This window comes from Hemiscyllium ocellatum, chromosome 43, assembly GCF_020745735.1.
Source record: "Hemiscyllium ocellatum isolate sHemOce1 chromosome 43, sHemOce1.pat.X.cur, whole genome shotgun sequence".
NCBI lineage: Eukaryota > Metazoa > Chordata > Chondrichthyes > Orectolobiformes > Hemiscylliidae > Hemiscyllium > Hemiscyllium ocellatum.
This window is the reverse complement of record NC_083443.1, coordinates 12,741,017-12,885,195: the sequence shown is the minus strand read 5'-3', so window position 1 is coordinate 12,885,195 and position 144,179 is coordinate 12,741,017. Positions and strand designations below refer to the sequence as shown.

The following is a 144,179-nucleotide window of genomic DNA, read 5'->3' as shown; positions in this document are numbered from 1 at the left end:
GAGACAAGGAGCCCAGCGTGGGAGAGACAAGGAGCCCAGCGTGGGAGAGACAAGGAGCCCATTGTGAGAGAGAGAGAGAAGGAGCCCATTCAAAAAGAGAGAAAGAGCCCAGTGTGAGAGAGAGAGAAAGAGCCCAGTGTGAGAGAGAGAGAAAGAGCCCAGTGTGAGAGAGAGAGAAAGAGCCCAGTGTGAGAGAGAGAGAAAGAGCCCAGTGTGAGAGAGAGAGAAAGAGCCCAGTGTGAGAGAGAGAGAAGGAGCCCAGTGTGAGAGAGAGAGAAGGAGCCCAGTGTGAGAGAGAGACAAGGAGCCCAGTGTGAGAGAGAGACAAGGAGCCCAGTGTGAGAGAGAGACAAGGAGCCCAGCGTGGGAGAGAGAAGGAGCCCATTGTGAGAGAGAGAGAGAAGGAGCCCATTCAAAAAGAGAGAAAGAGCCCAGTGTGAGAGAGAGAGAAAGAGCCCAGTGTGAGAGAGAGAGAAAGAGCCCAGTGTGAGAGAGAGAGAAAGAGCCCAGTGTGAGAGAGAGAGAAGGAGCCCAGTGTGAGAGAGAGAGAAGGAGCCCAGCGTGGGAGAGACAAGGAGCCCAGCGTGAGAGAGAGAAGGAGCCCATTGTGAGAGAGAGAGAGAAGGAGCCCATTCAAAAAGAGAGAAAGAGCCCAGTGTGAGAGAGAGAGAAAGAGCCCAGTGTGAGAGAGAGAGAAAGAGCCCAGTGTGAGAGAGAGAAAAAGAGCCCAGTGTGAGAGAGAGAGAAAGAGCCCAGTGTGAGAGAGAGAGAAAGAGCCCAGTGTGAGAGAGAGAGAAAGAGCCCAGTGTGAGAGAAAGAGCCCAGTATGAGAGAGAGAGAAAGAGCCCAGTGTGAGAGAGAGAGAAAGAGCCCAGTGTGAGAGAGAGAGAAAGAGCCCAGTGTGAGAGAGAGACAAGGAGCCCAGCGTGAGAGAGAGAGAAGGAGCCCAGCGTGGGAGAGACAAGGAGCCCAGCGTGAGAGAGAGAAGGAGCCCATTGTGAGAGAGAGAGAGAAGGAGCCCATTCAAAAAGAGAGAAAGAGCCCAGTGTGAGAGAGAGAGAAAGAGCCCAGTGTGAGAGAGAGAGAAAGAGCCCAGTGTGAGAGAGAGAGAAAGAGCCCAGTGTGAGAGAGAGAGAAGGAGCCCAGTGTGAGAGAGAGAGAAGGAGCCCAGTGTGAGAGAGAGACAAGGAGCCCAGCGTGAGAGAGAGAAGGAGCCCATTGTGAGAGAGAGAAGGAGCCCAGTGTGAGAGAGAGACAAGGAGCCCAGTGTGAGAGAGAGACAAGGAGCCCAGTGTGAGAGAGAGACAAGGAGCCCAGTGTGAGAGAGAGACAAGGAGCCCAGTGTGAGAGAGAGACAAGGAGCCCAGTGTGAGAGAGAGACAAGGAGCCCAGTGTGAGAGAGAGACAAGGAGCCCAGTGTGAGAGAGAGACAAGGAGCCCAGCGTGAGAGAGAGATGGAGCCCAGTGTGAGAGAGAGACAAGGAGCCCAGTGTGAGAGAGAGACAAGGAGCCCAGCGTGAGAGAGAGGAGTCCATTGTGAGAGAGAGAGAGAAGGAGCCCAGTGTGAGAGAGAGACAAGGAGCCCAGCGTGAGAGAGAGAAGGAGCCCATTGTGAGAGAGAGAGAAAGAGCCCAGTGTGAGAGAGAGAGAAGGAGCCCAGCGTGGGAGAGACAAGGAGCCCAGCGTGAGAGAGAGAAGGAGCCCATTGTGAGAGAGAGAGAGAAGGAGCCCATTCAAAAAGAGAGAAAGAGAAAGAGCCCAGTGTGAGAGAGAGAGAAAGAGCCCAGTGTGAGAGAGAGAGAAAGAGCCCAGTGTGAGAGAGAGAGAAAGAGCCCAGTGTGAGAGAGAGAGAAAGAGCCCAGTGTGAGAGAGAGACAAGGAGCCCAGCGTGAGAGAGAGAGAAGGAGCCCAGCGTGGGAGAGACAAGGAGCCCAGCGTGAGAGAGAGAAGGAGCCCATTGTGAGAGAGAGAGAGAAGGAGCCCATTCAAAAAGAGAGAAAGAGCCCAGTGTGAGAGAGAGAGAAAGAGCCCAGTGTGAGAGAGAGAGAAAGAGCCCAGTGTGAGAGAGAGAGAAAGAGCCCAGTGTGAGAGAGAGAGAAAGAGCCCAGTGTGAGAGAGAGAGAAGGAGCCCAGTGTGAGAGAGAGAGAAGGAGCCCAGTGTGAGAGAGAGAGAAGGAGCCCAGTGTGAGAGAGAGAGAAGGAGCCCAGTGTGAGAGAGAGACAAGGAGCCCAGCGTGAGAGAGAGAAGGAGCCCATTGTGAGAGAGAGAAGGAGCCCAGTGTGAGAGAGAGACAAGGAGCCCAGTGTGAGAGAGAGACAAGGAGCCCAGTGTGAGAGAGAGACAAGGAGCCCAGCGTGAGAGAGAGAAGGAGCCCAGTGTGAGAGAGAGACAAGGAGCCCAGTGTGAGAGAGAGACAAGGAGCCCAGCGTGAGAGAGAGAAGGAGCCCAGTGTGAGAGAGAGACAAGGAGCCCAGCGTGAGAGAGAGAAGGAGCCCATTGTGAGAGAGAGAGAGAAGGAGCCCATTCAAAAAGAGAGAAAGAGAAAGAGCCCAGTGTGAGAGAGAGAGAAAGAGCCCAGTGTGAGAGAGATAGAGCCCAGTGTGAGAGAGAGAGAAAGAGCCCAGTGTGAGAGAGAGAGAAAGAGCCCAGTGTGAGAGAGAGAGAAAGAGCCCAGTGTGAGAGAGAGAGAAGGAGCCCAGTGTGAGAGAGAGAGAAAGAGCCCAGTGTGAGAGAGAGAGAAAGAGCCCAGTGTGAGAGAGAGAGAAAGAGCCCAGTGTGAGAGAGAGAGAAAGAGCCCAGTGTGAGAGAGAGAGAAAGAGCCCAGTGTGAGAGAGAGAGAAAGAGCCCAGTGTGAGAGAGAGAGAAAGAGCCCAGTGTGAGAGAGAGAGAAAGAGCCCAGTGTGAGAGAGAGACAAGGAGCCCAGTGTGAGAGAGAGAGAAGGAGCCCAGCGTGAGAGAGAGAGAAGGAGCCCAGCGTGGGAGAGACAAGGAGCCCAGCGTGAGAGAGAGAAGGAGCCCATTGTGAGAGAGAGAGAGAAGGAGCCCATTCAAAAAGAGAGAAAGAGCCCAGTGTGAGAGAGAGAGAAAGAGCCCAGTGTGAGAGAGAGAGAAAGAGCCCAGTGTGAGAGAGAGAGAAAGAGCCCAGTGTGAGAGAGAGAGAAAGAGCCCAGTGTGAGAGAGAGAGAAAGAGCCCAGTGTGAGAGAGAGAGAAGGAGCCCAGTGTGAGAGAGAGAGAAGGAGCCCAGTGTGAGAGAGAGAGAAGGAGCCCAGTGTGAGAGAGAGAGAAGGAGCCCAGTGTGAGAGAGAGAGAAGGAGCCCAGTGTGAGAGAGAGACAAGGAGCCCAGTGTGAGAGAGAGAGAAGGAGCCCATTGTGAGAGAGAGAGAGAAGGAGCCCAGTGTGAGAGAGAGACAAGGAGCCCAGTGTGAGAGAGAGACAAGGAGCCCAGTGTGAGAGACAAGGAGCCCAGTGTGAGAGAGAGACAAGGAGCCCAGCGTGAGAGAGAGAAGGAGCCCATTGTGAGAGAGAGAGAGAAGGAGCCCAGTGTGAGAGAGAGAGAAGGAGCCCAGTGTGAGAGAGAGACAAGGAGCCCAGTGTGAGAGAGAGACAAGGAGCCCAGTGTGAGAGAGAGACAAGGAGCCCAGTGTGAGAGAGAGACAAGGAGCCCAGTGTGAGAGAGAGACAAGGAGCCCAGTGTGAGAGAGAGACAAGGAGCCCAGTGTGAGAGAGAGACAAGGAGCCCAGTGTGAGAGAGAGACAAGGAGCCCAGTGTGAGAGAGAGACAAGGAGCCCAGTGTGAGAGAGAGACAAGGAGCCCAGTGTGAGAGAGAGACAAGGAGCCCAGTGTGAGAGAGAGACAAGGAGCCCAGTGTGAGAGAGAGACAAGGAGCCCAGTGTGAGAGAGAGACAAGGAGCCCAGTGTGAGAGAGAGACAAGGAGCCCAGTGTGAGAGAGAGACAAGGAGCCCAGCGTGAGAGAGAGAAGGAGCCCATTGTGAGAGAGAGAGAGAAGGAGCCCATTCAAAAAGAGAGAAAGAGAAAGAGCCCAGTGTGAGAGAGAGAGAAAGAGCCCAGTGTGAGAGAGAGAGAAAGAGCCCAGTGTGAGAGAGAGAGAAGGAGCCCAGTGTGAGAGAGAGAGAAGGAGCCCAGTGTGAGAGAGAGAGAAGGAGCCCAGTGTGAGAGAGAGAGAAGGAGCCCAGTGTGAGAGAGAGAGAAGGAGCCCAGTGTGAGAGAGAGAGAAGGAGCCCAGTGTGAGAGAGAGAGAAGGAGCCCAGTGTGAGAGAGAGAGAAGGAGCCCAGTGTGGGAGAGACAAGGAGCCCAGCGTGAGAGAGAGAAGGAGCCCATTGTGAGAGAGAGAGAGAAGGAGCCCATTCAAAAAGAGAGAAAGAGCCCAGTGTGAGAGAGAGAGAAAGAGCCCAGTGTGAGAGAGAGAGAAAGAGCCCAGTGTGTGAGAGAGAGAAAGAGCCCAGTGTGAGAGAGAGAGAAAGAGCCCAGTGTGAGAGAGAGAGAAAGAGCCCAGTGTGAGAGAGAGAGAAAGAGCCCAGTGTGAGAGAGAGAGAAAGAGCCCAGTGTGAGAGAGAGAGAAAGAGCCCAGTGTGAGAGAGAGAGAAGGAGCCCAGCGTGGGAGAGAGAAGGAGCCCAGCGTGGGAGAGACAAGGAGCCCAGCGTGGGAGAGAGAAGGAGCCCAGCGTGGGAGAGACAAGGAGCCCAGCGTGAGAGAGAGAAGGAGCCCATTGTGAGAGAGAGAGAGAAGGAGCCCATTCAAAAAGAGAGAAAGAGCCCAGTGTGAGAGAGAGAGAAAGAGCCCAGTGTGAGAGAGAGAGAAAGAGCCCAGTGTGAGAGAGAGAGAAAGAGCCCAGTGTGAGAGAGAGAGAAAGAGCCCAGTGTGAGAGAGAGAGAAAGAGCCCAGTGTGAGAGAGAGAGAAAGAGCCCAGTGTGAGAGAGAGAGAAAGAGCCCAGTGTGAGAGAGAGAGAAAGAGCCCAGTGTGAGAGAGAGAGAAAGAGCCCAGTGTGAGAGAGAGAGAAAGAGCCCAGTGTGAGAGAGAGAGAAAGAGCGCAGTGTGAGAGAGAGAGAAAGAGCGCAGTGTGAGAGAGAGAGAAAGAGCGCAGTGTGAGAGAGAGAGAAGGAGCCCAGCGTGGGAGAGAGAAGGAGCCCAGCGTGGGAGAGAGAAGGAGCCCAGCGTGGGAGAGAGAAGGAGCCCAGCGTGGGAGAGAGAAGGAGCCCAGCGTGGGAGAGACAAGGAGCCCAGCGTGAGAGAGAGAAGGAGCCCATTGTGAGAGAGAGAGAGAAGGAGCCCATTCAAAAAGAGAGAGCCCAGTGTGAGAGAGAGAGAAAGAGCCCAGTGTGAGAGAGAGAGAAAGAGCCCAGTGTGAGAGAGAGAGAAAGAGCGCAGTGTGAGAGAGAGAGAAGGAGCCCAGCGTGGGAGAGAGAAGGAGCCCAGCGTGGGAGAGAGAAGGAGCCCAGCGTGGGAGAGAGAAGGAGCCCAGCGTGGGAGAGAGAAGGAGCCCAGCGTGGGAGAGAGAAGGAGCCCAGCGTGGGAGAGACAAGGAGCCCAGCGTGAGAGAGAGAAGGAGCCCATTGTGAGAGAGAGAGAGAAGGAGCCCATTCAAAAAGAGAGAGCCCAGTGTGAGAGAGAGAGAAAGAGCCCAGTGTGAGAGAGAGAGAAAGAGCCCAGTGTGAGAGAGAGAGAAAGAGCCCAGTGTGAGAGAGAGAGAAAGAGCCCAGTGTGAGAGAGAGAGAAAGAGCGCAGTGTGAGAGAGAGAGAAGGAGCCCAGCGTGGGAGAGAGAAGGAGCCCAGCGTGGGAGAGAGAAGGAGCCCAGCGTGGGAGAGAGAAGGAGCCCAGCGTGGGAGAGACAAGGAGCCCAGCGTGAGAGAGAGAAGGAGCCCATTGTGAGAGAGAGAGAGAAGGAGCCCATTCAAAAAGAGAGAGCCCAGTGTGAGAGAGAGAGAAAGAGCCCAGTGTGAGAGAGAGAGAAAGAGCCCAGTGTGAGAGAGAGAGAAAGAGCCCAGTGTGAGAGAGAGAGAAAGAGCCCAGTGTGAGAGAGAGAGAAAGAGCCCAGTGTGAGAGAGAGAGAAAGAGCCCAGTGTGAGAGAGAGAGAAAGAGCCCAGTGTGAGAGAGAGAGAAAGAGCCCAGTGTGAGAGAGAGAGAAGGAGCCCAGTGTGAGAGAGAGAGAAGGAGCCCAGCGTGGGAGAGAGAAGAAGCCCAGCGTGGGAGAGAGAAGGAGCCCAGCGTGGGAGAGACAAGGAGCCCAGCGTGGGAGAGACAAGGAGCCCAGCGTGGGAGAGAGAAGGAGCCCAGCGTGGGAGAGAGAAGGAGCCCAGCGTGAGAGAGAGAAGGAGCCCAGCGTGAGAGAGAGAGGAGCCCAGTGTGTGAGAGAGAAGCAGCGCATTGTGAGAGAGAGAGAAAGAAGGAGCCCAGTGTGGGAGAGAAATGGAGACCAGCGTGGGAGGGAGAAGAAGCCCAGAGAGGGTGAGAGAAGATGCCCAATATGGAAGAGAGAAGGAGCCCAGTGTGTGTGAGAGAGAGGAGCCCAGTATGGGAGAGAGAAGGAGCCCAGTGTGTGTGAGAGAGAGGAGCCCAGTGTGGGAGAGAGAAGGAGCCCAGTGTGTGAGAGAGAAGGAGCCCAGTGTGTGGGAGAGAGAAGGAGCCCAGTGTGTGGGAGAGAGAAGGACCCCAGTGTGTGTGTGAGAGAAGGACCCCAGTGTGTGTGTGTGTGTGTGTGAGAGAGAGAAGGAGCCCAGCATGAGAGAGAGAGAGAGAAGGAACCCAGTGTGAGAGAGAGTGGGAGCCCAGCTTGGGAGAGAGAGAAGGAGTCCAGTGTCTGGGAGAGAGAAGAAGCCCAGCGTGGGAGAGAGAAGGAGCCCATTGTGAGAGAGAGAGAGAAGGAGCCCATTCAAAAAGAGAGAAAGAGCCCAGTGTGAGAGAGAGAGAAAGAGCCCAGTGTGAGAGAGAGAGAAAGAGCCCAGTGTGAGAGAGAGAGAAAGAGCCCAGTGTGAGAGAGAGAGAAAGAGCCCAGTGTGAGAGAGAGAGAAAGAGCCCAGTGTGAGAGAGAGAGAAGGAGCCCAGCGTGGGAGAGAGAAGGAGCCCAGCGTGGGAGAGAGAGAAGGAGCCCAGCGTGGGAGAGACAAGGAGCCCAGCGTGGGAGAGACAAGGAGCCCAGTGTGTGAGAGAGAAGCAGCGCATTGTGAGAGAGAGAGAAAGAAGGAGCCCAGTGTGGGAGAGAAATGGAGACCAGCGTGGGAGGGAGAAGAAGCCCAGAGAGGGTGAGAGAAGATGCCCAATATGGAAGAGAGAAGGAGCCCAGTGTGTGTGAGAGAGAGGAGCCCAGTATGGGAGAGAGAAGGAGCCCAGTGTGTGTGAGAGAGAGGAGCCCAGTGTGGGAGAGAGAGGAGCCCAGTGTGTGGGAGAGAGAAGGACCCCAGTGTGTGGGAGAGAGAAGGACCCCAGTGTGTGTGTGAGAGAAGGAGCCCAGTGTGTGTGTGTGTGTGAGAGAGAGAAGGAGCTCAGCTTGGGAGAGAGAAGGAGCCCAGCATGAGAGAGAGAGAGAGAAGGAACCCAGTGTGAGAGAGAGTGGGAGCCCAGCTTGGGAGAGAGAGAAGGAGTCCAGTGTCTGGGAGAGAGAAGAAGCCCAGCGTGGGAGAGAGGAGACCAGCGTGGGAGAGAGCAGGAGCTCAGTGTGTGAGAGAGGGAAGGAGCCCAGTGTGAGTGTGAGAACTCACGCACAGTGTGGGGGAAGAAGGAGCCCATTGTGTGTGTGTGAGAGAGAGAGAAGGAGCCCATTGTAAAAGAGAGAAAGAGCCCAGTGTGAGAGAGAGGAGCCCAGCTTGGGAGAGAGAAGCAGCCCATCTTGGGATAGAGAAGGAGCTCAGCGTGAGAGAGAGAATGAGCCCATTGTGAGAGAGAAAGAAGGAGCCCAGTGTGTGAGAGAGAAGCAGCCCATTGTGTGAGAGAGAGAGAAGGAGCCCATTGTGTGAGAGAGAGAGAGAAGGAGCCCATTGTAAGAGAGAGAGAGAAGGAGCCCATTGTAAAAGAGAGAAAGAGCCCAGTGTGAGAGAGAGAGAAGGAGCCCAGCTTGGGAGGGAGAAGGTGCCCAGTGTGTGAGAGAGGAGCAGCCATTGTGTGTGAGAGAGAGAGAGAAAAGGAGACCATTGTGAGAGAGAAGCAGCCCATTGTGTGTGAGAGAGAGAGAGAGAAGCAGCGCATTGTGAGAGAGAGAGAGAAGGAGCCCAGTGTGGGAGAGAAATGGAGACCAGCGTGGGAGGGAGAAGAAGCCCAGAGAGGGTGAGAGACGATGTCCAGTATGGAAGAGAGAAGGAGCCCAGTGTGTGTGAGAGAGAGGGGAGCCCAGTGTGTGTGAGAGAGGAGCCCAGTGTCAGAGAGAGAGGGGCCCAGTGTGTGTGTGTGTGAGAGAGAGAGAGAAGGAACCCAGTGTGAGAGAGAGTGGGAGCCCAGCTTGGGAGAGAGAGAAGGAGCCCAGCGTGAGAGAGAGAATGAGCCCAGTGTGTGAGAGAGAGAAGGAGCCCAGCTTGGGAGAGAGAGAAGCAGCCCATCTTGGGATAGAGAAAAAGCCCAGCGTGAGAGAGAGAAGGAGCCCAGCGTAAGAGAGAAGGAGCCCAGCGTAAGAGAGAGAAGGAGCCCAGCGTAAGAGAGAGAAGGAGCCCAGCGTAAGAGAGAGAAGGAGCCCAGCGTAAGAGAGAGAAGGAGCCCAGCGTGTGAGAGAGAAGGAGCCCAGCTCGGGAGAGAGAAGGAGCCCAGCGCGGGAGAGAGAAGGAGCCCAGTGTGTGAGAGAGAGAAGCAGCCCATCTTGGGATGGAGAAAGAGCCCAGCGTGAGAGAGAGAGAAGGAGCCCAGCGCGGGAGAGAGAAGGAGCCCAGCGCGGGAGAGAGAAGGAGCCCAGCGCGGGAGAGAGAAGGAGCCCAGCGCGGGAGAGAGAAGGAGCCCAGCGCGAGAGAGAGAGAAGGAGCCCAGCGCGAGAGAGAGAGAAGGAGCCCAGCGCGAGAGAGAGAAGGAGCCCAATGTGTGAGAGAGGGAAGGAGCCCAGTGTAAGTGTGAGAACTCACCCAGTGTGTGAGAGAGAACGAGCCCATTGTGAGAGAGAGAGAAAGAAGGAGCCCAGTGTGGGAGAGAAATGGAGACCAGCGTGGGAGGGAGAAGAAGCCCAGAGAGGGTGAGAGAAGATGCCCAGTATGGAAGAGAGAAGGAGCCCAGTGTGTGTGAGAGAGAGGAGCCCAGTGTGGGAGAGAGAAGGAGCCCAGTGTGTGAGAGAGAAGGAGCCCAGTGTCGGAGAGAGAGGAGTCCAGTGTGGGAGAGAGAGAAGGACCCCAGTGTGTGGGAGAGAGAAGGACCCCAGTGTGTGGGAGAGAGAAGGACCCCAGTGTGTGTGTGAGAGAAGGAGCCCAGTGTGTGTGTGTGTGTGTGTGAGAGAGAGAAGGAGCTCAGCTTGGGAGAGAGAAGGAGCCCAGCATGAGAGAGAGAGAGAGAAGGAACCCAGTGTGAGAGAGAGTGGGAGCCCAGCTTGGGAGAGAGAGAAGGAGTCCAGTGTCTGGGAGAGAGAAGAAGCCCAGCGTGGGAGAGAGGAGACCAGCGTGGGAGAGAGCAGGAGCTCAGTGTGTGAGAGAGGGAAGGAGCCCAGTGTGAGTGTGAGAACTCACGCACAGTGTGGGGGAAGAAGGAGCCCATTGTGTGTGTGTGAGAGAGAGAGAAGGAGCCCATAGTAAAAGAGAGAAAGAGCCCAGTGTGAGAGAGAGGAGCCCAGCTTGGGAGAGAGAAGCAGCCCATCTTGGGATAGAGAAGGAGCTCAGCGTGAGAGAGAGAATGAGCCCATTGTGAGAGAGAGAGAAGGAGCCCTGTGTGAGAGAGAGAGAGAAGGAGCCCATTGTGTGAGAGAGAGAGAGAGAGAAGGAGCCCATTGTAAGAGAGAGAGAGAAGGAGCCCATTGTAAAAGAGAGAAAGAGCCCAGTGTGAGAGAGAGAGAAGGAGCCCAGCTTGGGAGGGAGAAGGTGCCCAGTGTGTGAGAGAGGAGCAGCCATTGTGTGTGAGAGAGAGAGAGAAAAGGAGACCATTGTGAGAGAGAAGCAGCCCATTGTGTGAGAGAGAGAGAGAGAGAGAGAGAGAGAAGCAGCGCATTGTGAGAGAGAGAGAGAAGGAGCCCAGTGTGGGAGAGAAATGGAGACCAGCGTGGGAGGGAGAAGAAGCCCAGAGAGGGTGAGAGACGATGTCCAGTATGGAAGAGAGAAGGAGCCCAGTGTGTGTGAGAGAGAGGGGAGCCCAGTGTGTGTGAGAGAGGAGCCCAGTGTCAGAGAGAGAGGAGCCCAGTGTGTGTGTGTGTGAGAGAGAGAGAGAAGGAGCCCAGTGTGTGTGAGAGAGAGGGGAGCCCAGTGTGTGTGAGAGAGGAGCCCAGTGTCAGAGAGAGAGGAGCCCAGTGTGTGTGTGTGTGTGAGAGAGAGAGAGAAGGAACCCAGTGTGAGAGAGAGTGGGAGCCCAGCTTGGGAGAGAGAGAAGGAGCCCAGCGTGAGAGAGAGAATGAGCCCAGTGTGTGAGAGAGAGAAGGAGCCCAGCTTGGGAGAGAGAGAAGCAGCCCATCTTGGGATAGAGAAAAAGCCCAGCTTGAGAGAGAGAAGGAGCCCAGCGTAAGAGAGAGAAGGAGCCCAGCGTAAGAGAGAGAAGGAGCCCAGTGTGTGAGAGAGAAGGAGCCCAGTGTGTGAGAGAGAAGGAGCCCAGCTCGGGAGATAGAAGGAGCCCAGCAAGGGAGAGAGAGAAGGAGCCCAGCGCGGGAGAGAGAAGGAGCCCAGTGTGTGAGAGAGAGAAGCAGCCCATCTTGGGATAGAGAAAGAGCCCAGCGTGAGAGAGAGAGAAGGAGCCCAGCGTGAGAGAGAGAGAAGGAGCCCAGCGTGAGAGAGAGAGAAGGAGCCCAGCGCGGGAGAGAGAAGGAGCCCAGCGCGGGAGAGAGAAGGAGCCCAGCGCGGGAGAGAGAAGGAGCCCAGCGCGAGAGAGAGAGAAGGAGCCCAGCGCGAGAGAGAGAAGGAGCCCAATGTGTGAGAGAGGGAAGGAGCCCAGTGTAAGTGTGAGAACTCACCCAGTGTGTGAGAGAGAACGAGCCCATTGTGAGAGAGAGAGAAGGAGCCCAGTGTTTGAGAGAGAAGCAGCCCATTGTGAGAGAGAGAGAGAAGGAGCCCATTGTAAGAGAGAGAAAGTACCCAGTGTCTGAGAGAGAGAGAGAAGGAGCCCATTGTAAGAGAGAGATAGAACCCATTGTGTGAGAGAGAGAGAGAAGGAGCCCATTGTAAGAGAGAGAAAGAGCCCAGTGTCTGAGAGAGAGAGAGCGAAGGAGCCCATTGTAAGAGAGAAAGAGCCCAGTGTGTGAGAGAGAAGCAGCCCATTGTGAGAGAGAGAGAGAAGGAGCCCATCGTAAAAGAGAGAAGGAGCCCAGTGAGAGAGAGAGGAGCCCATTGTGAGAGAGAGAAGGAAGCCATTGTGAGAGAGAGAGAGAAGCAGCCCAGCGTGGGAGAGAAAAGGAGCCCAGCGTGGGAGAGAGAAGGAACCCAGAGAGGGTGAGAGAAGATGTCCAGTATGGAAGAGAGAAGGAGCCCAGTGTGTGAGAGAGAAGCAGCCCATTGTGAGAGAGAGAAGGAGCCCAGCGCGGGAGAGAAAACGAGCCATTGTGAGAAAAAGAAAAGGAGCCCATTGTGAGAGAGAAATGGAGAGAGGAGCCCAGTGTGTGAGAGAGAAGCAGCGCATTGTGTGTGTGAGAGAGAGAGAGAAGGAGCCCATTGTGAGAGAGAGAGAGAGAAAAGGAGCCCAGTGTGGGAGAGAAATGGAGCCCAGCGCGGGAGGGAGAAGGAGCCCAGAGAGGGTGAGAGAAGGTGCCCAGTATGGAAGAGAGAAGGAGCACAGTGTGTGTGAGAGAGAGAGAAGGAGCCCAGCGCAAGAGGGAGATGGAGCCCATTGTGAGAGAGAGAGAAGGAGCCCAGTGTGTGAGGGAGAAGCTGCACATTGTGTGTGTGTGTGTGTGAGAGAGAGAGAGAAGGATCCCATTATGAGAGAGAGTAAAGGAGCCCAGCGTAGGAGAGAGAAGGAGCCCAGCGCGGGAGAGAGAAGGAGCCCATTGTGAGAGAGAGAGAAGGAGCCCAGTGTGTGAGAGAGAAGCTGCACATTGTGTGAGAGAGAGAGAGAAGGATCCCATTGTGAGAGAGAGTAAAGGAGCCCAGCGTAGGAGAGAGAAGGAGCCCAGCGCGGGAGAGAGAACGAGCCCAGCTTGGGAGAGAGAGGTAGCCCAGCTTGGGAGAGAGAGGTAGCCCAGCCTGAGAGCTAGAAGGAGTCCAGCGTAGGAGAGAGAGGGAGCCTAGCTGTGGAGAAAGTGAGGGAGCCCAGCGTGAGAGAGAGAAGGCGCCCAGCGTGGGAGAGAGCAGGAGCCCAATGTGTGAGAGAGGGAAGGAGACCAGCGTGGGAGAGAGAAGTAACCCAGAGAGGGAGGGAGAAGGTGCCCAGTATGAGAGAGAGAGAAGGAGCCCAGTGTGGGAGAGAAAACGAGCCATTGTGAGTGAAAGAAAAGGAACCTATTGTGAGAGAGAAAAGGAGCCCAGAGAGGGTGAGAGAAGGTGCCCAGTATGAGAGAGAGAGAAGGAGCCCAGTGTGTGAGAGAGAGAGGAGCCCAGTGTGTGTGAGAGAGAGAGAGAACTCACCCAGTGTGTGAGAGAGAAGGAGCCCAGTGTGTGAGAGAGAGAAGGAGCCCAGTGTGTGAGAGAGAGAAGGAGCCCAGCTTGGGAGAGAGAAGCAGCCCAGCTCGGGATAGAGAAGGAGCCCAGTGTGAGAGAGAAGGAGCCCAGCGCAGGAGAGAGAAGGAGCCCAGCGCGGGAGAGAGAACGAGCCCATTGTGAGATAGAGAGAGAAGGAGCCCATTGTGTGTGTGTGTGTGTGTGTGTGTGTGTGTGTGTTAGAGAGAGAGAGAGAGAGAAGGAGCCCATTGTAAAAGAGAGAAGGATCTCAGTGTGAGAGAGAGAGAGAGCCCAGCTTGGGAGAGAAAGAGAAAATGAGCCCAGCTTGGGATAGAGAAGGAGCCCAGCGTGAGAGAGAGATGGAGCCCAGTGTGAGAGAGAGAGACGGAGCTGATTGTGAGAGAGAGGGAAGCAGCCCATTGTGGGAGAGAGAAGGAGCCCAGAGAGGGAGAGAGAAGGTGCCCAGTGTGGGAGAGAGAAGGAGCCCAGCGCGGGAGAGAGAAGGAGCCCAGCGCGGGAGAGAGAAGGAGCCCAGCGCGAGAGAGAGAGAAGGAGCCCAGCGCGAGAGAGAGAGAAGGAGCCCAGCGCGAGAGAGAGAAGGAGCCCAATGTGTGAGAGAGGGAAGGAGCCCAGTGTAAGTGTGAGAACTCACCCAGTGTGTGAGAGAGAACGAGCCCATTGTGAGAGAGAGAGAAAGAAGGAGCCCAGTGTGGGAGAGAAATGGAGACCAGCGTGGGAGGGAGAAGAAGCCCAGAGAGGGTGAGAGAAGATGCCCAGTATGGAAGAGAGAAGGAGCCCAGTGTGTGTGAGAGAGAGGAGCCCAGTGTGGGAGAGAGAAGGAGCCCAGTGTGTGAGAGAGAAGGAGCCCAGTGTCGGAGAGAGAGGAGTCCAGTGTGGGAGAGAGAGAAGGACCCCAGTGTGTGGGAGAGAGAAGGACCCCAGTGTGTGGGAGAGAGAAGGACCCCAGTGTGTGTGTGAGAGAAGGAGCCCAGTGTGTGTGTGTGTGTGTGAGAGAGAGAAGGAGCTCAGCTTGGGAGAGAGAAGGAGCCCAGCGTGAGAGAGAGAGAGAGAAGGAACCCAGTGTGAGAGAGAGTGGGAGCCCAGCTTGGGAGAGAGAGAAGGAGTCCAGTGTCTGGGAGAGAGAAGAAGCCCAGCGTGGGAGAGAGGAGACCAGCGTGGGAGAGAGCAGGAGCTCAGTGTGTGAGAGAGGGAAGGAGCCCAGTGTGAGTGTGAGAACTCACGCACAGTGTGGGGGAAGAAGGAGCCCATTGTGTGTGTGTGAGAGAGAGAGAAGGAGCCCATAGTAAAAGAGAGAAAGAGCCCAGTGTGAGAGAGAGGAGCCCAGCTTGGGAGAGAGAAGCAGCCCATCTTGGGATAGAGAAGGAGCTCAGCGTGAGAGAGAGAATGAGCCCATTGTGAGAGAGAAAGAAGGAGCCCTGTGTGAGAGAGAGAGAGAAGGAGCCCATTGTGTGAGAGAGAGAGAGAGAGAAGGAGCCCATTGTAAGAGAGAGAGAGAAGGAGCCCATTGTAAAAGAGAGAAAGAGCCCAGTGTGAGAGAGAGAGAAGGAGCCCAGCTTGGGAGGGAGAAGGTGCCCAGTGTGTGAGAGAGGAGCAGCCATTGTGTGTGAGAGAGAGAGAGAAAAGGAGACCATTGTGAGAGAGAAGCAGCCCATTGTGTGAGAGAGAGAGAGAGAGAGAGAGAGAGAAGCAGCGCATTGTGAGAGAGAGAGAGAAGGAGCCCAGTGTGGGAGAGAAATGGAGACCAGCGTGGGAGGGAGAAGAAGCCCAGAGAGGGTGAGAGACGATGTCCAGTATGGAAGAGAGAAGGAGCCCAGTGTGTGTGAGAGAGAGGGGAGCCCAGTGTGTGTGAGAGAGGAGCCCAGTGTCAGAGAGAGAGGAGCCCAGTGTGTGTGTGTGTGAGAGAGAGAGAGAAGGAGCCCAGTGTGTGTGAGAGAGAGGGGAGCCCAGTGTGTGTGAGAGAGGAGCCCAGTGTCAGAGAGAGAGGAGCCCAGTGTGTGTGTGTGTGTGAGAGAGAGAGAGAAGGAACCCAGTGTGAGAGAGAGTGGGAGCCCAGCTTGGGAGAGAGAGAAGGAGCCCAGCGTGAGAGAGAGAATGAGCCCAGTGTGTGAGAGAGAGAAGGAGCCCAGCTTGGGAGAGAGAGAAGCAGCCCATCTTGGGATAGAGAAAAAGCCCAGCTTGAGAGAGAGAAGGAGCCCAGCGTAAGAGAGAGAAGGAGCCCAGCGTAAGAGAGAGAAGGAGCCCAGTGTGTGAGAGAGAAGGAGCCCAGTGTGTGAGAGAGAAGGAGCCCAGCTCGGGAGATAGAAGGAGCCCAGCACGGGAGAGAGAGAAGGAGCCCAGCGCGGGAGAGAGAAGGAGCCCAGTGTGTGAGAGAGAGAAGCAGCCCATCTTGGGATAGAGAAAGAGCCCAGCGTGAGAGAGAGAGAAGGAGCCCAGCGTGAGAGAGAGAGAAGGAGCCCAGCGTGAGAGAGAGAGAAGGAGCCCAGCGCGGGAGAGAGAAGGAGCCCAGCGCGGGAGAGAGAAGGAGCCCAGCGCGGGAGAGAGAAGGAGCCCAGCGCGAGAGAGAGAGAAGGAGCCCAGCGCGAGAGAGAGAAGGAGCCCAATGTGTGAGAGAGGGAAGGAGCCCAGTGTAAGTGTGAGAACTCACCCAGTGTGTGAGAGAGAACGAGCCCATTGTGAGAGAGAGAGAAGGAGCCCAGTGTTTGAGAGAGAAGCAGCCCATTGTGAGAGAGAGAGAGAAGGAGCCCATTGTAAGAGAGAGAAAGTACCCAGTGTCTGAGAGAGAGAGAGAAGGAGCCCATTGTAAGAGAGAGATAGAACCCATTGTGTGAGAGAGAGAGAGAAGGAGCCCATTGTAAGAGAGAGAAAGAGCCCAGTGTCTGAGAGAGAGAGAGCGAAGGAGCCCATTGTAAGAGAGAAAGAGCCCAGTGTGTGAGAGAGAAGCAGCCCATTGTGAGAGAGAGAGAGAAGGAGCCCATCGTAAAAGAGAGAAGGAGCCCAGTGAGAGAGAGAGGAGCCCATTGTGAGAGAGAGAAGGAAGCCATTGTGAGAGAGAGAGAGAAGCAGCCCAGCGTGGGAGAGAAAAGGAGCCCAGCGTGGGAGAGAGAAGGAACCCAGAGAGGGTGAGAGAAGATGTCCAGTATGGAAGAGAGAAGGAGCCCAGTGTGTGAGAGAGAAGCAGCCCATTGTGAGAGAGAGAAGGAGCCCAGCGCGGGAGAGAAAACGAGCCATTGTGAGAAAAAGAAAAGGAGCCCATTGTGAGAGAGAAATGGAGAGAGGAGCCCAGTGTGTGAGAGAGAAGCAGCGCATTGTGTGTGTGAGAGAGAGAGAGAAGGAGCCCATTGTGAGAGAGAGAGAGAGAAAAGGAGCCCAGTGTGGGAGAGAAATGGAGCCCAGCGCGGGAGGGAGAAGGAGCCCAGAGAGGGTGAGAGAAGGTGCCCAGTATGGAAGAGAGAAGGAGCACAGTGTGTGTGAGAGAGAGAGAAGGAGCCCAGCGCAAGAGGGAGATGGAGCCCATTGTGAGAGAGAGAGAAGGAGCCCAGTGTGTGAGGGAGAAGCTGCACATTGTGTGTGTGTGTGTGTGAGAGAGAGAGAGAAGGATCCCATTATGAGAGAGAGTAAAGGAGCCCAGCGTAGGAGAGAGAAGGAGCCCAGCGCGGGAGAGAGAAGGAGCCCATTGTGAGAGAGAGAGAAGGAGCCCAGTGTGTGAGAGAGAAGCTGCACATTGTGTGAGAGAGAGAGAGAAGGATCCCATTGTGAGAGAGAGTAAAGGAGCCCAGCGTAGGAGAGAGAAGGAGCCCAGCGCGGGAGAGAGAACGAGCCCAGCTTGGGAGAGAGAGGTAGCCCAGCTTGGGAGAGAGAGGTAGCCCAGCCTGAGAGCTAGAAGGAGTCCAGCGTAGGAGAGAGAGGGAGCCTAGCTGTGGAGAAAGTGAGGGAGCCCAGCGTGAGAGAGAGAAGGCGCCCAGCGTGGGAGAGAGCAGGAGCCCAATGTGTGAGAGAGGGAAGGAGACCAGCGTGGGAGAGAGAAGTAACCCAGAGAGGGAGGGAGAAGGTGCCCAGTATGAGAGAGAGAGAAGGAGCCCAGTGTGGGAGAGAAAACGAGCCATTGTGAGTGAAAGAAAAGGAACCTATTGTGAGAGAGAAAAGGAGCCCAGAGAGGGTGAGAGAAGGTGCCCAGTATGAGAGAGAGAGAAGGAGCCCAGTGTGTGAGAGAGAGAGGAGCCCAGTGTGTGTGAGAGAGAGAGAGAACTCACCCAGTGTGTGAGAGAGAAGGAGCCCAGTGTGTGAGAGAGAGAAGGAGCCCAGTGTGTGAGAGAGAGAAGGAGCCCAGCTTGGGAGAGAGAAGCAGCCCAGCTCGGGATAGAGAAGGAGCCCAGTGTGAGAGAGAAGGAGCCCAGCGCAGGAGAGAGAAGGAGCCCAGCGCGGGAGAGAGAACGAGCCCATTGTGAGATAGAGAGAGAAGGAGCCCATTGTGTGTGTGTGTGTGTGTGTGTGTGTGTGTGTGTTAGAGAGAGAGAGAGAGAGAAGGAGCCCATTGTAAAAGAGAGAAGGATCTCAGTGTGAGAGAGAGAGAGAGCCCAGCTTGGGAGAGAAAGAGAAAATGAGCCCAGCTTGGGATAGAGAAGGAGCCCAGCGTGAGAGAGAGATGGAGCCCAGTGTGAGAGAGAGAGACGGAGCTGATTGTGAGAGAGAGGGAAGCAGCCCATTGTGGGAGAGAGAAGGAGCCCAGAGAGGGAGAGAGAAGGTGCCCAGTGTGTGAGAGAGAGGGAAGGAGCCCAGTGTGAGAGAGAGAGGGAAGGAGCCCAGTGTGTGAGAGAGAGGGAAGGAGCCCAGTGTGTGAGAGAGAGGGAAGGAGCCCAGTGTGTGAGAGAGAGGGAAGGAGCCCAGTGTGAGAGAGAGAGGGAAGGAGCCCAGTGTGAGAGAGAGAGGGAAGGAGCCCAGTGTGAGAGAGAGAGGGAAGGAGCCCAGTGTGAGAGAGAGAGGGAAGGAGCCCAGTGTGAGAGAGAGAGGGAAGGAGCCCAGTGTGAGAGAGAGGGAAGGAGCCCAGTGTGTGAGAGAGAAGGGGGAAGGAGCCCAGTGTGTGAGAGAGAGGGAAGGAGCCCATTGTGGGAGAGAGAAGGAGTCCAGTGTGAGAGAGAGAGGAGCCCAGTGTGGGAGAGAGACCAAGTCCTCATTGGTAAAATCATCTAGGTGAAAGTGAGGACTGTAGATGCTGGAGATTAGCGTCAAGATCAGAGTGGTGCTGAAAATGCACAGCAGGTGAGGGGCAGAAAATCGATATTTCATGTAAGAGCCCTTCATCAGGGGCAGCACAGTTGCACAGTGGTTAGCACCACGGTCACCGGTTTGATTCCAGCCTTGGGCGACTGTTTGCACATTCTCCCCGTGTCTTCGTGCATTTCCTCCGGGTGCTCCGGTTTCCTCCCGCAGTCCAAAGATGTGCAGGTTAGGTGAATTGGCCATGGTAAATTGCTAGTAGTGATAGGTGCATCATTCAGAGGGAAATGGTTCTGGGTGGGTTACTCTTCAGAGGGTTGGTGTGGACTGGTTGGGCTGAAGGGCCTGTATAAAATCGAATCTAATGTTGAAATTTTAAGTTATTTATTTTTCTGCTTTATAGCATGGAACCTTTGTACCTCAGATGACATCAGGAGTGTTTTTTTTTGTACTCCTTTCTTTGTACTCCTGTATCCCTAAACATGAATGCACATGACAATAAAACCTCGTTCTCATGTGCACTTATGATGTCAAGGCATACAAGGTCATGGGTCAAGTGTTGGAAAATGTGATGAGGATAGTTAGGTTGATGTTTTTGCCTGGCCTGGATGCAATGGCCCTGAGGCCCTTTTTCAGTGCTTTGGATCTTTATAAATCTCTATTTAAATACAGTATATTTATACAAACTGGGATATGCGCTTGAGGTGCTTTGCCCTACTGGGTGAGGAACATAGGATCAGGCTGAATAACTCTTTCTCAGCCAGGGCACACAATGAGCCAAATGATCACCTCTTATGCCACCAGGTTTTTATGTTTTCAATGATTTCTTAAATTGAAACTCATTCCAAATTGATCAAAGTATTTAAGACTGTGGATTCTTTATAAGCATTTATTACTGGGATTTGCATTAATTTCCATGAAAAGTGAATCTCTTTCACAACGATCCACAGATTGTACTGACTAATCAAAATAAAGAATGCATTGCAATTAGATAAAAACCAAACTGAATTTAAATTCCATACCTATGCAAGGTTTGATTAAATTTAAACAAAGTGGTAAGTATGGTATATATAGAATGGGCAATGCTGATATATGGGTGCCTTGCTGATTCATAACATCTTTTTTTTTAAGATTCCCCTACAGTGCGTAAACAGGCCCTTCGGCCCAACCAGTCCACACCGACCCTCCGAAGAGTAACCCACCCAGACTCATTTCCCCCTGACTAAAGCACCTGACACAATGGGCAGTTCAGCATGGCCAATTCACCTGACCCTGCACATCTTTGGAATGTGGGAGGAAACCCACGCAAGCACGGGGAGAATGTGGGAGGAAACCCACGCAGGCGCGGGGAGAATGTGCAAACTCCACACGGAGAAGCGGCAATCAAACCCAAGTCCCTGGCGTTGTGAGGCAACAGTGCCAACCACTGGGCCATTGTGCCGCCCATTCTCTTGTGCCCACATTGAACAATGGAGATCATGTGAATCACTGGCTATGTGGTTTCCTCCGTTCAGGAGCCACATTGGTTTTAGTTTGTAATTGTTTGATGACGATATTGCCTAACTTGTTTGGAATGCCTTTGAACAGCTGAGTTCTGACAGCCTGTATTCCTGATAAAGGGCTTTTGCCCAAAACGTCGATTTTACTGCTCCTGGGATGCTGCTGAACTGCTGTGCTCTTCCAGCACCACTAATCCAGATTCAAAGAGAAGTGCAGAGCACAGACTCCTCAAATGCTGACTGGAAATCAGAGACTATTGTCCAAACATTTAAATAGTTATAACCAAGCATCTAACAAGGCTAACCAGAAATAATTAATTATATGTAGCTCATCATTTTAAAATTCTCATCCATCTTTTAAACCCTTCCACTCTGGCCCCTATCTACTCCAGTCCCACAACTCTCTATGATGACTGTGCTCCTCCAATTTTGCCCATTTTCACCCTCCTCCCACTCAAATTTAATTATTCCACCGTTAATGGTTGTACCTTCAGCTGCCAAGACCCTCTGTCAACATCCCCTGCACGTTACCATTGTACATCTGGACACACCACATTAACACAGGACTACAAGAGCAGGTTAGATGCTAACAATACTGCAGCAAATAACTTACCTCCTGACTCCCCATAGTCAGTCCCTCACCTACAAGTCAGAAGTGTGATAGAATGCTCCCCACTAACCTGGGTGGGCACAGCTCCAAAAACTCAAGAAGCTTGACACTATCCAGTACAAAGCAGCCCAGTTAATTGACACCACATCCACAAGTATCCATTCTCTCCACCAATGATAGCAGCAGTGTGTATTATCCACGAGAGGCACTGCAGAAATTCACTCAAGATTCTCAGAAAGCACCTTGCAAACACATGACCACTGCTATCTAGAAGAAGAGGAGCAGATTCATGGAACATTACCACCATCACGTTCCCCTCCAAGCCACTTACCATCCTGACTTGAAAATAAATCACCATTCCTTCACTGTCACTGGGTCAAAATCCTGGAATTCCCTCCCTAAGGGCATTGTGGGCCAACACCACAGCAGGCGGATCACAGCGGATCAATAAAGCAGCTCAGCACTAACTCCAAGGTCAACTAGGGATGGGCAATAAATGCTGGCCCAGTCAAGAACGTCCATGTCCCACAAATGAATAAAATGTTGTTCAATATGAGTTAATGCACCTGCAACAAATACTTCAGCAAACTATCGAGCTTGAGACAGTTTAAATGTAGACAATAAATATATATTCTATGCATATACGTAATACATACAGGGAATAAACACATTCCGAATGCATTCCTCGAGAAGTTATATACAGTCAATGTACACATTGAGTATGCAGAAAGTCGATAACAATCACTGACAACACATCCCCAATTGATAAAGGTCCTCTTCCAACCAACACCTGGCCTCTCACCTGACTCCCCCCAGCATCATATTTGCGTCTTGCCTCATGGAGACAATCGATCACTTCTGCTTTCTCAGTAGTCGCACATACCAGTCAGTGATTATAGACTTGGAGATGCTGCACAGGAACCTGTACACAAGGCCCTCTTTTGGGAATCTGCTCCATTAACCATCATCTTTGCTGGGACACAGGTTGTAATCGATAGGTTTTCTCTCAACACTTTTCTACAGCTAGTAAAAAGTGAGATCTGCAGATGCTGGAGATCAGAGCTGAAAATGTGTTGCTGGTTAAAGCACAGCAGGTTAGGCAGCATCCAAGGAACAGGAAATTCGATGTTTTGGGCCAGAGCCCTTCATCAGGAATGAAGGGGTCTGGCCCGAAACGTCAAATTTCCTGTTCCTTGGATGCTGCCTAACCTGCTGTGCTTTAACCAGCAACACATTTTCAACTCTTCTACAGCTGCAAGCCTTGGGTGATGTATCATCAAAGTCTGAGAAAGCTTGAGGCACACCCACAGCATTGGCTACAGATGATCCCACATGTAACCAGAATGATCCATCAGGATGAACACTGAGTGATCACAGGCACACTCCAGGAAGCAGGCATCATGAGCAGAAAGGTGACCATTGTCATGTCACAACTGCAACAGCCAGGGTACTTCAGGATGCCAAAGAGCCGCCCTACAAAGTGTGCTCTTTACTCCCAGTTCACCACAGGTCTAAGACCACAGGGCAGTCAATAGAAAGGTATTCTGAAAGTCTACTTCAAAATTGCCATTGACCTCAATACCTGGGAAGAGAGTGGACTGGAGCAGCTGTAGTGGTGAGTTCTGATTCACCAAGGTGTGATCGATTTGGAAGCAAAATGGTGACAGAGAGAAAGATGGAAGCTAAAGGATGCAAACAATTCCTCTTTTACCATTGGCTGACTAATGACTGACTGCCAATGTAGAATGTGGGTTCTGTGTTTTTTTAAAAATGCTGTTTCTCCCTTAGTCTTTAGTTTTCACTGACTGCACCCCATATATCTTACAGTCTTCCTCTCTTCTGCTTATCCTTTCTCTCTCTCTCTCTCTTCCTCCGTCTCTCTCCCCCTCGCCATTTGACTCCATGGTAAGTGGCTCCTCACTCCAAAGGACTTCAAAGAGAAGATGCTGACAGTATTTGCACCTTACACTGCACATGCCTGAAACAGACAAATTTCAAATAAAGACCAGAACTAATTATCCTGAAATGTTAATTCTGTTTCTCTCAGCACAGATACTGTCTGACCTGCTGAGTTTCTCCAGCACTTTCAGTTTTTACTGACCACAGTCTGCACATTAGATAGGTCCTCTATTCACAAAGGCACAAATACCCTCACTATTTCTAACCCGTTGCTCACCAGAGACGGTCCACATTTTTTGACCACTTCTCACTTCTTCTAACGTTTAAGATGGTGAAAAGGGTAACTTCTCAGCTCCAGTCCCACAGCAGGTCCTAGCTCCCAGCCCTGCCGTGTTTTCACCATTCCTCCAGACCTCCCCCTCTCTGAGGATGAAAGATCAGTCCTCAGCAGAGGCCTCACCTTCATTCCCCTATGCCCTCGGATTAACGAGTTCAACACGTGGCGAGACATTGAACAATTCTTCCACCGCCTTCACCTCCGTGCCTACTTTTTCAACCAAGACTCTCGCCCACTCTCTGACAACCCCTTCTCCCGCCTCTAACACACCCCATCCACCTGGACGCCCCGTGCTGGCCTCTTACCCGCCCTCGATCTCTTTATAGCCAACTGCCGCCGCGACATTAACCGCCTCAACCTCTCCACCCCTTTTACCCACTCCAACCTCTCACCCTTGGAACGTGCAGCCCTCCGCTCCAACTCCAATCTCACCATCAAACCGGCAGACAAGGGAGGCACGGTAGTAGTTTGGCGCACCGACTTTTACACTGCTGAGGCCAAACGCCAGCTCGCGGACACCTCCTCCTACTGCCCCCTTGTCCCCACCTCCAACCACCAAACCATCATCTCCCAGACCATCCATAACCTCATCACCTCAGGGGATCTCCCATCCACTACCTCCAACCTCATAGTCCCACAATCCCGCACCGCCCGTTTCTACCCCCTGCACAAAATCCACAAACCTGACTGCCCCGGCCGACCCATTGTCTCAGCCTGCTCCTGCCCCACCGAACTCATCTCTGCATACCTCGACACGGTCCTGTCCCCCTTAGTCCAAGAACTCCCCACATACGTTCGGGACACCATCCATGCCCTCCACCTCCTCCATGATTTTTGCTTCCCCGGTCCCCAACGCCTTATCTTCACCATGGACATCCAGTCCCTATACACCTCCATCCCCTATCATGAAGGACTCAAAGCCCTCCGCTTCTTCCTTTCCCACCGTACCAACCAGTACCCTTCCACTGACACCCTCCTTTGACTGACTGAACTGGTCCTCACCCTGAACAACATCTCTTTCCAATCCTCCCACTTCCTCCAAACCAAAGGAGTTGCCATGGGCACCCGCATGGGTCCCAGCTATGCCTGCCTCTTCGTAGGATATGTGGAACAATCCATCTTCCGCAACTACACTGGCACCACCCCCCACCTTTTCCTCCCCTGCATCGATGACTGTATCGGCCCTGCCTCGTGCTCCCACGAGGAGGTTGAACAGTTCATCCACTTTACCAACACCTTCCACCCCAACCTCAAATTCACCTGGACCGTCTCAGGCTCTTCCCTCTCTTTCCTAGACCTTTCCATTTCTATCTCGGGCGACCGAATCAACATGGACATCTACTATAAACCGACTGACTCCACAGCTACCTAGACTACACCTCCTCCCACCCTGCCCCCTGTAAAAATGTCATCCCATATTCCCAAATCTTTCGTCTCCGCCGCATCTGCTCCCAGGAGGACCAGTTCCAATACCATACAGCCCAGATGGCTTCCTTCTTCAAGGACCGCAGATTCCCCCCAGACATGATCGACGATGCCCTCCACTGCATCTCCTCCACTTCCCGCTCCTCTGCCCTTGAGCCCCGCCCCTCCAACCGCCACCAGGACAGAACGCCACTGGTTCTCACCTACCACCCCACCAACCTCCATATATAGCGTATCATCTGCCGTCATTTCCGCCACCTCCAAACGGACCCCACCACCAGGGATATATTTCCCTCCCCTCCCCTATTAGCGTTCCGAAAAGACCACTCCCTCCGTGACTCCCTCATCAGGTCCAGACCCCCCACCAACCCAACCTCCACTCCCGGCACCTTCCCCTGCAACCGCAAGAAATGCAAAACTTGTGCCCATACCTCCTCCCTTACTTCTCTCCAAGGCCCCAAGGGATCCTTCCATATCCGCCACAAATTCACTTGCACCTCCACACACACCATCTATTGCATCTGCTGCACCCGATGTGGCCTCCCCTATATTGGGGAGACAGGCTGCCTACTTGCGGAACGTTTCAGAGAACACCCGGACCAATCAACTCAACCACCCCGTGGCTCAACACTTTAACTCCCCCTCCCACTCCACCAAGGACATGCAGGTCCTTGGACTCCTCCATCGCCAGACCATAACAACACGACGGTTGGAGGAAGAGCGCCTCATCTTCCGCCTGGGAACCCTCCAACCACAAGGGATGAACTCAGATTTCTCCAGTTTCCTCATTTCCCCTCCCCCCACCTTGTCTCAGTCGAATCCCTCGAACTCAGCACCACCTTCCTAACCTGCAAACTTCTTCCTGACCTCTCCGCTCCAATCCCACTCCGGCCTATCACCCTCACCTTGATCTCCTTCCACCTATCACATCTCCATCGCCCCTCCCCCAAGTCCCTCCTCCCTACCTTTTATCTTAGCCTGCCTGGCACACTCTCCTCATTCCTGATGAAGGGCGTATGCCTGAAACGTCGAATCTCCTGTTCCCTGGATGCTGCCTGACCTGCTGCGCTTTTCCAGCAACACATTTTCAGCTCTGATACTCCAGCATCTTTCTCTCCAAAAAGGATAACTTATTTATTTCAAGATGGTCCTCATTCTGTGCGATTCTCATGCACCAACGCTCTTCTGGCAGCACCGTCCAAACCTGTTCCCTCTGCAAACCAAAAGGGCGAAGGCAGAAGACATACAGGATACCAGCACTTACAAGTTCCCATCAAGACGCACACCATCCTGACTTGGAAATATATTGCCATTCGTTCAGTGTTGCTGGGTTAAAATCTGTAACTCACCGTGGGGCAGCACGGTGGCACAGTGGTTAGCACTGCTGCCTCACAGCACCTGAGACCCGGGTTCAATTCCCGACTCAGGCGACTAACTGTGTGGAGCTTGCACGTTCTCCCCGTGTCTGCGTGGGTTTCCTCCGGGTGCTCCGGTTTCCTCCCACAGTCCAAAGATGTGCAGGTTAGGTGAATCGGCCATGCTAAATTGCCCGTAGTGTTAGGTAAGGAGTAAATGTAGGGGTATGGGTGGGTTGCGCTTCGGCGGGTCGGTGTGGACTAGCTGGGCCGAAGGGCCTGTTTCCACACTGTAAGTAATCTAATCTAATATCTTAATTGCACTGTGGGTGCACCTATACCCCAAGAACTGCAGCAGTTCAAAAAGACAGCTCACCACCCACCTTCTCAAAGGCAACTAGGAATGGACACCAATGAAGCTGGACCAACCAGCGATACCCATATCCTGCGAAAGAATCAAAGTGAAAAAGCTGAGAAATGCAATCGATTCAAGGTTGAATTAGACTTTTTTTTGTTAGACAAAGAGATCAAGAATTACAGAGGAGATGCGACAGGAATGTGCAGTTAAGGCCATAGCCAGATTAAGCATGATCATATTGGATAGCAGTCAAAAGTGTAGTGCTGGAAAAGCACAGCAGATCAAGCAGCATCTGGGGAGCAGGAGAATTGACATTTCAGGCATAAGCCCTTCATCAGGATTCCTGTCGATTCTCCTGTTCTTCGGATGCTGCCTAACCTACTGTGGTTTTCCAGCTCTACAGCCTTGACTCTGAGCTCCAGTATCTGCAGTCCTCACTTTCTCCAAAATGAATAACAAGCTCAAAGAGCTGAATGGCCTATTCCTGTTCTGAAATTCTACATTCCTATGTTCTCCATCGTGTCTCTAATGATCAGCTTAAACTACAATACAGCCATTGAAATGTACAGCACCAAGATATCAGAACCTAATCTAGTCCCATTTGCCAGCACATGGCCCATATCCCTCTAAACCCTTGCTATTCATATACCCATCCAGATACCTTTTAAATTGTTGTAATTGTACCAGGTTCCACCACTGCCTCTGGCAGCTCATTCCATACACAGACCACCCTCTGATTGAAAAGGTTGCCCCTTAGATCCCCTTTGTATCTTTCCCCACTCACCCTAAACCTATACCCTCTAGTTCTGGACTCCCCCACCCCAGGGAAATGACCTTGCCTATTTATCCTAACCATGATTTTATAAACCTCTATAAGGTCATCCCTCAGTCTCTGATGCTCCAGGGAAAACCGCTTCAGCCTATTATGAGCCTTAAGGAGAGACTAGAAAAACTTGGGTTGTTTTCTGTGGAGCAGTGGAAGCTGAGGGGAGACTTGACAGCAATTTATAAAATTATGAGATGCATAGATAGAAGTGATGGTCAGAATCTTTTTCCCAGAGTTGAAATGTCTAATATAAGGGGCATGCATTTAAAGTGAGAGAGGAAAAGTTCAAAGGAGATGTTAAGGGCAATTTTTTGGAACCCACTGTCAGGGCTGATGGTGGAGGCAAATACAATAGGTGCATTTCAGAGATAAGCACATGAATATGCAAGAAATGGAGGGATGTAAACCAAGGGCAGGCAGAAGGGATTAGTTTCATGTGGTGTCATGTTCAGCACAACATCTTGGGCAGAAGGGCCCATTCTTGTGCTGTACAGTTCTATGTTCTATTCAGCCTCTCCCTACAGCTCAAAACTTCCAACCCTGGCAATATCTTTGTAAAGCTTTTCTGAACCCTTTCAAGTCTCACAATATCCTTCCTATAGAAGGAGACCAGAGTTGCATGCAATATTCCAAAAGTGGCCTAACCAATATCCTGTACAACAAGACCTTCCAATTCCTATATTCAGTGCTCTGAACAATAAAGGATACCACACCAAATGCCTTCTTCACTATCTTATCTACCTGCGACTCTACTTCCAAGGAACCATGAACCTGCACTCCAAGGTCTTTTCCAAGCTAACAACCTTACCGTTAAGTGTATCAGTCCTGTTCTGATTTACTTTTCCAAAAGATTTGTTATAAGGGGACTGACCTTCCACCTGGTGCTCTATTAACTTTACACCTCATGGTTCTCCAGTCCTTCATTTTCAGCTGGGGAGCAGGATGAAGCCACCCAGCACCTGGAACTGGCTGTGCTTTTCAATCAGGCCTGGTTCACAGCTTCCCACTGCCTTACCTGCACCCTCCATAAAAACACTTGGTCAAGAAGCAAGAGAACATCCCTTTTTATAGGAAAGTGCTCATTGCTTTGATTCTCTCATTTGAGGAAACTGTTTCCTCAAATCTCTCCAGGCTAATTATTCTCCCATTTCAAACACTGCTACTGAATCCAAGCAGCATACGCTGAGTGCCTTTGAATCATAGAATCCTGACAGTGTGGAAGCTGGCCCATTGAGTCCACACCAACCTTCTGAAGAGCATCCCACCCAAACCCACCCCATCACCTTGAATGCATATCTTTGGACTGGGGGAGGAAACCAGAGCACCCAGAGGAAACCCACACGGACACAAGGGGAATTTGCAAATTCCACACAGCCAGTTGGCAGAGAGTGGGATCAAACTGAGGTCCCTGGAGCTATGAGGCAACACTGCTAACCACTGAGCCAAAACTGTGTTGCTGGAAAAGCGCAGCAGGTCAGGCAGCATCCAAGGAACAGGAGATTCGACGTTTCGGGCATAAGCCCTTCTTCAGGGCTTATGATTCAAAGGCAGTCAGTGTATGCTGCTTGGATTCAGTAGCAGTGTTTGAAATGGGAGAATAATTAGTCTGGAGAGATTTCGAGAAATAGTTTCCTCAAATGAGAGAATCAAAGCAATGAGCACTTTCCTGCTAACCACTGAGCCACCATGCCATGGTTAACCTGTTTGTCAGGTAGCAGTATAGCTCCAATCTGAGTACTGTACAATTCAAATTTCACCAATACAAGTCTGAAAAGATTCCTATAGAATAATGTTACCTATCTTTTCATCTTTGTCGCTTTCTTTTTAAATTTATTTTGTTTTTCTCTTCTCACACTCTTGACATCTTTCCTTCCATATTATGTCCTTGTATCTTGGACTGTTTCTCTGTGCCTCACTGACTGGAAACCTCTGTGTGTCTTTTTAACTCTCGACTCTTCTGATTATCATTATGCAGAAAGAGTGTTGTTTTTAAGGCAACGATGAAAAGATTTCTTTTTTTCTCTCAGGGTTGTTCCTTGTCGAATTCCCTTTGCCAGAGAGCTGGGAGGAGGCTGGCCCATTGAAGTGAGAAGGACAAGGGAGGCAAGGGTTATGGTGAGGGAAGTGGTTAGGAAAGCGATGTTAAGATCACAAGCAGATCAACCACAATCTTACTGAATGGTACAGCAGAGATGAAGGGCCAAATGGCCTAGTCCTCCTTCTATTTTGTGTTTACCTCTTATCCCCCATCTCCTTTTTTATTGAATTAAAAATCACACAACACCAGGTTATAGTCCAACAGGTTTAATTGGAAGCACCAGCTTTCAGAGCACTGCTCCTTCATCTGGTGGTTGTGTTACTTCATTATTTGACTCTCAGACTCTCTCTGTTTCTATCTCCATCTTTCTCTTTCTCTTTATCTGTCTCTACCCTCTGCGCCTCTGTTTGAGTTTGAGACACTCTGTTTCCTATTTGCTGTCAATCTCCCCTCGATTTGCAGCGCTCTCTCTCTCTTTCTCTCTGGTCAGTTTTCTCTCTCTCTCTCTCTCCCCCCACCTCTCAGCCTTACTGTTTTCCCTATGGTTAAAAACCTGGAGTTTGTGTTTGATCAATTCACTGAACACCTCCTTCCCACTTCAGTTCTGATTGGCTGAGCCCTGGGAGAGAAGAAAAATCCGTAATTAAGTAGCTAATCTGATGCTGGGATGAGAGAAGCCTCCAATTCACATCACTCCTTCACACGTGTTAACCTTACACAACAGGATCGGTCTCCACTGAGCCCTGTCCTTCAGAGAGGAACCCGCTAGCGGTCTCTCCTTATCGCCAGTTCAGCTGTGATCACGGTCCTTACTGGGGTCCTCGGGATGACCGTTCCCCAGGTCTGGCTGCCCTCACTCTTTATCCTCAACATCTACCTCAAGCTGTGCCACCCCTGGTAAGTGAAGCCTTTAAGGAAAACCCTGCGTTCCTCTCCATCCAACCAGCCTCTGGCATCCATCCCCGTCACTGTTATCCAGCTTGGTCCTGCAAAAGAAAATCTGAGATCTTCCCCAAGCCCAACCCGGTCCTTTTCCCCAGACCCTGTCCCTCTCCATCACAGAATGGGCCACATCAAAGCTTTCTCGCCTCCAATTCTCAGACCACCCCTGGCTGGGGGCTGGGGTGGGGTGGGGGTGAGCTGAAGGTCTAATCTTATCTGAAGCCTTTTGAAAGATTTAAGAAGGTTCTCTCCCCCCACTCCACCCCCCCACGCACAAATATTTTCGAAGGGCAAGCTTGGCAGTTTTGTACAACTTTGACTCTTGTTGTTCCAGGTCAGTGAATAATTTCCTGATGACTGGTCCCAAGGTAAGAGAATGCCATTTTTATTTTGATCATCCTCCCATTGATAAATGATTATGGCAGTGGGTTTAGTTTTGTATTCATGGCGAATGATTGAAGATTCAGGGGCTATTTTTAAGGGAGCAGACTCTTTTATATCCCCTTCGCTATGTATGTGTGCGTCTGTGTGTGAAGGGGTGTTATGTCTATATACTGTATATGTGTCTGCGTGTATGCGTGTGTCTGTGTGTGGTGTGTGTATGTCAATATGTATGTGTCTGAGTGCATGTGTGTATGTACATGTGTGGGTGTGTCTGTGGGTGTGGGTTTATGTCCATGTGTCTGCGTGTATGTGTGTATATATATATGTATGTTTATGTGTATGTCTGTATGTATGTGTCTCCGTGTATGTGTGTGTATATATGTCTGTATGTATGTGTCTGCATGCATGTCTATGTCTATGTGTGGGTCTATGTATATATTTCTGTCTGTGTGTATGTGTGTGTATGTATATATATATGTCAGTGTGTATATGTGTGTGGGTCTATGTATGTATGTATGCGTGCATTTGTGTTTGTATATGTGTGTGTGTCTGTCTGTGCGTGTATGTGTGTATATGTATGTGTGTGTGTATGTATATCTGTGTATAAGTGTCTGCGTGTATGTGTGTGTATATGTGTCTGTCAGTGTGTGGATCTATGTCTGTATGTATGTGGCTGCGTACATGTGAGTATATATGTGTGGGTCTATGTCTATATATAAGTATGTGTGCGTGTTTTTAGGGTCTGCAGTAATAATGTTGGCGATTTGAAGACCACCTCGTTACTTTCTTGGCGCCAGCTCCTGTTACGGACCCAGTTGCATTCCGTTTTTAAAAGGACGGGATCGTTGGGAATAACAGGGCGAGCTGTTTTCCAAATTGTGAGACAGCCTGAGGATTTGCAAACTGGTTCAGTTTCATTCCAGTTAGCAACCTGTAAACTGCAGCAGGTAAAATGCTCAGGATCCTGACATCTCGCTGCTGAGATTTACTTTAAAAACTTAAAAACTTTCAGTTCTCCCCCATTCTCAGCTCCCTCCCCGCGGTGGGTTTAACTAATACTGGGTTCAACATCCTGAATTGCAAAGTTTGGATATGGGGGGGGTGGGATTTCTAGACAAAATAAGCGGCGGTCTCACTGGAACAGCGCTTTGATGTCGGGATGGACTGGACAAATAACGGGAAGTCTCCTCTGGAATGCTTGGAGGAATCTACAAAATATGGAACCATTAACTCAGAATATAAGACAGGCCTTCTAGGATTGAGATGAGGCAGAATTTCTTCATCCAAAGGGTTTTAAATTGGCAGAATTATCCACTGAAGAGCGGCTGCAGGATGAAATAATGTTGCAGTCGAGAGAATTAGATACTGAAGAGGTGTGTGAGAAATATGTGGAAATGTGGTTCCTGGTTGAACATGGAAGATGTAACAGGGAAGTAATGAGTCTTTTCTCACGAGATGCAAACACAGAGATACACAAAATTAAATACTAAAGCGCAGCCCGTGTTGGAAATGTCAACATATATAAAGAATTAAAAAGGTAACTGGAGAAATTGGAGCCAAAGCACAAATTCCGTGCAGTCTGATAATCCCCGGAATAAAAAAAGCAGAAAGTGCTGGAGAAACTCTGTTTGTGGCCTGGTGACAGAGAGAGAGAGAGAGAGAGTTGTTGACTTGGTGCGGCCAAGTGGGGTAAGTGTAGGGAAAAAACAGAACTCACTGGAGAAGCTCAGCAGGTCTGGGAATCAGAGTTAAAGGGTACTGTATCATTCTCCGTGTTAATGTTTCCAGTTGGTGACTTTCAATTAAAAAGCTGGTCAGGTCACAGGGAGATCTGGACTGATTTCAGCTGGGCGTGGGATGCGGTTGGAAATGCAGATTAAAGTCGAATTTTCGATTGTAAACTTGTCCTGATTTAAACCCACTCTCCCCCATCAAGGGGCCGGAATACAATTCTTATTGTGTCCATTGCTGTGGGATCCAAGAATTTCCCACTTGGCTGGATGTGGGCTGAGGTTACCAGTCTCTTGTTGGACAGACGCCTCTGCCACGCCCCCGTTCAGGTAAACAACCCACCATCCCTCTTGCCCCAGGAGGCAGTGGAAGGCTCGCCTCCTGATAGAGAGGGCAGGGGCTGACAGAGAGGGCATTCCCTCTCTGAGCTGAGAGAGGGAGAAATCAGAGCAATATAAAACCACCTGATGAAGGAGCAGCGCTCTGAAAGCTAGTGCTTCCAAATAAACCTGTTGAACTATAACCTGGTGTTGTGGGATTTTTAACTTTGTCCACCCCAGTCCAACACCGGCATCTCCAAATCATAAAATTACTGGAGGGTCTCTGGACCCGAGGCGTTAACGGTGCTTTCTCTCTCCACAGATATAGCCAGACCTGCTGAGCTTCTCCAGTTATTTGCTTTTGTTATAGAAAATAGGAGCCGGAGGAGACCCTTTGAACCTGTTCCATCGTAGAATCTGATCACGGCTGATCACCCAGCTCAGTCCCCTGTTCCTGCTTTCTCCTTATTCCCTTTGATCCCTTTAGCCCTGAGCCAATTCTATCTCCTGTTCGAAAACATTCAATGTTTTGGCCTCAGATGCTTTCTGTTGTAGTGAATTCCCCAGGCTCACCATTCTCTGGGTGAAAACATTTCTCCTCATTTCAGTCCTAAATTGCCTACCCCATACCTTAGATTGTGAGCCCTGGTCATCCTTTCTGCATTTACCCTGGCTAGTCCTGTTAGACTTTTAAGAGATTTTTAAACATTTGAACCTCACCTTGTATCCATATCCTGCTCAGGGCAATAGTCATGATATCCACATTCCTGCCCACAAGATTAGAATCATAGAATCCCTACAGAGTAGAGCCAGGCCATTCAGCCCATCAGGTCCACCCACTACCCTATGCCTCAGATCCTTGCATTTCCCATGGCTAGCCCACCTAACTTACATGTTCCTGGACACTATGGGCAACTGACCATGGCAAATCCACTTAACCTGTACATCTTTGTGACTGTGGGAGGAAACCAGAGCACCCAGAGGAAACCTACACAGACACGGGGAGAACATGCAAACTCCACACAGACAGTCAACTGAGGTGGAATCGGACCCAGGTCCCTAGTGCTGTGAGACAGCAGTGCTAACCACTGAGCCACCATGCCACCCATTAATGCAGAAAGAATTGCATACACTCTGCAATGCCAGTGGGAGACCAGAACAATTAGCCTTTAGAATGTTGTATTCTGAAGTCATATTAGATGCACTGTATCTCTCTCTGTCTTTCACACACATATGGCTGAACTACATGACATTTTTCTCTGTTAATTTCACACCTCTGGTTTGACATGAGGATTGAGTCCAGGCTGATGGTTAATGAGCGGTTGGTTTCCTGAGGTTGCTGCTTCTCTCCTGTTGCGAGGAGCTGGGGGTGAAGTGGCTGTTACCCAGTCTCTGATGAGCTGTTTCCTTGCCTCAGGCATACCTGATCTACTCCGGCAGTGTGGCAGCAGGTGCCCAGAGCGGTATTGAAGAATGTAAGCACCAGTTCGCGTGGGACCGCTGGAACTGCCCAGAGAGAGCACTGCAGTTGTCCACACATAGCGGTCTGCGGAGCGGTAAGAGAAAGCCATGGGAGGGACAAGGGCAGAGACCTCCTTCAAACCCACTGCAGCATGGTTAGCATTGCCATCCAACCATTGGTGATGATTACTGTCACCCATTCACTGTACCTCCTGACCGGAACATGTCCTGGGGAGCTGATGGCCTAGTGGAATTAATCCAGAGACCCAGGTAATGTTCTGGGGACCCGGGTTCAAATCTTGCCATGGCAAATGGTGGAATTTGAATTGAATCATAAAATAAAAATCTGGAATAAAGTATCTAATGATGACCATGGACCCATTGTCAAAAAAATGCCTGTCTGGTTCATTAATGTCCTTTTGGGAAGGAAACTGCCTTCCTTATCTGGCCTGGCCTATAGGTGACTCCAAACCCACAGCTATGTGATTGACTCTTAACTGCCCTCTGGGTGATTAGGGATGGGCGATAAACACTACCTAATCCCATGGATGAATTAAAAGTAAATGTCCACAGGTCTACAATTACCAGATGCTCCACTTAGGGAGCATGAGCAGAACCTCAGAAAGAGGCCATTCAGCTCATTTCCCTCTTACGTCCCTGCAGTTGGACCTTAGCTCTGCAGGTTAGACATAGATGCCCGTGCTTTAGATTAGATTTTAGATTACAGTGGTGCTGGAAAAGCACAGCAGGTCGGGCAGCATCCGAGGAGCAGGAAAATCGACGTTTTGGGCAAAAGCCCTTCAGGAATGGAGGCAGGGAGCCTCCAGGGTGGATAGATGTCGGTGCATCTTGTCATTGGCTATTGCACTGTTGGTATTACTGACTGGGCCAGTATTTATTATCCACCGTTCTGGTCAATTATTAGTCTCCTGTGGGGTGGGGAGTGAAGGGGTCACAAACATTCTCCCTTCTGAAACTGAATGGGTTTTTAAACATGGTCATCATTAGATTAACTGTTTCCTGGATTCGACTGATACCATCAGCTGTAGTGAGATTTGAACCCATGCTTCTAGAGCCTCAGGTTGGGATTCTGGATGACGAGGCCAGTGACATTTCCACAAGACCCTTCCTCCCCTTATTGAATGAGTTAAAGGTTTCTGCCCTTACCACTAGGCAGCGAATTCAGACACCCGCCATCCTCCGGGTGAAAATGTGTGTTCCACATGTCTCTTTTATTGTTCTATAATTAAACGCGACAGCACCAAGTTCCGAACCAACTCATCGACACTTTCAGTGAAAAACCCAAGACTGAAGATGGTGGATCTCTGATATAAAGCAAACTGTGATCACTGAGAAAGGGAGAGCGCTGGAGATTATGTTCGACAAAGTGACCTTTCCTCTGATCAAATAGGGTTTCTGTTTGTGCTTCCAATATGTCTGCATCATATTTGTATTCCAAAGTTTGGCAGTGATTTTAGATAGCAGAGACTTTCCAGTATTTCTTGGGTTTTTAAAAAGAATTCAATCTGTTTTTTCTTTCTATATCTCCTTTTCCTCTTTTCATCCATCATGTATCTCTCCGCCTGTTATTTATCACAGTGTAGAATCTATTGTCCAGTTCTGTCCCTCGTCCTCAATCTCTAAGCCAGTCTCTCCCTCTATATCAGGGAGGTAAAATCAATGACTGCAGATGCTGGAAACCAGATTCTGGATTAGTGGTGCTGGAAGAGCACAGCAGTTCAGGCAGCATCCAAGGAGCAGCGAAATCGAGGTTTCAGGCAAAAGCCCTTCATCAGGAATAAAGGCAGAGAGCCTGAAGTGTGGAGAGATAAGCTAGAGGAGGGTGGGGGGTGCAGTCCTGAACTATCTCTTACCTTTATACATGAACGTCTCTTTCTACCTTCTCTGTGCCCTTGTGTCCCCGCACGTGAGGCCATTCAGCCCCTCAAGAGTCCTGCCAATCAATGAAGTCATGGTTGATCTGGGTCTTCAATTCAGCCATCTCTCTCTCTCAATATTTCTCTCCATATCTTTTTCTCTCTGTTTATTTGCCAACTTGTTGGATTTTTTTAGTCTCAAACAGACTCTGTTGCTCTCAGGGTTTATCTGTACAGAAGCCTCTTAGATACAAGTCATGGATCCCTCCTTACATCCTCTCCTCCTTCGCCAAATGGCACCATTTCCACCAGCCTCCCATCCTACAGCTACCCTCTTTTACCCCAACTCCCCTTCCTCATCTCCCAACACTGAGTCCCCACCTCAACATGGCCAGCTTATAGACCAACATACATCCCTTCTTTCCACGTGAAACCTCTGAGGTAACACAGGGCTGTTCTCTTATGGAGCATAAGTGAATTGTGACAAGAGAATTCCTCTGTCCTCCGCCAGCAAACCGAGAGGCTGCTTTTGTCCATGCTATCAGCTCAGCGGGTGTAATGTACACACTGACCAGAAACTGCAGTCTGGGCGATTTCGACAACTGTGGCTGCGATGATTCACGGAACGGGCAACCAGGTAAGGAGTTGGCCACCAACATGTCGCACGGGTCAAGGGAGAAGCTGTATTTGGGCGGCGCCGATGGTGGCAATAACCATGTGCTTGATGCAGGAGGACAGGGCTGGCTGTGGGGAGGCTGCAGTGACAATGTGGGCTTCGGTGAGACCATTTCCAAACAGTTTGTCGACGCGCTGGAGACCGGCCAGGACGCCAGGGCTGCCATGAATCTGCACAACAATGAAGCCGGGAGGAAGGTAATGTTCACACAATCGTCACTCCCATCCACTCCTGTCTCTGCTGCAAAGAACACCCTTAAAATCAGAGCTGGGAATAAAATCACACAGAGGGTCACAAAAAATGTTCCATCACCAAACAAGTGGTTTATGATTGGTACCATTGAGTGTTACCTCACTTCCACATGCTCAATGTTGCCAATGTCTGATAACCAGAGGGCACAGATTTAAATAAATTGGCAAAAGAAGCAAAAGTGGCTTGAAAAAAAAAACTTCTTCACTCAACAAATAAGGGCTGGAATACTTTGACTGAGAGTTTGGTAAAGGTATGTTCAATAGATGCATTCAAAATGCACTTGAAAATGAACAATGTGTAATGCAACTTGGAGGAGGTCAGAGAGTGGTGGAGAATGGCATCCTCAGCGAGATTGTGCAGGCATGAAGGGCCAAATGGCCTCCTTCTGTGTGGTAACAATTCTGTGATTCTGTAACATTCCTGTGCAGAACCCTGTCCTTTGCAATGAGAAACAAATTGCACCTTTCTCAAACTAAACAAATGGTTTGAGGGACAGCCATTCCCTGCATTCCCCAGGGCAACACCTTGACCACAATGAGTTAACTTGTCAACCAATTGACGTCATTTTCTCATGCCTCATATATTGTTGTCCCTCTTAAGATTAGGTATTCTTGTGAGTCTGTCTTGATGAGGGCTAGACAAGAATTTTCAACAGTAAAATGATCTATTTTTATAATTAGCCTTGAGAGTGGTCTATGTATCTGGCAACTCGTCGATGCAAAATTAAATGATATCACAATCTGTGCATGCATTTCTTTCCCTTAAAATGTAGAGTAGTTGACTCTGAGGTCCAAGCTTTGGAATTATAGAGCAACAACCGTTATGCCAGTAACTGTGATGAACAATGGATTGAGTTAATTGACAGCAAAACAAAATAGAACCTAGATTCTAAACACTTACATTTGATCTGCACATCCCCTGGCTGTGGGTTTATCCAGCTAACCTGTTATAACATTAATGGAATAGCATTTATCCAATTTACTAATTAGCCAAGTTTGGACATTTCAACAATTATCTAAATGTATGTGTTAACCAAAGTATAATTACTTCATTTTTATCCAGTTTACATGCAGTCTAAGGTTGGATCGAGTAGCTCAGTGTTTCAAATTATTCACTGTATCGAAGAAGAGTGTTTCAGTAACAGGTCCACAATCTCTTCCCACCCTATCCCACATATATTCAGTAAGCTTCCATTGCATTGCTCAACCACTAATGCAGTAGGGACATGACGTGTATCATTACACAATGCATTATATCAACTCACTAAGATCCCTCTGTCAGCACCCTCTTGCACAGTCTATCATCTAGAAGGACAAGGTTAGCAGACATACATGAGCACACAACACCTCAAAATTCCATCCAAGTCACACAACATCTGATTTGGAACTATAACATTGGTCTTTAACTGCCACTTAGTTTTTGTATAGTACCTAAATCTTTATTTTAGTTCTGACCTCATCTGAGGATATATTAGTAATATTCAACTTCATGATGTGATAAAAACATTGATGTTTCTATGAACAGTGGTTACATTTTGTGGGCGGCACGGTGGCACAGTGGTTAGCACTGCTGCCTCACAGCGCCTGAGACCCGGGTTCAATTCCCGACTCAGGCGACTGACTGTGTGGAGTTTGCACGTTCTCCCCGTGTCTGCGTGGGTTTCCTCCGGGTGCTCCGGTTTCCTCCCACAGTCCAAAGATGTGCGAGTCAGGTGAATTGGCCATGCTAAATTGCCCGTAGTGTTAGGTTAGGGGTATGGGTGGGTTGCGCTTCGGCGGGTCGGTGTGGACTTGTTGGGCCGAATGGCCTGTTTCCACACTGTAAGTAATCTAATCTAATCTAAAAAAAAATTTTCCAGTTCTATTCTAACTGATAATAACTTCTTGTGAGCTGAATCATCATTCAAGTTTGGACAGATGGTCTGGATTAACAATTCTAAAATTTCGAATATTCTGTCAAACTGTTCTGTTTAACTGCACTAACTACTTCCTAAGATGTCTGAGGTGAAAGTTGAAAATATTACTGATCTGTTTAGTAGTTAACCTGTAACTAATCAAAAGTATTAACTTCGCGGTGTCTGCAAGGCTAATCTAAGTAATGATGACCCAGAAACAATCGTTTATTATCTTAAAAACCAACTAATTTGAAATGCCATTAAGGGAAGGAATCTGCCAATTTTATCTGGCCTGGCCTACAGGTGACTCCAGACCCACAGTAATGCGGGAAGCTGTTACTGCACTCAAAGGTCAGGCAATTAGAAATGGGCAGTAAATTATAGCCTTTATAGTGATAGTGTCTAAAAGTATAAGAGCAATTCTAATGGTGGTTACATTTTCCCTGCCTGGAAGATGATGCGAGGCAATGAAAAGTGCTATATAAATGCATATTTTTTTCAAAGATTGATGAAAGGATAAGGACATCCAATCCCCATCCAATTGCCCAGAGGCCAGTTAAGAGTCAACCACATTGCAGTGGGTCTGAAGTTACATGTAGACCAGACCAGGTGAAAATGGCAGATTTCTTTCCCTCATGGGCATTAGTGAATGGATTTTTCCCACAATCGATAATGTTTTCAAGGTCATCATTAGATTGTTAATTCCAAATTCTTACTTAATTCAATTCCACCATCTGTTGTGGTGTGATTCAGACCGAGGTCTCCAGAACATTACACAGGTCTCTGGCTTAATAGTCTAGCAATAACATCACTAGGCCATCATGCACCTGTATCTAAAATATCTACAAAATGTAGTTACTGAACAGAGGGTAAAATGTAATATTTCTGTTCCTCAGGCAGTCAAAGGCACAATGAAGCGAACCTGTAAGTGTCACGGTGTGTCTGGCAGCTGTACGACACAGACTTGTTGGCTGCAGCTACCAGAATTCCGAGAGGTGGGCAACTATCTGAAGGAGAAGTATCACAAAGCGCTGAAGATTGACCTGCTGAAAGGGGCGGGCAACAGCGCGGCGAGCAGAGGGGCGATCGCCGAGACCTTCAGCTCCATCTCCAGGAAGGAGCTGGTGCACCTGGAGGATTCACCTGATTACTGCCTGGAGAACAAGACCCTGGGGCTGCAGGGAACAGAAGGCAGGGAGTGCGTGAGGAAGGGGAAGCTGCTGAGTAAGTGGGAGAAGAGAAGCTGCAAGAGGCTGTGTGGGGACTGTGGCCTGGCCGTGGCCGAGAGGCGAGCCCAGATGATGAGCAGCTGCAACTGCAAATTCCACTGGTGCTGTGCCGTGAAGTGTGAGCAATGCCGGAAAACCATCACGAAATACTTCTGTGTCAAAAAAGACAAGAGATCCCGGAATGACAGCGCCTCAAAGAGGAAGGAAGGGAGGCTTGGAATGAGGCACTAAGGCCGTTCTCTTGAACTGACCAGTGACAATGCAAACAAAGACAATTAAACAACAAGGCCAACTCTCCTCTGGTCTCAAATTGGCCGGCGTTAGCAAACTGAGAAGTAGATGTAAAAAAAAGAGGCACTGTGTTTCCTTTGAGAAGTTGGACAGATCGTTTTCAGTCAATATAGCATTGTTCGTTTCATTTTTGAACTGTTGCAAACTATCAGACAGCTCAGAGACCAGCAACCTGTAAGTATCATAGCGCAGCTACTGCTGATGTGGTGGGATATGGGGCTTGCATTTCCGACCAAGAGTAACATCTACCCCAATGGAGTCTTTAGGGCCAGCCATTTCTTGGCAGTTCCCCAAGGCTGGCATTTACAGGCTTCCTGGCACAGGTGCGTGTTAATGGCATCATCATCCTTCCATTCTTGATATATTCACCCTTTGTGTTTCCCCCCACCCCCACATCCTTCACTTTAGCTTAGAATCAGAGAATATTACAGCATGGGAGAGGCCCTTTGTCCCATCATGTCTGTGCCAATCATCAAGCGCCTATCCATTTTCTAATCCCATTTTCAAGCATGTGGCCCTCCAGCCTCATATACTAAGGCATTTCAAGTGATTATCTAAACGCTGGTTAGCATGGACGAGTTGGGCCAAAGAGCCTTTTTCCATACTGCATGACTCTATGACTCCTTAAATATTGTGATTGTTCCTGCCTCTTTCAGGCAGTACGCTCCAGACACTCACCAGTCTCTGAGCAAAAGTATTCGGCCTCATATTGCTCCTGTCCTTCACCTGAAATCTATATCTCGGGTTATTGATCTGTCGATGAAGGGGAAAAGTTTCTTCTTATCTACCCAATTGCCCCCACATCAGCCTTCTCTGCTCTAAGGAAGACAACCCCAGCCTTATCTAATCCCTCTTCAGAGCCCTTCGGGTTTATTTCCAATTCAAAAGGCTTGCATTTGTAAAGCATGCACACAGCCCCAGGATGTGGCAGTACACTGCAGCCATTGAAGTGTTCTTCTGGAAAGTCTGTTAAAAGGCAACCTCAAAATGCCACCCAGCATTCAAGGAAAGAGGGCATGGCTTTTGCCCCAGATCCTCTGCCAGTTCCACCTACAGTGAGCTTAGGGAATAGCATTGGAGTGGCGAATGTGATCCATCAAGGTCAAAGTGTGTGTGTCTCTCTTTCCAGCAATGCACCAACCATGATTGAGTCACCCTCATCAATAAAATAGGTGAGTCCCACCGACCCAGCCTGAATGATCCAGTGGATCTGTGGTCTTCTGTCTTGAAGCTGGTATTTTGGAGGTTGCTGTCTGGTATCCTGTGACAGTATCAGGGGGTGGGCAATGCATTTTGAGAAATCGTGGAACTGTCCCCATGTTCCAGAACTCACAGTTTGCAGGAATTAGACCTAGCTGGGCCAGAGAGTGGTATGATGTTCACAAGCTGCCCAACCATTGAACTGATTAGGGTGGTGAATGTGTCTATAATGTCCTGGCCAGTGGGTGGTGCTTCCTGTCACCAGGACCCACTGAGGATATGGCCCCACTGCCACTTCAGATTGAGATTCCACTCCAGGCAGGCCCCCATTTCAGAAAGGTGTCTCACAAAGTATCGTAAATGCCACTCTGAAGGGGTTTCTTCTCTATTGATCATTCTATTTTTAGGTATTCCTTTGTGGGGTGTTGGCATTGTTGGGCAAGGCCAGTGTTTCATGCCCATCCCCAATTTCCCTTGAACTGATGGGCCTGCTAGGCCACTTCAGAGGGCAAAATCAAGAGGCAGCCACATTGCCGTGGGTATGGAGTCACATGTAGGCCAGACATGGTAAGATCGACAGAGTCCCTTTGTTTTGTCAACTAGAAGGGGTTTTCACAGCAATAGACAACCATTTGGCCAGTGAGAGCAATACATTTCCTTCACTAAAGGACACACATTTGAGGTAATTCCAATCCTTTTCTTGCTCTCTGTTCGTAGGACCGAATTAGTAAGAGGCTTCAGTCTTGGTGATAGGGCATGAAGTGAAAAATAGCAAAAAGGAGTTTAGTTGTCTCCATTACAAAAAAAAAGCACAATGGATCCTGAGGGGTATAAATTGGCTAGTTAGCCCCTCAAACCTAATCCGCCACTTGCTATGAGCATGACATGGATTAAACTTCATCTTAAGCTCCTTGGTTTTAATTCATGTCTTTGGTTAATACATTTCTGTCTCATAAATTAAAATACTGCAGATGCTGGAAATCTGCAACAAACCCTAGAGAAACTCAACAGGTCTGGCAGCATCTGCGCAGTGAGACAGAGAGACAAGAGTGAAGAAGAGTCACACTGGACTCGAAATGTTAAGTCTGTTTCTCTCTGCACGGATGCTGCCAGACCTGTTGAGTTTCCCCAGCATTCTCTGCGCTTGTTTCAAGTTTACACTGGAACCCCAGCCACAACCACGTGTCGTCTGGAAGAAGTCACTGCTCTGTCCACCTGCTGGATGTAGAAATGGGGACGGACTGGGCAGAGGGGAGGAGTGCTTTCTGCCTGTGCCCAATGTGGGTGAGGTTGTTAGCTAACAAGGGAGCTGAGTTCCATCCTTCAGTAACCTGTAGTTAAATAGGAGGGGGCCTCTAGTTTAATGAATTAGGAGTGGTGCAGTGGTAGTGTCCATAGTTCCATGCTTGGAGGCCTGCCTTCAAGTACCACCTACTCCAAAGGTGTGTTAACAACAATCTGAACAGGTTAATTAGACAATATTTAAAGCAGGGCAAAAGTGAGGACAGCAGATGCTGGAGATCAGAGTTTAGATTAGAGTGGCGCTAGAAAAGCACTGCAGATCAGGCAGCATCCTGCTCCTCAGATACTGCCTGACCTGCTGTGCTTTTCCAGCACCACTCTAATCTAGTATCTACAGCAGCTCAGACCTGAACAGGACAATGAAGCTCTCTGGCTGATCAATGGATTTTTGTTAGTTCACCTCATCGAAGGGTATAAAGCAAAGACAGGTCAGTAGCGTTGGGCTACAAATGAGCTGTAATTTCTACTCAACCTTTTCTGACATGTTATTACATACCATGAGCCTGGCTCTCCCAGCTCAGAGGCAGGGACATTACCACTGCGCCACAAGAGCGCTGTCGTTGCATTTGACGTTGGGGTTCACATGACTGTCCCCACCGTCCAGATGGTGGGCAGTTACACATCAAACTGGGTTTGACCCCCCCCCCCCCCAGACTGGGTCTCAAAGGGAAAAGTCCCAGTGATCCACCGGGCGGTATGAAAATGGAACAGGGAGCACAATGCAAGTTAAAGGGTTGGTCTGACAACATTAATGAGCAGAGGTTCCTCCCCCTCCCACACTAAATGACTATTTAATCGTGTAATGTCCAGGTACATGAAGCACTTTGTACATGGTTAGCTTATTGCACCGCCACCCAGATGTTTTGATGTCCTGAAATCCTTTCGATTCTCGATGTTAGTTTCCTTGTTGCAAAGTGTAGACGCTGTGCAGTTTTGGAATTCAAACTCATTTCGATTCTCATTCCGTTTTGGAACACGGAACCCGGTCTCTCGCTCCGGTCTCTTTTATAGGTTGTAACCGAGCCAGTGCAGGAGAAGTTGTTGCCGTGGAATATCTGGGTTTGATGGACTGTGCTATTTTCGTTTATCGTTATCTGACGCGACTCTCGCTCCAGCAGCAAGTCACATTTCTAATCCAATTTCCTTTTGTTAGCATTTCCCAGTAAAACAAGACAAATTGAATTCGGGAACATAGAAAAATCATTAATATCAGCTCTTTAAGTTATCCAATGTTACTTAAAACAACCATTATTAAAAACCGTACTTTCAAACTAATATCAGAATGCTGATTTGGTGGCGTTACTTTGGAGTCAGTCGATTATGATCACTCTTGTCATTTTTTTTGTTGTGAGAGGGGCTCCCCCCCCCCCCCCCCTCCTCAAAGGTGTAGTAACTCGGGAGGAGTACATGACTGTAGATGCTCGAATCTGAACTGAAAACCACAAATGTTGGGGATCAGAGCGGGTCGGGCATTAAAATAACTTGGAGGTCTGCGCGTTGGAAGCAAAGTCCAAATGGGATGTGAAAGTATAATCCATAGCATTTGGCGCAGTTCGCATTTCTAAACGTCCACCTGCTCTTGCGATTCACAACTAAAAGTCTGTTTTCCAAAAGTTCCCTTTTCGTTTTCACTGTCCCGTTCGTAACCAGTTTCAGAAATTGAAATAATTTTAAAAATCATTTACACAGCGCTAACGCCATTAGTTCTGGAGAACGTAGTAAAATAGGATTTTATAGAGTTTAAAGATATCTAAAGTTTATATGTATTTAAATTGCACGATGACTTTATAAGCGCTGTGCATATTCTCCCAAGCACATTGTTTTTCACGCAGGGTAAACATGTTACATTTACATACGTGCACATACATTTTAAAGATACACGCTGACAAAACATGAACATGTTATGTTTGCACATAAATGTTTGTATGTGCCGAACACAGTTATAGTTTACTCCATGTTAAACATTTACAAGACATAATGTATCATACGGTACTTTTGAGAAACTTAATACTATTTCAAATTCAGTACATTTTAGCTTTCACCTTCCGTTGGGACGTGGAATTGGGTTATTTTCTCAGTATGTTTTACTATTCGATTTAAATATCGGAGATGTGAGTTTTGAAATATAATTAGAGCAATATATCACTGCAGTTGGAAGAGATTAAAAACTGTTTGCCTTTGACTCGGATCGCTTCTTGTTACAGTTGTACAGAGTTTTGTAATTGGACAAAGTACCTGTCTAATGCTCACCAGAGGATTGCAAGTGTAAAGAGTTCAGACCAGAATACTGTCTCCAGAACTCCCCGACACACTCACTTCCAGCCTCTGCACACTCAAGTAAAACCGAACACAGTGAAGATTTGTCTGGAATCCCTAAAACAAAACCTTGCAGCTTTGTCGGTGGATAATATTTCAAATGTATTTCCTTCCCCCTTCAGCCGTTAATAACGACAGGAACTCCGTTAATTCCGGCTTCGTTCCCCGGGAAATTACTCCTCTTTTCGGGAAAGTCAAAGCTTACACACACACAGACACACACACACTTCCCCCCCCCCCCCCCCCCCACACACACACACTCAGAAACACACACCCACACTCCCATACACATACACACATACTACCACACACACAGACTCCCAACACACACACACACACACTCCCCCCCACTCCCATACACATACACACATACTACCACACACACAGACTCCCAACACACACACACACACACTCCCCCCCACACACACACACTCAGAAACACACACCCACACTCCCTACACACACTCCCATACACATACACACATACTACTACACACACACACACAAACACAAACATACACACACTGCCACACACACACCCACACCCCTCTACACACACATACTGACACACACACACTCCACCCACACCACCTGCACAACTCCCACACACATCCACACACACACACAATCCTACACACACATAGACACACATACACATACTCCCACACAAATACACATACACTCTACATACACACACATACCCATACACACACACACCCACACACACATACCCATACAAACACTCCCACACATGCACACTCCCACACACACACTCCCATACACACACATACCCACACATACTCCCACACACATACACTACCACACACACATATATTCCCACACACATATATTCCCACACACATTCACTACCATACACACGCACACCCACACACAGTCCCATACACACAGCCACACACACACACTTACCCACACACACTGCCACACACACACTCCCCCCACACACACTCCCACACACATACACACACAGCCACACACAACCACACACACCCCCACACACACACACATACCCACACACACTCCCACATACACACACACTCCCCCCACACACACTCCCACACACACACACTCCCCCCACACACACTCCCACACACACATACACACACTCCCACACAAACACATACACACTCCAACATAAACACACACACACGCACACTCCCACACACAAATCAAACCTATTTAGTCACTGAACTGGACACCACTTTCGAACGGTTTATTCATCATTTGAGATGATATTTCAAATCAAACTGTAAAAATACCTCACTGTATTTCGGTTTCAACCCCTCCCCAATTGGGATGTTTCTGAATCCATCAATTAAATTTGTTTTGTCTGTGCGTGAGAGTGCATTGTAAGAACATCTTATTTAAGTACATTTTGTTGTAGGTAATTACATTTCCTTTAAATACACACCACTGATTCAACAATATTTCTGCTTGATTCAAAATATTAACGAACAGCAAACAAAAAATGTTTGCTTACAGCTTTTCTCCCAATTTCTTTAGTCACACCTACCTGCCTGTGTGGATTTTTGTCTACATTAATAGAATGGGACTCTATAGGAGGTGACCAACAGGGCTATTGTCTCTGTACCTGCTCTAACTTGCCACCTCCGAGCCCCTTCCCTACAATTATTCCTTTTCGATTTCCTTTAAATCCAATTTATTTCTGGAAGTTGTTTCTGAATCTCACGCAGACACATTCTCTGGCCGCTCGCTCAGGATCAGAACGCAATAAAAGCCAATCACTCGACGCTGGAGAGCTGACCCAAAGACAGAAAGTGCTGGAGAAACTCAGCAAGTCTGGCAGATTCTGTGGAGAGAGAGAAACAGGATTAACGTTTGGAGGTGCGTGAATGGAATGAGCTGCCAGAGGAAGTGATGGAGGCTGGTACAATTACAACATTTAAATGGCACCTGGATGGGTATATGAATAGGAAGGGTTCAGAGGGACATGGGCCAAGGGCTGGCAAATGGGACTAGATTAGGTTAGGATATCTGGTCGGCATGGACGAGTTGGACCAAATTGTCCATTTTTGTGCTGTACATCTCAATGACTCTATGAATCCAGTGTGGACATCCCGATGAACACGTTCTGTCAGTGTGTGTGTGTGTACGTGCGTGTAACAATTACAAAGAAAGAGCTCACAAACACATGCTGGGCAGATATTAAGAGAGACAGAACAACTGAGCTTGGAATAAGACATACTGGACTCAAAATATTAACTTTATTTCTCTGTCTGCAGATACTGTCAGACCTGCTGAGTCCCTCCGCCAACACTTTCTGTTTGTTCCTGAGGAGGACTGAGTGGACATTCACACCCACTTTGGCTTGCCCCCAATATCCATTCTTCCGACCTTGGTCTATTTGGCCAGTGTGGCGAACTCTGTCTATCCCTAACTGCCCTTGAGTGGTGGCTGGAGCATTTCAGAGCCAAGCCATCACACTGTTGTGAGGCTGGAGTCACACCAGCTGAAATGTTGCTGGTTAAAGCACAGCAGGTTAGGCAGCATCCAAGGAACAGGAAATTCGGCTTATGCCCGAAACGTTGAATTTCCTGTTCCTTGGATGCTGCCTAACCTGCTGTGCTTTAACCAGCAACACATTTTCAGCTGTGATCTCCAGCATCTGCAGACCTCATTTTTTACCTGGAGTCACACCAGGCCAGATAAGGAAGGCGGATTGCCTTCCTGTAGTCAACTAAGTGGAGGTTTCACAATAATGGCTGCCCATAGAGATTAACCTTCAATTCCAAATTGTATTCATCAAATTTAAACTCCACTGGTTGGCCTCATAAATCTAATGTTTTTTTTTGCTTTTTGTGCACCGTCTCTGCAGCATTAACATTATATTCCTCACCCTGTTCTATCACCTCCCTTGTATGGTCTGATCGGCCTGTACTGAACACAAAACAAAACTTTTCACTGTACCCAGGTACATGTGACAATAATAAATCAAATCACATCCCACTTCTCAGCCTTTGATGAAACTCTTGCCTGAAGGTTCTGAACAAAGGTCACTGGGCCTGAAAGGTTAACTCTGATTTCTCTCCACAGATGCTGCCAGACCTGCTGAGCTTTTCCAGCAATTTCTGTTTGTGTTTCGGATTTCCAACGTCTGCAGTTCTTTCGTCTTCCCTCCCCGCCTTGTATCACGGTGTTCCTCAAGCTCTGTGCTTCCCACCCCCAACCCCCACCCCACCTTCCTTTCACAAACTGAATTGTGTGTGTTTGTATGGTCGGAGTTCTCAATGCTGCTGTCAACTTCCCCCGCCCGCCCAGACAGGTATCTGAAAACCAGCGGGAGAAAACGGCGAGAGAGAGAGAGAGAGACGGGTGGACACACACCCGTTGTCTCCAAGATTTATTTTTGTTGCTGCTCTCGGGCTGCAGCGATGTTGCAACCCCGGAGACGGACGTGAACTCCGGCCAGGTGAGCAAGAACCGGGTGACAGGGAGGCTGGAGGGTCTGAATCCAGCCAGTGCTGGCCTGAGATTGGGCAGGACCAGGAGACAGCAGCGAGGGGAGGGGAGGGGAGACTGACTCCAGTGGACGCGCTCCCATTGAAGTGGCTGTCGCTGAGGCCGCCTGAAAGCCGAGACTCACTCTCTCTCTCTCTCTAACAGCCCGTTCTGATTCTCCCAACTACTACACGGGAGTCCCCCTCCTCCTAAATTCAGGAAGGTTAGTGCCCGGGGCAGTCTGTGAGTCAAACACCTGGCTTCCTACTGCTATTTTTCAGGTAATTACACAGCTAATGGCATTCACTCCTGTGGCCTGGAATGGATTATTACCCCTGCTTTTCCCCCTTTGTTTTTGGTGATGGGGAAGATGTTAAGGGAACGGACTATATTGGCAGTTGGAGGACTGTCAATAGGAGTGCAAAACAATCTCACCCAAGGGGCAGCTTGGTTCCAATTTCTTCATCAGACCCATGGAGCTCCCAATCTAATTGGTCATATTGGCATGTACTATGCAAATTCTCTTCCCATTGTCCCATCCTTAATCTCCATGGAAGACCTCAACATTAGCGCGATTTCGAGTTTCCTTACTGTATAATGCAAGTTTAATTAACTTCTGTGAGGATTTAAACATTAAACAAGCAGGCAAGACGTATCCCTGCGTTGCTTCATTTTGCATGCAAATCCCTTTTCCACGCTACCTTAGATCTGCCCCTTAAAGTTTGGGAAAATGTAGGAGACACGCACATTTCTTGCCCTGCGCAACTGCTCTTTCACTCATCAAGGCTTCCTTTATTGACATGACAATGACTGGAGACTTAAATCAGCTTCCAATCCGCAGCTGCTCAACAATGTAATCTCTCTCTTTCAACGAGCTGGCTGCATGAAAGGATTTGGGAAAGGTATTTGCATAGTCTCACACTGCTCATTGAATAGAAGTTAGTGCAAGTATTATACCCGAACAAGTGGCTTTATCAACAAATGCTTGCAAACAACCTCAAAACACACACGATCATTAAACCCAACCGAAGGAGACGTGATGTTATCCCATCAAGGATTAAAGTTCCATTCACCTCTCTCAGGATACTTTTTGCCCACAGTTCCAAAAGTTGAGACTTTTTTTGGAGGGGGGAAAGATGTTCTCTTATTCCACCCCCCCCCCCCCCCCTCCACACACACACACACATTTTTGGTCTGATATGGGATCGAAAGCAAATTTTAAAGCTTTTTTTTAAAAAAAGCAGTAAGTTTGAAGGGAAAGTGGATCCTTTATATCACAAATAACAGCCCTTGGATTCCTCATACCCGAGTTTACGTTAACCCTTCAATGAAAGATGTACACTTTAATCCCAGACCCCTCGCCTTTCGGCGCGTACTTATCCAACTCTTATTTAAATGCTGTTAAAATCCCTGCCTCACTGCTCACTTGTTGAAAGCAAAGCACTCCATCGCCTGGTAACTGTGTTTGTGCATACGAAAGGGAAGATTTAAATCCTCGCCTCTTCTCTCTCAGGTTTAACCTCATTAAGGACATAATTCTCTAAAATTCACTCAATTTCTAAAGGTCTACCAGCCAAGGAAAAGGGGTGAGGTGCCGAGTGGCGGTTAGCATTTTATCAATGTTTCAGACACTCTCCTTTGGCTTAGTTCTGTCTAATCCGTACCCACGTTTGAATTTAGTCCAGACCGGTACCTGTTTTCCCTGTTGACACTGATCAGGCTTTAGAGTCATAGAGATGTACAGCATGGAAACAAACCCTTTGGTCCAACCCGTCCATGCCGACCAGATATCCCAACCCAATCTAGCCCCACCTGCCAGCACCCGGCCCACATCCCTCCAAACCCTTCCTATTCATATACCCATCCAAATTCCTCTTAAATGTTGCAATTGTACCAGCATCCACCACTTCCTCTGGCAGCTCATTCCATACACGTACCACCCTCTATGTGAAAAAGTTGCCCCTTAGGTCCCTTTTATATCTTTCCCCTCTCATCCTAAACTTGTGCCCTCTAGTTCTGGACTCCCCAACCCCATGGAAAAGACTTTGCCTATTTATCCTATCCATGCCCCTCATAATTTTGTAAACCTAAGGTCACCCCTCAGCCTCTGATGCTCCAGGGAAAACAGCCCCAGCCTGTTCAGCCTCTCCCCATAGCTCAAATCCTCCAACCCCAGCAACATCCTTGTTGATCTTTTCTGAACCCTTTCAAGTGTGACAACATCTTTTCGATAGGATGGAGACCAGAATTACAAGCAATATTCCAACAGTGGCCTAACCAATGTCCCGTACAGCCGCAACATGACCTCCCACTCCTGTACTCAGTACTCTGACCAATAAAGGAAAGCATACCAAGCGCCTCCTTCACTATCCGATCTACCTGCGATTCTACTTTCAAGGAGCTATGAACCTGCACACCAAGGTCTCTTTGTTCAGCAATACTCCCTAGGACCTTACCATTAAATGTATAAGTCCTGCTAAGATTTGCTTTCCCAAAATGCAGCACCTCGCATTTATCTGAATTAAACACCATCTGCCACTTCTCAGTCCATTGGCCAATCTGCTCAAGACCCCATTGTAGTCTGAGGTAACCTTCTTCGCTGTTCAGTACACTTGATATTTTGGTGTCATCTGCAAACTTATTAACTATAACCTCTTATGCTCACATCCAAATCATTTATATAAATGATAAAAGCAATGGACCCAGCACCAATCCTTGTGGCACACCACTGGCCGCAGGCCTCCAGTCTGAAAAGCAACCCTCCACTAGAACCCTCGGTCTTCCACCTTCCCGCCAGTTTTGTATACAAATGGTTAGCTCGCTCTTCATTACATATGATCTAATCTTGCCCACTAGTCTACCATGAGGAACCTTGAATACCATATTGAAGTCCATATCAATCACATCCACCACTCTGCCCTCATCAATCCTCTTTGTTACTTCTTAAAAAAATTTAATCAATTTCATGGGACATGATTTTCCACACACAAAGCTATGTTGACGATCCCTAATCAGTCCAAATATGTGTAAATCCTGTCTCTCAGGTTTCCTTCCAACAACGATGTCAGGCTCACTGGTCTGTAGTTAGTTCCCTGACTTTTCCTTACCACCTGTCTTAATAAGTGGCATCACGTTAGCCAACCTCCAGTCTTCTGGCACCTCACCTGTGACTATCAATGATACAAATATCTCAGTAAGAGGCCCAGCAATCACTTCCCCAGCTTCCCGCAGAGTTCTAGGGTATTCCTGATCAGGTCTTGGGGATTTATCCACCTTTAGGTATTTCAAGACACCCAGCACTTCAGCCCCTGTAATATTGACATTTTTCAAGAAGTCATGATCTATTTCTCCTATTCTGAATCTTCTATGTCCTTATCCACAGCAAACACTGATGCAAAATGTTTAGTATCTCCCCACCTCCTGCGGTTCCACATATCAGCTGCCTTGCTGATCTTTAAGGGGCCCTTTACTCTCTCTAGTTACCCTTTTGTCCTTAATGTACTTATAACATCCCTTTGGATTGTCCTTAACCCTATTTGCCAAAGCTGCCTCGTGTCCAGTTTCTGCCCTCCTGATTTCTTTCTTAGAGTATAAAGGTAGTAGGAGTATACATAAGAACACTCAATCACTAATCTGTACCTGACATATGCTTCCTTCTTTTTCTTGACCAAAACTTCAGTTTCTCTGGTCATCTAGCATTCCCTTTCACCTTAACAGGAATATACTGGACTCTCATTATCTCATTTTTGAAGACTTCCCATTTCCAGCTGTCCCTTTACTTATAAATATCCACATCCAACGTTTGGAACTTCCTAATACCGTCAAAATTGGCCTTCCTCCAATTTAGAACTTTAACTTTTAGATCCTATCCTTTTCCATCACTATTTTAAAACTAGAATTATGGTCACTGGCCCCAAAGTTCTCCCCCACTGCTACCTGACACTTCCCTGTCTTATTTCCCAGTAGGAGGTCAGGTTTTGCACCTTCTCTAGTAGGTACATCCACATACTGAATCAGAAAGTCTTTTTGTACATACTTAAATTCCTCTCCATCTAAACCTTTAACCCTATGGCAGTCCCAGTCTATATTTGGAAAGTTAAAATCCCTTACCATTACCAGTCTGTTATTCTTACAGATAACTGATCACCTTATAAATTTGTTTCTCTATTTCCTGCTGACTATTGGGGGTGGGGCAAAGTACAATCCTAATACAGTGATCATCCTTTCTTATTTCTCAGTTCTACCCAACTAACTTCCCTGGACACATTCCTAGGAATATTCTCCCTAGGTACACTATAATGTTATCCCTTATCAAAAAGGCCACTCTCCCCTCCCCACCCCTCTCCCTTTCTGTCCTTCCTAAAGCATTTGTATCCTGGAACATTTAGCTTTCAGTCCTGTCCATCCCTGAGCCATGTATCGGTGATTGCTGATATCCTTGTCCCCTGTTCCTTACAATGCGCTGAGTTCATCTGCCTTCCCTGTTTAATTTACCTTGTTTGCTGCTTTGTACCTGTCTGCCGAGTGTTTGATTTGCACCATTTCCCAACTGTACCAGTCTCAGGTTGATCTCTTTCCTATCTCCCTGGGTCCCTGCTCCCCATCTTACGAGTTTAAATCCTCCCAAACAGCAAATCTTCCTGCCAGTATATTAGTCCCCTTCCAATTCAAGTGCAAATGAATTTGAAATAGTAAAATTCAAATGTTACAGAAAAAGACATAATCCTCATATTGCACTCAGCAGTATAATTCACACAAAATATAGGGAAAATATACGTATTGTATTGTAAGAGTGTGCAAATTGGTTTGAGGGGATTTGGATTGGTAGAGACATTGCCATGAAAAATGCACCAGTTAATGAGGTCTGACTGCACTGTTAACTTTGGTCAAGGCATTGTCCTAAGAAATATGCCTGAGAATGGCCACCATCTGTTTTGTTGCTTGAAACAGGCAATAGCTGAAAATGTGTTGCTGGTTAAAGCACAGCAGGTTAGGCAGCATCCAAGGAACAGGAAATTCGAGGTTTTGGGCATAAGCCCTTCATCAGGAATGAGGAGAGTGTGCCAAGCAGGCTAAGATAAAAGGTAGGGAGGAGGAACTTGGGGGAGGGGTGATGGAGATGTGATAGGTGGAAGGAGGTCAAGGTGAGGGTGATAGGCCGGAGTGGGGTGGGGGCGGAGAGGTCAGGAAGAGGATTGCAGGTTAGGAGGGTGGTGCTGAGTTGAGGGAACCGACTGAGACAAGGTGAGGGGGGAGGGGAAATGAGGAAACTGGAGAAATCTGAGTTCATTCCTTGTGGTTGGAGGGTTCCCAGGTGGAAGATGAGGCGCTCCTCCTCCAGCCGTCGTGTTGTTATGTTCTGCCGGTGGAGGAGTCCAAGGACCTGCATGTCCTCGGTGGAGTGGGAGGGAGAGTTAAAGTGTTGAGCCACGTGGTGGTTGGGTTGGTTGGTCCGGGCGTCCCTGAGGTGTTCTCTGAAGCGTTCCGCAAGTAAGCGGCCTGTCTCCCCAATATAGAGGAGGCCACGTCGGGTGCAGCGGATGCAATAGATGATGTGTGTGGAGGTACAGGTGAACTTGTGGCAGATATGGAAGGATCCCTTGGGGCCTTGGAGGGAAGTAAGGGAGGAGGTGTGGGCGCAAGTTTTACATGTCCTGCGGTTGCAGGGGAAGGTGCCGGGAGTGGAGGTTGGGTTGGTGGGGGGTGTGGACCTGATGAGGGAGTCACGAAGGGAGTGGTCTTTGCGGAACACCTCAGGGACGCCCGGACCAACCAACCCAACCACCCCGTGGCTCAACACTTTAACTCTCCCTCCCACTCCACCGAGGACATGCAGGTCCTTGGACTCCTCCACCGGCAGAACATAACAACACGACAGCTGGAGGAGGAGCGCCTCATCTTCCGCCTGGGAACCCTCCAACCACAAGGAATGAACTCAGATTTCTCCAGTTTCCTCATTTCCCCTCCCCCCACCTTGTCTCAGTCAGTTCCCTCAACTCAGCACCGCCCTCCTAACCTGCAATCTTCTTCCTGACCTCTCCGCCCCCACCTTGACCTCCTTCCACCTATCACATTTCCATCGCCCCTCCCCCAAGTCCCTCCTCCCTACCTTTTATCTTAGCCTGCTTGGCACACTCTCCTCATTCCTGATGAAGGGCTTATGCCCGAAACCTCGAATTTCCTGTTCCTTGGATGCTGCCTAACCTGCTGTGCTTTAACCAGCAACACATTTTCAGCTCTGATCTCCAGCATCTGCAGACCTCATTTTTTACCTGAAACAGGCAATATACAAGTTCCTTCCATCAGCAATCTACAGGGGCTTGTGGAATGAAATATGTAATTCACGAATGCACATCATACTGCAAGCCCAACTGAGAATGTTAAGTGGGCTGTCAGTCTAGTTCTTTGCACAGACATAATATGCAGCGAATATCCAAATGCAGGGTCACAGTTAAAACTGGACACTGTTGATAACTTTTGCTAGCGAGGGCTGGTTGTGTATGGTCAGGACCTTGTCTGATCAAGCCAAAAGGATAGACTGTTTGGTACAATACTTTGGGGTGTATAGCCTACATACTTGGCATCACACCAGCATTGAAATGTATACATTTACACATATTATAGAAAGGCAGGTTATCATTTTGGCTTGACAACAGCATCCTGTTAGAAGTGAACATTACTTGTGTTGTTGCAACATAAACAGCAGTGTAAAACAGTGCTCAAATGTCTGAATTATCTTTCAGGATAATGAGGCAGACTGAGCACTTTAAAACTAAAATTGTCGGCCTTTCGTGACTGCATAATATTGAGTGGGACATGACTTGATCAGGGTAGCTGTTAATCTGCAGGATGACTTTGATGCACCCTATTTCAGCAGCATACTTGTATCTGAGTACCATTTAGGAGGTTGCCAATAAAGCTGATCTGATAGCAAGTGAAGGAATCCCACTGCAAATATTGAATAGTGAAGGTAGGTTTGCAGTTGACAATAGGGAAAGACAGGAGAAGGGGGAACAAAATGATTTTGTGTCACACAAATTGAATGCTGATACAAAAGTTCATGATCCCTAACTCGTCCCATCTCCACGTGATTACTAAGCTAATCTCATTACATATGAAGAATATTAGCATGAAGTGTGTGGCTTAGGCATGAAAAGAAAATATTGCAATGTACTTTAATTCAGTTTCAAAATTCTGCCAGATTTCTAAAATTGAGACACGGTTTCAATTGAAAACTTTATTTTTTTTCCATATACACAATATTGAATGAAAAAATATGCTATTGTGGCAATAAGTTCATAAATATCTGTGCAGACAATGCAGCATTTATGCATCGGAGTGCCTTTGAGACACAGTAACTGGGTTCTTTGTGCAATCATAAAAAGCTGCTTACACTGATATCACAAATAACTCGAACATTTTCACAGGACAAACTTTGTCCAACTGATGGCTATTTTGTTTAAAGTAGAATCCCTTGAGGTCTTTCAGGACGACAGTGGGCAACAGAGAGAGAAATCAAGTCTCTCAATGGTGCAAAACACGAGTGCAAAGAATTAGACCTTAAAGTGTCCTGGCACTTGCAAAGATTTCTAACGCGGTCTGTAATTAAAAAAAAAACTCAGCTCACCATTGTTGTGCCACTTTTATGGTTCCATAATTGAAGCTGGCAGTCAAATATCTACAATGCCAGTACCATGGTCATCTTTGTAACCAGACTACCAAAATCGCCTTCATGATGATGGTGAGGCTGAATTCTCTGAATGAGTGGTGCGGCATTTCATAGGTTTCCACCTTTCAGCTGACACAGACCCACGATTTGAATATAAACTTGACCGAGAATACAAAAAGGTAATGCTTTTCTGTTAAAATAAAAAAAGTAATTTGCTCAAGCTTTTCAAGACTATCTAAAAGGATAGATTTGTCTTCCTAAATTTGGTACCTTTGACCTGAAACGTTTTGTGGTAGCCTTATACACCTATAAGCTTGTACTCTCCAATGACTCTGAAGCATGGAATTGGAATGGAGGTCCATGCTACTTCCCCACCATTTCCCATCTGGCCGATTCAAAAATCATTGGTGTAGATTTCAAATTAAGCCAATTTACTTGACTGTACAACTTCTATAGCTATCCCTGCTATTGATAGCAGCACTATTTAACCGGTATGTAGCAAATACTGGTCAAACTGTAACTATATGTTGGACAGCAATGAACGTAGAGGGGAGAAATTGTGCCCCTTACCAAGAGCTTTAGTGATGCCTTGTTCTTGTCATGTCCAAATTAACTTTCAGTGAACAAGTAGCTTATGCTTTTCACAAAGCAACTACAATTCAGGAACTTCTAGCCCGGACCTCCTCAATAGGTGTTTATTAGAGAACTTTCCAAAGAGAACTGTAACGCTAGAAATGAACCAGATTCAAACCTAGTTCAGCTTATTTAAAAGCTAAGAACCCAATATGGTGCATTTCACAGATACAAAAGCTGAACTTTCAAAGACTGGTTTCACTAAATATTGCAAACGTTAACACTTTCCTCATATTCAAAGAATCAAAACACTGAAGGAGAAAGAAAAGCAAACAATCCAAAAATCCCAAGTTTCCTTATCCTCAAATATTGTCTGAAACCTGCAGCTGCAGATTCGTCAGATGTTGAGTTTGTTTGCGATTGTGACAACCACTTTCAGGACCGGCATAAAGGCAGAGATCTCGCTAAAATTGCTGCTGCTCACAACGTGCGTGTGAACCATCAACGCTTGCTGGTAATTGCATCCTTCAATGTTCCGCACAATTTCATGCAGTCCACTCAGAATGTGAGGAGAAAGCTGCATACCAGAAAATAATGTTATCAATGCTTCTGAGCAGCATAACAATACTTGCAGTTGTTCCTTTCCCCCACTCCCTCCTCCACACACACACACACACACCCCCATCCAAATAAACCGATACATATAGATGAACATCTTCAAACCACACTGTGGAATGTGCAATTCCCAATCATAACTGGACCAAAGAACAGCAATAAACAAACTCCAAGTTGCTATCCCAATTCCAGTATGAAGAATCATAATTATACAAAGAGCTTTTAAGTATTGCTGAAAAATTAGATGATTTAGGATACATTTTTCATCTTGCACTTTCCAGGACAATTGCAAGAAATACCAACATAAGAGTAAAATAACATTTATACTGTATGACAAGAGAGTGCTAATTGGTTGGCAAATGGATTCTGATTGAAAGATACAATAGTTAGATGAAGATTGACTGTTAACTGCCAAACTTTGTTTAAATTTTAAAGAGGTAGATTCTGATTGATTAAGATATTGTACCAAGAAACAAACCTGAAAATGTCTGTCATCTATTCTGTGGTTTTTAAACAGGAACAGTGTGTATGTATGTTTTTTCAGTTGCAAAGAATAATTATTCATTTCTCTGATGTATCAAGAATAGAATCACAGAATCCCTACAGTGTGGAAGCAGGCCATTTGGCCGAACCAGTCCACAGCAACCATCCAAAGAACATCCTACCCAGACCTGCCCACCTACCCTATCCCTCTAACTCCATATTTCCCATGGCCAATCAACCTAGCCTGCACATCACTAGACATCATGGGCAATTGAGCATGGCCAATCCACCTAACCCACACACCTTTGAATTGTGGGAGGAAACCAAAACGCTGAGAGGAAACTCATACAGACAGAGGCTGCCCTGATTGGAATGACATCAACATTCCTTCACCGTTATTGAGTCAAATTCTAAAATGGGATAATCACAGATGGTAGCTGTTTTTAATCTCTAACAATGTAGACTTGCATTCAGCATTATTGCATGGTTTGGATCCACTCAGTTGCATTAAGTAAACATTGAAGTGCACAGGAACTACTCTCACAACTCAGTTTCAGCTTCAATTGTTCAAACTCAAGTCCAAAATGATCATTGGCTTAGCCTCACTGTGGTTAGAGGAACTCTGAAAACAAACACACATTGTATAAAGGACAGATGCAAATTTAATGCAAAAATCATTAAAACCCTCTTGGTTGCTCTGGTCTATTTTAGCTGAATTCAGCAAAGGGTGATAAGGAGCAAATTTTTGTTCATGCTAAGTGTGCTGCTGGCAAGACTGGTATTTATTGTCCATCACTTAATGTGCTAAGGAATTGGAGGCTCTAAAGTTCATATGGTGTAGGTACACCCACAGTGCTGTTTAGGATTTTGACTCAGTAAGGGTGAAGGAATGGAGACATAATTTCAATCAAGGCAGATTGTGGCATTGAGGGAAACGTACAGGTGGTGGTTTTTCCAAGCCCTTGTCTTTCTCAGTAATTGAAATCATGGGTTTGGAAGATGCTCTCAAAGGAGTCTGAGCAATTTGTAGATGATGCGCACTGCTGCCATTCTATGCTGGTGGTGGAGGAAGCTCATGTTTTAAATGTGGATTTGTGCAGATCAAGTGGATTCCTTTGTCCTGGATGGTGTTGAGCTTCTTGAATCATTTTGGTGCTGCTCCCATCCAAACAAATGTAGGTTACTCCAATGCACTCCTGACTTGGGCCTTTTAGATGGTGGACATGCTTTAATAAGTCTGGAGTTATTGCCACAAAATTCCCAGTCTCTGACCTGCAATTGTAGAGAGTACTTAAAGGGTTGGTCCAGTTAAATTTCTGACCAAGAGGAACCCACAATATCTTGAGAGTGAGGGATTCTACGACAACATTGAAGGTCAAGACAAGATAGTTAGATTCTCTTTTGTTGAAGATGGTCATTTCCCAACACATCATCCTTGCTACTTTTCAGTCCTAGCCTGCATGCTATCCAAGTCTTGCTGCACGTGGACACGGGCTTCTTCAGTATGAGAAGTTGCAAATGATACTGAATATTATGCAATTAGCCAACACCCCTACTTCTGACCTTACGATGGAATGTGGAGGTACCAGTGTTGGACTGGGGTGACAAAGTTAAAAATTACACACCAATTTCAATATATCACATCAACTGCATTACACTATGACTTTTTGCTATAAATTCTGTGTCCTAAGATCCTGCTCACTAGCGCTCCGAAAGCTAGTACTTCCAAATAAACTTGCTGGACTATAACCTGTTGTTGTGAGATTTTTAACTTATGACAGAAGAATGATCATTGATAAAGTAGCTGAAGATGGCTGGACACCATCCTGCAGAATCACTGCAGTGATATCCTGGGAGTGAGATGATTATCCTCAGATAGACACAGTGATCTCCATGTGGTAGATATGACTTACACCACAGAGTACTTCCCTGCATCCACTTCCACTTCCCTTCAAAACTTAATTTGTCCAACATTTCACTGTTCTGTATCAACGATCCAACCTACTGATCTCAGAATTATTTCAGAGTACCCTGTTACAAGAAAAATCCATACTATAGGATTACCTAGAACAGACCAGGCGTGTCCTAAACGTCTGTCATTTCAAATCAGTCCCCTTGTATATACAGGTAACCAACGTAGAAGATAATTAGTTATTGAAATTGCCACTTTCACAGCACATTCACTTTTTAAAAACTCTATGTAGAGAGTGAGATAAAACCATTAATCAGAACCTGCGAAAATTTTAATGTTACTTTTGCTTAAACCACTTCCACTTACCGTCTGCTCCCGCAATTTATCATACAGGTATTCCAGGCGCTTTGCAGCATCATCCAACTTCCTCTTAGTTTGCTGTGGAATAATTCAAAATTCATTAAATGAAACAAGATAGCAAATGTTCCATCATAGTCTTCAGTTAATCTAGCCCTATGAGACCCTGGCTGCTTAATCCACTAACAAGAGGATTCTTATGGTTACGTTAGTGCACAATGCATTTGCTTTCCTTCTCACATGGAATCTCACAGAAATACATAATACAACTTTCCATAAATTGCTGATGAATTACTGCAGGTTTCTTTAAAATCATTTCATCTCACAAGAGTGGAAAATTTAATCTGAATATTGAGTGAAGAATTAATTTATTTTTTACCTCAATGATCAAGTACACAGACTAGCCATCCAGGAGTGAAATATATCTCTCCTTAAGTAGTTCAGCAATACTGAAGTAGAAAACCAAAGGGATTATTATCTATTGGGTTGGTTTCTAGACAGTGTTTCTTTTATTACTAACATGTTCAGTTTGGCAGTCAACACTGGCTGTGCAATGCGAATGATGAAGCCATATAAGACTATTGCAGTGACTGAAAAATAGCTAAACCCAAAGATGGAAATAAGTAACTAAAAGTGCAAGATTTTAAGGAAATGCACCATTGTACAGAAATAGAGGGGCTGCAATACCAATGATCAATCTCATGTTGAGCGACACAGAAGAAAACAGGAAATAGAAGAGCGAAGGATGATTATGAGACTGAGGATTGGAAACTGTCGAGATAGTTTTTGATTTATTCATTCATAGGATGCAGCAGTAACTGACTGGACCAAAATTTATTGCTCATCTCTAGTTGCCATCGAGAAGGGTGTGGTGAGCTACCTTCTTGATTCACTGTGCCCCAAGTAGACCTACAATGTCACTAGGGAGGGAGTTCTTGGATTCTGACCCAGTGACACTGATGTATTTCAAAGTTAGGATGGTGAATCGCTTGGAGGGAACCTGTTAATGAAAGTGTTCCCTGTAGTTGCTACCCTTGTCCTTCTAAATGGGAATGATCACGGTTTGAAAGGCACTGTCGGGGTGAATTTCTGTACTATAGAAACAGACTCAGGTTTTATGCAGTATCCAGTGCCTCCACCCATTTTTTGGTATCACTTGGAGTGAGTTGAATTGGTTGAAGTCTGGCTGGGGACCTTTGTAGAGGGCCGAGATGGATCACCCACTCAGAACTCTAGTCAAAGATTATTGTGAATCCTTTAGCCTTATGTTTTGCACTGATGTGCTGGGCTCCCCATCATTGAGAGTGGGATGTTTGTGGAGTGTCCTCCGCCAGTGAGCTGTTTAATTGTGCACCGTCATTCATGACTGGATGTGCAGGACTGCAGAACTCAGATCTGATCCATTGTTTGTGGGATCACTTAGCTCTGGCATCCAAATAGTCCCATTTTGAAACTTCACTGAGTTGACACCTCACTTTTAGGTATGTCTGGTGCTGTTCCTTGCATGTCCTCATGTAATCTTCATTGGACCAAGGTTGATCCCCTGGCTTAATGATGGCAGAATGGGTATATACAGCTTTCAGCAAAACTACAGCAGTAAGTGCAAACAAGGTTGAGGATTTTAAAGTTGACATGTTGGAAGACAAAAAGGTTCTGAAGAAGAAACACAACTCAAAACACTAACTCAATTTCTTTCTTGACGGATGCTGCCTGACTTGTTGAGTATTTTCTGCAGCTTTGTTTTTAATTAAAAGACAAAGAAAACATGAACAGTGCCTGTAATATTTACAGCGTTAGTATTATTTAAGCTGATATAGTGTACAAGTCTGGAGTCTGCTGAAGCGAATGTAGGGAGAAATTAAATGGAGATGATGAAGGCATAGTTGGATTGCAGGAGGGACTATTCTTACAAAAGCCTGGTACTGAATGCCGTAAATCAGGGCCAGACTACTTTTGATGTGTTTTGTATGTTTTGTCCCCACTACAATGGGATGACATGACTTCTGGATGAAGTTGAATATGTGCATACTGTGATGTGGAAGACACTGCAGTTTTTTTAAAATCAGGTTGGATGAAAAAGCAGAGTTTTTCCAGATCATCAATGTAACACATTTACGTTAGAATTTCATACACAGTTTGAGACATGGAAACATGATTAAAAGGTGAAATTCAGATGGTTTGGAATAATTGAAGAGTCAAACAAGGCACAAAACCTCAACTCAGGGCTCATACTGAACAAGCAACAAGAGAGTATTTGTGCCTCTACTTAGAGGCAAAGTTTTCAAAGGGATTCAATTTTTGTCTCTAGTTAACCCAAGCCATTAAAATAAACTGTTATGAAGTTGAAGGCACGTACTGTACCTTTAAGAGAGAATGAATGCTGTTCTGAACTGAGAGATTACAAGCATTTGTGTATATGACAAGATGGCAGCGTACTGGAAAATTGAAAATATGTAACATTTGGGTGTGAAATGGATACCTGGATTTTTGTTGCTGTTTGGACAATTCGAATTTAATCAGTTTAACGAGTTTTGAGAAGATTTAACCTTAGCCAATTTAAATTATGCCTCAGAATACTAAAACATCAAACCAATTTGACGATCCGATGTTGAGGACATAAAAATGCAGACATTTTGAAAACTGCAGAGGGAGTTACTTCCATCGAAAGAGACCCAAGAAATTAGGAAACACTCTCTACCAAAGGTATCTTTTCATACGAAACATATTCGCAGTAAAAAGAAAGACGACGACCTAGGGAGATCTTCAGTCAGAAGAAAGACACTGAAGACAACAGCAGCTGTGTGGTTTTGAAATTAAGTTGATGTAATTTTAATAAGTGTCTTATTGGAATAGTGTATTGTTGTAGAGTTGGAGACAAGTAAGCCATTAAGGGAAAGGAGGGCTTAAGAGTTGTGAATAGTTGTTGTTTAATGTTCACTTTTAGAGTTAAAAAATAAATTGATGTTATTTTCTTTAAATAGTGGAATTTGTAAGTTCTCAGTCACTCATATTTTAACAGATTATGTGGCGAGGTGAGCTTTTATGGGTGTTTGGTTTAATGAACAGAAGGGTTCACCTCCGTGTCTTAACAAAACTGACATATGTACTGGGCCAGGAGTAAACATAGTATTGTATAGTAATCATGTCACTGGACTAGCAATCCAGAGTCCCAGACTAAGGTCCTGGCGATGTTGATTCAAATTCCACCACGGCATCTGGCAAAATATGAACTCAATAAAAATCTGGAATTAAAAGCTAGTCTAATGGTGACTTTGTCAATTGTTGTAAATATCCATCTGGTTCACTAATGTCCTGTAGGGAAGGAAGCCATCTTACCTGGTCTGGCCTACACACCCACAGAAATGTGATCGACTCTAAAAAGCCTTCTGAAATGGTGTTGGAAGGAACTCAGTTCAATAAAAATTAGGGATAGGCAATAAAGCTTGGTCATGCTTAGTGACAGCCACATCTCACAAACGAATATAGGAGTGAATTAAGCAGCAAATTCATCAATAAATCTGGAATTAAAAGCTAGTCTCATGGCAAACATGTAACCAGTGCAGCTGTACATGCAATATGAGCGTCATGGCCAGAAAGTTTCTCAATATTATTACTGCAATTAAAACAATGATTAATATCAAAGATTTAATTCAAGAATTCCAACATAAAGAGATAATACTTTAATATGAATACAGAGCACTCAAGCCTATAGCTGGTTACGATTCTACTGACTATTTAGCCAGGCTACCAGATGAATGTCAACAGATCGAGAGCAAGACATACACAAATAAAACTGCAGCATTCTCCACACTAACCCTTGCCTATCACCCCATTAGAATTAATGATAAAAGACTGGATTAACTTCAGAGTATACTAAACCCTAAGTAGAATTTACATCTGATAAAACCATCATCATCCAGATATGGAAAATCCCCATCAAGTGCAGTTTTGAAAATAATCCAGATAAAGTGCATGGCTCCAATCGTGGCTCAGATTGCTCAGTATTAAATCCAATTTGATCAGTGGGGCACCTGACCACCCAGGAGGGAGAGACTCCAGTACACACACACATACACTGCGACTAATGCAGTAAAACCTACACACCAAAACCTAAATCTTGGAACAAATATTAGTTACTCAGATTAAAATAGTCCAGTGTATTTCTAAAAAGAAAAACAGTATTTGTAATGAACATGTAGGAAGTTTACAGTTACAAAATTACAGAAGTACTCAAAATCCCTTGCAAAACATTCCCCCATGCTTGCAATGAACTTTGTGGAGCTCCAAGTCTCTGCTTTAACGGGAGATATGAATAAATTTAAAAAGCTGCAATTTCCTGTTTATACCATAACAAGATAGAGAGCATGGTGCCTACTAAGATACTGACATTAAGGTAAGTCTTCACAGGAGCTAGTAATCAACAATTAAAAACTAAACCTAAGTCTCTGGTGGGCCGGGCACTTTATGAACACACTGTCCTGAGGCTGTAAAATACTGAACATTGATGCAATGCTGCCAGTGCTCTATGCAGTTGAATTTGCCTCTATTGTAGACTATTATAGAATAATCTTGCCAACCAGTCTCTTGCATGATTCACTGAGTGAACTTAAGGTAATACAATAACTTCAAAGTTTCTCTTAGCTGGAATAGAAATAATGTACAGAAATAGGTATTCTGAACTGTTTTTGGTTGAGGGATACAGTGGTGGTGCGTGGGAAGGAAATGTAAAGAGAATACAAACTTTTCTGTGGTCTTAATCCTGAGATACGTTTGTTATGGTAGACTGAAAACCCCTGTAATATTTTCCAACTCTAAAACATCCAAAAGGCTAAAGTACCTTCTATCCTGACTGGAAGTATGTAACCTAGTTTCACCATCCTAAATAACCATTGTTTCCACAGTAACCTAAATGCAACGGTGTAGAAGTTAGTAGCTCCCCATCATACAGACTGCTATAATACATAATATACATGCATGCACTTATAGCACAAACGTAGAACAAGCACAAATTTAGGCAATCTACTTATTTCAAATGACAGGAGTATTGTTTCAACAATGACATACAGGGTCACCGGCAGCTAAAAGGCATCGCTGTACCAGTCCATCAAAGGTCGTCTTCAACACCATGTGTTCTTCTGGGATTTGTTTTTTCACAATCTTCTCTGTGGGCAGCTGCTGTAGTGGCTGGAAATGACAAGGAAAAGAGAATCACAGCAAATTACTGTGCAGCTTTCCATGACTGAAAAGAGAACCAAAGGAAAGAGGCATTGTATATGCAACAGCCATACATCCCCTAGACAAACCTGCAGTTTAGTGCAAAGTCAAGTACACCAGCTTAGCAGCAAGTCACATTGGTCAATGGGCAGCACAATGAGATCACGTTGTAAAAGATGCTAGAAAACTTGCCATTCTATCTGGATTAGATTTGGAAGTTTTATACCCACAGTGAAGTTAGGGAAAAGTCATATCACTAACTGAAGAGTAAAATACATGAAAAATCTTATAACTACAACACACTTCCAATCTTCAAAATGGTCCTCCCTGTGCTTTTATTATACCTGTGAGCACTCCATTCTCATTTTTAATTTCTTACACCCAAATGCATTTGGTAACTAAGTAGTTGGCACTTAGATAAATGATTCAGTACCGTTCTTCAGGGAAGGGAATTTTCCGTGATGAAATGTAAAATGCTTTAAAATGGCGACTGAATTAAATCAATCAATCTGCTCAGCTCCAATTCTTCCTGCAAGTGAACTGAAGGAGGCAACTCATGCTAAAAAGAGACAAATATCCAGCATGCGAATAAGAGGATTCTTTCTTTCCTCCCTTTACCCAAAGGCTTGCAATCCCGCTACCTCCATGTGCCAGTGCCAAATTTTGAGAATCCACTCAGTTTGCTCTACCTTGCTCTTTGTTTTCCCAAAAACCAAAACAATTTCATTTGGGAGAACGGAGAGTGTAACAGGAAACTGTTAAACAGGGTATCACTGGGGGTGACTTTTGATGTACAACACTTCTAATCAGTAGCAGGTTTATAATATGAACATCCAAACTGCTGCATCCATTACAATATTGAGTAGTATTGAAACTACTCTATCGCAAATGCATCGCTCCTTCCCAGAATTGATGTAACTAACATCCAATGCATTTAGATTTACCATAGCCATGGAAAAGGTGGTGATACAGGAAGCAAGGCTTGAACACAGGTCCAAGTGGTGGCTTTTAGACTTGATATAAATGCCAGAATGTAGGGCCAAAATGTCTCATGGCACAGCCCCCAATTGTGGGTCAAAAATTATAGTAGGTGGAGAATGTAAAAGTAGTGGAGAGTACAGCTGGAGGGTGTACGACTGGAAGAGGTTGGTGGATGGCGAGACGGTCAAGGCTGTGATAGGATTTTAAAAACAATAAGAACTTCAAATGAGGCACAGAGGTTCTAGGAGCCAGCAGGTAGAGGAGCAATTAGTGAGTGAGACTTGGATTGCCAAGTGTCATGTCTTGATTTGGTAAAAATGTAGATGAGCATTTTAGCAGTAGATATACCATGAGTGAAGGGGAGACTAGTGATATCACAGAGGTAGCGTCAATGACATTTGGGATGGAGTGAATGCAAGTTTGGAAACCTGTGGAGAACCCAAAAAGAAGCGGAGGTTGCAACGAGTCTTGAAACAATGGTTGGGGAGAAGGTAAAAAAAAAAGATCTTTCTGGAAAACAACAAATCTTTGGGCCTTTTGGCTTCCCACAATAATCTCACCACAACCCATTTTGAAGTCCCTGATCTACACTGTATTAATGTATTTCTATTTCACAGCATATTGCTACTGTTGTTAAAAGTATGCCTGTCTGATCATTTGCTTTCTTTGCCGTTTATATAAGATACGAAACAAAAAAACTTAGCGGCGATATTTTGCAAGATCTGCAAACAAGCAAGATATAATATTTACATGTTTTTTCTAACTTCTACATATTGAGAGACAATAGCAAGACATAATCCTGCACTCATTCGCACAGCTTTATCCATTATAGGTCACAAGCATAATCTTGGCACTACGCAGCAATGAACCAAAATAAAGCTCCTTGTTTCACTGACAGGGAAGAACAGACCTGTAAATTGGCCTCCTTTGGTGCCCCTGGAGGTCCTTGACTGATTTCCTGAGGCGTAAAGCCCTGGGGTGGAAGCTGTTGGACATCTGCAGGGAAATTCACAACAGGAGCAGTAATGGGAGCTGGAGGAGTATAGTTGTCAGGTAGCTGCAAGTTTAAATAAAGAGCATTTTATAATATAGCAGCCATCACAAAAAGACTAAGACATTGAGTCAAAAACAGGTGCAAAAAGATCAAGGCACTGCTCATTTCTACAAACTGACTAATGGTAACATTGAAAATGATAATGACAAAATGTATAAAAATGGAATTTGCATAAAATCTGAGAGGGAGATTCCCGGTCATAAACTTGGATAAGATACCAAACAAAAAAACTTAGTGGTGATATTTTGCAAGATCTGCAAACAAGCAAGATATAATATTTACATGTTTTTTCTAACTTCAACATATTGAGAGACAATAGCAAGACATAATCCTGCACTCATTCACACAGCTTTATCCATTATAGGTCACAAGATCACAGATTTTTTAATTGTACGGTCAAGTCTCTCCTTAGTTCTTGAATGACAGTGTACTAAAACTGGGTTTTGTAAAATTTCATTGTCTGATGTTATAATGCAGATACTACGTATATACTGAACCGCTTTATTTAAAATAATCAGCACAGTCTCCATCTGGTGGCTGAAGTAAAAAGGAGTCAGGACAGCAATGGGATAGAGTCTAATAGTAATACAAATTTTTCTCTGACAAATGCAGAACATTGCTCTATTATGCAACTGGGACTAATTCATTATGAGACAATTGTGATTTTATTTTTCCTTTTTCTTTAAATCTTATAATCCTTCTACAATGCAGATGATTTAACTAAAAAAAAACCCTTACTCTTTGAACTATTCTGGTGTAATCCAGTGAGTTGCACTGACTTTCTAACAAAATGTCATGGGATGTGGGAGTTAGCATCCAAGCATTTCATCCCTATCTTAACTGTCTTTGATCTGAATAGTTTATTAGGTCATTTCAAAGGACAGTTCAGAGTTCATCACATGTGGGTGTGGAGTCACATATAGTCCAGACTGGGTAAGGATGGTAGATTTCCTTCCCTAAATGAGAAACCAAACAATCAATGATCGTGGTCATGGTCCATGATAACAATTAGCTTTATATTCCAAATTTACTAACTGTACTTAAATTTTGCCAGCTGCAGCGGTAGGATTAGAGTCCTGTGTCCAGCCTACATAAAGCAAAATACCCTTTTTGAATTCGGGCACTTGGCAGCATCATTTGCAAATCACAAAGGAAGGACTGACCAATGTCTAGTCACTTCAAGAACACACCTAGCTGACCTAAAGTATGTGTGAAAGTAGGTAAGCAAAGTTAATATTTCAAAATGAATGGCCCAATTATTATCAATTTGTCTCTTCTTATTTTCTTAAATGACATTGGGTTGTAAATGTTTCAAATGAAAATAGAACATCTACTCTATTCTATCCAAAAACCTAAAGAAAGCTTAAAGAATATCACTCAGTTAAGAATTTCAAATGACCAAATTGAAACTGACAGACATAACAATACATAAAGCTAATGAAAAACTGGGAAGCATGGAACCAGGGATCAGAGATAGTCTTGCATCAAACATACATTTTCTTCATCATGAAGATGGACTGAGTAATACAAAATCTTATTAAGATTACAATATTGCAATATGCAATCTTACAGAGCTTGCAGGCAATGTAAAGGTCTAAGATATTGGGGTTTGTTCAGTATATGTAATGTCTCGTGATCAACATAATACAAAATACAAATCTCATGACAAAAGGCACCTGGTCAAGGTCCAGAAAAACAAATTTCTCCGACTTTCTTCTATGGAATTCATTGGCAGTCAGTCTCCTGAAAGACCATAGCCCAGTAGAAGCAGGAGGTCATTCGGCCCATTCTGTCTGCTCTGCCATTCGATGAAATCTCGGCTGATCTGATAATCTTTAACTCTACTTTCCAGCCTTTTCCCCGTAACCCTCAATTCCCGCAATGATTAGAAAGATATCCATCTCACCTTGAATATACTTGACAACCTAGCCTCCACAGCCTCCGTAGCAAATAATTTCACAGATTATAATCGTCAGAGAGATAAAAGAAGTCTTAAATAGGCAATTAGGCAGATTATTTTCTTGGTCCTACAATTTCCCACAAGGGCAAACCACCTCTGTCCTGTTAAGCGCCTTAAATATTTTTCATGATTCCATAAGGTTTCCTCTTGCTTTCCATGTAGAATACATCAAATATATTATCCTCATCAACAATCCTGTATCTGTCCTTAAAAAATTCAATCAAATTTGTCAAACATAATCTTCACTAAACAAACCCATGCTGACTACACCTGATTAAAAGAGGGTCTCTCTCCGTGCAGATATATTCAGTCCCTCAGAATTCTTCTCCATCATCAAGAATAAATTGCTCTGCAATTTCCTGATCTATTATTTAGCCCCTTTTTTTAAATAACAGAATGTTAACACAGCCCTCTGACACCTCAATGTGGCAAGAGGGCTTTTGGAACCTACTACAGCCTTGGCCCTGGAAATCTCTTCTCTTGCATCCCTGAAAATTATCTTCCTTGGCAGTCTTCTGAAAGAGTCTCTGACTTCAAAGTTTCTAACTCACCTACTCACCTAACTGTTACTAACAAATGCTGGACAGATGAAAATTTGTTCTAACTCCTGGGTAATACTACTCACCCCAGCAAACGTCCAACCCAACCTGATTACCACTGCCTGACCCTCACTTTCTGCCCCAGAACACACATCTCACCCTCTTTAAACCAATTAACCAACGAATAGCCAACAAAATCCTGATCCTCAGATTCCCCTACTCTGTGATAATCCACTTCCTCCCTACCATCCAATCTTCCCCCTTGCCACAGCCCACGAAATACCCACTTTACCTGCCACCTTATTTCGCAATCCCAATCCCCCTTACCTTCAACCTGTCACAGCATCCTTTCAGTCATGCTCTTGCCTGCTCACTTGCTTCCCTTTACTGCCTCACCCTCTCACTTGCTTCCCTGCCACTTCACTCCTTCACTCGCCTTCTGACACCACCCCTCACAAGCGCCTCACCTTCTTTCGGCAGCTTTGACACCTTTAAACATTTTACTTACCAGAATATAGCAGCAAGTGCTTTAAAAGGGAGAGAAATTTTGAAGAAGACTCCCTCACTGATTAATGAGGATTGCTATACAGCATAAGCTCTGCAGAATTGATTAGGAGATAGGCCCAAAAACAATTACAGGAAAGCAATCCGTAGCATTTTGCCTGTTCTGAGTCAGAAATCGGGATTCTGAACCAGACCTGAAGATTAGGTCACTATCATCAAACTGTAGAATGACTACGGCACAAGAAGCAACCATTCAGCCCACTGCTGGCTCTCTACAAGAGCAACTAGGAGAAAGTGAGGACTGCAGATACTGCAGTACCAGAGTTGAAAAATGTGGTGTTGGAAAGACACAGCAGGCCAGGCAGCATCTGAGGAGCAGGAGAATCAACGTTTCGGACATAAGTCCTTCTTCAGGACTTCCTGACTCGGATGCTGCCTGGCCTGTTGTGTTTTTCCAGCACCACATTTTTCAACTCTCTACAAAAGCAACTGAGCTCGTCCAACACTCCTAGCTACCCCCTAAGATATTGTCAATTTTTCTCTTCAGATGATTATCCATTTCATTTCAAGGGGAGGAGGTGGCACTAGATTATTGTGCAAGGGCCAGGGTTTGCTATACAAATCCACCACGGTACAGGTTGAAATTTGAATTTATTCAATGAACCTGGAATATAAAGCTATATCACAATCATGGACCATAACAACTATCATCTACTCTTGTAAAAATGCATTTGGTTTGTCCTTTGGGGAATGAAATCTGCCGTCCTTACCTGCTCTGGCCTATATGTGACTTCAGACCCACAGCAGTGTGGTTGATTCTTGACTGCCGTCTGAAATGGCTCAGCAAGTCACTGAAGTTTGCCATAATTGGAAATGTAGTTTTAATTCTTTTCTCTCACATTCTTCCTAAAGCAGGGTATCCAGAATTCGACACATTTGAAGCCAAACCAGTGTTTTACAATGGCTCATCATATCTTTCCTCCTTTTGTAGGCTATTTTTCTACTTATGAATTTCAGAATCCCATAAGCTTTATGAACTATTTCTTAATTTACCCTACATCTTCAATTATTTATTCCCATATTCCCTCAGGTCTTTTGGCTTTTGCAGACCTATTACGGCTGTATTCTTTGTTTTATATTATCTTCCCTCACTCTTTCTATCAAAACACATGTGTCCTTATTTCTCCGCTCTAAATTTCATCTTCCATGTGTCTGCCCATTCCACCAGACTTTCTGATTTCTCTTGAATTCTATCATGATCCTCCCCATTGTTCATAGTACTTAAGTTTTGTGGCATCTGCAAATTTCAAAATCCTACTATAAGTCAATAATACAGGTTGAAAAAAAACAGTGTTCCTAACACTGACATCTGGAAGCTCACTAAATAGCTTTTGCCCCATTTAAAAAAACGTTAATCACCACTGTTTCCTGTCACTCGTTCAACTTCACTTTGTACATTTTCTTCCATGGGCTTTAAGTTTTGACAACAAGCCTGTTATTTGACACTTTATCAAACACTTTCAGGAAATCTGTGCAGAGCAGAACAACCACAACACATTTATCAACCCCTTTACACTACCTCATCAAATAACTCCAGTAAATTAATTCAACACAATTTGGCTTCGACAAATCTGTGCTGACTTTCCTTAATTTAGTCCCTTCAGTCTAAGTGACAGTTAATATTAGCCTGGCATTGTTACAGTGGAGAATATACCTTGAAACCTGCAACAAGATATCCTAAGTATTGATAATGGAGGACACTAAGTGTGAAAGATGATGTGCTCCATTCCCAGCAGCAATATTATTCACTTCATTCAATAATGAGTTCATCCAAAAAGGGACAGGGAAAAATACAATTAAACTGATTCATTTCTCGCACAAGAACATCTACCAAGAGGTAACAACACCAAAAATTACTTAGCAAACTGCTGATAAAAGCAGTCAAAAATTCTGAGTTCTTCCAATACTTAGGATATCCTGACATCCCTGATTTCTTTCATTCCAACATTTGTGACTGTGCTGAATGATACCGAGGCATTTAGCTCTGGAATTTTCTAAAATGTATCACAAACCCTCTACTCTCTCCTTTTTTTGAGGACACTTCTTAAAACCAATCTTTGACAGAACCTTTGATGACCTGTGCTAACACCTTTGTGGGGCTTGGTATCAAAGTTTGTTTGATAACATTTGCGAGAAGCGTTGGGTATCATTTTACTATGCTGAAAGGGCTATTATATATACAAGTTATGGTTTTCAAAATAAATTCTTCTCTACAAAATGGAAATTATACTAAATTGTTATCTTAAATGACAATTTTACTGAGATTTGACTTCACATGCAACACAAAGAAAATCTCTGTTAATTTCACAGTCTTATGGCTGACGAATAACAGGTAACATAACATCTTGAAAAACAATTCCAAAGTTTGCTTCTTTGCCAGGCAAGTGGTTAAATCAAATCCAGAATTAAACAGATGAGGCAGTAGGCAATTCTTTTTTAAGAACAAGGGGATGGGTCGGGGGAATCTGTGCCTATATTTTCCTGTCATCTTAATTCTGTACTTTATTTAATGCTTTGGTTACGCGTTGCATTCATTAGAGAATAGCATCAACTTTAAGAATCAATGGGATTTTCACTTTTGTTGGACATATTTGAGATTGATCTCTTGACTGTTCCTCAACAAATGCAGAAATGTACCATCAGAAGGGTTAACATAACTGGGATAAGGTTAACACAACTGATAGTAACAACAAGTGACACAGGCTGACTGGACTACAGGCACTGTGGAGACATCACCACAAACTGAAATTGCAGTTAATGGTTCCATGAATCCAAAACTAAAAGGATTTTCAGATTAACCCTCTAAGCTCATCATGCCCACTAGAGGTCACTCAGCTGAACTGTAAAATCTACTGAAGGAAAGCAATTACAGTCAAAGTAAAATGAAAGACAGCTTTCTCCTTAAGAAAGCTAAATAATTTCAAGCAGGGCTAATAAACACTCAGTGCTTTTCCAAATAGAATTTAACTGTTTATGAAGTCAACTAGCACTTAAGCAGCCCTGATCAATACAGATTTGGAAGTTTAATTGTTCTTATTTGAGTAAAATGGCTTATTTTGCTCTTGTGCTATCTGCTGGGAGGCAAGGTGGGGGGAGGGGAGGTTGGATTAAGGTGGGGATTACTGCTGACATGTTAAAAGAGGATACCTCCTACTTTGACTGGTATTATACTGCAGTATAAACGAACAACCCAAGTTTCACATGACCAGTCCTTTTCCTACACCACCTATAATCCCTTCCTTGGATCATTCGCTTGATTCTTTCACCCAATGAAGTAGATATACTTGACAATAAAAATCCAATCAAAACAAACTGGAAGCTTCAAAGACTTTCAAATACCATTTGTAGTTTACTCAGATCCCCAAGGAAGCATCAGTCGCTCAGCTTCTCTTCTTCACAAAAGAACTGTGTTCTGATCTCACCCCACAATCCCAAACAATTACTCAAAATTTCACATTCATTAGCAGTCACAGTTTAAGATGTATACAAATGAACAGGAATGCGGATTCAAACTTCATTCTAGATTTTGTGGTATTGGTGTAGTTTAGACTTTGACGGCAAGTTGTACTGCATGATAAGCTAATAGTCATGCTGACAATCCAGAGGCACTGACCAAAACTTCAGAAAACGAGCTCAGGTCTCCATGCTAATATGCGAGAAATTTAATTCTAAAAAGAATTTACAAAAGAAAGAACTTTAAAAACCGATATCAGTATAACGGGAATGCAAAGCTGTTGAAACTGAACTCATTCACTAGTGCTATTCAGATTAGTGTTCTTGCTCTACCTCCAGCCCCACATCACTGAATGACTGCACTACTCTCCGAAATGGACTAACCAAACATTGTCACATTGCTACATTCTCAGAGCAACTCAAACTGGATAATAGCAGTCAGGCTTTCCAGCCACATTTATATTCTGAGAATCAATTAAACTTTTTAAAAAAAAAATATACTGGAACTAAGCTGTGTGGTGATTCATGAAGGCTCAATATAAATACACGCCCATCTTGACAATTCAAATAGAAGTCTGCCATTTGCACCTAATTTGCTGAGGTTAGTCAAATTCTAGGCAAAACTTTACAAATGGCACTGTGTAATCCCAAACAAGGGACCACTATGCCCTCCCTCCATAATGCCAGGCTATTTAGTTTCCCCTCAGAACAAATCTATTCTACAAGTAACACATTTACTACTTATTCAAATCCCCTCCCACATTAACTCTAATCAAATAATGGTAAGTCAAATAATGTCAACAGCAAGTCAAAGTTTAATGTCTTATTTCAGTCAAGCAGATGAAAAGCATCAGTTTTATGATAATACAGCTTCGGGGTGAAATACAGCAAGTGGAACTCTTGTGTACATTGAGAATGGCTCAGGCTGGTCATCCAACTTAATACTCTGTTCCTGTTTTACTCCCAAACCCCATGATCTCTTCATCCCGAAGCATTATATCCAACTCTTCCTTGAAATCATATAATGGTTTGGTCTTGAGTGCTTTCTATTGTAGCAAATTTCACAGGTTTACCATTCTTGGGGAGAGGAAATTTCTCCTCATCCTAGTCGTAAATGTAGGTTAAAGTCACCCATAATTACAAACATTCCTTTATTGCATGTGATAAATAGTCATTGTGCCTTTATGTTCAAACAGTAAATAATGCCAGGATACTGGAGAAAAAAAATACAGAAATGTAATTAAAAAAGACCCAGTTTTATCCACTCCGCTACTTCCATATGCTTCATGCATATTCCCCTGACTACTAGCTCATGTAGTATTCCATTTGAAATACTACAGCATAAAAATTCAGTTCACCACAACTGGACTAAAACACCAATTGCACAATTTGCAAGAAAACATAACTTACTATTTTCTTTCTTTGCCCTGCTCGTACTGCCGGGGGGTCATTCCATCCATCCTGGAACCCTATTGAAAGCACATTTGTCAAGAAAGTAAATAGCACGATATTATATATATGCAAAGAAGTCTCGTGTATAACATTGCTGACAAAGATGCTTTTTAAAGTTTACAATCACTTCAATTCTACTACATCAAGCTCAGTAACAGCATTATTGTTTTGTGCATGATAAAGTTAACACAGCAAAGCTTCAATATTTAAATGCTTTCAGTCACAGACCCTCATTATTGGTACCAGAGAGCACTTTAATATAATCTACCCCCAGGCATCTTGAAAGAATCTTTGAAAAGCATTCGGTCGGGCATAATGACATATTTAAGCTTTCCATTGCTGCCTCTGCACCTTCAATGTACTGTGTTTGATGTACAGTCACAACCTCAAGATGAATCTCAGCAGGAACAACCTTTCACCACAACGTCTGTGACCTTACAACAGAGGTCAATGAAGTCTGCAACGGACCACCCATTAATTACTAAGTTATTAGTGCAAGTCTTCAAGTGCAGTGTTAAGCATTTTCATCATCAATAATCCCATGGGTCACTTTTTCTTATCTGTTGGGTTCTACATGCTGAAAACGCATGCTATTTCACATGGAACCCGTTGGCAACTTACTGAAACCTCTGAACAAAAAGCGACAATTCATTTTAGCAGGGATTAACACAGAATAAAGCTCTGGTTTGACCATTCCCATAAAGAGCTCCGCTGTCTGGATTAAGCCACTTATTCACATTTATTAACATGATCACTCAATGGCATCAGCTGGGAACACCTTGGTGTACTAAAGCCCCGTTTCATCCGGTGCAGAACAGGAGCTCACACCCATCATACAGAGAAAGATGCTGATGGGAGTGAAATAGCTTGCTCCTCGTGGCAAAGGAAAAAAATGGACAATGTCAGGAAGAGAAGTTCAATGATTTAACCAATGATTTTACATATCCTACCATTTATTCAACAGCAGGATACATAGAGCTTGCAAGTAGGTCACCTTGCCTAATTCAGAAATGAAGAAACAAACAGTTTATAGAATCTAATGAGGGGGATTTAAAATTTTAAGAAAAATAAACAAAAAAGAAAGAAAGAAACAGCAATATCTTTCAGTGAAAGCCTGGCATTCAGTAGATTGGTGCAACATATCGCACAAATCCAGCTCCAGTTTCGTTACAACAGTAACTTTCAAAATGTCTCAAGTAAACATTCCAATCAAGAAAGAGAACTGTTTTCTTTAAAAAAAACACGAACTGAACAACAGAACATCAGTGTTCTTCATACTGTTTAACAGATATAATATCAGTTTATAGATTAATTTTTGAATTACAGAAGAACCCTTTCTGTAAGAACAGGACTAAAACAGATATGAAAAATCTAAAGATCTCAGATGCAAAAAGAGTTACAGGTCATGAAGAACACTAACGTTTCAACAGAAAAGCCATCATACAAGGCTAGCTGATCCAGCCAGGACACTTGTTATTATCCTTTCACCTGATGCACAAGAGCGGTTTTGTAGCCATGGAAGGAATCCTGAAAAACCAAAGAATACAGGGAGGTTCTATGGACAATCAAGATAATACTCAGAATACTACACACAAGTAGATAAGTACTAATTTGCCTATTATATATTAGAATAAGGAGATACAAATGCCCAATCGCCTGGCATTTATCATATAGCCAACAAAGTACAGCACTTAGCAATGAATATTAACCCTTGTAGCATGCATCATGTTGTTACCCTTTACCATCTTGCACTATAAAGGAGTACTTCTGTCAAGAAGCATGCAGGTTTGCTCTTCATGTAAAATTAACCCTAACAGCAACATTAAGCATAAAATGCACAATCAAACATAAGGAGATAGCACTAGTCAATGTGGGATCCAAACTTTAGCACTAAAGCTAAAAGCTGCTGGTGAACTCTGAGCAACTATGGCACTGTTATCAGTTATCAAAAACTCTTAAACCTCATCTTTAGATCATCTTTTAGAGCTGACTGTTTAGTTAGTTTCCAGCCTTGTTAATATTGCTCCACTAAACATGATGTACTAAATGCTTTTAAAATGATAGAATCTGCTGTGCAACTTCTAGGCTTAACCACAAAAAAGCTTTGGATGAAGAGGAACTATAGCAAGAAATTATCTGCAATCATAGATAAAACAGGAATAGCACGAAGTGAGTTCCATGTAATTTAGTTATCTGTGTGCTAATTTTAAATTATTGCATTAGGGTAGTGTAAAGTATTGTTTGGTGAAAGGTGCCAAGGTGATTTAAAATATAAAAAAAAGTTTTAAAAATGTCCTTAATTGAGGCAAATCATTCAGCAAAGGTGGGGGATTTTCCAAGAGTTTAGAAATTTTAGCCTTCCTGGTCGTTCTGTAGATGATTTGAACAGTATGACAACTCTCTGCCAATACTGAAATAGTCACACCACTAACATTTGCACAATTAAACAAGGATGATGTGGATCAGACGTTTGGATAATAATAAATGGTCTTTATTTTATGCTAAAGATTGTAGCAAACCTTTCCTAGTGATATCAGAAACAAACTGACTGAATCTCAGAGATAAAGAGATGTAGATTGAAAACTGATTTTGCCCTATGCATTTGGGATTAGATTAGGATGCATGGGCTCAATAACGACTAACCACAGACACTAATACCAAACGGAATGTTTCTTTCAAGTGCTCTAGTTCCTTCAGTGAAGGTCTATCATTGCACTGCCCTTAGTAAAATATGGATTCCAAATAGACATCCATCACAAGGCACTTGTTTTTAGTTTTTCAGGCATGTTTTGGGTCAGTTGTACAAACAAAACTTTCAGAACATACTCAAGATGGATCTGAGCTGGGATCTGAATTAATGATCTACAGAGTATCTGTGAGGGACAGTGACTGATGAGTCATTAAGGCTGTACCACCTTATCCACCCATCTGCAGTTTTATCTATAAATACTCACCAAAAATCATTTTAGCCTTTGACACAATCTCTCAAACTTGTGCTCCAATAATCTAGAAGCACATTTACAATAGACTACAAATGTGGAAGCTCCCAGTGAAACATGAAACAACCTATTTGCAGAATATTCAAGGCCTAACTGCAACAAGTGCTGCGTTCTCAACATATAGACATTAAACTGAAAGTAAACTAATAAAATGATCACAGACAATAATGGGCTAAATAGAACGTGAATGGATGGACAGGTAGTTCAGTGAAAAGCTGTGTTATATAAGAGTGTGAGCAAAAAAATACGATAGATTAACAAAAACAAATCTATTATTCAAAAAGTTGATGTTCTCAGATGTTATCTGAACTTTGCACAATTGCATTAGGACTCCATGATTGTGGTGTAGCATGTGATATTCACTTGTACTCCACTCAAGGCATTACATGGTTTGTATTTCTGGACTGCCCTGACATGGGACACTCAGTTGATCCTCTGTCTTCGACATTGGGGATATTTTTAAGAAATGAAGGAAACCCTGGTATTGGACTGCCCAACAGCAGGGCTTCATAATTCCAACGTGACTGGGAAATTCTGGATGCGAGAGATCACAAGGTGATTTGAGAAGAACAAGAAAAAAATAAATTGTGACCTGCCTGAAGATCATCTACTTGCTCCCCAAGATGGCTAAGCTTAGAGGGATTCATAGGAAAAGCATATCAGACTCTTGTCAACAGCGACAAAAGATTCCAGGGAAATGCTGACATGAGGCTGGAAACACTTCTACATGCTGCAGTCTGGCCTGTTCACACCAATTGGAAGTTGCATGCATCAGTAGCGTTAAACAGAAACACAGCCAACAATCTAGGCACCTGTTTCTTTTCCTGAACTTTGTACCTGCAGAACACCAAGTTTCTGGTTACAAGATCTAGCAAACCCAGTTCTGACAGGACTTGTTCATACAAGACAGGCAACCATGCCAGTATCAGAAACTTTCACCAAGAATAGCCATGAAACTAAATTTAACAACATATTTTGTTTAAGTCACCCAGTCAACAACTAGCTGCATTGTGTTTTACCGATCTGCGACCCACAGTGTTTTATCAATAAACACAATTCTGAGTTCAGCATTAAGTCAGTACTAATCCAAATAGGATTTGGTGCAGAATAAATAATTTCAATCATAATTACATCAATAGGGACAATAAATTCTTGATGCTACAGGTTTGTGCATCAAAGTGCCTTTGTGTAGGAGGACATACAACTGCATCTGCAATTCTCCAAATGCAAGTTCACAAACTTGTCCATAGTTATCAAAGATCCTTCATGACAATAAGTGAGAAAAATGCAGAATTGTCTCCTGTCAGAAGCTCTGTAGGAAATAGAAAGCATTGCTGACAGAAGTTCAGGATCAGGATAGCTTCAAATGCCATCAGCTAAGAGAATGGAACCCTGAATAAATTGACAGAATAGGGGATCAAATAACAAAGTTCTTGAAGTGAGAAGAAAATGGAAACTTCTTGCTCACACTCATGATTCTCTCAGTTCTGAGTGCTCAAGCCACCATTCAACACTGTTGGAGAGTAAAGTGCTTCTAGTGATGGGCAATTTCATCCTCACAGAACTACTGGGAGAAATGGACAAGAATCTTTCCCTTCCCCTACTTGGTGGGATGATGTTTGGCCTTGACTTGGCAACTCTCAACATGCCAGCCTGAAATCTGAAACCAAGATTTGGCAGGATGGGAGCTTTTGTTTCCTTAACATTCTTGAAAACCATTTCTGAATCATACAAATGTGTTTTTTAGTAACTGAATAAACAATACAAGTTTTGAATGAAATGACTGAGCTCGGACACTTGTGCTGATTTGTAATGGTTAAGACAGACATCCATGCATTTGTCAATTTTGCTCATAACAGGGTTTCAGGGAGTCACCCTCAACCTCTGCCAGTTCCCTCAGTAATAACCAGTAACTAAACCTTCTCCAGCAACAATGTGTATTCCAGTTGTTCAGTATTTATGAGGAGGAAATAATTTATTTAAAACTCTAAAGAGAAGCTTTCTTTCAGATTACTGACAGCCAAAGTAAACTGCTGCCTCACAAAAAATTAGCCTTAAAAGTGCTACAGGCACTGCTGCCAAACTATTCACAAGAACTTCAATTGATGATAAACTCCATAGCATTCTTAGCTGTGTTAATTAATGCATTAATCTAGGGATTAATTTGGTGTTTGCAAAATAAAACCATTCAGAAAGCTTCTTTCTTGGCTTCACAAGCCTAGCCATGCACAAGTGGTTTGAAGAACAATTGCCTATATATCCAAACAAGTTCATGCAACACTACAAAATGGCAAGGTTTAAATCTTGAAAGGTTTGATGTCTCAGGAGCAAATGGAACAAGCTTTCAGTTGGAACTAGGAATGAGATTTATTTGCTGTACAATTTTTGTTGCTTGCTTCAACATTCCAGGCACCATTCTCTGTACAAGTGGAGAGACTGGGCACAAAGCCTCCTGTGAGGGTCTGTTCTGTTGTTCTTCAGCCAGACACTCAGGAGTGCTGGAAAAACAGAAGTTGATTTATGCTGTAGAAAGAAAACTGGAGGTTGAGGGGTGGGCATATCATAATTTTCAGGAACATTAACCCTTTAATACATCTGTAAAGGAGTGCAACAGTGCAGAAAAGTCATGCCTACCAATTAGAAAATGTGACACAAGCTGCAAAATTAAATATTGTACACATTGTTCTTTTGAAATTTTCACATGAACCAGACGCAAAAGGTAAATTGCTGTATTATTTGCTCTGCTACTGAACTGAAACATAAACCAGTCTTTGCTTTTGTCGTACCCAAGAATGGATCAGTGATTGTTCTTCAAAATCAAGCTCAAATTTAAGCAGGTTTATTTTTTGGCAGATTCAGTAAATTGACAATTGAAAAGAATCTATTAGTTAAAAATGCAATCAGTTTAAGGGCAAGGTCTTGTAACATTGTTTTAAACTTCATGCAAAGTGTGGCATAAGTCCAATTAATGCATTTGTCAATTGAGGTGGAGCATTTAATAGCAGCTAGAAAGTGAGTACCTGTTTGAGGAGGAGGAGGAACTGCCGCAGATGTGAACTGCTTAGAGGACGGAGCTCCAGGGATTCCTGTTCCAGAGGGGTGAGGGAAGGTGGACTGAATGCCTGGTAGAGATGTAGGAGGTTGGGGTTGATAATGGTGAGATGGGTAAGTTGGCAGTGGCCCAGGTTGTACTGTGTGGCTGGGTGGCAGTGTATTAGACAATGGATAGGATGGCATAGAGGCAGGGGTCATTAGCGATGGTCCTGGCATGGAGACACCAGGAATTGTCGGACCACTCAGAGAGGCTGTAGGTAGAGATGGGCCAGTCAACCCTGAACCTGGCAAAGGATGCTGAAGAGGATAGGCTGGGAGTCCACTTGGAGGAACCTTTGGCTGTCCGAAATTCTGGAACTGTGAAAAGGCTGTAGAGAAAAAGACATTAAAATGAATCGAAGTAGTGCCATTGAAGCAATGTTTAATTTGAATTTATCTTTTCCTGTTTTTCATTAGCACTCCTTGGCAGATACTTTTCATTTGAAACCCCACCACGAATTAAGGCTCTCACAATTCCTGCATTCAAACCTCTAAAGACAGCAGTGCATTTTTCATTGTTATGCTCTGTTCCAAAGTATAGGAGAATTATAAAGGCCATTCAGACACTGTTAGGCCAGGCATGGCAAACAACTCTGAACTTGGGAAAAGATTCAGGCAGCTACAACACCTAAAACCTATACTGTGCTTAAAATGAATTAACTTGCATTGACGAAGTGCCTTTATCATAGTGCTTCAGAGGTGGATTAACAACATTTTTCACTGAGCCACTAAACAGATATAGTATAAAAGTCAGTCAAAGACCAAGTTTTAAGGAGAATTTGAGGGAAGATGGGGGAAGAGATTGAAAGAAGTATTCCCAAACTAGGCAATTGAAGACACACCCTGGAGCAAAGAAATTTGATAGACAAAATAGTTAAAATCTCAGAGTTTTGGGAGTTACAGAGTTATCCTCTGGGTATAATTATGCTGGAAAACATAACAACAAGGGATGAGGTCCCGAAAATGATACAGCCTGGAAACAGATCAAAAAACAAGATCTCATCAGCAGTAATCAGTACCACGTGCAATGAATAGGGATTGGCACGAATCAACATGCGGCTGGAGAGATGCTGCAAGAAGAGGTCTTAGATTTCTGAGACACTGGGACTCGGTCTGGGGTGGGTTGGGCCATCACAATGAGATATGCTTCACCTTCACTGGACCAGGACCAACATCCCCTTCACATGAAGATTTGCTAGTGCTGTTGGGTTGGGATTACATTCACTTGGCAGAGGACAGGAACTTGGAGGGGTATTGGGCTGGTGAGAATCAAATTTAGCAATGGTAGGAAGAAAACTAAGCTAAACTGGAAGGCACTGGAAACAAGACTAAACTAAATAGGGTAAAAAACAAAGTTAAAAAGGTAAAGTTATATTTATCAAGAATACATGCAGCATTTGCAACAAGGTAATTGAATTAATAACACGAATTGAAAAACAGGTCTGATCTAATTTTACGTTATAGAGACATGGCTGAAGACGAGTGGCCAAAGCTGGGAAGTGAATAACAGAGATATTCGAGATTTAGGAGTGATAGGCAAAAAAGGAAAGTGGGGTTGTGTTATTAATAAGGAATTAGATTAGTACATTCGAGACAGGATCTTAGATCAGAAGATCTACATGTAGAATTCATTTTGGGGGAAGCTGAGAAACAGCCAGGGGCACCATCCATTTGTGGCAGTTGTCTATATTGTAGAGATAATGTAGAACATGGCAATAAATCAATGAAATTAGAAGTGCATGTAAAAAGGGTAATGCAGTATCTGTGGATAGCTTCAATCCAGGTGAACTTATTTAGCATTAATACTGTGAAAGCCTAATTCCTGGTACATGGATTTCTGGAATGATCAACTAAAGAACAGGACATTTTAGGCACAATATTTTGCCATGATTAATAATTAGTAATTAATATTCTCATTGTAGAGCAGAGTTTAGAAATATGGTGGAATTTTACATTATGTTTGAAAATGATGCAGTTTAATCTGAAACTAGGGTCTTAATTCTATACAAAGGGGAACGACAAAATTATGAGGAGCAAATGATTCTGGTGGATTGGGAAACTACATCACAAATTATGACAGCAGACAGGTAATGGTTAGCATTTAAAGAATTAATAGATGGTTTACAACAAATATACATTCCTTAGAGACAGAAAAACCCAATAGTTAAAGTGATCCAACTGCGGCTAACAAGTAAAAAATTATATTAGATCATAGGTGGCGGTTTTCAGGTGGCCAAAAAAAGTAGCAAGTCTGAGGATTGGGACCAATTTAGAATTTAACAAAGGAAGTTCAAGAAATTGTGAAAGCAAACTTTAGAAAATGGACGGACTGGAAAAGGTATGGAAAGAGGAAAAAGATTATCAAAAAAAAATGGGTTAATTACAGGTAGATGCGAGATAAGTTATAATGAAGTATAAGGAAGTGGCAGAGAAACTAAGCAAAAACTGGCTATTCAGAACCCATCTTAATGGCATGGATATGGAGGCCAAACGTAATATTTCCAAGTTTGCTGATGACTGAAAACCATGTGGATTGCTGCAATTGTAAAGAACTTTGTTCAGACTGCACCTGGAATACAGTGTACAGCTTTGATCTCCTTACCCAAGGGCTCAGACATTATTAACTGTGCCATGGACAGTCAGACAAAGTAGTAGGTTCTTCAGAAAGTTGGCATTGAGCGGAATTGCTTGAGGGAGTGATTTCAGGAAGGCTCAAATATTTTGGACATGTGATGCAAACTGGGTTGGGGTGGAAGTGTTCAGGAAAAGAAGTCCACTCGAGGCACACCGCCTGGAAAAATGTGGACAACACAGACTAAGATGGCATTGATGAATAATATCAAAACATGGACTGGCCTTTCTTATAGACTGGCAAGTGAGAACAGTAGAAAAGTTGAAGTGTAAAGGAAGACTGTTCATAGTTTGACCAACCCTTACAACAAAGATGGATTAAAGACAAGACCCAAGGCTGGATATTGTTGCCACACAAATATTGCAACAAAAAGCTCACCAGACTGAATCCTGGGATGATGAGATTGTCCTATGGTGAGAGATTAAGGTGTATCAAGAATGAGTATCAGCTATTTGGGCGGCCTTGTCTCTGGTAACTATCTACAATTCAGCACGTCACTTCGCTACTTTCGCCTGTACGTCTACAAATTTTCTTTTTCAGAAAATAATCACATATGTGTATAAGTATTATAAAATATGTATGCAGTATATATATTAAACTATGCACCCATAAAACTTTACCACAGAGTTAATCTACTAAAGTATAAACATACTTCTCTGTGCTACCCAAGGTAACTCATGTATTAACATATTTTAAATAGAAAATTGCCTGATCAGCATTAAGTGCGAAACAGATTACCTGGTGCAGTGGTTGTGGTAGGATGCTGTGGGTAGGTGGGACGAGTTGCTCCTGGTTTGGAGTAGATGTTGGTGGTACTCCCAGAAATGCCTTGAACAGGGACGGCAGATGGATGTGCAACTGGGGTAGGTTGGGGAGTGAATACTGTTGGAGCTGATGGACAGATTGGGGTCTGAGAACTAAAGGAGGTCTGAAACTGAGCCTGAGAAGACAAAAAATGTCATTGTTATAAATGGGTAACAATGTTTAGCAGTTAAGTGAAGTAATTTTCATGAACTTTTCAACAATCTAACTTTAAAACCAAGGGACAACCAGACCAGGAACAAAGTCGCAAGCTGCACAAGTCCTGAGAATATTCCAGGCTCCATTGCGCAGAGAAAAACTTACATGCAAAAAGAGAAACTTGCGAATAGCAAGAAAGCCCTGCATACCTGGGCAATGGCACAGTCACAGACCAGAACTACAGCAATATATATTCAGAATTGAGAAGAAATTAAGGAAGAGATTCAGTCAGGATGCCTTAGTGCTACCTACCTGCTGGGCGGGTTGCTGTATTGGTCTTTGTGGTGGTGTTTGTCGAGCTGGAGTCGGAGCAGGAGTGGAAGTTGGACGTGTACTTTTCGTGACAACATGATTAAAGGGAAATGTGGGAGGCTGTTGACCTGCCATAGCTTCTCCCTGAGCATGGAATAGCCGATCACGGAGCTGGAGAACTGTAAACTGAAAGAAATAATATTCCCATTAGGCTAAACATACCGTGGCTAAGAAATACATAGAAAGGCAGGGGTCGAAAAAGCAAAACTCCCTCAATTTTGTTCAAAAAATACAAAAGTGTTCCTTGGTGTACTCTGTCTATTTTGCTGTATGTGTTGTAGCATATTATTCAAATTATGTTTCACTAAATAACATTCTGATAACCATTGCCATATCAGAATAATTTGACTAATGTAATATTCCTGTGCTTAAGAAACAGTACACCTACTTATTTACTATATATATATAAAGCCACAGGAGAATTTGATGTGCAATCATTAAATCTTCAAATGAAAATCGGGTACATTCAATATAGTTCAATGCACGACTGTCTAAATCTGCGTACTTTGCAAAGATAATTTCAAAATATCAACAAAAATTTGGTTACGTAATTGGTGGTGCCACTTCTACTCTCACAATCACAAGTAAAATAATTTAAAGACATGGAGATGTTTGTTTAGAACATATTTATGTTCGTTCCTCACTTTGCTCGACATGAAACCACACAAAGTTCAGTTCACTTCAAAATGATGATAAAAATGAGGTGGAACGGTTTCACCACATTATGGTTTCTTGAGTTATTTTACATGTAGAATAAGAGCTGTTATGCCGTACGGACAGCCATTTAGCTTGCTCTATCAGTGTCAGCTCTCTACTTGAGCAAATCAGTTTGTCTCAATTCCAACATTCCTCTGCCACACAGCCCTGCAAATTCTCTCTCTTCAAGTGCTTATCCAATTCCATTTGGAAAGCCATGTCTAAGTCTGCCTCCACCATAGAGTCATAGAGATGTACAGCATGGAAACAGACCCTTCGGTCCAACCCGTCCATGCCGACCAGATATCCCAACCCAATCTAGTCCCACCTGCCACCACTGGGCTCATATCCCTCCAAACCCTTCCTATTCATATACCCATCCAAATGCCTCCACCACTTCCTCTGGCAGTTCATTGCATACACGCACCACCCTTTGCATGAAAAAGTTGCCCCATTAGGTCTCTTTTATATCTTTCCCCTCTCACTCTAAAACTATGCCCTCTAGTTCTGGACTCCATGACATCAGGGAAAAAAACTTTGCCTATTTATCCTTTCCATGCCCCTCATAATTTTGTAAACCTCTGTAAGGTCACCCCTCAGCCTCTGACGTTCCAGGGAAAACAGCCCCAGCCTGTTCAGCTTCTCCTCATAGCTCAAATCCTCCAACCCTGGCAACATCCTTGTTAATCTTTTCTGAACCCTTTCAAGTTTCACAACATCTTTCCGATCGGAAGGAGACCAGAATTGCACACAATGTTCCAACAGTGGCCTAACCAATGTCCTGTACAGCTGCAACACAACCTCCAAACTCCTGTACTCAATACTATGACCAACAAAGGAAAGCATACCAAATGCCTTCTTCACTATCCTATCTACCTGCGACTCCACTTTCAAGGAGCTATGAACCTGCACTCCCTAGGACCTTACCACTAAGTATATAAGTCCTGCTAAGATTTGCTTTCCCAAATTGCAGCACCTCATATTTATCTGAATTAAACTCCATCTGCCACTTCTCAGCCCACTGGCCCATCTGGTCCAGATCCTGTTGTAATCTGAGGTAACCCTCTTCGTTGTCCACTACACCTCCAATATTGGTATCATCTGCAAACTTACTAACTGTACCGCTTATGCTCACATCCAAATCATTTATGCAAGTGACAAAAAGTAGAGGACCCAACACCAATCCTTGTGGCACTCCACTGGTCACAGGCCTCCAGTCTGAAAATCAACCCTCCAGCACCACCCTCAGTCTTCTACCTTTGAGCCAGTTCTGTATCCAAATGGCTAGCTCTCTCCATTTTTAAAAGCTTTACTTTTAAAAATCTAGGATCCAGTACACTTTTACTCATTCTAAAAACACAGACAAAAAGAGAAGGCGCACAATTGCTGTCACAGTTCATAGACTGTATATAGTTAAACAGGCAAAAGTTATTTATGGTTGGTGTTTTGGATCTGACATTCCATGAGCTCTAACCTTGCTAATCAGTCTCCCATGGGGAACCTTGTCGAACGCCTTATTGAAGTCCATATAGATCACATCTACTGCTCTGCCCTCATCAATCCTCTTTGTTACTTCTTCAAAAACATACACAGACAATTCATTCCAGATCTTTAGCATGCACTGCACAAAAATGCTTTTTCCTATGCTGCTACTGGTTTTGTGCTATTCACCATATGTCAAACCTTACTGGTTTGCAATCCTTTCTCCAATAGGAACATTTTCTCACCATCTGCTCAGTCTAGACCCTTCATGATTTTGAGGACGTCTATCAAATTTCATATCAACATTCTGTTATTTGAGTGCACAGTGGTTCAGTGGTTAGCACTGCTGCTTCATAGCACCTTCCTGATGAAGGGCTCTGGCCCGAAACGTTGAATTTCCTGTTCCTTGGATGCTGCCTGACCTGCTGTGCTTTAACCAGCAACACATTTTCAGCACAGCACCAGGATCCCAGGTTCGATTCCAGCCTCGGCTGACTGTCTGTGTGGAGTTTGCACATTCACCCCGGCTCTGCGTGGGTTTGCTCCAGTTTCCTCCCACAGTCCAAAGACGTTTAGATCAGGTGAACTGGCAATGCTAAATTCCCAGTAGTGGCAGGTGCATCAGTCAAAGGGAAATGGGTCTGGATGGGTTACTCTTCGGAGGGTCGGTGTGAACTGGTTGGGCCAAAGAGCCTGCTTCCATACTGTAGAGAATCTAATCTAATCTAATCTAACTGAAGTCCCTCATTTTAGAGCCAGAGCACACAAATTTTCATATCCTTCCTAGATGGTGTCTAGTACGAGTCATAATATTCTAGTTGAAGCCGAACCTTAATAAAGGTTCGGTATAATTCCTTGCTTTTAAAAACACTTATCGCTTTACTTTTAAAAATCTAGGATCCAGTACACTTTTACTCATTCTAAAAACACAGACAAAAAGAGAAGGCGCACAATTGCTGTCACAGTTCATAGACTGTATATAGTTAAACAGGCAAAAGTTATTTATGGTTGGTGTTTTGGATCTGACATCATATTGCCATCTCTTACCAAATCCTACAGAACCCTCATGAAACAGCAATTAAATCTTGGTTAACCTGACACCGGAATTAGAAATGTGTTTGTGTATTTATAGACTGCATGTTCATCATTTGTGTGGGAGAAGAGAAATGAAATATTCCAGGGACAAATATATCTTAACGTTGGTTGTTTCAAAGCCAGTCTGACGATACATTCTCCGTTTCTAGATGGGATCCTAGAATATCTGAGAAAGGGAGGACCTCAAAATTCAACACGAGTTAGCAACGTGAAAGTAATTGTTTTTGGCCAAGTCACTTTTTTCTAATTGGAGCCAAAATTAAATCAAGTTTATTTTTGAGCCCTTTTAAAAATAAGGAAACAAAACATTCTACAAATCAGAAAGGCTTGCATTACAATTGAATAGATTTAAGAAACTCTGAGCTTTTCTTGAATATTTTGCTGCAAATTCTCAGTAGGCTGACACTACTAAAGAATGATGAAAGTAACTTGAACCAAGAGGCTATTTGCCGAGGCATTAGTTCAACCTTTAACCTGGAACAAAACACACAGGATGATATTGGGTGCTGTCACTGATATTTAAAGAAAATAAAATGTTTGCACTGTGTCTACTTGAACTGCTAAAACAAAAATTAAGCACACCAATTACAGATTTTGGTCCTTCCAAACCCGGATTGGGTTAACAAGTGTAATTGGTATTGCATAGTAAAAAAAGTTTTTGCTCAAACACATTGCTTCCAAAGTGTATAGCCATCGACAACTGGAATGAATTCTTCTGCAACCCCAGCACCGTGTGAATGGAACTTCATTACATCCCAATCATAAAATAGACAGGCATGGTGAGATATTGATTTATCTTGGGAAATAAAAGGGGATAAACATGGGTCAATCCTTTGAAACTAATCCTTAAAACAGGTCCAGTTAAAAAAAATTACAGGAATAGGAGTAGAATAGCTTGATTCCCTACGATTAGATTACGGCTGCTCTATTTCTGAACTCATTTACTTAGCTTGGTTCCATAACTCTTAGCATCTTTAGTCAATAAAACATTATCAATTTCCACTATAATAGAAGCTAAGTAAGGTTGAATGCTGGATTTCTGAAACAAAAACGAAGTGTTGGAGAAACTCAAGTCCAGTAGCATCTGGGAGGGAGAAACAACGTTAATGTTTCAAGTGTTGTGAGTCTTCTTCAGTGAAGAAATCATAAAAGACTCAATGTTAAATTTTGTTTCTCTCCCTACGGATACTGCCTGCTCTGCTGAGTTTCTCTAGCACCTCCTGTTGTTTTGATTTCAGATTTCCACTGCTGTATGTAAAGAAGTGCTTCCTAATAAAAGCCATGAACAGATTTGCTCAAAGTTTCCTCTATTGTTCTGAAGCCTCCCAACAGAAGGAATAGTTTCTCTCTAACTAAACACTGGTATCAATCAACTTAAAAAAAATCAATTAGATTTTCTCTTTTCCTTTTGTACTTCATACTGATCTGCTAGGTTTTGCTTCTCCATTAAGCTGAAGCCTACAGAGAATTGGGTAACTATATAGACAGTCACACTATATTTTTATAGATAATGACAAATCCAAAAAAGTAATGCAAAGTCGAACCTGATTTGAGGTTGTCGGGAGGTAGCTCATTGCTGCTTCCAAACTTCCTTGTGCGGCCAGTAAGCTGGCATACTGTGTGAGTTTCTTTGCAAAGACTGGGCCCTCTGCAGCCATGTTTGTGCCCTGGAGTAACTCAATTGCTTTTTGTAAGATCATAATCTTTTCCACAAGGTCCTGATGAGAAGAACACAACTCATGATAGAAACCTGTAAGCTGTTCACCAGTAACAGTTTTTGTCAACATTAATTTCACGAACATGGGTGTCATTGGTAAGTGCAGCATTTGTCACATATTTCTACTTGTCCTTGAGAGATGGTCATGTATGGACTTCTTAAATCACAACAGGCCATTGGGTACAGATAGGTACACATTCAGTAGTGCTGGGAATAGGAATTGCAAGTTTAGACACTATGACAGCACAAGACAATTCCAAGTCAAGTGTGGAATTTGGCAGTTTTTGAATCTTTCCCCTGTTAAATGAGGACTTTGGATGAGGGTCCTTTATCAGTTATCGTTCAAACATTACAAAGCAAGATCTTATTGCATTCACTTCGGGTTTTGTGCTCAGATTGAAAGACGACATTTGTTTCAGGAAACTGAACCCTTTCACATCCTATATCACCAATAAACCTATTCAATACCGATTTGCTACCAACTTCGGACAGAAAATCCCTCAATGTTCAGTTTCAACTTACGTACCATAATCTAACCTAACAGTTCCATTTTAGCCATTCTTCATTCATTGATGAGAGGCATGTAATTTAGCATTGATCAAGAGGCAGATTTCCATGTTAGAACCATGTAACAATAAGCTCATATCCTGGAGCAGTTCCACAGGTGGCAGAAATAGGCAGAGATACAAATAAAACAGAAATGTTGGAAAAACTCAGCACGTGGCAGGAACGGAGGCCAAATCCAGTGACACTTCTCTGAAACACATTCACAAGACAGAAAGTGAGAGCGCAAGTGAGAAAGAGAACATTAATGCTTGCAACAAGGCTAGCAATGCAAAAGGTCAGGCAGGAGAAAGTACCAATTGAAAGAGGGAGGAAGGGGATGTGTGGGGAGCAATGATGGAAAGAAAGTGGAGTGAATACCAGGATGCCTCCAGTGGAACATGCAGCCCCTCAGATAGAGGATATTAAATCAAATACACAAAAATCTGATTTCAGACAGATGTGTGTTTTAAATTCAACTAAATCCAAGCGTGTATGATCCACATTGGATATAACTTTAGAACTAACAATGTATGTGGGCACATCAACACTGCAATGCAGAGAGATCTGAACTAGCGGTTCCTACCTCGAGTGCAAGTGGAGTCGAGCTTTCATGAGTTTTAACCCAACATTCTACCAGTTTCTCAACATTTCCGGAGCAGATGTAGCAAAGACACGCCTGTATGCATAGCTTTCCCTCATTCTCCATTTCTAGACGGGACCCTAGGGTATCTAAGAAAGAGAGGACCCAAAGGATTGAACATCAGTTAGTGATGTGACATGAAGGGTTTTTGGCCAAGTCACTTTTTTTCTGATACTCGGAGCCAAAACTAAACCATATTTACCTTTAAACCCTTTTAAAAATAAGGAAACAAAACATTCTACAAATCAGAAAGGCTTGCATTACAATTGAATAAATTTTAAAAAACTCTGAGCTTTTCTTGAATATTTTGCTGTAAATTCTCAATAGGCTGACACTGTTAAAGAATGAAGAAAGTTACTTGAACCAAGATGCTATTTGCTGAAGCATTAGTTCAACCTCTAACCTGGAACAAAACACACAGGACTATACTGGGTGCTGTCACTGACATTTAAATAAAGTAAAATGTTTGCACTATGTCCACTTGAACTGTTTAAAAAAAAAACACTAAGCACACCAATTGGATTTTGGTCTTTCCAAACCTGGACTGCACTGGAAGTAGCACTAGTGATTTTATTGCACAAAAACAAATCGCTCAAATACATTGCTTCCAAAGTGTATAGCCATCGATGACTAAACTCTGTCGACTGACAACTGGAATGTATTCTGCTGCAACCCCTGCACCGTGTGAATGGAAGTTTAGATTGGACTAGCTTAGATTAGATTAGATCACTTACTGTGTGGAAACAGGCCCTTCGGCCCAATAAGTCAACACCGACCCTCAGAAGAGCAACCCACCCAAACCCATCCCCCTACATTTACCCCTTCACCTGACACTATGGGCAATTTAGCATGGCCAATTCACCTAACCTGCATATTTTTGGACTGTGGGAGGAAACCAGAGCACCCGGAGGAAACCCATGCAGACACGGGGAGAATGTGCAAACTCCACAGAGCTGCTTGAAGCAGCAATTGAACCCGGGTCTCTAGTGCTGTGAGGCAGCATTGCTAACCACTGTGCCACCGTGCCATCTTTCCACTCTCACCCTTAACCTATGCCCTCTAGTTCTGGACTCCCCCTCACCAGGGAAAAAACTTTGTCTATTTATTTTATCCATGTCCCTCAGCTCCCTTTTATATCTTTCCCCTCTTACCTTAAACCTGCGCCCTCTAGTGTTCGACCCCCTCCCTATCCTGGAGAAAAGATCTGAGCTGTTCACCTTATGCATGTCCCTCATGAATCACAAAATACAATGGCACGGTGATATATTGATAGATCTTGGGACTAGTGGAGTCTTACAGAAGCCAAGATGATCCCAGGTTCAACTTTCTACTTCGACTGCATGCTGTTCATAAATGGTTGACTTTTGTGCTGCGTAAGCAAAGGGACAAATCATTCAGGGTCCCTGCACTCAAACGCTAACCAGAGGGTTTTTTTAAGGTATTTCAGGTGAGCGTTTGTCCCAACCATGACTGTGTTCAAATTACCTGCACATGCCTGTCAACGATAATCACATAAACCACTGGTCAGCTCGACAATGGCATGCCTAGATCCGTAGAACCATTTGCAAATTACAAAGAAATCCCTCAAAGCATAAGGATTGAAAAAAAGTCTAGAGATAAATTATATAGAAGAAGTGAAGTAGCAAACCTACCACATAGTAAAGGGAACACCTCAGGTTTGGCGTAAGTTAAGAGAGCAGCCAAAGCTTCTTTCCAATTATCTAAGTCACAGGATTCAACAATATCCCTCCAGTTGTGGGTGACTACAGAGGACACGAGCTGTAACAGGAGATTTATAATATTCAGTATTGGACAAATTGTGCAAATGATGCAAGCATGGCAACCTGTGGAATTGTACTGGAATGGTTTAAAATTGCATTCCCACCAGTTTGCTTAGATTGCAATGCCTTCAATTAAATGGATACTATCACTTATAGAAGCTTTTGAAAGCTGTTTAAATGTGAAAGAAACAATGCTTTAGACAAGTCCAATGATTAAAAGAAATCAATTTGTGTAACAGAGTGACTGATGTACAAAACAATATGCTCTGTTTGCATTCAAATTGAATGTCAAAGTTTAAAGGTAAAGTTAAACACACTTTAACACCCTGAAAAACTGTGGTCCTTGCTTAGCTTACATACATACCTCTATACTATAAAAAGTGTTCCAATCATTGCACTTCTCTATCCAATCAAGGAGGTGAAAACATTTAAAATCAATCATGGTAGCAGTTACAATAGATGGTACAATGTTGATAACATTATTGATTTATGATTCCTCCACTGATGTTCCAACCATATTGTGAAGTACAGGAGTGCAAGCAGAGTAATAACAACTATGCAGTTGTGACATATTGCACTTCCAATTCAGGCACTGTGTAGACCAGATAACGAGTAGTACAAGGTCAGGGACAATATAGACTTTACACAACGAATCGACTTGTAATCCTGCCCGTATACAAGGTTTTCCCTCTACCAATCCCTAGGTTTGACATTTTCCAGTTGTACAAACTTTTATAGTGAACTCAGTGAGATAACCAAGTTGACACGGTTGCCTCAATTCATTACATTAAGGAGGTTACCAAATGGAATAGATATTGGTCCCATTAATGGGAGATGGATTGAAACTATTCCCAGAATTAAACAATTAAAATATGTCACTGCCCCAAGATGCTCCCCAGAGAACTACACCTCCTCCCATCCTGCCTCCTAAAAACACCATCCCTTATTCCTAGTGACATATTTGAACTGTTTAATTCTGAAAACAGTTTCAATCCATGTCCCATCTTCCCTGATGCTCACTTTGTGAACAGTGTTGAATACTCTAATGCTGTTGCTTTACATTTTAGGGTGAATAAAGCTATATATTGCTCTGCAGACTGAAACAGCATTTACCCGTGAAATTTTTGTCTTCCTTTTTGCAAAATATCGGTTCTGTGTTTGAGCAAGAAGCTCTTCTCCCCCAGCTATAGCGAGAATGATGGCATCAGCGAAATGGTCATCTTTTAGACACAGTTCAACAGCACCTTCAAAGTTCCCTATTAGCAAGGCTTGGCTGATCAACCCCTCAGTATCTGAAATAGATACAAGAATCCTTCAGTAAGTAGATCTATTACTGAGTTACAGTTAAAAACAATAAAGAGATAACATGACCTTGTTGGTTCATAACTAAGCTCCATACATGCCTTCAACTTTTAATTTTCAGGAAGTGGTAACCAGCATTTATATACCATCTCAAGAATCTTCAGAGGCATGAGAAAATTCTGAACTAAAAGGTGGAGCATTAAGAGATCAAAGATTTGGGGGATTCAAGACGGCGGCGACTCAGCAAGTCTGAGTCTACAGTGCTCCTTCCAAGACTTGGGCAAAGTGGATCTCCCACCCCCACCACACTCACCAAATCATCTAAAACAGCTTTTATTTAATATAATTAGTTGTTTGGTAGTGTTAGTATTAAATTTAAATAATCTAATCTCTTAGGAAAAATGACTAAAGGGAGGAGAGCCCACAGCTCTCAGCAAGCAGGAATCCCTCTCCCACCCTCTCCAGCTGCAGCTGAGGCGTCCATGGCCGCCCCGGGGGACTTACCGACAATAACGAGCCTTGTGGAGATGATTACCAAGCTGGATGCGAAGATTGACGTGTTCATCGAAGAGTCCCGACATCGCTGGGAATCACTCTCGGCCGAGCTGCAGAAGCATGGCCGAGACATCCAGGAACTCGAGTGCCGACTCGGAGGGGCGGAGTTAAAGGCCGCTACCTCCGAGACTGCAGCTCAATCAGCCGCGGATCAGGTCCGGACTCTCAAGCAGCGAGTCCGGACCTTAGAGAATTACATCGACGACCTCGATAATCGAGGTCACCGAAAAAATATTCGTTTGCTGGGCCTTCCCGAACGGGAAGAGAAAGGCCAGCTCATAGCATTCCTGGAACAGTGGTTGCCACAATTTTTGGATCTGGAGGCTGGATCAGGCCAGGTGTGGGTAGAATGGGCCTACCGGGTCGCAATACACGGGCCTGGCTCGAACCAGCGCCCACGCCCGGTCCTGTTCCGGCTGCAGAGCTATAGGGAGAGGCAGATACTCCTAGATGCCTCTAGAAATCTTGGAAAAGATCCTAAAGCCATGATCTATAAAGGATCCAAGATCATGTTATTTCAGGACTTCTCCCCGGCTCTGGCTCGAAGGAGGAAGGCGTTCGATGAGGTGAAGAAGTGTCTAAGGGACTTAAATATTCAATACACCTTACGCTACCCAGCGACGCTATGTTTTAACCACGAAGGATCCGGGTATAATTTCAGATCTCCAGAAAAGGCTAAGGAATTTTTGGACTCTCTTAAATAAATCGTAAGAGACAATGTATGTTGGCTTGCCTTTCCCCCACTCAGATTTATATTCCCCCTCTTTTTTTTCTTTTTCCTATCTTGCTGTTTATTATTATCTGGGGGAGGGGGGCGCGAGAGGGAAATCTTTATTTGCTCTCCATTTAGCGATTTTCTCCCCCCTCCTTAGGGTTTTTTATTATTTTATTATTATATGTATGTATGTGTATATGTACATATATATGTGTATGCATGTATGTGTATATATGTATATATATAAACCGGGGGGTTTAGTTAATGTTGGTGGGGAGAGGTGGTTACCTTATTCTATTTTATTTTTGCCTCTGGGAGCGGGGTTACTTTCCTTTGCTATTTTATATTATTATATTTAATTATAATTTGTTGAAGTTGTAACTTTATAGTTATATATGTTTATATATGGTATTGATACTGCCAAATATACTCAGGTGTGGGTGGGGGTGGGGGTTAACTCTAGCTCTGTATTATATTTGAATCCTCCTCATCTTATGAAGGAGTGCCTGGGTCAAGGGTGGGGCGCTGGTTGGGAGAGGATATGATGGACCGTTGGAAAAGAAGTGATACCCCCTGGGAACAAGGGGGATAATCTCCATTCAAATATGTTTTTTTTATTATTTAAAAATAGTTTCCTTTTTATCATACTGTTATGAGTGTATTAGAGAACCTTTATTTTTGTAAATTCTATATGCTCTTTGCTCGGGATGTTTTAGATAAGGTTTCCCCTCTCGGGGGGTCTCGGATTTACCCGGATGATTATGGTTGATCAGTCGGTTAAGTGGTGCACCTGGAATGTCACATAGGAAGAGATTATTTTCTGTTCTCTCTTTCCATATAAGGAAAAATATTTTGGTAAACTGGGTGGCTGAAGGCTCCCCTGGATTTTCAAATTGGCACAGATTAATCATGGAATGTATTCCCCTTGACTTCCTCATAAATATGGTGCACCGAAAGACTGAATTATTTTTTATAAAACATGGCAACCCTTTTACATAGATATTTTGGCTATCCTAACAAGGGCTTTTATTTAATTGAGATTACAAACACGGCTGGTCTGGGGCCCCTTGGGAGAGGAATCCCATACGAATATGGGTTTTGTTATATATGATGTTAACACATTCCGAGCAAGTATTTTAATATCCAACTTCTATGTTAATCGTCGGGGTTTTTTTTTCCCCCCACCTCTTTTTTTTTCTCTCATTTTCTCTTATTTGAAAGATGTAAGTGACTCAATTATACACTCTGGCTAATTGTAGGTTAGATTAGTAGTTAATTGAGTTTTGTTTTTTCTCTTTCGGTATTTTTCTTTTGTTAAATTTTGATTATTGTATATTTAAGATTTATTTTTATATTAATGTTTGTACTTGAGAGTTTTGTTTATTTTTGTAAATTTGTTAAAACGTTAAATTTCTAATAAAAATATCTAAAAAAAAAAGAGATCAAAGATTTGAATGAAGAGTTTTGTGTTAACAGAGATCTTAAATGAAGTGGAGGAATTAGAGAGGCAGCAGGGTTAGAGCTGGCAGCTGAAAGAACGTCAGTGGGGGGAGAGAATGGGCGCATAAGAGAGCAGAGAGCTGGAGAGGAATGGTTACATCACTGTAGAGAAGAGCAAGGTCATGAAGAGATTAACTCACCTGGATGGATGATCTCAAACATCAAATGACAAGATTAGGAACTAATGCAATCAGTGAAGAGAGGAGGAGAGGCTGGAGAGACTTGTTGTAAGATAGGATACCAGTAGCAGAGTTTTGAAAGTGCTAAAGCTTACACAGTGTGGAGGACAGGAAACCAAACTAGGAGAGCATTGGAGGGGAACTGACAAAGCCATGGGCATGGTTTTCACTTGTGAATGCACAATGGTCAGGGCAGGTGGAAGAGACATAGAAAGTTCAGCTCAGACAAACATGATACCAAGGTATCAAAGAATCATTGAGAAAGGGATTTGGACATAGGGGCTAGGAAAATTAAATGATTAAGTCTAGTATTGATTGTCCCTCCATCAGTTCAACAGCAACATTATAATTTGCTAGAAATTACCAGAATGAGTACTCTATTCAAAACCTAAATGCAGCTGTTACCAAAGAACAGTTACAAGTTAACTTCTGATGGCACGTGTTCCCTCAGGCAATCTCAACCAGCTCAGTAGCTGGGTTGTTAGAATTAGTATCAACAACACAAATAAGAGAGATGGGGAAGCAGACAAAATAAGCCAGAGTTCTGGCAGTCAGGAAGTATCAAAGGACTGGAAAATTGCCAATGTGACATCTCTGTTCAAAAAGAGAGGCAATAGACAGGTAAGCAGATTGGGGCTGAAAATGTGTTGCTGGAAAAGTGCAGCAGGTCAGGCAGCATCCAAGGAGCAGGAAAATCGACGTTTCGGGCATGAGCCCTTCTTCAGGAAGGGCTGTCTGACCTGCTGCGCTTTTCGAGCAACACATCTTCAGCTCTGATCTCCAGCATCGGCAGTCTTCCTCCTAGGTAAGCAGATTAGCCTCAGATCTATTATTGGAAAAGTACTGAAATCAATTATTAAATAAATAATAATAGAATGTTGAGAAAATCATAATCTAATCAAGCAGAGTCAGCATGGTTTCACAAAAGGAAAATTGGGTGTGACTCAATTCTTAGAGCTTTCCAAGGTAGTCCCAACCAGAGCGGATAGAGGGGAACCAGTAGATGTGCTGTACTTGGACTTCCAGAAGGCATTCATCAAGATACTTCACTAAAGCTTAGGTCATAAGAGCCCACAAAGTTGGGAGTAGTATATTGCCATAGTTAGGGAATTGGCTCATGGGCAGGAAACTGAGTGTGAAAAAGAGCTTTTTTTTTGCATCGACAGTCTGTGACCGGTGGGGTTCCACAGGGATCAGTACCAAGACTGCAACTGTCTGTGATATATATTAATTACTTGGAGAAAGGAAGCAAGCACACTGCAGCCATGTTTCTAGATGACACAAAATAGGTGGAAAGATTGGTTGTAGGAGGGATACAAATCAGTTATAGAGAAATATTAACAGTTTACGTAAGTGGGCAAAAAGTTGGCAACGTGGGGAAATGTGAACTTGTCCATTTTAGAAGGAAGAACAAAGATCAGAACATTATTTAAATAGAGAAAACCTGCAACATAAAGGGATTTGGGGGTATTTCTGCACAAAAATTGGAAATTTAGCACACAGGGCTGCAGTTAATGGAATGTTGGCCCTTCTTTCAAAGGGTTTGGCAATAAGACATAGGAGCAGAATTAGACTATGTAGCCCATCTAGTCTGTTCTGCCATTCGATCAGTTATGAGAGTAAGGAACTCTACAATGCGCTGGCGAAACCACTTATGGAGTCTTGTGAGGAGTTTTGGTCCCCTTAGTGAAAGGGAAATATTATTTAATTGGAGGCTGTTCAGAGAAGCTTCAGTAGGATAATCCCATGTATGGATGGGTTGTCTCATGAGCAAAGGTTATTTAGGACGAGAAGAAGTGATCTCATTAAAACAAATAGGATTAAGAGCCATGACAGAGTAACTAGTGAGAGAATGTTATTCGTCATGGGAGAGTCTATGTCCAGAGGGCATAACCTCAGGATCAAGGAGTGCCAATTTAAGATGGAGATGAGAAGGAATTTCTACTCTGAGGGTTGAGTGCCACAGAGAGCTGTGGGGACAAAGTCCTTTTTTAATATTTAAGGCTGAGATAGATTCTTGATCAGTAGGGGAATCAAGGATTGTGGGAAAAGGCAGGAAAGTGGATGCCTACAATCCTATTGAATGATGAGACAGGCTGGAGGGGCCAAACAGCCTACTCCTGTTCCAATTTCCTATGGTTACTGTAAGAGCAGCCCAATTCTTACTTTTATATATATTTTAAATACTTTCCCCCCTTGGTTTTATCAGTTTTTAGTCTTAGTAAATTTAATTAGTGATTTCTGTTGGCTTCGGACCTGTACACAACTGCAGATGGCTCATGACAATCCTGTGAGCAAGTGATAGATCAAGGGTGGTTGATGAGATGAAGGTAACAATGACTGAAGAAATATCCAATGAATAGCTTTACAATTGCTACTTTGTGGACAAGGGTCAAAAAGTTATGTTTTTCTGCTTCAAATGCATTTAAGCGCTTGTTATTCTGCAATTGTGACCAGTGGCAAGATAAGAATTGAAACTATTTATCTGTTAAGGTGACCTTGGATAACAGGTTCTGAAGTTGCTTGTTCTACTCAAAGGTTGAGGTTATGAACACTGCAAAAACTGACTGAAGCCACAGGGAGAAAGATGTGCATCAGCAAAGGCAAATGCAATTGTCTGGCAATGATCGCAGATGAAAAGGAATTGGATAAACGTGTGTGTGACATCCTAAAGGTAGTGTAAGAATCAGCTTAATGAACATCAGGAACCGGAGAGGTTCACTGAGATCATCAGAGAGGAGTGGTCTGGACAACTACTGAAGTCATGAAAGAGCTCTTGATTGACCACTCGAGACAGACACTTGCAAATGGGAACATCAAGAGCAGATCTTGAGAGTTTTTTTAAAAAAAAATTAATTAGTCAGATGTGGGCTTCGTTGGCTACACAAGCGTTTATTGCTCATCTCTAATTGCCCTCAAGATGGTGATAGCGAGCTGTCTTGGTGAACCACTGATTTCCATTTGACGTTGGTGCACTGACAATGTGTTAGGGTGGGAGTGCCTGGAATTTGACTCAGCAATGCTGGAAGTGTGACAATATATTTCCAAGTCAGGATGGTGAGTGGCTTGCAAGTGGAGCTATTAACCATTGCCCTTGTCATTATAAATGACAATAGTTGTGTACTTGGAAGATGCTAAAGGCACCTTGATGAATTTCTGGAGTGCATCTTGGATTTCTACAGCTCAAATCAAAAGCCTGTAAACACAGTAAATGCTACCATCAGGTGCAACTAACACGCTCACAGGAACACTGTTTCAGTATGACACTGTGTCAGCAGCACCAGCAGTGCATGCATCTTGAAGCTTGCTGCAGCTGCTCATGTTATTGACCCTTTTCAAAACGCATTGCCCAAGAACCATCCACTATTTACCTCCTGTGACAGGGATTTCAAAGAGAGGTCTTTCCCCTGGAATATTGTCAAAGAAGTCAGAAGTTGTCGAGGCATCCCCTGCAGCTACAGACTCCTCAGAGCTCGAACTCTGGAAAAGCAGGGAAACAAAAAATTCAAAAATCACCACCTTTGAGGACAGAAGCATCCACACTCCACTGAACAAAGTTATAAACAGTACTCATTTTTTGATCTCAACATTAGGACTACTTAGGACTGACTAGGTTACAAAGAACTATGCATGTTGTTTTTGAAAGATTTTGGAAATTGCAGTTTACGCATTAATGCTATTTAAATCACATTGATAATGCAATGCTCATTTGTAATCAAAAGTGTGTTTTTGCACCCTGCATTCAATGAGATAAAACTACATGCCAGCAGCTGAACTTCCTTTTTTAAATCTAGCCTATAATTAGAATCTTGGCATTATCAACATCACTGTAGATCTACAAATACTTATAGCAATCTGCTTTAAATCTTTCACCCTTATGACTTCAGCTTTTTTGACATTCTAACTATCTACTTGCCAAACCTAATGATGGAGTTTCAATACCAGTGCACATTTCACCTCATCCCATGCTGGAGTGCTCCTATTGCCCCATCTGCTGGCAACCATCAACCACTGCATAACAATCCAAACTTGGATTGACTTTGACAAATAGAATCTTGGGTAGAAGGTTTGTTCATACTGCCTCTTTCCACACTACATTCTTTATATTCCCATTTCTGTAGTCATATCTGCTTCTTTAGTTTTGCTTATAGATTTAACTGACCCATGGTATTCTGTAACTTAAAAAAGGTATACCTTGCAATCTTTCTTTTTAAAGAATCTCATTTATGTTCAGCAATGTTTGTCCAATTCTATTTCCACTTCACCAAGCTCATCATCTTTTCGACATGTAAATCTAGTTCAATCCAAGCTTGGATTGGCAATCGAAGATAAAATTTAAAGACCAGCAGAAACAGGAGTATGCCATCCAGCCTCACTAAAGGTTAATGCACATTTACAAAAAGTAATGTTGTACTCTAAAATCATGAATGGCTGCAACACAGGAAACCATCATATCAGGACCTGCTCTCTCTAAGAGCTACTCAGCTAGTTCCACTTTCCTGCCTTTTCCCATTAGCTCTGAATTATTTTCTCTTCTGATAATTATCAAATTCCCAATGAGATGGAGACAGATGTAAAATTAGGGTCACAGGTCTCAGAACAATGGGCAGACTATCTAAGGCTGAGATTAAAGAATAATTTCTTCTGTCAGAGGGTTGAGACTTTTTAGAATTCTTTACGCTAGAAGGTTGCAAAACTCATTCATTTGACATTGAGGTTGAGGATCAGCCATGGTCTAGAATGGCAGATCAGGGTGTAGGGGCTGAATGGCCCACTCTTAATCCTCTTACATTCCCTTTTGAAAACCGCAGTTAAATCTGATTCCATCAGTTGCGCAGGTTGAACATTCCAGATGCCAACAATTCACTGTGTAAAGCAGCATAATTTCATGTCATCTCTTGTTCTTTTAACACCCGCCTTAAGTGAATGTCTTCTGGCTCATATCCCTTCAGGCAATGGGAACAGTTTCTTTCTATCTATATATATATAGGCCTTAAAGGGTACAGCATAGATTCATCAGCATGATACCAGAGCTTAAAGGTCACATGATGAGGACTGGTTGCATAAATGTGGCTTGTAACCTTATGAGTTAAGACATTCTATCTATCTGCAATATTTAAAGTTAAATAAATCTCAAACACAATTAGACTATTTAAGTGAACTCAGGAAGCTGTTTTCCAAAGTGTAGAAATCAGAAATACTCTGCTCAAAGGAGGCTATGGATTCTGGACCATTAAAATTTGCAGATGGGCATCAACATCTATCTAGGTACTTGCATACCAAAGGAATGGATCGGTGCTAAATTAATCTGAACCTCAATTCCATGTATCATAATCTATCATAATAGTAGAGCAGATTCAAAGAACTGAATGGCCTACTCTTGTTAATATGAAAGTTTACAGTCAGTATTAGTAACTGTCCACAGCTTGCTTGAAGATCAGAGTAAATGCCTGGACTTCAGATTCTACTGCAATTTGAACTTCTATATTATTAATTCACAATTCAGCTTTTCTTAAATGCGACTAAATAAGTTGTCTGTCTAAGCATGGTATTACTACTACTGGACCTGGAAAAACATACAAATGCATGTGTACCGGGAAAAGTGCCAAGGCCAACGAAGTTTGGGAACAATTATAACTGAACAGCAAGTACCTGACTAGAGACACCTGGCGTCTTCTGTACTCGTTCATTAGCTTCCACTTCTAGACTTTTCAATCGTGCACTGTTACCTAGAGCCGAGGCGATCTGAAAGCGATAATTTAATGCGGTGACCACAACTGACAACATTCAGAAAGAAAGAAAAATCAGAGAATAAATCATAAAATAGTTACAGATCATTCAGATAGATAGGAGAGGAGAAAGCATGCAAATGAGAGAGCAAAATATGGAATAAAGTGGGTGAAAGGTTAGCCTGAGCAAACAAGCAAGAGCACGTCCAAACAAAACTAAGGGAGTGTGCAAGAACAGGAGACAGTAACAGAAAGGGGTAGGACGACAATGTGGACAAGACAAAATGGACAAGGAAATTCAACGTATTTACAGAATAAAGAAAACACTTTCAAAGAAACTCAAGTTTACATCATCACAGAAAATCAATCAGCTCATTGCTAAAAGAAATTCATTTTCTTTAATTTAAAAAAAAATTAACATGATCTAACAAGTCATTGCTTGAACTGACTTTCCGTGGTTCAATGCAAATGTATGACATATTAGCAACCAGCTTCAGCTCACTTACTCCAATGCCAATGTGTAACCATACTTATAGATTCAAACCTCACCAAGTAAATTCAGTGCTCTGTTAATACCATCTACAGTTAGACTTTCCCAAGTCATAGCGTGTTTACCTGCTTATCCAATCCTTCCTTACTGTAGCCAAGCAAATTCAAGTATTTTGTCCGAGGATCTTGTTCAAAGTTTACCTGGATGGAGGCAAGTATTAATCTGCATTAGTACAGAACTGTTTCACCCTCATTAACACGATTGACATTGAACCATTTAATTAGAGAGCTTTTGAGAGATAAATGCACTGCCAAAATGGTCCTATGCTACACGGATTAAGGAGATCCTTGGTTTGTGCCAAGTGAGCTGTTTTCTGGGGAACTGATGGGATTGCCTTTGTGCTCCTGAGGTGGACAGGAGGATTCTCAGACTGCACTGCAAGGATAGGATCGTGTTTGACACAGATGGTCAAATAGCTGCTCGACAACATTCGTGTTGAACAACTACAGAGGTAAGGGATTTGAGAGCTGCAAAACAGCATACCAACAGGTGCCTACAGGAGCAAAGAGACAAAACAATTGGAGGGAGCAGGAGTAAAATAAAAACCAACTTGATCATCAGAGAAGGACAAGCAGGAGCCTTCAGTAAGTTGTATATCTGTACATTCACACTAATTGTAAACATGGTTGAGAACTAGCTGAGTGCAAATAGACAGATAGCAAGGCAAATGGACAGGTGCTTTAATTGGCAGGACTCTATTAGTGATACCCCATAGGATTTTGTCAATAAATATTCACTATATTTATCAACATCACAAATGAAGAGACAGAAAGCCTCATGTCAAAATTTGCTGAAGGTACAAAGATGAGCAATATTGTAAACAGTTTTGAAGAAGCAAGAAAATTTCCAAGTCCGGTAGCACAGCGGTAATTTCTCAGGGCTAGTAATCCAGAAGCCCAGGCCAGTGTTTTGGAGACATGGGTTCAAATCCCAACATGGCAAATGGTGAAACTTGAATTTAATAGAAATCTGGAACAGAGCTGACCTAATGGTGACCATTGTCGATTGTCATAAAATCGCACTAGGTTCACTGATGTCCTGCAAGGAAAGAAATCTGCCATCCTTACCTGGTTTGGCTTACATGCAACACCTGATCCACCACAATGTGACTGACTCATAACTGCCTTCTGGGCAATTATGGATGGACAATAAATGTTGGCTTAGCCAAATGATACCCACATTCGTGAATTAATACTTTAAAAAATTAAGTGAATTGGCAAGCAAATTTCAATGTAGGTACGTGTGTGGCCATGTAGTTTGGACTGAAAAAGAGCAGAACAATTTTTCTGGAACACAGAATAGTTTTGATCTCCTGATCTAAGGAAAGACATACTGACATTGGAGGCAGTCCAGAGAAGATTCACTAGTGTGATTGCAGATGTGGAGGGATTTTCTTATGAGAAGAGACTGACATCAAGGGTTTCTCCTCTCAGAGGGAAGTGAATCGGTGGAATTTTCTATCACACAGAGATGTAGAGACTGGGTCATTAAGTATATTCGGAGATGAGTTGACATATTTTTAGTCAGAGAGAGAATCAAGGGTTATGGAGTAAGGTGTTTAGGATTATCAGACCAGCTGTGATCTCACTAAGTGGCAGAAGAGACTTGATGGGCCAAATTGCCTACCTCCGCACATACATCTTAACAATCAATCGAGCAACAATTACCATAACTTTAAAACTGAGGTGAGCAGATTTGGTTTCTGCTTTAGTTGTGCCCACAACACAGACTTACCATATTCATATTTCCCAACATTTTTGGGGTAGTGCTAGTTAACCTGTCAAAATGGTGACCTTGATAATGAAAACTCAGGTAAATTAACATTCTGAAAGCACATTTTAACTCATTGCTCCTACAAAGTCATGATAGACTTTGCTTTTGCTGTGCCTATTCTTTGGCATATCTGGCTATTTTCAGTCATTTGCTTGTTAACAGTTGCATCTACTGTTGCAAAGGCAGGAAAGGTGTACATATAGAGTTAGGTCACAGACCAGCCTAGACCACCTGGATGGTGGAATAGACTTGGGGGCTAAATATTTATTTTTGGTCCTTGGAAAATTATTTCAAACATAAATTATTTTGGATGGCGAGGAAGCCACATTAACATTGCTGTCAAATGTTTTATCCATTTAACAAAGAACCAGCAGATCTCAGGCCCTGTCAGTTCACAGGACAATAGGTATGTAATTTCAGCAACAGTTTTCAATTACTCATCCATCTTAAATTTAAATAATGTGTAAAACTATAAAACATTAAATAATTATTCAGTGCAAAGATAGCTCTCGCTGATGGTACTGTGACAGAAACAAATCCTATCTGGTAAAATTTCAGTATTGTATCTTTACCAATTAACATTTTAAAAAATGGTGTACTAATTTTTTAAAAATCCTCAAACTGCATTTCTACAAGTGTTTTGTTGTTTTCACAGAAGAAATATCATATTCAAATATTGTTTGAAAATATTTATCAGTTTCAAAGGGCAACTTTACATTAATGGGAATGAATGATCAGAAACCAGCTAAAGTTTGCAATCTTATATTTAAGTTTTTAATCTTGCTTCTGATTTCCTGCAGACTCAAACTATATAACTCTTACTTCAGTATCTACTGCACTACAGCCCACCGCGCTCCATCACTGATGCTCATGTTTTCACCTGACTAGATTGCATACTTCTGAAACACCCATATTCTCTGTCTCTCCTCATTGAGGACTATCTTCAAAATGCATTGCTGCTGATGGTTTCGTGACCCATTTTGCCAACTCCTCCTCCACAATTTCCATATTTGTTACACCTGTCTGATGTGCTTCAAACATACAAGATCCTGAGGAGACTCTACAGGGTGGAGGCTGAAAGGGTGCTTTCCTTTGTAGGTGAGACCAGATCCCAGCCCCTATTTAAGAGAGATGAGGAGGGACTTTCTTTTCAAAGAGGTCTCAAGTTTTTGAAACTCTCTCCAAGAGGGGAGGAGGCAGAGTCATTGAATATTTTTAGGGCAGAGGTAGATAGGTTATTGACTAACAAAGGAGTCAAAGGTCATCGGAGTAGCCAGGAAACTGGATTTGAAATCAGCTCAGCTCACAATCATATCAAATGGCATAGCAGTTTCAAGGTGCCAAATGACATTCTCTTTCTAGTTTGTAGGCATTTATGTTCTGGGACTTTTTCCTACATTAAAGCTACTGTAAAAGTACAATTTTTTTGCAGCATTAACCACATTATTTATTTGACAGACATTGTAATTGTCTGAAATTACAGCGTCACTTCACGCAAGGAATGGTGGGCAATGAAAAAAATCAAAGCAGACTCCTGTTCACTTAAATGGTTAAATAATTAATATTCTGGCCATTGCTCAAAAGAAACCTGCCTCAAAATAACAGGAAGCCAAAAAGCTTGGATATGTGGCTGTCTACTCCCCTGTTGGTTTCCACACTGTGGCATGCATACACTCTTAAAAAAATCTAAAAGTTCAGTTAAAATATTCTGAAAATGGCTTTCATACTTTGAACTAATCTTTTGCTTGAGGAACAAAGTTAGCTGTGAATTATAAAAAGCATTGTTGGCAAGCTCTAGTATGCAGTAAGCTGTCAAAGTAATATGCACCTTTAAGAAGTTCCAGATGTTCTTGTCAAAATCTGTAGGAGCAGTATTAATCTTAGACTGACAGTACTGAACAAAAGCCTCTGACCGGAGAGCTGTCTGGAGTTCATTGGAACGGTGCAAAAACTCTGTCTCTGTAGTAACCACACTGACAAACACTTGACGCGCAACAGGTTGCTGTATCTGTGGTGGAGACGCTTTCGGGTTGGAAAAAGTGATCAGCTTCCCTCCAAACTGCAATATAAAAATGCAGGGTTAAGAAAAAAAGTGGTAAGAAAGACGATCTTGACTTCTTTATAAGCATAATTATAAAATTACACATTGTTTAACAAATGTCTCTCAAGTAGTTTAGAATCCAAGTATTATTAAAAAGAAAGACATAGTGTTGAAGATTTTTGTCTTGTACGTACCTGCCACTGGCAGGAATTGTAAATGTTTATACTTATACCAGTTCTTATGCAGGATAAATTGTTGCTTGCTTTGAAATTTATATTCTCCCTCTGTACTAGTGATTAAAGGATCTGACAGTTTGTCTCCCTCTTCAGCAATACTTTGAAGTGGTTTCAGAGAAGTTAATTAGGATATTTGAGAAATTAAATCAATTCTAAATGTACAGACCCCTAAAGGCATGCATAGAATCACAGAATTGTACAGCATGGAAACAGACCCTTCGGTCCAACTCGTCTATGCTAACAAGATATCCTAAATAAATCTTGTTTCATTTGCCAGCATTTGACCCATATCCCTGTAAACCTTTCCTATTCATATACCCATCTGGATGCCTTTTAAATGTTATAATTGTACCAGCCTCAATCACTTCCTCTGGCAGATCATTCCACACACACACACCACCTGTGTGTGAAAAAGTTGCCCCTTAGGTCCCTTTTAACTCTTTCCCCTCTCACTTTAAAGCTATATCCTATAGTTTTGCACTCCCATACCCCAGGGAAAAGACTTTGGCTATTAATCCTATCCAGGCCCCTCAAGATTTACCATTAAGTGTGTAATTCCTGCTCTAATTTGCCTTTCCAAAATGCAGCACCTCACATTTATCTAAATTAAACTCCTCAGCCCACTGGCCCATCTGATCAAGATCCCTTTGTACTCTGAGGTAATCTTCCTTGCTGTTCACAACATCTTTAATTTTGGTGTCATCTGCAAACGTACTAACCATGCCTCCTATGTTCACATGCAAATCATTTACATAAATGATGAATGACGAATAGCTTCAAACCTTTTTTATTTGTATTCATTCAAGGATTATGGCCATCGCTGGCTAGGCCAACATTTAGTGCCTGCTCCTAATTGTTGGGACTCAACCACATTGCTATGGTGCTGGAGCCACACAAGGACTAGACCTTTCCTAAAACAACATTAGTGAACTAGATGGGTTTTTCCACAACATTCGACAATGGTCACCATTAGACTCTTAATTCAAATTCCACCATCTGCCATGGCAGGATTCGAATTGAGGTCTCCAGACATTTACCTCGGTTTCTGGATTAATAGTCTACTGACAATACCACAAGGGCAACTCTCAAAACAATTGTAAATGTTGTTACAGCAAGAGATTTTGCTTTGAAGGAACAAGGTTAACTCAGGCAATTGCAGAGCTTTTCTACTTTACCACTTTCTAAACAGGACCATTATAGAAGAATCATTGTTTTTTAAGTTTATTTAGATATCTAAACACTATGGAAACAGCTTGCTCTCATTTGTTCAAACCAGAAAATCTAAGATGTATATGCAGTCTTCACCTTGTGGTTTAGCTGCAGGCATTCTGAACAGTAAGAAACCACCTGTATAATAGGATGTTTTCTGGAAACCGAATTTCTGGCTAACTTCCTTGGACCTGACAAAACATACTGATTCTGAATGGCCACATCATAGTGCAAAATGAAATCAACCTACATCTATCGAGGAAAGATAATAAAAGCAGGACAAGGGAATTTCCTTTCAAGCTGTCCTGTAGCCAACATTAGACCTGAAAAGTGCATGTCCACAAGTTTTCAACCAAGGAATTTAAAATGCTCTAGCAAATACATGATGGGACAATTAACTCCTCAGGGCTAATTCCACAATGTCAATCTAGCCAACTTTGTGGTGCGCCAAGAAGGGACCATTGGGAGAAAATCAATGATGTTTTTCTGAAAGATTGTTGACACAAGGTCTCAATATTGACATCACAGAGTGCATCGCACTGACTTTCATTGATGCTGTAATTGAACATCATAGCTCCCTTAAAACTTCATATGTATGGCATTCCTAATTCAGGTGCAACATGTGTCAACTCCACCTTACAAGACCAATCAACCGCACGATATAGCAAGTCATGACTTACAGCAAATGATGCTCCCACAGGTCGACGGATCCATTTGGGGGGTTTTTTCAAAGGAAGCACCACTGTGGGTGGAACGGATTTCTGTGGGATATCTAGAAGAGAAAGAGTCTGCCCTGTTCCAAATGGGTCCAGATTGTTGAATGAGGAAGAAATCTAAATCCAAAAGCAATATGGTAAAAGGCATTTCAGAGCACTTTCATAGATTAAAATCTGCAACTCTATACTGTAATCAAAGTGAACATTTCAATCGATTCTTTAATTTTCAGAATATTTAATTCGGCATTGTGCATCAGGATCAAGAAAGGAAAATTTCAGGCCTCTGGTGAAATTTAATCTGTTCAATTGGCTTTGTGACAATTCGAATGGAGAGGGAAGAAATACTTCAGAAAATCTGAGAGCGAGTGTGGTCTGGGAGAACCTGAAGCATGAATTATTACAGCTAAAACCTAAAGATTAGATTAGATTACTTACAATGTGGAAACAGGCACTTTGGCCCAACAAGTCCACACGGACCCTCCGAAGAGTAACTCACCCAGACCCATTCCCCTATATTTACCCCTTCACCTAACACTACGGGCAATTTAGCATGGCCACTTCACCTGACCCGCACATCTTTGGACTGGAGAGGAACCCGGAGCACCCGGAGGAAACCCACGCAGACACGGGGAGAATGTGCAAACTCCACCCAGACAGTTGCCTGAGGCGGGTATTGAACCCAGAGCTGTTATTTTCAAACAAGTCAAACAACGGCTCCTTACAAGACTCAAGTATCATACTTAAAAATTAACGACATGAGAAAGAAGTATGTTTGCAGAGAGACAAAGTATCTTGAGAACAGAACAACAGCAATAAATATCATAGACCTTAATGCTTGTCAATAGGTCACTGGGTAGCATCAAGGAGTATGTCTATTTGAAGCAGATAGCTATACTTCAGGAGGAGGAGTTGAGCATGGGGAACATGATGTTATTGAACACTACAAGCCCTTTAAATCTCTCCATATATGACAACTTTACATTTAGATCATTGGCTGTAATGAACAGCACGACTGTTTTGCCATACAAGAAGATTGGGGTTAGTGATAATACAGGGAACACAGCAGCCACAAGCAATACTGAAGAAGAAACTGTCAATATCCTCCTCCCATCAAGGTTTATAAAATCATGATGGGTATGGATAGTGTTGATGGTAGCTTTTCCCTAGGATGTCGGAATTTCAAGACTGGGAGCATATTTTTAAGGTATGAGGAGAGAGATTTAAAACAAGACAAGGGGTAGGTGTTTAACAAAGAGGCTAGTTCTGGTCTGGAATAAACTTCATGAGGAATTAGTGGGTGTGGGCACTTACAATAGTTAAAAGACACTGAGTTAAGCACACGAGTAGAAAAGGTTTGGAGGGATATGGACCAGGAGGAGGCAGGTGGAATTAGTTCAGTTTGGGATTATATTCGACATGGACTGAAGGGTCTGCTTCTGTGCTGAATGACTCCATGACTCTATAACACATTAGTTTCTTTAAAGAGGAAAATTAACATCCATGAGAATTCTAATTTTAGATAATTGAAGTTTGTACCACATGTATTTTGAAATACACCGTAGGCAACACTTAAGTGTTGAATTCTTCCAATGCCTCTCATCTCAATGATGCGTATCTGCTGGATCAGCTATAGCCCAGTCAGCAGCATTTTCACCTTCTGAATTCCAAGATTGTGGGTGCAAGACTCCACACCAGAAATTTGAGCACAAAATCAAAACTGACTTTCTAGCGCCGTGCTAAGAATACGGATATTGTTTTTCTAAAAAGTTCCTGCTTAAAACTGTTAACATTTAAATGGTTAACCGATATAATTTTAACAGGTGTGTTTACTAAAAATTAAACACCAACACATTTTTTCAGCTCTGCAGATTAAATTGGCAAATCTACAGGAAAAGCTAAACAACGTTTTATATAAGATCAAGAAATATACCTTCTCCAAAAAGAAGTCACTTTTCTGCAGCATTTTTTGCAGTCTATTTTCAACATTAACTTTAATGTATTAAGGCAAGACCAATACTTATCAATTAACCTTTAAGTTTTTACTACTTTACATCCCTAGTGCTGAGGGAGCACTGCAATACTGGAACCACCCTCTTTTGAATAAGACGAAAAAAAATAAGGGCCAGTCTGTGCCTCAAAGATGAACTTAAAGGATCTTGCTTCAAAGAAGAGCAGGGTAGCTTTCTGTAGTATGCTGGCCAATAATTACCTCTCAATCAACCTCACTAAAGTAACTTATCTGGTCACTGTCATATTGTTGTGTGTGGGACCTTACTTTATCAACATGGCTTTGTTTCTGTGCTTCCAGACTCCCTCCCATGACAGAATAAACACTGATTCGTCCATCAAAGGAAGCAGCTGAGAGGACTGCTGGGTTCCGCGGACACCACTGGACATCAAAACACCACTGACTGCTTGTTGGCAGCTCGTAGACCACCTGAAACCAATGACACCAACAAGACTGAGTGCCTAAGTAAAACAGAGATTTGTTGCATGTCGGATTGTAAGAGCTAGTAAAATTATCCATTAGGCTTGAGAAAGACCAAGTAAATCCCATTAGCAGATTAACTATGAAGACTTATGTAGAATTTAGTTGTTATTTACGTCATCTTTATTTATAAAAAATAGCTTCTATCGCACTTGGCTGATACTGAACTCACTGTTACTCCAAGTGCCTGACACCCACCTCTCCAGTGTTGGGATTCCAGCATAAGATCCTATTGTCTTTTGCACTGCTTAGAAGCAACTCTGCATCGGCTTGACACCACGATATGGAAAGAATACCCCTGAACAATAAAGTAAACATGTTAGGGAATAAATTCAACTCAACCTGCACTTTATCAGATTTCCAGCTCAAATTCTCTTTTGTACCGTATGGGTAAGCTTCTGCTCTCAGCCTTTCAACATGGGAAAGGCCTTAGCGTATCTCTGTAACTGTCCTGTTTCAACTGGTGTGAACCAATTATTTTCAGAGTTTACTGAAGACTACGATTCCTCGTCCTCCCAATAATATTACAATGAAAATTTGTCCAGAAATAAACTGAGAACTGTGTAGACAGGAGGTAGAAAGGGGGTGGGTGCGACTGGGGTTGAAGACTCATTGAAAGATGAGAACTGTCCAATAAATAAAGTCAAGGAAATTGGTTTCAGAAAGAGATAGAGAAATTAAAAATGGAGGAAGAAGTGAGTGAAACAAGGAACAAAGGACCAAAACAAAATATTGAGGAGGAAAGGACTGGAAACAGAAGTGCTCAGAAGGGTAACACCACCTTTTAAATATCTAAACAACAGAATGTAAAAAATAATTGTATGCAAATCAGAGAAAGCACAAATGACAAATTATTCCTTATTTCCAAGGTTTTTTTGCAATCAAGTTGATAATTTATTTATACTTCATCTTTCAACACCACATTCCCATAAAGACATATTCCATATCTTCACGCATCCTAGCCTTTTATTGCTTCTGAAAACAAAGTTTGGAATTATACATGTGCAGTTCCATATGTCTTACTGTGTTTTAATAATGTTTAAATACCTGGTATGATTCTCCAAAACCTTGAGGGGAGACGTGGCAAACCTCAAGTCCCATATCTGCAGTATAGGCATTCGATCATCTTCTGATGCAAGAACAAGTTGAGTTGCAACTTCAGGGTTCCAAGCCATTCCAGAACAACGCATCTGTAAAAGTCAAATTTAAACATGCTGGTTATTTTATATGACATTAATCTACAGCTCTAGGAGAATTATTAAGATAAATCGCTAGGTTCAATGCCAACATAGGCTAATGGGCTAAATGGTGTCCTTCCATGTTATAATAACAATGACTACTAAGTAATGAACTGTAGTGTTTAAAAATCAGGTGTTTAACATAAGGGTTAGGCACTGATCGGTCAGGTACAACATTAGTTAAAAGCTGAATAAAGCATGTCAATACCATGCACAGGAAAAGCCCCTTGTTGCACAGCTCCATTCCTGGTGTCGATCTGCAAGATTTATTTAGTTCAATCAAACTAAGTGAAAATTGGTGCTTTTGTCAATACTTAATGGGAACTACACTGAGACAGACCAGATGTATTTCACCGTGAATATGTAGAAGAGATTGTCACCCTGTAAGAGTAGGGCGCATTCAAACCAACACCCATCGTGTATACAACATCGCTAAGGATTTTACTTCTGAAAAGCATCCATTCATTTTTCAGCATTACTCATTTGTTTCTTTTTAACATCCATCACAGAAATTTTAAAAAATAAGTTGTTAAAAGGGTTATATTAAACACAATTGTCAAACCATTTGTCAAAGCTTTTCATCTTGCTCTTATTAGGCTAATTTGTAAGAATATTAATGTAATATTCTGTTTAAACTCATTGGGAAAAAAAAAGGTGCTGGTTGCTTTGTGGATTGATTGCTAGAGGCAATGTTATGGAGAATGCACCAGTTTTATGACGACTGATAGTTTACTATGAAGCATTGTCTAAATTTAAACCAGGTATGTTCATCCTTGTTGATCAGCATTGTTGAGAGGAATAAATCAGACAATGGCTGTCATCCTTTTCAGTTGAACAGGCACTGTATAATCATTGATTCTGTCTGTCTTAAGAGTTCAAGGCCTTATGTTTAATATTTGTAAGTTCTGTACCAAGTGGGAAACATTGAGCATAATAGACAATTTTAAATTGATTGCCAATGGGGTTCTTAGAACAGTCAGTATTAGGTTGCAATGTCACCCAAATACAAAATTCCAACGAATGTTGGATGCAGTTTTCAATTGTGCATGTATGAGTTGGTTGCACATGCTTCATAACTTGCCTTGTTGGGACTTACTGTTTGATTTTATCCAGTCTTTGGGATGTAGAGCCATCATAATTAGTATTACACTGGCACTAACACAAAGCTGCTGTCTAGTCATAAAAGCATTCTGCATATCACACAAATATGTAATGTGGTATGTGAATTTTAGTGCTGGAATAAAGCTAGTTATGTAGACCATATTTGCCAAAGACTAGTGGACCATATCAAACTGAATGGCCCTTCTGCTGTTTGCAACAGTCAGGGAAAGCACTGACCACTCCCAACCATTCTTCCAGGTTGTCCTGACAAATGCAAGATGAAAAACTTTGATACAATGTGTCTTTTTGCAGCAATAATCAATAAATGGCTATTTATGTTAAACTGGTGAAACACTACCTCATTTTCACCCACTGAACACAAAGACACAAAGTTCTAGAAATGTACATGAAAATTTATCAAGTGTGCACTCACTCTGCTGCTGTGATCACTGACTTTGATGATAGGTTCATTCTTTCTTAGATCCCATACCACAGCTCTGCCACTTGGATGGGCTGAAGCCAGGATGTGCTGCACCTGTCGATTCCAAGCTACACAACTGATATCCTCAGAAGGCTGCATGAATTCAAAAGATTCCATTCAGTGGCAGAAAGAATTTTGAGAGAAATGGCTCATAACTGTAGCACACAACTCATTCTGCAAAAGCACTTTCAGCCCTTTTCATGACTCAAGCAAATGAATTTGAGGAAATAGCTCAACTGATCGGATACACACAGGCACAAACTTGAATCCTAGCAACTAAGGCAGCTTTAAAGAAACAGACCCTTCGGTCCAACCTGCCCATGCCGACCAGGTATCCCAACCCAATCTAGTCCCACCTGCCAGCACCTGGCCCACATCCCTCCAAACCCTTCCTATTCATATACCCATCCAAACGCCTCTTAAATGTTGCAATTGTACCAGCCTCCACCACTTCCTCTGACAGCTCATTCCATACACGTACCACTCTCTGTGTGAAAACGTTGCCCCAGGTCTCTTTTATATCTTTCCCCTCTCACCCTAAAACTATGCCCTCTAGTTCTGGACTCCACGACCCCAGAGAAAAGACTTTGCCTATTTCCCCTATCTATGCCCCTCAATTTTGTAAACCTCTATAAGGTCACCCCTCAGCCTCCGACGCTCCAGGGAAAACAGCCCCAGCCTGTTCAGCCTCTCCCTATAGCTCAAATCTTCTAACTCTGGCAACATCCTTGTAAATCTTTTCTGAACCCTTTCAAGTTTCGCAACATCTTTTCGGTAGGAAGACCAGAATTGCATGCAATATTCCAATGTCCTGTACAGCTGCAACATGACCTCCCAACACCTGTACTTAATACTCTGACCAATAAAGGAAAACATACCAGATGCCTTCTTCACTATCCTATCTACCTACAATTCCACTTTCAAGGAGCTATGAACCTGCACTCCCAGGTCTCTTTGTTCAGCAACACTTCCAAGGACGTTACCATTAACTGTATAAGTCCTTTTAAGATTTGCTTTCCCAAAATGCAGCACCTCACACTTATCTGAATTAAACTCCATCTGCCACTTCTCAGCCCATTGGCCCATCTGATCAAGATCCTGTTGTAATCTGAGGTAACCCTCTTCGCTGTCCACTACACCTCCAATTTTGGTGTCATCTGCAAACTTACTAACTGTACCGCTTATGCTCGCATCCAAATCATTTATGTGAATGACAAAAAGTAGAGGACCCAGCACCGAGCCTTGTGGCATTCCACTGGTCACAGGCCTCCAATCTGAAAAACAACCCTCCACCACCACCCTCTGTCTTCTACCTTTGAGCCAGTTCTGTATCCAAATAGCTAGTTCGCCCTGTATTCCGTGAGATCTAACCTTGCGAGTCAGTCTCCCATGGGAATCTTGTTGAACGCCTTACTGAAGTCCATATAGATCACATCTACCATTCTACCCTCATCGAGTCTCTTTGTAACTTCCTCAAGAAAATCAATCAAGTTTGTGAGACATGATTTCCCACACACAAAGCCATATTGACTATCCCTAATCAGTCCTTCCCTTTTCAAATATAGTCTGAAGTAACATTGGCAAAGGTAGTTAGAAAAGAAACAGCTTGTATTTATAAATACATTTAAACAGTGGCCATGGTGCTCCACAAATGGAAGATGGGTATTAAACCAGGAAGAGAAAGATTAGAGGAATGGCTTAGACATATGATCAAAATCTGACTCTTTAGAAGACAGTAAATCGAGAAATGGAAGAGCACTTGGGCAGAATTCCAAAGTGAAGCAAAGCTATTAGAAGGTAGCTCTATCTTGGTGGGCGCACAGATGCATATAAAGTCAGAAAACTAAAGTTGTGAAGGAATTGTCTAATGCTTTAAGACAAAGTCAGAGGTCATACTGAATACACTTGGGTACAGGGAACCAGTCCCAGTCTGTGATGATGGAACTCATCAGCAAGTAGGGGTTAGAGAAGTGCAGGAAGTGAGCGGTTACACTTTACACAAGACAGAGTTCAAATACTAACCAGCCCTCAAAGACACTAACCCTCCTAATGCAGTTATTTTAGAGGGAAAAGACAAAGTACAAGAATCCTTGATGTTTCTCACATGACAAGCTCTTCATCCCCAAGATGATTCTTGTAAACGTCCTCTGGAATTTGTGGATTTCTTAAAGGCTTCACCCTAATTTCCTAGCCATGCCAGACAATAAAAAAGTCAGAAAAGAAACCTTGCAAGAAGTGCTGGTGCCCATTTCTAGTTCATTAAGAATTCACATCAGTAACTTAGTTAAGCTAATATGAACAGTCCTTAGTTCGGTATGCACTACATTGCCCCATTATAAAACATATACCAATTCCCAATAGTTCTGTGGTTAAAAGAATTTCTATCCTGATCTATTAATTCGATAAAAACAGCTTAAACTGGAAAAATCCTAACTTACCAGGAAATATGTACAGAGTTCTAAATTAAAATATTATTGCCAGATAAAAATGTTCCTTTCCTTTGCACTATATAACTTCGGCTGACTCCTCATTCACATCAAGGAGCATCATTGTAAAATGGCTCAGTGTGACAAATTGCATTTGTGATCTGGAATGCATCAACTGAGGGGGTGGCAAACACATATTCAAAAGAGAATTGGATAAACAAGTAAGGTAAACAAATATGTATAGGTCAATGGAAAAGGATGGGCAAGGGCTAGCTCTTTCAAACTGCTAGCAAAGGAATACTTATTGGAAATGCACCAGCTTCATCACAAAATCCTGTAATGTCTTTACTATTCAGTTATTTTCTTGTTGAGATTATTGAATATTTTTGACTTTGTCCATTTATGCTCAATCAGATTCAGCTGATCAATGCTGGGGATTAGAATAATTATTTGCCCTCCACACCAGAGAAATTCACAATCAAATCCAAACTTCAGTTTTGAAGGGTTAATGATCCTGAGACGTTCATTCTGTTTTCTGTCCATTGATGCTACCAGACCTGCTGAATTTTTCCCAGCAATTTCTGTTTTTGTTTGCAACTTTCATCAACTGCAGTTCTTTAGCTTCATTTAGACCAGAAAGTATTTTGAAGTAATAGAAACAAACTTCCATTCTATTAGTGTGAAAAGAACAAGAGGCAGTTCTCGCTGATAAAGGAGCACCTTATCATCCACAGCACCATCACCAATGGGGATCACATATATCCAGTCAGATCTTTCTGTGCATATAGTGGCAGGCCCATCTTACATTTAATCCCAGCTGCTGCCTGTGAAGTGTATTCTATTCTTCACATTCTTGCACACTGTTCTTGTTTAATTCTCAATGCTAATTTGCCCGCACACTCCGGTGCTTTCCATCAGTAAGCATCACAAATGTGCACCACATCCCCTATCTGCTATCCTATTTATGTTCATGTCCTTAGAACTAGTCATGTTCCTGCACTTCCATCAATCTCCTTGCTCACGTAAACCTGATTTCTTGCATTTCTCTGCAGCCAGGACCTTTGCCTGTGGCCCTGTCGATCTTTAAGCCTCCCTCGACTGCTTGCTTTATCATTTGTAAACAGTGATTTTTCTGTATACTATGCTATACAATTCGTGACTATTATATATACTTATATCATAGTGTCTCCAATATAACCAACATTTTGTAGACACCTCTGCCTCTCAGCCAGAAGCTGCAAGCTCAAGTTAGATAACAAACTGCAAATCCTCCCAACCTACACCAACGAAAGGGGAAAAGAACAGAAGAACTTCCTTATCATAGATGTGATAGAAAGAATGAGAAAGTGAGGACTGATAGAAAGAAGGTTGGAAACTCTATCATCATAATCCATAGCTCCAGACACAACACATAAAAATGCAAGCTGCCACAGCGATTCAGGCTTTAAATCCATCACCATAGCCAATATTCCAAAACTAACAGCCACAATGGAAATCTAATTTATAACTCACACAAGGAACAATATCATTTCCACTCATGCTTTAACACTTTACCTAGTTATATTTTAACTAGCTCATAGAATTTTGACACATTTTTATATATAACTATACATTGAGCCCAGGACAATTAGAAAGAGGTTAGAAAGACATAAACCAAGGGGAACTAGTTAAAAACATCAGAGCCAAAATACAACTGAAAAGATCACTCATACATTAGAGAACATGTGGACAGATGCTAGATAGCAAGGGAGATGGGAAGCAGCACTAATTAGGACTAAAAGAGAGAAAGGCTTAAATAAAAACTAGCAGAATAGAAAGATGAGTAGGCACAATGAGATGTCACACTGCTAAAAAATCAATTGAGAAATAGACACTGCAAATAGTATAGACAGAGTCAGGGTAAAAAGGATTCAATGTACAGACTGTCAATATTGTTGGCGCAGTCTAAAGTAGTGGAAGAATCTGCAAGTTGATTAACATAAGTAACCACAACCATTATTATGCAAGAGTAGATAGCATTAAGCCCAAAAGTGAGAAAACAAATTTATGAGTACCAATAACGTTTAAAATGGTGTGGTGAAGGGGTCGAGTCATGGAGCAAAACCCACACCTCCATTAACTGTTGATGCTTGATTCAAACCATGTCTGACTCAATTCTACCCATTATCCAAAAGCTTGCACCATTTGAATAGCGAGAACAGAGCAGGGAGCACACACCCAAATGTAAACAATGAGGACAGAGCAGGAAGGCAAGCATACCCATTATGGACAATCGGGACAGAGCCAAGAGGCACACGTTGTGAACTATGAAGGCAGAACAGGGAGCCCCTCATCCATTGCAGACAATTAGGCAAGAAGGCACACATTCAGTTATGAACAAAGGCAGAGAAGAAAGCAGACACCCAAGGTGAAAGATGAAATGGGAGCAAGGAGAGAACTATGTAGACAATCCTGTAGATAAGATGGCACAATTGCACAATCAGTAGCTTGCACTGAAAGATAAACACCAAATGGAGGGAGAGTGAGAAACAGAAAGCCAGAAAATAAACAATGATGGAAGATAGTGACCAGAGTAAAGAAGTAGAAGGACAAACTAGGTTAATTCTGCAGATCTCTACATTACCAGGCTACATCTGCAGATTGTGTACTTTAATTCTTACCTCTCTTTGCTGTGGATGAATAGGCAGGAAAGAGAGAAAGAGAGCAAAACAGTGGTGTTATTTATATTGCATTAAAAGCTAATCAAACATTCTTGGTGTGTATTTCTCTAGTATTTGGAAAAATGGTCTAAGTTCCAGTTACTGGTGCACATGTACTGATACAAAGGACAATTCTGACAACTATGTCAATTGCAAAATCTATTCACTCCAGGGCTCAAATATGGCACATCAAGATTATCATTCTGTTTTCATATGGTTTTGTACACAAAGGAGCCTAAACTTGTAGCATCCGACAATGATTGGTACTCATAATTAGGGAACATTAACACCCCATACACTTTCCCCACCCTGTGCCAAGTTCTTTGATCCACCAGTGTTACCAAAAATACAGGTACAATATTTCTCACAACTAATGAGTTGAACGTACCTGGGACTTTGCTCCTGGCGTCATTGGTGTGTTGAAATTATTTAAATCCCAAATATAAATCTCAGAATCATTAGCTCCAGAAGCCATTAGATTATTCTAAAGAAAATGTGAAGACAAAATTTAAAAAGTGAATTTCGTAAATTAAACTCAATAATTTAGAACATAGGATCACAAGTAGACCATTCGGTTATTTAATTTCTTCCACCACTCAGTAATAAACACAGCTGATCTGTGTCCTAGCTCTTATTTACCATCTTGATTCCATATCTTTCAAAATCTTGAACAAAAAAATGGATTATGCTCAGCACAAAAATTTCCAATTGACCCCTAGCCTCCAATTTCTTTTAGGTTTGAGTGTTTCAGCTTCCTACTTTTCTTTGCATGAGAAAGTGCTTGCTGATAACATACCTGGAAGATCTGACTCCAATTCAACTTTAGGTAGTTGCTGTTATTCTGCAGTTATGCACCAAATGAAAGTTTCCTTCTATCTATCCTACTGCACACTGAAATGAAACATTTCTCAACCCTTCTATCAGATCAGTTGTTTTGACACTGAAGTGAAAACAAATTTAGTCAATGTAAAATTTCCTCTTGACAACCAATTGTGCCCTGGAATCACACTGCAGTATTCGTGTAATATTCTCTCTAAGGGTAATATATCCTTCCTGCTGTACAATGTTCAGTATCTAATGCAATGCTCCATTGGATTTTGAGGGAGCTCACCAAAAAGAGAAGTTTGCAGAAATTTTAAAACTAATCGCAAAAAAAACAGCTTTTTCTCCAGCAACTTCATTAGTCAATTATGCGATGCATGCAGGAATTTCATTTACTAAAGGCATGCAATTATTTTGTCCATGGCAGTGTTTAATTCATATCATGGAGGGAGATGGTGATGTACTGCTGACTTCAAGTAATGCAGAGGCCAAGTTTTACATTCTGGGGTCATGCCTGACAGAATTTAAATTCAATTAATTTAAAATCTGGATGTGATAGCTAGTCAGAATAATAGTAACTCTGATAGTTGTAATTGGCACCTGGTCCGGTAGTGTCCTTTGAGGAAGGGAATGTGCTGCTTTTATCCAGTCTGGTCTACACTACTTTAGACCAACAGTAACGTGGTTGACCGCTAACAACCATCCGAACTGCTCTCGCAAGCCATTCAGTTCAAGGGTAATGGAAGATGAGCAATAAATGCTGGTCTTGCCAATGACACTCATAGGTCAAGAAAGAATAAAATATCACACAAAGGGTGGTACAGGTATGGAATGAGCTGCCAGAGGAAGTGGTGGAGGGTGGTACAATTGCAACATTCAAGAAGCACTTGGATGGGTATATGAATAGGAAGGGTTTGGAAGGATATGGGCTGGGTGCTGGCAGGTGGGACTAGATTGGGTTGGGATACCTGGTAGGCATGGACTGGTTGGACTGAAGGCTCTACTTCCATGCTGTACATCTCAATGACTCTATCTCTTGGCTGCAATCTGATTTGTTATACTTCAGCACCTCACTAATATTTAGCAAACAGAATTGCTGTGTAGCCTTTCTTCTCCTTCCCAACACCTTGTTCACATTTATTAAGAGATTGGCTTTCCTATGAGACCACAGCTTTTAAGGCAGCCCCATCTTAACTCTGCCATGTCAGTATATCTCTAATTGCAGTTAAATGCCAAATTGCTTACTGTGGCAAACAGGCCCAAGGAAGAAATGTACTTCACTGCAAGAACACAATGTACAGGCTAAAACTGCTTATCTAGATCTCTATCAGATAGTATCCTATCAGCACAATTGAAGTGGTTTACTGCTTTTCACAATCTTAAGCCTTTATAATCATGTTAGTAGTTCTTGGTGTTCCTGTCACTATGTTCCTAGAAGCATATTCACTAAAATATTTCCAAAAGTGAGTAAGTGGGTGTGGGAGAATCGAATTCTTAGTTTCTGACCGAGTAATGAATATCAACAATCAGAAATTGTGGGGGTCACTGAGAAATTTAGCAGTTATTGCCAAAATGATAGCAATGAGTCACCACGTTGAACCACTGTAGTCTGTGTGGTGCAGGTACACTACCAGCGTTATTATAGGAGGACTGCCCACCATTTTCATTGAGCAACAGTGAAAGAATAGCACCATTTGATCAAGGCAGAATAGTATGAGACTTGTAGCCGGAAATTTGGTGGTGTTCCCATGAACTGCTGTTCCTGTTCTTCTAGGTGGTCGAGATCATGGAGTTAGAAGGCCTGGTGTCTATCAAAAGCTCATTTTACAACTTTAACACAGAGCACATCAATAAGACAACCATAGACCCTTAAAGAGCCTCAGGATTACAAGGTTGGCTTTCTCTTGCTTGTTTTTAAAAAATTATTCATGGATGTGGGCTTTGGAGGCTGGGATCAGCATTTTTGGCTAAATCCTAATTGAATTTGAGACTGATTTAGATTTAGATTAGATTAGATTACTTACAGTGTGGAAACTGGCCTTTTGGCCCAACAAGTCCACACCGACCCTCCGGAGAGCAACCCACCCATACCCTTTCCCCTACACCTAACACTACGGGCAATTTAGCATGGCCAATTCACCTAACCTGCACATTTTTGGACTGTGGGAGGAAACCGGAGCACCCGGAGGAAACCCATGCAGACACCAGGATGATGTGCAAACTCCAGTTTGCCTGAGGTGGGAATTGAACCTGGGTCTCTGGCGCTGTGAGGCAGCAATGTTAACCACTATGCCACCATGCCGCCTATAGAATCCCTATAGTGTAGGAGCAGGCCATTCAACCCAATGAGTCCACACTGATTGAACAGCTTACCATTCTATCCCTGTAACCCTGCATTTCCCATGGCTATTCCACCTAACCTACATATTCGTGGACACTATGGGCAATTTAGCACGGCCAATCCATCTAATTTTTACATCTTTGGACTGTGGAAGGAAACTGGAGTAGTTGGAGAAAACCCACGCAGACACAGTGAGAATGTGCAAACTTCATACAGACAGTCGTGCAAGGGTAGAATCAAACCTGGGTTACTGGTGTTGTCAGGCAGCACTGCTGACAACTGAGCCTCCATACTGACTGCTGCAGTCCATTTGGTATGGGTATTCCAACTGTTAGGGATGCAGTTCCAGGAGTTGGACCCAGTTGCAATGAAGGAAGAGCAATATATTTTACAGAAGATCCACAGTGTGGAAGCAGGCCATTAGGCCCATCATGTCCACAATGACTCTCCAAAGAGCATTCCACCTAGACCCATCCCCTATCCCTGTATTCTCCATGGCTCACCCCACCTAGCCTGCACATTATGGTCAATTTAACATCTTTGGACAGGAGGAAACGAGATCATCCTGCAGAAACCCATGTGGACACAGGGAAAATGTGCAAACTCCACAAAGCCCAAGGCTGGAATTGAACCTGGGTCTCTGGAGCTGAGAGACAGCAGTGCTAACCATTGAACTACCATGCTGTCCTATTTCCAAATCAGATTGGTGAATGGCTTGGAGAAGAACTCTCATCTAACTGCTGCCCTTGACTGCCTAGATGTAGTACTCATCAGTTTGGAAGGTACTGTACAAGGAACCATGATAAACTTCTGCAGTGCATCTTGTAAAGTTAAGATCTTAGTATTCAGAAAACTCCTTTACAGGAGTGGAGCAGTCAAAATATTTTTAACTTAAAATAGTACCTCAATTCCAACATGATGCAGGTATCCAACATCTGCTGATTGTCAGGACAAACAACATGAAAGTATTTTGGATTATTTCATCAAGATCCTGGTAGGTATTGACCCTTAAGGGAAATGCTCAAGGGAAGTTTTTCCATGCAGAGTGGAAGGATCAACTAGGAGAAAGTGAGGACTGCAGATGCTGGAGACCAGAGTTGAAAAATGTGATGCTGGAAAAACACAGCAGGCCAGACAGCATCCGAGGAGCAGGAGAATCGACTTTTTGGGCATAAGCCCTTCTTCAGGAATCAGAGATCTTCTGCTCCTTGGATGCTGCCTGACCTGCTGCGCTTTTCCAGCAACACATTTTCAGCTCTGATCTCCTGCATCTGCAGTCCTCACTTTCTCCTAGTATATTATGTTATTAAGTATTTCTAGGGAGTTAAAGTTATGCCAATTTCTCTCTTTTTTTGTGTTTGCATTTTGACTGCTGTAAGAATAAAGTTTGTTTTTCTTAAAGCCTAGTGATGGACCAATCAAATCACATCTGAAACCCAGTTCTTTACACTTGTCTTTAAAGAAAATAAAAAGTTAGAGTCTAGGCTATCTCTTTGATATTTTTTGAGGGGGTTTGGTCTGGTTCATAACATCCTGTAAAAATCTGCACCTCCAATGGCTAGTCCGCCTCACCTACAGATCCATGAACACCACAGTGCAATTTAGCATGGCCAATCCATTACTGAGCACGTGGGAAGGATTTATCTCTCTCTACACCGTCCAGCCTCTATCATGACTCTTTTTAACCTTCCCCTTTCTGACAAGGACACAGCAGTCCCAAGTTGCAGTAGGCTCCTTTCTGGAGTCCCATTTGCAAGCTGAATTGTACACAAGTCAGGATACAATGCAGGACAATGTAATACAACCCTAACTATAAGAAATGTTCATATGCTGGGTCTTTAACATTATAATCATGAATGGGATTGTGTTTGTAATTACCCAGCATTCATAAGTTAGACATTCATAAATCGGTGACCCCCTTGTATTCCCAACTCGCCCAATCTATCTACATAAATGAAGTTCCTTGTTGCTGAAATATGTCAAGACATATTTTTATCCAAAATTTCACAAAGGGAAATAATACCCTTTACCACAACAATGTAGGTGATCATTCAGGATTTGTTCCAGTGAAACTGCTTGCAAGAGGAAATGCAATCTCAATACCTGGAAAGGATTAAAATCCAGTCCTCGAACAGGACCTGCATGCTTCTCACTTTGTCCAATGATGGGATCCCTTCCCAATTCAAGAATCTGCTCTGCATTGTAAAGGGTGATGGTTCCCGTATCTCCACCTGCTGCTATGACTCCATTGGAGCTTGTGCCATAGTTACTCCAGATCAGCTTGTGAAATCTGTAACAGTTATCACATGATTTACTTTCCTTTCCCAAAATTCAACAATTAAACTTTTGCCCTCATCCTCATTACCATTAGTCCACCTGGCCACATATCATTTGCAAAATATGGATCACACTGGAGACTGGCCAATATAGTTACTTAATATTGTTCCAAAGGTGTATTAAACAATGGTGCGGCTGCAACTAACCTCTTTTAGACACAAGCGATCATTAGCTTGTGAATAAGGACCTACATTTCCATACACTAGAAGAAAAAGTGTAACAATGTACCCTAAATAGGAATATTCACACATACATTTTACCAGTAATAAATACAAGTTACCTCATGAATCTTAACCTCATTTGTTTATGTATAAATACAGACAATTAAAAAAATAAGTTGTCTAATTTTATTACCAAGCATTTAAGCACATGCATCGAGAACTCACCTACTGGTAGCAGGTAAGCTCCCTCGCAATTTTGCATCCAGTGAAGGATCTGAAAAATCGAGCTCATAGATCTCCAGCGCTGCACTTGTGCTAAAGGTAGCATCCAACTGTTGAGCTGAGGTACCTGCAGTGTCAAAATATGCTTCGAATAAAAACTGATACATTTATGTAATCATTCTCTAACGTTACTCTATTAAGGACACTGAGCTGTTCATAAATGCCATGAGACTTGTAACAGTAGATGCTGAGAGATTGTTTCCTCTGGTCAAGGAATGTAAAATGGTGAGGTCAGTCTTCAGATAAGGGGCCAATCATTTAAGACTGAGATGAAAAGAAGTTACTTCACTCAAGGGTCTATGGAATTCTCTACTCTAAAGGGTTGTGGATGCTCCACCACAGAATACATTGATCTATTTGTCTCCGGCTTCAATGTCTCTCGGGGACTCAAAGGATATGTGGAGGAGGCTGGAAGGTGGATTCAAAGCCCAAGATTGCAATGATTAATTTGAATGGCAGAGGAGGTTTATTGGGCCAAATTGTTACTCTGCTCCTCTATCTTAAGTCTTATACATAATCAGAGGTCTTTAAACATTGAGCTGAAAACCCATTCAAGCCATCAGGCATTGTACAATGCACAAAATCCTTTCTTGTCTAAAGGTTGTATTCAATTCAGCTCAATCTGTAAGTATAAACATCAGTTCTGGTTGTATGAACCCAGTCACAATTTCAATCCCAATGATTGGGGTGGCACCGAACGGTCCACAACTTGTCACCTTAAGGGAGGAAAAAGCTATAAATGAAATTGGTAAAGTCACATTCATGCAACAGTGGTTATCCATTTGATATTGGTGCTGAGGAAAACAGAAAGAACTTCACACTGTACCTGGAACAATCGATATTAATGAAGAATAATCAGTTGGAAAGTGAATCCATTTTCTAGTGCATTATCTCACTTTCTTCTAAATATATACTCCAAAAATTATCTTGTAAATTCACACAATGTAGGAATAAAACAAATATTATTTCTTAAAGCATAATTCCACACAAAGACATGAAGCATGCATTTCACTTCAATAATCACAATAATTAACGATTACTACTCATTCCAAAGCAGCAACAGTCTATCATAATTTCAGTTTCGATAAATTGTCTGAAGTTACCTGTAGCCAAATAGAGTGGATGGTGAGAAGCAGGACTCCAGGACTGAATGGCTGTCCTCTCAATCTCCTTGAGCTTCATGTTTTCTAAGTGACCCTATGAACAAATCAAAGCGATCATTAAAAAGCACCTGATGAGAGACAGCACACGATGTTCTGATAAAGAGTTAGTGGTTGCAAGCATGAACTGTTTCTCTCAGTATGCTGCTGCCAAAGTGCCAGCATTTCCCACCTTAATTTCAGATTTTTGGCATCTCTCATATTTTGCTTCAGCTACTAATGGAAGATCATGTGCAGCTGGAAAATCCAGTATAGTTTCAGGACTAGCCTTTCATAATTAAAAAAAATGTCAAATAAATTTTGAAAATTTTGAAATGTCACTGGCTGGATGCATGCATTTATAAGTTGATCATCAACTGCATGTATTGAAAGCTTTCTAAAAATAACTTTTCAAAGCAAAAGGACATTCGTATTACAGCTAAAATGTTGCATTTGAGGTGAGCACAAGCTGCTTGGCAGTGGCATCAAGGCTGAGGTCAGATGAAAAACACACTGTATTTGATCTAAGAATACAGAAGGAAACTGCCACGAAGCAAAAGCTCCCTCACTCTCTCAATTTTTTCCTCAAAAACTACGAGTTGAAAACCCACCACAAGACTTCAATGTTGCAACCATTAAGATAGAATTCTAAATCAACCCCACTCTCTCGGTGGAAAAGATAAAATTATCAGACAATACTGCGCCAATGAGAAACCCTGCAACTAGCAGCTATTAAACTTTTACAGATTTCTGCAATCTTACTTGAGTGTGTGAAATAAAACTAACTCATTGGCTAACTGGCTGGCTTACATCTTAGCTGAAAACGTGTTGCTGGTTAAAGCACAGCAGGTCAGGCAGCATCCAAGGAACAGGAAATTCGACGTTTCGGGCCGGAGCCCTTCATCAGGACCTTGATCCTGATTAAACTTTCCTGTTCCTTGGATGCTGCCTGACCTGCTGTGCTTTAACCAGCAACACATTTTCAGCTCTGATCTCCAGCATCTGCAGACCTCACTTTTTACTGGCTTACATCTTAGACCAACTTGTACACAGCAGTGTGATTATTAATTAAATTGGCCATGTCACCACCCTCTTAAATTTAAGCTCTGTTGTCATCAGCTGGAATTGAGAGGGGGGACAGTTCACCAGTCTTATCTTGGGCACAAGAATTTCATTTCAATGTAAAGACATGTGGAGAGAAATTAAGTTTGGAGCATGAGTTCCTGCGATTTAAATATTCATCAGCTTTCAACAGTCAAGTGGGATATCTGTATATTCAAGAGTGAACAGGGAAATACCATTTAAGCAGAGTGAAATCTATATAAACAAGCAAAAGAATACACTTATTGAGAAATCATAATTTGAATACAAGGGCATGTGTTTAAAAAAATGGAAGCCTCTTCAGTGCCCTGTAATGTGACATGAACCCAAGTTCCCGGTTGAGGCCCTCCCTATGGGTACCGAACTTAGCTATCAGCCTCTGCTCGGCCACTTTTCTTTGCTGCCTATCACGAAGTCCACCTTGGAGGATGGTCACCCGAAGGTCCGAGGCTGAATGTCCTGGACCATTGAAGTGTTCCCCAACTGGGAGGGAACCCTCCTGTCTGTTGATTGTTGTGCGGTGCTCATTCATCCGTTGTCGTAGCCTTTGCTCGGTCTCCCCAATGTACCATGCCTCCAAGCATCCTTGCCTGCAACGTATTAGACAACATTGGCTGAGTCACATGAGTACCTGCCATGTACAAGGTGAGGGGTATTCCCATGCGTAATAGTGGTATCTATGCCCACAATCTGACACGTCTTACAGCCTCCACCGTGACAGGGTTGTATGGAGTTGTCCTGAGAGGCGGGCAGTTTGCTACGAACAACGATCTGTTTGAGGTTTGGTGGTTGTTTAAAGGCAAGTAGTGGAGGTGTGGGGAAGGTCTTGGTGAGGTGCTCATCCTCCTTGATAACGTGTTGCTGGTCACGAAGAACATGGTGTAATTTTTCAGCTCCTGGGAAGTACTGAAAAATCAAGGGTACCCTGTCAGTTGCAGCATGTGTCTGTCTCCTGAGGAGGTCATTATGGTTCCTTGCTGCGGCACGTCGAAACTGGCGGTCGAGGAGTTGAGCATCATACCCCGTTCTTGTGAGGGCATCCTTGAGTACTTCCAGGTGTCCATCACGTTCTTCCTCATCTGAGCAGATCCAGTGTATGCGTAGGGCTTGTCCATAGGTAATGGCTATTTTAATATGTTTTGGGTAGAAGCTGGAGAGGTGTAGCATTGTGAGGATGTCTGTGGGTTTGCGGTAGAGTGTGGTGTTGAGGTGTCCATCCTTGATGGAGACGCATGTTTCTAAGAATGAGACAGATAGTCGAGAGTAGTCCATGGTGAGTTTAATGGCGAGATGAAACTTGTTGATGTCACGGTATAGTTTTATCAGTGACTCCTCGCCATGGGTCCAGAGGAAGAAAATGTCGTCAAAGTATCTGGTGCACAATGTTGGTTGGAGATCCTGCATAGAGAAGAAATCTTGTTCGAACCTGTGCATAAAAATGTTGGCATATTGGGGTGCAAATGTGGTCCCCGTGGTTGTTCCGTGTGTCTGGATGAAGAACTGGTTGTCAAAGGTGAAGACGTTGTGATCGAGGATAAAGCGGATGAGTTGTCGGATGGTGTTTGGAGACTGGCAGTTGTTGGTGTTGAGTACTGAGGCTGTTGCCCGCGATGCTGCTGTAGAGTGCGGAAACGTCCATTGTGACAAGGAATGTTCCCGGTTCAACGGTTCGTGGGTGCTGAGTTTCTGTAAGAAATCCGTAGTGTCGCGACAGAAGCTGGAGATCCCCTGTGCAATACGTTTCAAGATGCCTTCTACATAGCCGGAGAGATTCTCACATAGGGTCCCATTGCCCGACACAATGGGACGTCCCGGCGTGTTGGCTTTGTGTACCTTTGGAAGGCATTGTTACGTTGTACTTTGCTCAAAAACTGCATGCGTTCATGTAGAACTCTGAGCTCAAAAACTGCATGAATTTATGTAAAACTCTGTTATCTCACTTTTTAGATTAGAATCAATCTAAACATCATGGCATAGACAGAGAACACAGGGGCCAACACCTTCAACATATTGCCTAGCTATCACCATTGGTAACAGCTAACCCAAGAATGCAACTATAATTTAAAAAGTTTTGTGATTTACACACGAAAGTGAGACTATCACTGTATTCTAACAGATGAAAGGCTTAACAGAATCAATTTTTCAATGTATAATTCCAGTTACATCACACTGTAAATTCTTGCTATAAATTCTGTGTTACGATTGAGCCCTCCACTATCACCTGATGAAGGAGCGTCGCTCCGAAAGCTAGCGCGCTTCCAATTAAACCTGTTGGACTATAACCTGGTGTTGTGTGATTTTTAACTTTGTACACCCCAGTCCAACACCAGCATCTCCAAATCTTAATCTATAGGTTGCACCGTAGTCGGAATTGGCAGCCTTATTGAGATTGTATTATAGACCTCTTAATAGTCAGAGGGAAACTGAGAAACAAACTTGTAAGGAGATCTCAGCTATCTGTAAGAATAATAGGATGGTTATGGGAGGGGATTTTTAACTTTCCATACATCGACTGGGACTGCCATAGTGTTAAGGGTTTAGATGGAGAGGAATTTGTTAAGTGCGTACAAGAAACTTTTCTGATTCAGTATATGGATGTACCTACTAGAGAAGGTGGGAAATAAGGCAGGCAGGTGACTGAGGTGTCAGTGGGGGACCATAATTCTATTAGATTTAAAATAGTGATGGAAAAGGATAGACCAGATCTAAGAGTTAAAGTTCTAAATTGGACGAAGGCCAATTTTGATGGTATTAGGCAAGAACTTTCAAAGGCTGATTGTGGGCAGATGTTTACGGTATAGGAATGCCTGGAAAATGGGAAGCCTTCAGACATGAGATGATGAGAATCCAGAGAAAGTATATTTCTGTCAGGGTGAAAGGAAAGGCTGGTACGTATCGGGAATGCTGGATGACTAAGGAAATTTGAGGGCTTGGTTAAGAAACAGAAGGAAGCATATGTCAGGTATAGGCAGGATAGATCGAGGGAATCCTTAGAAGAGTATAAAGGCAGTGGGAACATACTTAAGAGGGAAATCAGGAGGGCAAAAAGGGGATATGAGATAGCTTTGGCAAACAGAATTAAGGAAATTCCAAGGGGTTTTTACAAATACATTAAGGACAAAAGGGTAACTAGCAAGACAATAAGGCCCCTCAAAGAATAACAAGACGGCCTTTGTGTGGAACCGCAGAAAATGGGGGAGATACTAAACGAGAAATTTGCATCAGTATTTACTGTGGAAGTGGATATGGAAGATACCGAAAGTAGCGAAATAGATGGTGACACTTTGCAAAATGTCCATACAACAGAAGAGGAAGCGCTGGATGTCTTGAACCGCATGAAAGTGGATAAAACCCCAGGACCTGATCAGGTGTACTCTAGAACTCTGTAGGAAGCTAGAGAAGTGACTGCTGGGCCTCTTGCTTAGAAATTTGTATCATCGATAGTCACGGGTGAGGTGCCGGAAGATTGGAAGGGCGGTAAAGACAAGCCAGGGAACTATAGACCAGTGAGCCTGATGTCAGTGGTGGGCAAGTTGTTGGAGGGAATCCTGAGGGACAGGATGTACATGTATTTGGAAAGGCAAGGACTGATTAGGAATAGTCAACGTGGCTTTGTGTGTGGGAAATCATGTCTCACAAACTTGATTGGGTTTTTTTGAAGAAGTAATAGAGAAGACTGATGAGCGCAGAGCGGTAGATGTGATCTATATGGGCTTCAGTAAGGCATTCAACAAGGTTCCCCATGGGAGACTAATTAGCAAGGTTAGATCTCACCGAATACAGGGAGAACTAGCCATTTGGATACAGAACTGGCTCAAAGGTAGAAAACAGAGGGTGGTGCTGGAGGGTTGTTTTTCAGACTGGAGGCCTGTGACCAGTGGAGTGCCACAAGGATCGGTACTTTTTGTCATTTATGCAAATGATTTGGATGTGAGCATAAGAGGTATAGTTAGTGAGTTTGCAGATGACACCAAAATTGGAGGTGTAGTGGACAGCGAAGGTGGTTACCTCAGACTGCAACAGGATCTGGACCAGATGGACCAATGGGCAGGGAAGTGGCAGATGGAGTTTAATTCAGATAAATGCGAGACGCTGCATTTTGGGAAAGCAAATCGTAGCAGGACTTATATAGTTAATAGTAAGGTCCTTGGGAGTGTTGCTGAACAAAGAGACCTTGGAGTGCAGGTTCATAGCTCCTTGAAAGTGGAGTCGCAGGTAGATAGGATAGTGAAGGCGGCATTTGGTATGCTTTCTTTTATTGGTCAGAGTATTGAGTACAGGGGTTGGGAGGCCATGTTGCAGCCATACAGGACATTGGTTAGGCCACTGTTGGAATATTGCGTGCAATTCTGGTCTCCTTCCTATCAGAAAGATGTTGTGAAACTAGAAAGGGTTCAGAAAAAATTTACAAGGATGTTGCCAGGGTTGGAGGATTTGAGTTATAGGGAGAGGCTGAACAGGCTGGGGCTATTTTCCCTGGAGCGTCGGAGGCTGAGAGGTGACCTTATAGAGATTTACAAAATTATGAGGGGCATGGTTAGCATAAATAGGCAAAGTCTTTTCTCTGGGGTTGGGCAGTCCAGAACTAGAGGGCAGAGATTTAGGATGAGAGGGGAAAGATACAAAAGAGACCTAAGGGGCAACGTTTTCACACAGAGGGTGGTACGTGTATGGAATGAGCTGCCAGAGGAAGTGGTGGAGGCTGGTGCAATTGCAACATTTAAGAGGCATTTGGATGGGTATACGAATAGGAAGGGTTTGGAGGGATATGGGCCGGGTGCTGGCAGGTAGGATTAGATTGGGCTGGGTTATCTGGCTGGCATGGACAGGTTGGACTGAAGGGTCTGTTTCCATGCTGTGCATCTCTATGACTCTATGACCACTTGCTTTAATGAATTTCACACATGCAGAACACCAACTCTGGTGTTTATGTTGCTACTCACAAACTCAGTTTCAGTGATCTGGCGGATCAGGATTTATTTTAGAAGCACCCATCTGTCACCAGGTAGTTTATCAGCACACTATGGGTAAAGAAAACATACTGACGTCTCGACATTAACACTCCTGTGGTATTCTTAACTGATTGCAATTCATTTTTCCCACCAGTGCTACAAGATCCAGTAACCATTAATATTTCACCAGAACAGTAAAGCAGTTCAAAATGCACCCTACAGATTCTAATTCAAGCTCAAAAGGACAATTTCTATCTTTCTAATCAACCTGTTCAGAGATGTTATTACACACTGCTGGAGCAGATAGAACTTGAACCCAGCCCTCCTGGTCCAGTGGTAGGGACACTACCACTATACCACAAGGGGGCCGTCAAAGAACAAATTCTATAACCATTGCACTGATTGTTTTTACAAAGCTCCAGCATTGTAATACATCAACTATTTTTTTTCTCTGCAAATTCAATAATTTGGCTTTGCAAAATGTGGTCAAGGGTTGTTAGTGTGGTGGAGGGAGCACAGAGAAGATTGGCCAGCAAGATATCCTGAAAACAAAATTCAAAGGAAAGTTTTAGGCAGTTTTTGATGATCCTAGGAGGAGAGTGTTCATAGAAAAGTAGTTGTAAGTTCCATTTGCTCATGTCTCTGCGATTATTAAATTGAAAGTTAACGAACATTTAAGATACAGACTTCATGAAAACAGTGTCTGCAAAACATTGCAGAAAGCCACTTTTCCAGAAGCTAGTTATGCTCCAGCCCTTGAGCACATAAAAAAGTCATGCAATGCTTGTGCAGCATTTAAATTCATAAATTGACACAGCTCATTCCAAAATGTGAACTAAAATAGGAAAACGTTGTTCATTTACTGCATTATAAATGTCAATAAATAGGCTGAAAAGTTTCACAGGGATATTCAGGTTGATATTGATCACTGACTCATGGGTATGTAATCAAGTAACCAGAAAGGACAGAGACCAAGGGCCTGAATTGAAACTGCAACATAACTTATGTCAAAGTCACATGGAACAAGCCGTCCTTTTTCAACTGAGAGGAGACTGTTAACAAGATCAGAAATAGTGGGAAGGTGCAATTTGAAGTTCCTCAGGGAATCACTGATAAATTACTGTCACAGTTTTATCTTTGAGCAAGCATATTACTTTCAAGGAATCAGTGGTCCGATCAGATGGATAGACAGAGCTGATTTGTGGCATTGTTCTGATCCCAAGCTGACTTCAAGGCTAAGTCTTCACTGCTGAAGTCAGTTCTAATCCACTACAAATTGTCTCACTGCTTGTGGCATAAAGGATGAAAGAGATACCAGTGAGCTGAGTCACCTTGCTAGTGTTGCAGTGATGTGGGCGAACACAAGTAATTCTCTCCATTAACAGGCTGCTGATCAAAGCCAGCCTGTCAGAAATGCTGAATGAAGTGCCTGTTTGATAAGAAGTTAACACAAGTACTTCTAGCATAAATAGAACTGCATCCTTTACTAACTAAGACAAAAACATTGTGAAGTTCCCTGTGATTTTGCCTCCAATATTATATCTTGAATGATGTTTTAAAAGTCAAATATTGGAAAACACTGACCGGAAACTAAATATAGCGCTGAATTATGAAAAGTAACACAGGATTATAATTATGTGGTACAACATTCCTAGACGAGCAGGATGTGGCACTTAAGTATATGCAACACAATAGGAGATTCACATGTATCTCACTTTTATCAATCTTTCAGTAAATTATATAGAATAGGGCCATTTAGTCCAATTGAATAAACCTTCACAGTCAAGTAACAAATCCTGTATTCCCTTTCTAAAGTACTAAGTTGGCTTCCCCTTAAATACAACTATCCTATTCACATCACATACTCCTTCCTGCTGACTTCCAATGCTGCACTGAAACATTTATTTCTTCCCATGCTTGAATGTGTGAGACAGTTAGATTCCCAGAGAAATGCAATATCAAAGCCATAATACCTGAAGACTCAAATGCTCTCTGAATTAACAGATTTTACAGGGTTTTGGCAAGACCACACCTGGAGTAGACTCATAGTTTGTCTTCTGGCTGGGAAATCTGGAACAATGAATTAAGAACAATGACATGGTCTTAGAATATGACGCCGATCATTTACATGGGAACCTGGAAATAGGAAGAGAAGTCCATTTGGCCCATTGAGCCTGCTCTGTCATTCAACTATTACAATCTCAATGTCATTTCCTGCATTATTCCCATATCTCTTGATGTCTTTGATAAATTTCTCGATATTAATCTCTGCCTTGGACATACTTAATGGCTGAGCATCTATAACCCTTGGGGAAGAGAATTCCAAAGATTCATCCACCTTCAGTGAAAAAAATCTTTGTCTCAGTCCTAAATGGCTTACCTCTTCCTCTGAGACTATGTGCCCTAGTTTCTCCAGCCAGGGGGATCATCTTTCTTACATCTACCCTGTAGAATTTTGTGTGTTTCAATGATAGCATCTCTCATTCTAAATTCTACAGAATGCAGACCCAGTCTCCTCATCCTGGAGGGCCATCTTGTCATCTCATGAATTAGTCTGATGAACTCCCTCAAGGGGAAGTATATTCTTCTTTAGCATGGAGATGAGGACAAATTTCTCAGCGATTGTAAATCTTCAGAACTGTTTATCCAGAGGCTTGTGGAAAAACTTAAGTTCAGATTCACAGATTTTTGGTTTTTCGGGCAATACTGGCTTTTGCATGAAAGGTAGAAAGTGTTATTAAGGCAAATGATCAGCCATCATTGTAATCATTGGTGTAGAAGAGGGTGTCCAATCTACCCCTGCTCATAACAGTATAGACCAGAAGTGGGGAGCCTTTTCATGTTGGAAGGCCGCATTATGTTAGTTGTAATCTAATAAGGCCACATCCAAGAAACTTCAATGATATATTCTTCAAAATTCACATTATTTTGTAAATAATCTAATTACTATGTACTAACTAACCAAAAAAAATGAAAAAAAATTGTTAATTCTGAAGTTAACTAATCTTTTAATGACTTTGTTGTGACTGCTTTTTGTAGGAAAGTATTTGAATATTTGGTTGCAGTATGGAGGTCTGCAGTTTTAGCTGATCCTCTAGATGGGTATCCATCATTTGTGACCTTAAGGGCATCTTGATTTTGGTTAAGTAGGAGAATGTAGATTCGCAGCAATAAGAGGTTGAAAAGCAAGAAAGCATTTTCCGTGCATATTGCTGAAGGCATGGGTATTCCATTGCATTTTTCCATATTTCAATCGGATCTTTCTGAGCGTCAAATAAGGACTTTAAAATGTCATCTTCTAAGAGCTCAATTAATTCCATCTGTAGTTCTTTAGAAGCCTTATGACTCACCAATTTTTGAATTGTGACGGTCAGTCTGAGAGGATTATTTCCTTGAATTTACTATTACTCTCTGGTATTTTAAATACATTCATTTTAAGATTTTAAAAATAAAAGATTTGTTCTGCAAAATTTGGATTCATTCAAAAGGCTCCACACAATGGCCTAGAAGGCCGCAGGTTCCCCAGCCCTGGTATAGACAAAGTTCTCATATCTAGCTTGAACAGCAATCAGCCTTTGAAGTTCAAATGTTTACTCATCAACACACACGTCCAATTTCAGCAGAATGTATTATTTAACTAAACAATCTACTACTCCTACTCTTATACAGTTTATGATTGACCATTTACCAGCAGTTTAAAAACTTTTATGTGATAACGTTCCTGCCCATCATGGGTCCCCCACTACAGGCCATTCTGCTATAATGCGAAAGTTGTGTTTCTCTGCAACCCCTGTGCTATAGAAAATCATACTGTACAAGATCGCCATACCCATTCAGTAGAAAGTTTGTGTTGTCCAGACAATGTTCACAATTTGTGTTAACAAAACGTGCTTTATGCCAGAATGACCCGTACCTTCGTTTCTATGTTTGTAAAATGCACAGTCTCACACTTCCACATTACAGCCTCAAACTTTGATTTGATTCATTTGCTACAAATGCTCAGATAACAAAATAATTGGAGAAAAACAGCAAGCTAACCATTTTATGTCAACCGCTAAATCATTTATTAACACAACCACCTCACTGAAATAAGAGGAACCATTACTATAGGAGAAAGTTGGCCGTCAAATCATTCAAATTAATTTAAAACCTTTTAAGCTGCTTTTCTCCACAATAATTTAAATTTTTAATATTCAAAATGAAGATGACAAGTTTTCTGCCAGCATCTTGCATTTATTTAAAGCTCCACTCTTAAAGGAAAACAGTATCCTTGCCCTTTAAAATGACGAAATATAGGTATAAAATGGAGAACCAAGGGACACAATCTCAGAATAAAGGCAGGCCATTTATGATAGCGAGGAGGTAGAATGTCTTCACTCAGAGGATTATGAATTTTTGAATTTTTATCCAGAGGGCTGCACAGCCTCAGCGGAGTGCACTCTAGACAGAGATCAATAGATTTCTAGGTTTTAAAGATATCAAAGAGATACTGGGTTCATGGAGGAAAATGGTGCTACGCAGCTCAGCAATGACCATATTAAATGGCAAAGCAGGCTCAAGGGACCAACCTGCTCCCATTTCCCCACATACTCTGTGCATAGGAAATGAAAGGGAAATGGAGGAACTACAATTGTGATCAAGGAGGTGGGTTAGAAGAAAGGTTTTGAAATTAGGTACAACAAAAGGTGAACAGATAGGCTTGTTAAAAACAAAAGCAAAAGCACTGTAGTTAAAAAAGGTAGTCGTCAATGGTGGAGAGAAGCGATGTTCCCCGATAATTAACCACATCTGGTTTCTTTGGAATCCAGATGTGGATAATTATTACATTCATTATTTGTAAATTAAAAATTAAATACTTTAACAAACACTGTTGTTAGGCATCTGATCCAAATACTCATTGACATGTCATGGACATGTGAGTTTTATCCATTTTTGTGCAGAAATTAAAACAGCAAGATGAAAGGCAAACACAAAAATGTTTGCTGACCATTGCACATGCTTTACTTTCATGGTTACTGGCCATCTGCTGGAATGGTGTATAATGAGTAAAAGCTTCAGATTTTGGCTGGTACGGGTAACTACTAAAATTGGATAGGGTGAGGAACTATTATTGATAGCAGGTAGTTGTTGCTTTAAACTAGGAGAATGCCACCTTAATCAATAATGAATTAATCCAACATAACACATCATGTTGTCACACAACCTATGATGTGAATGAAGAACAAGGGCAGGGTCAGCACATCACTTTGTAAAGTAACGGTAATTATTCTGCTGAAGTCCAAGTACGGCTCCTAAGACAAAAACCAAAGCCCTGCTTAACATACATATGTACAATAAATTTATACCAGATTCCCAATCTCTGGTAGAAGAGACAGATTTGCAAGGTGCATATTAACATTGGAAGCGGTTTAATTAGTAAATAAAAACACATTCACATGTAATGTGTAAGGCAATTTCTAACTAAATTAGTGCACAAGGAGAGAACAGTGTCACCATTGTCAAGCGCGTGACTAGTCAGCAAATTCTGCTGACCAAGATTGTCAATGTCTAAGGCTAAAATTACTAAGATACAATGGAAAACGTGGGCAATGAAAGTGCAGGTTACCAGAATGAGTGAAGTTATTTCAAATAAGCTGGACCTTGTCAATGGTAAACATGGGGAGGATGGGTAGGAGGGCATTGAATGAGCTAAGGATTTAAGGATGGGGCAAGAGTTTTGATAGCAGCAGAAGACATGTCTCAGAAGCACCTACATTGCAGAGGTTTAGTTACAAATGGGAAGTGGACAAACCTGTTTAATTTGGATGGGGAGTAAACTGCACACAAAAGCTGAAAGACTGGTCCTTCAGGAACATTGATGAACATTTTTATTTTTCTATATAAATACAGTATAGATAAATATTTAACTACAACAAAGTCCAAATAAATGCACAAGAGAGAAAGCTATTTCTTGCTATTAGACGTCTTCCTGATCTGGACATAATCTTGCCACACCCCTCAACCCTAACCCTAACCACTCCTTGTTACAACCAACTAGTAAACATCCAGCTGACCACAACATTATTCTGCATGTGGGGCTGACCAAGAGAAATCAGTAATATAATTGGTACTGAACAACTTAATAGCAGTTTGCAAAGTTGAGCTGTTTTGTATTTAAACCATTAAGACATCTGGCTAATTTTGCCATTTGGTACAAAAGAAAATGAAGCAGAGGTGCCCATGTTTACTAGTTCCAAGTTGGATGCTTACAAAGTACGTGGCAAATGTGCCAGCATTCTGACATGCTTTTTAAAGTTCCTTACATAAAATTCAGCACTGTTGCAAAAATAAACCAACCTGACATTAGCAAAGAACATCCAAACTATGCACAAATTTTACAATCACCTCACATTTAAGCCAATCCAACTGATACACCAGATATACTATTGCACAACAATCAACAGAAGATATTTTCTGATAACTTTGTAAAGATGTCAACCAGAGCACAGAAATGCTCCATTACACTAGAATATCCCTGGAAACAGCAGATTAGCCTGGAAATTTGCCAATATTAATAAAAAAATCTATGCACATGAATCATAGTAGGCACATATATTAAAAAAAAGTCTTGGGTTTGGGTCTAACCAGTACAATATAACACAGCCCCATCAGGGAAACAACTAAGATATCATATCCAAAGGATGAGGATCAAGGAGGTTGCCAGAAGTATTTTTACAACTGTAATGGGGAGATGTTTTTCACAGCAGCAAAAAGATTTGCCCTTACATTACACTTTTCACAACCCCAGGTATTTCAAGGCGATTTCCAGCCTGTCAAATACTCTGAAGTGCAGTCACTCATGTGACGAGGAAACATGTCAACAAATTGGCAGACAGAAAGGGCCACAGCAATGTAATAATGACAGTAAAGCTGTTTTGGTAACGATAATTGAAGGGAACAAATTGGTCAGCAAACAAATTGTCAGAAAAATCTCTGGCTCTTTCTCCACTTGGGAGGCTTTACATCAGGTTTTCCAAAAATATTTTTCAATGTGATCCCTTTTTAACACTTGGAAATTAACAGGATCTCAGATACCCAACAAAAAAGTAACATATTTACACTCAGAATATAATTACTCAAGTTTGCATTTTATAACTCATTAATTAACATTACATACTGTGAGAGAATAGAATTTTAAAACATTTTCACAAAATGATTTATGTCAGAGATTTCTGTCAGCAACAGAAAGCTGTGAGGACCTTCTCCATTCTCCAACGCACACTAACTCCTCGTTCCTCCCCACCACACTCGGTAAACAGCCCTGCTCTCTTCCCATATCTCTCACCGTGCACGTTATCAACCTCTCTTCCCTTCCAAACACACACACAATCAAACCCACTTTCATCCTTCCACCAAAAGCAGAGGGATCAGCCCCTTTTCCCTCCCCTGCAAACAGTATTAAATAAACTGATGGCAGGCAGTGAGGAATCGTGACAGTTCAGCCAAACCAAGGCCGAGGGTAGCTGCAGCCCTACATGTGACTTTAAACAGTCTTTAGAAGAAGGGAAAAACAGTGACCAGGATGCCAAGGTCAAATCTAGTAAAAACATTCAAATACGGAAAAATGGGGGGGCGGGGAAAAGAAACAATGACTCAGGTGCTAAATGTGCTGTTCATAAGTCCATTCACTGTCTCAGTAACCCCACTTCACCACCCATACCAGCCCCCTGTCATTTGGGAACTGCTGTTGAAAGCACAGATCCAGCTTAGGCCTCAGGTTAATGTCTCAATTGAAAGGTAGCACCTCAAAATGCAACACACTCTCAGCATTGCACTGGAATATCAGAAAGAGGTTTGTAGGAATCAAAAATTAGTTATTAAACACTAATCAAAAACTAACCAGTTTAGATATTGGAATAGTGGAATGATCAATGTGCAGTCAACTTCTATTCATTTGAAATAATTTTAAGATGGAAAAAATCAGATTCAGTTATTGGTAATTAGCAATTTAAAGAAAGTACAAGTTATCATCTGCCCCAAACATCATGATCCAGTAATGAGCACTATCTCAAGAGGCACTTTGCAAAACAAAAATCCACATCTGAGGCACAACAATGGAGTGCACTACAATGCAGTACAAAACAGCTCAGAGGAGAACGATTGTATCTTGGGCAGAGTCTCCAGGAGGGGGCTGAAAAACAGGAGATTTGGACCACAGGAGCATCAGAAAAATCTCTAGCAAGGAAAGGAAGACACAGGCACCTCACAGGAAGGGAGCACAGAAACTGGAAGCTTGGCCTTTCAAGGTAAGAGTCAATGCAGGGATTGCAGACAAATAACTGGGAAAGAGCAGGAACAATGACCCTGGGTAAGAGAACACAAATCTTGATAGGTCTTTGGGAGCACAGAAAACATCTCAGGAACAAGCAGGACAAATGGACATTGACATGTCTGAGGAAGATGGAGATGAAGAAAACCCGACCAACTTAAAACATTAACTCTGACTCTCCCCCCCAGTTGGATGAATGCTTTTAGGCATGTTTTTATTTAGCCTCATTCATGACTCAAAACATTCTAGAGCAAATTACGTAGTTCTGAAGTATTCTAATGTTATAAATGTGGCAACGATTTACACAAATCAAAGTTCCATGCACAGCAACATAACTGACTAGATCATGTTCTGGGTGAAAGCAAAATACTGTGGATGCCAGAGTCCTGAAGTACACAATAACAGAGAAACTCAGTAGGTCTGGCAACATTGTGGAGAGAGAAATACAGTTAATATTTTGCATCTAATAACTCTTTTAGCAACAAAGAGTCATTGAAATCAAAACACTAATTTGTTTCTCTCCACAGATAATGTTAGACCTGCTGAATTTCTTCAGCATTTGTTTTTGTTTCACTTGTTTTGGGAACTGGTTGAAGGGACATGTTGGCCAAGACATCAGGATTGCAACCGAGATTGCAAACAAGGACTGAATTTAATAACTCATTGGAGATTATAGTAACACCAAGCATGCCATATGCCTCAGAATTACATGATGCATCATGCTAGGTTGTGTCTGGAGACAGATTTAAGGTAACAATCTTCTGACTCAGACACAAATGCTCCACCATGTGAGCATAAAGGTGACATCTTGAACAAGTCTTATTGGAGAGACAGTGAACAGGCAGAGTGCCTGGACAGCTGAAGGCACAGTCAACAAACATGGCAGGTTATGGTGGAAAAAGAGATGGAAAGAGTTCAAAGAGGAGCACAGAGACAGGGGAGATTGGGTGGACAAGGCCGCAGGGTGATCGATGAGGAAACAATTAAGGACTTATAAGTCTGAAGCACTGGGTAAGTGAATCGACAAATGGAAGAAGGGGTGTCGCTGGTGAGCAGGACCTGCTATGGGATAGGATACAGGCAACAAGTGATTTAAGTTAAAGTGCAGAATACAAAAGGATGGGGAGGTCTGCTGGGTCACGTCGAGTTTGAATGTGGTTGTGAGTTTCAGCAACAGAGGGCCCTGAGTCACTGAGGCAAAGGTAACCCTGAGCAAAAGTGGGGGCTGCAGACTGAAGCCTGTCAGGGAGTAAGGAGCAGCCGGTATAGAGGGATCCGGCCAGTGCTCCCAGACCGCCCTCCCTCCACGCCGTGCTGTCACAGGGCACCGTGCCCGACTGCAGCCTCCCCTCCAGACTGGGCCTGCAGCTTCAGGCTCCGCCGGCTGCTCTGAAGACTCCCTCCTCAGCACCTAAACCGTGCGACGAAACCCTGAATTCAGGCTCCATCGGCGAGTACTTGCTCGCGGCTGCTTACCGTGAGAGGAGGCTGCCTATAAAACCCGCGGCGGACACGCCACCGAGTCCCCGCTCACACTGTGTTCACCGACGTGGCAACTGCGCCGGCGCCAAAACTCCTCACACCCATCCGCGGGGCACGTGATCAAAGGGCGGGGCCCCGTTGGCCTGGATGCCATCTTGGTAAAGGAGGCAGGGACGGCAGTGAAGTGAGACATGCCACCATCTTTCTAAAGAAAATCGTCAAGTGCGCGGAGAGTCGCCATCTTGCTAAAGTTTTTTTAAAAAAAATCACTCAGCATTAGGTTATAGTCCAACAGGTTTATTTGGAAGCACGAGCTTTCGAGCGCTGCTCCTTCAACTTAGAAGTAGCGCTCGAAAGCTAGTGCATTCAAATAAACCTGTTGGACTATAACCTAGTGCTGTGTGATTTTTAACTTTGTCCACCCCATTCCTACACCGGCATCTCCAAACCATCTTGCTAAAGGCCGTTCTGAAGAAGGGTCACTTTTTTCTGAAACACTAATTCTGCTTTCTGTCCACACATACTGACAGACAGTCCGGGTTTCTCCAGTTATTTCTATTTTTGTTTCCAAAGGAAGGCACCGCTATTGGAGTTGGTGAGTTAACACCATCTTCCTCAAGAAATTAGTGATCCGTTCAGTCCACCACCAGCACCATCCCAAACAAACCAAAAAAAATCATACCCCTCATGATTTTATCAACCTCTATAAGTCACCTTTCAGCCTCCAATGCTCCAGGGAAAACAGTGTCAGCTTGTTCAGCCTCTCCCTATAGCTCAAGCCCTTCAACCTTGCAAGATCCATATAAATCTTTTAGGAACCCTTTCAAGTTCTACAGCAGGGAGACCAGAATTGCATGCAGTATTCCAATAGTGGTCTAACCAATGTCCTGTACAGCTGCAGCATGCCTTTGCAACTCCTATACTCAATGCATTGACCAATGAAGACAAGCATACCAAACACCTTCTTCACTCTCCTAACTTCCTGTAACTACACTTTCAAGGAGCAATGATCTGGCATTCCTAGGTGTCTTTGTTCAGCAACACTCCCCAGAATCTTACTATTAAGTCTTGCTCTGATTTGCCTTTCCAAAGTAGCACCTCACATTCGTCTAAATTAAACTCCATCTGCCTCTTCTCGGCCCATTGGCCCATCTGATCAAGATTCCGTTGTACTCTAACCTTCTTTACTGTCCACTACACCTCCAATATCGGTGTCATCTGCAAACTTACTAACTATATCTCCTATGTCCACATCCAAATCATTTACATAAAAATATAAATACAAATCATTTATACAAAGATCCAGCTCTGAACCTTGTGGCTGTTCACAGGCCTCCAGTCTGAAAAACAGCCCTCCACCAGCACCCTCTGTCTTCTACCTTTGAGCTAATTCTGTATCCAAATGGCTAGTTCTTCCTGTCATAGAGTTTTCACGGCACGGAAAGAAGCCTTTCAACGTACTGTGTCCAGACCAAACAACACCAAGTTGTAATCCAACAGTTTATTTAAAATTGCAAGCTATTGGAGCTCAGCTCCTTCCTCATGCATGGTATGTGAGATATAAAGCACATTGTTGATTTTCAGAAAAAAGCCTATCTGGTTCACTAATGTCATTTAGGGAAGGAAACTCTGCTTCTTACCTGATCTGGCCTATGTGTGACTCCAGATCCACAGCAACATGGTTGATACCTAAGTGTCCTCTTGGCAATTAGGATTTGGAAATATAATTCTGTGACAGTCACATCCTAGGAATGAAAAACATCCTCAAATCTCTTCTAATTTTCTTTTTTTGTAAATGTTAAACTGTGCCCCCTAGTAATAGGAAC

The 144,179-nt window shown here is 43.3% G+C and overlaps 2 protein-coding genes across 2 annotated transcripts; one reads left to right on the top strand and one right to left on the bottom strand.

Annotated features, from left to right (window-relative positions):
* The first annotated feature begins 29,125 nt into the window (after positions 1–29,125).
* On the top strand, positions 29,126–39,296 carry wnt8b (wingless-type MMTV integration site family, member 8b). Its single transcript, XM_060854114.1, has 6 exons — positions 29,126–29,196; positions 29,531–29,609; positions 33,094–33,232; positions 35,526–35,651; positions 35,745–35,887; positions 38,733–39,296. The coding sequence occupies exons 1-6, from the start codon at positions 29,126–29,128 to the stop codon at positions 39,294–39,296; spliced, it is 1,122 nt and encodes a 373-aa protein (XP_060710097.1).
* Positions 39,297–54,873: 15,577 nt separating this feature from the next.
* sec31b (SEC31 homolog B, COPII coat complex component) lies at positions 54,874–142,429 on the bottom strand. The gene is made up of 26 exons (XM_060854430.1): positions 142,348–142,429; positions 126,475–126,568; positions 125,315–125,438; positions 124,695–124,881; positions 119,817–119,912; positions 114,256–114,396; positions 112,531–112,673; positions 111,682–111,781; positions 111,271–111,432; positions 108,960–109,112; positions 106,622–106,852; positions 103,086–103,160; positions 102,394–102,486; positions 100,113–100,221; positions 93,604–93,782; positions 92,362–92,488; positions 90,653–90,798; positions 89,351–89,524; positions 84,474–84,659; positions 83,940–84,141; positions 80,497–80,898; positions 74,436–74,494; positions 66,366–66,512; positions 64,325–64,444; positions 59,270–59,341; positions 54,874–56,470 (listed from the first exon to the last, which is right to left on the bottom strand). Exons 2-26 carry the CDS (start codon positions 126,551–126,553, stop codon positions 56,291–56,293), a joined length of 3,687 nt encoding a protein of 1,228 aa, XP_060710413.1. The 5' UTR covers positions 126,554–126,568; positions 142,348–142,429; the 3' UTR covers positions 54,874–56,290.
* Positions 142,430–144,179: the final 1,750 nt, after the last annotated feature.

What these genes read in the sequence shown, in the direction of transcription:
- wnt8b (XM_060854114.1), top strand. Translation starts at nt 29,126, where the DNA reads ATGACCGTTCCCCAGGTCTGGCTGCCCTCACTCTTTATCCTCAACATC. An exon ending in ACATAGCGGTCTGCGGAGCG is followed by an intron (nt 33,233 to 35,525) that starts GTAAGAGAAAGC and finishes GTCCTCCGCCAG; the next exon opens with CAAACCGAGAGGCTGCTTTT. An exon ending in TTCACGGAACGGGCAACCAG is followed by an intron (nt 35,652 to 35,744) that starts GTAAGGAGTTGG and finishes TGCTTGATGCAG; the next exon opens with GAGGACAGGGCTGGCTGTGG.
- sec31b (XM_060854430.1), bottom strand. Translation starts at nt 126,553, where the DNA reads ATGAAGCTCAAGGAGATTGAGAGGACAGCCATTCAGTCCTGGAGTCCT. An exon ending in CGCCAGGAGCAAAGTCCCAG is followed by an intron (nt 114,397 to 119,816) that starts GTACGTTCAACT and finishes GAATTCATGCAG; the next exon opens with CCTTCTGAGGATATCAGTTG. An exon ending in CGCCAGGTGTCTCTAGTCAG is followed by an intron (nt 100,222 to 102,393) that starts GTACTTGCTGTT and finishes CTGCTTTTCCAG; the next exon opens with AGTTCGAGCTCTGAGGAGTC.